The sequence below is a fragment of the Neovison vison genome, chromosome 7 (genome assembly GCF_020171115.1).
Source record: "Neovison vison isolate M4711 chromosome 7, ASM_NN_V1, whole genome shotgun sequence".
NCBI classification, from domain to species: domain Eukaryota; kingdom Metazoa; phylum Chordata; class Mammalia; order Carnivora; family Mustelidae; genus Neogale; species Neogale vison.
Window position 1 is genome coordinate 130,249,376 of NC_058097.1, and position 142,440 is coordinate 130,391,815.

The window sequence follows — 142,440 nt, forward strand, 5'->3', positions numbered from 1 at the left end:
CTACAGATTATGGTTCTCTCTATTCTCCATATTTCCAGATCTTTGGCTCTAAAAGTGGCATCTTTCAGATCTTGTCCCAGCTCTAAGTATCTATGCGATTGGTTATTTAATTGATTCCCAAAAAATACGGTTCTACTATGCCCTGTGTAGCTGAAGAATCAACATGAAATTTAAGATCAGTGTTGACACACACACGTGATAATCATAATGCAAGATAAAAGCAGGAACAGTCACCGTAGGGCTCTGGCAAAAGGGTTCAGGGACTTTAGTCGAGGGAGGACTTGGTCTTGCTGAGCAGACCAAGAGAGACATCCTCGTGGAGAAGGAACAGCAGAGTCTAGACCTCAAACGTCTGCTCAGTGCTCAAAACAAGAAGCCCTTCTATTTCCCAGGGCCGAAGTTCCCAAGCTTTCTCTGTTCCTCCATTAAGGTTGAGAGAACTCCTCTGGGGATGGAGAGCTTAAGATTATTTTCCACAATTCAAAGGCAAGAACTCCAAGTGCCCATTGTAAAGTACATTTCCAAGTGCTTGCTTCCAAAGGCCACAGCACTTAAGGTTCAGTTCATCTAAGTTCTTTCAATTCATCATCTGTGTCATTTCTTCTATAAATTGTGCATACATACCTATCCAAATAATACTGAACCTCACTGTCAGGATGCCCCTCTAGCTTTGTGAAGAAAAGGGAAAGAGTTTAGATTCCAAACCTTTGACGGTGAATAGAACTCTACTTGGTTAGAAATCACATGATAACAATAGCGAATACAAGTACCGCTCATCACGTGCCAGGCATGGTTCTAAGTGCTTTACATACATTAATATTGCAATCATCCTATGGGATAGATACTATTAATATTTACATTTTACAGGTGAAGAAACTGAGACTCCATGAGCTTAAATCAATTACCAAAGTCACTCAGCCATCACATGTCAGAGCCTGGGTGTAAACCAGCAAAGCCTGGTTCTAGAGCATATGCTCAGCACCACTCTTCCACATGGTAGGCTTACCTGAATGGATTTACCTGGTTTAAAAGCAATAAAAGCAGAAAAACTAGCAATATTCTAAATATTTGGGGAAGACCAAAAGTGCCATTAGCTTGCTTGTTTACTGGAAACTTTTGGCTTGATACATAGTCATAGTTTAGAGGTCTAAATTTTGTAGGCTTAGATTTGAAAATTTTTTTTTTAAGATTTTCTTTATTTGACAGAGAGAGTGTGAGCGCACAAGCAGGAGTAAACAGCAGAGGTAGAGGGAGAAGCAGGCTCCCCACTGAACAGAGAGCCCAATTCGGGACTCAATCCCAGGACCCTGGGATCATGACCCAAGCCAAAGGCAGATGCTTAACCGACTGAGCCAACCAAGTGCCCAGATTTGAAAAATTATTATTAAAATATTTGTGTTGTTATTTTCATAACAAATCAAGTTCCTTGTAGAAAAAAAATTAATATAGAATCAATAAAGAAGGAAACAAGTCACTTATGAGACAACCACTGTTTATATTTTGGAGTATTTCTTGTCAATGAGTTTTTTCTATGCATAGCAAGGTCTATGCCTTCTTTTTTTTTTTTAATATTTTTTAAAAATATTTTTTATTTATTTGACAGAGAGAGATCACAAATAGGCAGAGAGGCAGGCAGAGAGAGAGAGGAGGAAGCAGGCTCCCTGTCAAGCAGAGAGCCCGATGCGGGGCTCGATCCCAAGACCCTGAGATCATGACCTGAGCCGAAGGCAGCGGCTTAACCCACTGAGCCACCCAGGCGCCCAGGTCTATGCCTTCTAAATAGGCAGATTGAGAATGATGGTATACCCGCCCCAGTTTCTCAATCTTTGTCCCTGTTGTGCTTTATGACTAAAATTTCTTCTGAAGTCTTATCTTTTTTTTTTTTTTCCTTAAAGATTGTATTTATTTAGTTGGCACACACAAAGACTGAGAAAGATTGGGGGAGGCCAGTATAGGAGACGCTCCCAGGGAGATCAGAAACTTGGAGCCTACTAGCAAATGGAGGGAAGGAGAGAGGAATCAGATGGATGAGAAAGGGATTACTGGGCAAAAAGCATAGCATAGACTGGGATAAGGAGATTTGGAAGAAGAGGAGGAGCAGATCTGACATTTACAAATGAATTCTTTTTGTTTAAGATTTTATTGATTTGACAGAGAGAGTGAGAGCATAATCAGGGGGAGGGGCAGAGGGAGAGGGAGAAGCAGACGCCCTGCTGAGCGGGGAGCCTGATTCAGGATTCAATCCCAGAACCCTGAGATCATGACCTGAGCCAAAGGCAGAGGCGTCACCTACTGAGCTACCCAGGCGCCCCTAAAGTCCCATTTTAAGGGCAGAAAAATATTCCACCAAGTGGATATTCTATAATTTGTTTAATGAAACCTCTATTTTAGGCACTCAGGCTGTCTCCATGTCCCTTGTTAACATAAATGCTTCCATAAACATCTTTGTACATTTTTTTTAACAGTATGAATTTTTAGGCTCTGTTGGCATTGTATCCGATTTAATTAATTAATTAATCCCACCAGTATTAAATTTCCAGGATGTGCCCGCCGGCTGCAATTGAGGGACTACGGCCCTATGGTGTTACTGGGTCAAAAAGGTAGACTATGGTCAAGAATCTTGACACCTGTGGGCAACCACCTCCTTGAAAGGTTGTTCCAGTAATTTCTCCTACGTAAGCTGCTTGAAGACTGCATTTTGCTGTATCCTATATGGATGAAGGATCATATTTTCCAATTTGAAAGGTGAAAAATTCTATTTCATCGTCACCTTTGTATTTTTTTTAAGTGAGGTTATACCTCTTTTCTGTATTTATTATTCATAAATGTTTAATTTTTAAACTCTTGTTCAGGCCTGGTCTAATTGAAGAAATTTCTCATCTCATATTTCTTCATAGCTTGAGAAAATGCAAAAATACTCCCTGAAAGCCTTAATGTTGCCTTTCAGTACCCATAAAAGCCAAGGTCAGGCTTTTAATACATCTAGCTCTCAGAAGTCTGGGTCACTGGAGAACATCAGAATGAACCCACTATATGAACTAAGGGCTCGGAATGACCTGGACAGGGACATTAAACAAAATTGTGCAGAAGGTATAAAAATCTGTTGGTCTCTCGGAAGTTAAACACATGCGGTATCAACAGTTGGAGTTCTTCTTTTTACAAAATATTTTTAAAAATCCCAGGTTTGTCTCTAGGACTAATTGCTGGTTAACATAACGGAATGTAAATTAATGTAGTAATGTTACATAAGTAACATGTGCATTTCACTGAATCCCATATGCATAACGTACTTCAAAGACTTAAAAAAGCGTTTTTGTAACCTAGTCTCAGAAATGACATCCCTTTTTCTCTGCCATGTTCTATTAGAAGTGAGTCGCTGGGTCCAGCTCTTACTCAAGTGATCACAGGTGGACATGATCACCCAGAGGGGAAGGTCCTTAAGGGCCGTCTCAGAGGCTGCCAATTACACTCTTGCCTTCACTGTCTTATAAGGGACTTTATCTGTCTTGCTTGCCACATCACCCCTAGAACCTCAACTGGAACTGGCATACAGTAGGAGTTAAATACAGACTGTTTACTTAATTAACTTATTAATCTAATAGCTTTTAATGGATTGGGAAGGAGCAAAGTCTATGAGATCAGAAGACCTGAGTTAAATTTCCTGTCTTTGCCACTCACTAGCTATGTGACCTGAACATGCCACCTCAGGGTCCACATCTGGAAAATGGAGATAATACCTACCTGCGGAGTTGTTACAATTCACTTTAATCATATACACATATTGGTACATATCATACACGTTCACTTCCTATCATCTCTATCTACCTGCCTATCAGTCTGTCTATCATCAAAATCCAAAAGATGGTTCTCCCAGCCTATGGATATAACTAAGCCTCACAGTGATGCCTTGCACCGAGACCAGCCAGGAAAGGGAAGGAGTGTGTGTGTCACCTCCCAGGAGGCTTGCTTCCTCCACACCCACCTAGGGCCTTGTTTGGCCAAACTTAGCCATGGAGAAGAAGGAAAGGGGACACACCAAACCAGAGACACATCCCAAAGGAGGGACTCACATTGCATGGGGCCCATTTTGCCTTACTCTCCAGCCCCAGCGACTGACTCTCCTGGTGGGTCTGTGCCGACCCCTCGACCCCTCACACTCGTTCACTCTGTTCCCCTATCACCGAGGAGGGCGGCCTGCCCCGCACTGCTGCCCAGGACCATCTGGGGTTTGGGAGCTGGCTGTGCTTAACCCCAAATAAGGGCAGGACTCTGTAGGAAACCAATCATTGGCACAGGTTTTGGCCCAACTGAACTAAACCGCTATGGTCACACGTGTTGAAATTTAAAAAAAGTTGATCAAGTTGGGGTTAAACTTTTCCACTTCCTGCAGATGATTCAGGGAGTTTCACACTAATTAAACAAAAAATGCACACAAACACTCAGAGTGATCATATGTCCATCATTTATCTGTCCCTTTACCATGCAAGCATTTATTTGGTACCCGTGTGCAAAGTCATGTATAAAGCAAGAGGATTCATAGAGAACTGACATACAGTGTTCCCCCCAACCTTAGCAGCAGGGGTTGCAACCTGATACCCCCCCAGCAGATCCCTGAAACCACAGAGAATAATGAAACCTACATACTCGGCACTCTCTCCTGTCCACACAGAACCTGTGAGAAAGTTGATGTTGCAAAGTGGTCTCAGTAAGACAGTAACAGCAAACACTCATAATAAAACAAGACAACTGTAACAACATACTATAATAAGTTATGGGAATGTGGTGCTCCCCAAAGTGTCCTACTGTGCTGTACTCCCCCTTCTTCTGGAGATGATGCAAGATGTTAAGATGCCTGAGGAGAGGAAGAGAGTAACACGGCCATCGTGACAGAGCGATAGGCTACTGTTGGTGATCTGATGGAAGGATCATCAGCTTCCAGGGGGCTGTGTGATCGTGGGTCACTCTGGGTAACTTGGACACTGAGAGAAACTGTGGATAAGGGGGTACAAGTGTAACAAACTTGGGGCACACACTGGGGGCTCTGAGGGAGTTCCTAATTCAGGTATTCACACAGGTAAAAAACGACAACAACAACAACAACAAACAAACCAAAAAACCTTTGAAATGGGTTGCAAAGAAGAGAAGATTCCTTCATTCAGTTCGTACTCACCAAGCTCTTACTCCATGCTAAGGAAAGTGCTAGGTGGGGGAGAAAAAAAATAGTGCAAAAAGTCACGTGGTCTTGTGGGACCTAAAAAACAGTAAGGGGAATCAATGGGTGAATGATTTTAGAAGAGGGAAGTTCGAGGCTTGGTTAGGAGACAGTGTGGCCAGAATATGTAAGCCTGGGGATGTGGGGGAACTTGGCAGGGAGCTGGGGGGAGGCTGGCCTGAAGGGAGGGGCTTGGTGCTGATGTGAAGAGCCTCAGGCCAAGCTGAGAAGCTGCCCATATTATTCTATGGGCGGCCTTGGGCTGTAGAATTGGCATGTAGGGGTGGATGCTTTCAGACCTGTGTCTACAGAGATCCCTCAGGCACTGGTGCTATATACACAGCTTGGAGGGGAACCCATTTTTGAAATTTTCCAAGCAAGAAATAACTGGGTCCTGAACCTCAAGGGCAAGTACAGCTGGAGAGATGGGAAGGATTCAAGAACTAGATGAGAGAGATGAGAGGAAGAAAAGCTATAAAATATCGGGAGGGCACTGCATAGTCTCGAACGATTTTTAGACTCTTTGGGGTCACCTGCTCTACCCCATTTCACAGATAAGAAAACTTTCTACCAGTGAGGTTGAGTCACCTGTCCAAGATCACATCACTGCCAGTTTATCTGTCTGTCAAGTGGGAAGAAGGCAGCTTCTTGAGTCTCTCTCCATGGCGCAAAGGCTTGGGGGGACAATCTATGACATTCTATTTTCCGCACCAAATGCATTTTTCAGGAGAAAGGCCCCATGGAAAGAATAGAATGTTAGCATTCTGTAGTCTTCTCCGTTGCTGACTAATGAGGAATGAGCTTCTAGAATAGCTGATCTGGTCTCGCCCAGGAAATGCACTCCCCGCACTTCCTCCTGCCTCCTCTGGACACCACAGCTGCTCTGACCTCTAACCTGCCAGGACTTTCAGATCCCCACAGACTCCCTGTCTGCCCAGTCTGCAGAAAGGCTTTCTCAACCCCTGTGGGCATCAGCAGCACGGCCCCCTGAAGGACGAAGAAGGATGAAGAAAAGGAAGGATGAGAACAAGTTGAGGGTAGATCCTTCTGTGTTACATCCTTCTTGTAAAGAGTGCCAGGGCTTTGTAGAAACATTCAAAGGCCCACTGCATTCCTCCCAAGGCTCCCAGAAAAGTGAAACTCCAATCACACTAAAGCACCTTCATCTGGAGCTTGGGGTCATTCAAACAGAGCCTGGACAAAATTTAATGTTGCCCAGGCAGTAAGGATTTACTGAGCAAATTAATGCTCGAGTGTAAACAAGGCTTCTCGAGCCGGCCTAAGAGACTTTAAAGGACAACCTGCTTTCCGGGCTCGGAAGCAATCCTTTTACATGCTAATTACAAACCCTTCGGTGCTGGTGAAAGCGGGTCCCTCCGGGATTTCTATTTGCCAACACGTTGTTTATTTCCAGTTTAAAAGGAGTGAAGGGTCTATGAATTATTGAGTGGCGATGCTGTGTTTTGCTGGTACTGGATGAGCGCTTGCTTCCCTTCGTCTTTGCGGGCCTCCTTGGAGCGAGCGTTACCCCGGTCTGCACCTGGGGAATGGAGACCTGGTTCAAGGAGCAGAGCAGGTAGGTCCTGGTGCGGGGATTCAAACCCCTGGGAGCCTGCCCTGCTCGCCCTCCTCCAGGTCCTGATCAGCCTTCGAATGTATGAAGTCTGCTTCCTTCTAAAGCATATACCCAAATTCAGTCTTCTCAGTATTTCAGAATGGCCTGTCTCTAGCGCAGATTAGCTAGCTCTTGTAAACTCTGTTTTCATTTCAGTAACAAGGAGAAGGAGGCATTCAGCCAGGAGGCAAGCTGTCGGAGGAGAGGGAGGGTAGGGTGCAGGTCTGGGCTAATACCTCGTGGTCTCTGTTGCGTCCTGAGCTCTACCAACCACTCTGCAAGAAGACACGATGGAAAATCACTCCCTCTTTGTTAAATCTTTTTTTTTCTTCTTTTGGGAAGATGTGTTTTCACACTGCCTGTGCCCAACATCCCCCCTCCTCCCCGCCCCCCACTGCAGGCCAGAAAGGCGAGGATCCTGCCTGGGAAGTGTAACAGAGTGTGAGGGATGCCAACACCAAGGTAGGGAAGTTGAGCCCTTTGTACCTTTTCTGGGGACTGCTTACTCTGTCTACTAAGGTCAGAAACCCTGGCAACTTGTCAGAAGATTACAGCGTGCTTTTAGGATGACTACAGAGGTCTACCCTCCCCCACCATGGGGCAACATCTACAAGTCACAGCATAACCTTCCCACTTAGACTTATTTTTAAAGTGTACGCAAAACACATTTTAGCGAAACTGGAGAACTGGAGCCTTCGACCCAGAAATGAAACAGCTGTTGGCTTCCATACCTCTCGTCATGAGAGAGAAGCCCCAAAGCTTCAGAAACAGGTTCAAACCCTACAAGGTGCAGTATTGCTCTTTATATATGCACCAAGAGCTGCCCAGCAGCACAGAATGCACAAAACAGGTCTCAAACAATTATAAGGCACCACATATAAATCAAGCATTTAAAATATTTATTGACGCTGAAATTTCTGAGGCCAAAAAAAAAAAAAAAAAACCCCACTTGCTTCCATAGGACTCATTACCCACAGGACCGACCGACTGTTTGGATGCAAATAATCTTAACTGCTTGCATACCCATTGGTACCCTTTCAGCTAAGCAGCCATTCAGCCTCAGCTTCAAGTGCAGAGGAAGTGCAAATAGCCTCTGCACTTGAGAGCTGAGTTTGCTTTGCTAGGAAACGGTTGAGCAAAATCCCAGCACGCTCTGATTCATTCTGCCTGCTGATTGGCTGCTCTCCTGGCCGCTGACATCATCCTGTTGCTGGGTGGAAAACTGCCTCGCTACCTTCCATCCCGACTTCAGATTCTGGTGAAGGGGACATTGTACTCAACAGGGAAATCAGATTGTAGCTCGAACAGAACGCTCTCCTTCTTGTGGGATCCTTCCATCACCCTCCACCTCTTAAATGAGAGTGTGCCTGCGCCCCTTACCCCATAATGGAGCAAAAGCTTTTGTGTGGCGCTCTCTCCTCCAAGTTACCCAATCCCAGCCCCCTCTCGAATATCTGTCTTCTTGGAGTGTAGACGGTCCATGTTGCCTACATCTCCCGGATGAGGCTGGCTTTCTGATTAGTTTAAGTTTGCCTTTATTAACAGAACTAGAGTACGTTCTTACTTGCTACTGTGACTTAGCAGTAGTGAAATAGTACTTCGGACTTACTGTGATAAATATCTTCCCAGCCCTAATTATTCTCCCAGTGTTCTGTGAGGTGTTGATACAGGGGGGAAGGGACAGCAGAGGCCAACTGGGCTAGTGCCCTTTGCGGTTTGCAGACTGCTTTTTATGTTTGTTCTATCGGTCTCTTACAACAATCCTATGAACTAAGTATATTGCTTCCTTCATTCTATAAATAAGGAAACAAGCCCCCCCAATATTAAACACTCTGCCAGACACATAGTCAAAAATAACAAAGCTGGGACTCAAATCCAGTCTTTCTGACTCTGCCCACTGGGACGTAGCATCTTTCAGCCTCGGAGGCTTCTTGATTTGCAAGGGTCAATCCAAAGTGGCTAAACCAGTACCAGGACTGACCCAGCAACCCTCCTTCTTTGTATAAGACCTTTTCTTCTAAACCTCTTGGGAGTTCTTAAGACACCTAAAGGTTTTCTTTAAGGATGTTCTTAGATACACATTTATTTTAAAAATCCCCAAGCTTTCACAAGCTTTTACTTATTAAGCGAAGCTCTAAGGGAAAAAAAAATAGAAGGCTAATAATTCAGATGCACATTTGCATACATTACATAAGGCTTCTATAAGGGGTAAGGTTCTCTAGTTGCAGGCTTATTTTAAGTTTTAATGGGATGACTTTGACAGAGCAGAAATAGCAGGCTTTGTACCAGCTCAGTGACTTAGGTGGCAAAGGCATTTCTGCGGTGGAAAGTGGGACTCCTCATCTCATCTCATCTCTGGAGGCAACACTGGATTTCTCTTGTTGATCTCTGGCTGGGATGATTAACAACCATTTGCTTGGCTTTCATCTCCCCTGGCTGGGGCTTTGCTTTCATCTCATTCATTGCTCCAAACCCTCCCTCTCTTCAACTTTTTTTTTTTTTTTTTAAGATTTTATTTATTTATCTGAAAGAGAGAGAGTGTGTGTGTGCAAGCAGGAGGAGGGTAGTGAGCAGAGGGAAAGGGAGACGGAGACTGCCCACTAAGCTTGGATCCTGATTCCAGTGGGCTGGATCTAGGGGACCCTGGGATTATGACCTGAGCAGAAGTCAGATGCTTAGGAGACTGGGCCACCCAGGCACCCCCTTGCTTCAGCTTTTAATGCACATTTGAGATATGTCAGCCTCCCTAAGTTATTTTTATACAAGCAGAGCAAGAAACCACGGAGTCACTCCTTGGAGCCTACCACATCTGGTTTGCTTAGGCAAAAACAATACTCCCTCAGCCATCCTTATTTTTAAAGGAGACAGACTCCTTCCACAAGGACTTGGGAGACTTAAAATGTTGGAGGAGGGGATAAGGGAGTGAGTGGCCCAGATGACTCAGATGTGGAACTGTAGGTGTTTATTTTCTATCTTGATCTTTGTGACTCCAGCCCTAAAATATAGTACAGTGACTTATGCTTTGCAGTTGACATAGCTGATCTCAGATACTTTGCATGCTTCCATCATTCTCTCAATAGTAACCTTTTCCCTCTTGGGGGACATTGTGGGGCTCCGTGTCCCTCTCAATCCTCATGCTTCTTGACTCCTGTGTGCAACTTATATTTACATGGGTCACTCTTAATTTCAGCAAAGTCTCTCTCTGAAAGGCTTCATTTTATATTACTCAGATGCTCATGTTTTCACTGCCTCTGGAAGTACAAGCTTACCGATGCTTGTCTTTCGGTGTTATTCTAAGGTAACAAATCATTTTTCGCATTGAAAACTAGATTCTTGATCTCACGAACTCTCCGGAGTGAACCTAGGCAGCCTCCACATCCAATTCTCCCCCCTCTGTTGAGCAAATGAACCCCATCTTTGCTCCTACTGTCCCTTTGCAAGAAATGTTTGTCTTCCAAAAGGCATAGAGTTAGCTCTCAGTAAATGTTCAAGAAAAAAAAAAAAAATCCTACGGCCGTAATGCTAGTTGGTGGTGGTTAGAACTAAAATTAGATCCCAATCTCACTTAAACAAGTATTTTTTGATGAAGAAATACGTTAACATAGGTTAGGACATTTGGACAACATCCAGCCCCTTTCCAAGCTCCAGGCATGAAATGTCTCTCCTGGGATCCAAGGAGCTGGTTCACCCCTTTCTCTTAATCCACCCAACCTCCGCTCCCTGCCTTCTGATCTCCATGGGGAGATTCCTTTTGCTTAGAAAGTGACAGATAAACTCAGGCAAGGAGCATCCATCATGTTCTGGGCTAGATGATCTCAAAAGGCACTGCCAGCCTGGCTTCCCAGGTCCTCAGGCTCTTTGCAAAATCATGCCTACTGGGTTAAGAGTTCAGGCTCTGGAACAGGCCTCATTCAAACCTCAGCTCTGCAACACACCAGCAGACTGAGAGGAGGGACGGAAACCAATATAGACATGCAGATAATTTAACCTCCGCCCATCTCTTTCTTTCTTTTTTTTTTTTTTTAAATAAATCAAGGGTTGTCATGGATGTACTTCTTATAGGTAAGGATTAAAGAGGAGGAGGCCCATGAAATCCATATCACAGAACCAGGATATGAGATATGGAAGAATCCCAGTAAAGGCCACTGCGTATTTTTGCCAAACAGACAAAAATTCAGAGGCCATAAAGAGAAAAAAAAAAAAATCAAGATAATAAGGAATGAATGAAAGCAAATTTCAAGAATGAATATCAGTGGCACTCATAGTTCTGTTAAAGGGGGGGAAAATGAAATATGCAGGCATAGTATGAAAGACTATAAATATATCTAGATGATTAACATCAAAAAGAGGGATTTTTGTTGCTGTTATTGTTCACGAGCTTTGCCAAATAAAACTGTGGCTTTTATTCCATTTGTAAGCCTGTTAATTAGCGTCCTATTGGCAAAATCTACCCCTTTTGATATCCTCAGTAAATGAAATTGGGGATCAGCGATGCATAGAAGGAGTTACACATCCCTTTCCTCCTGATTTCACTGCATCCCTTGCAGAATCTCTAGGATAAACTACAGAGACTAAAAACTTTTACAAAATAGCAGAAAAATGTTTCTGGAGAGCAAAGCCTATGGTGGGGTGGCTCTGACTCTATGAAACATACAGGAGCCTACATTACTAACTCGAGTAGACCTGGGCGGTGGCAGAAAGACTCAACTTTGTATTTCAGTCCTGGAAATGTATCAGATAACCTGGCTGGTTTGTACAATTTCTGCAAGTCCATAAAAAATGATGCAGGTTACTTTCCCGAGCAAATGTGTCCTTCGTGTCCACTATATAGGGCATACTGTGCGTGGTGTGGGGAATCCAGGGATGAGTAAAACAGCCATTCCCTACGGACTGAAGTAAGACACAATGTTGCAAACACCGTGATCCACAGGGGCCGTGGGTCCCATCAGTACTGCGCTTCTCTTTGGCTACAAGATAGGGAGACGCTTCCCAAGATAAAAATACCGTCTGGCATCCAACACGTGCTGATTGATCAATCAATAATCTCCCCAGAAGGGAATCTCTCATACTGCCATGCTAGGGGACTTAAAGTCCCTCTGAGACCTGTCACCAATTTTAAAAGTAGGGTCTTAAATTAGCAAAAAGAAGACATGTTTATCCGATCAGCATATGGCAGAAAGTTGGGAGAGAGTTAGCGAATTGACGATGAAAGTAAGATTCGGAAAGATCGAGCAGGCTGGAAGGATGGCCTGAAACCAAGAAAAATGTAAAAATTTGTATTAAAAAACCAAATATATAAAAACAGGAGGAGAGAGAGAACTGGCTGGGAAGCAGCCTATGTGAGAAGACATAGGGAATGATTAACTAGAAGTTCTTCTTGGTTTGACTACAGGCTTCTTTAACGAAACCAAATGTCATCATTAAACCTTAGTTTTCTTTAGGGCAGGGATCGCATCTTAAGTATTTTAATAGCCCTTCTTTGCCCACCATAGGACAAATACAGAGTATGAGCTCTATAGAACTTTCTTAAACAGGGTCAAAAGTGAAAAAGCTTAAAGCAATAGGGCTCTACTAAGGAAGGGGCTGTGGTCCGAAGCCCCAGGAAAGGCTGTCCATGCTCCTCACCTGGACGACTTTCCTGAGGCTGCTCTGGGCTTTCTCCTCCTGTCCCCTTAAGCTGATAACCAAAGTTAGAATCCTCTGCGTGACTTAGAAGGCTGACCCGATGCCTCCCGACTTGAGGGGACGCTGCTTCCTCACCCAGCTCTAGTGTTTCGGTTCTTCCAAGACCCCTGAAGGAGGGCTGGGCTCTGCAGGAAAGACTCCTCCCTTCAGCCCACCTCACACACATATTCTACCTGCTTCTCCTGCCTCCCTCTGGCACGTTACTTTAACTAACTCAGGGAACCACTCCCTAAACAGCAGCCCAGAACCCAGCCCTCTACTGTACGCTCTCCTGGTTCCCAACCATGTGTCCCCTTTCTAGCCCTTTCTGCAGTCCTCATTCAATGTCAGGCTCAGCCACAACACTCGCTGCTACACCATGAACTCCATGAGGGCAGAGACATTGGCCGTCCTGCATCTCCACCACTGTATCCCGAGTCCCTAGGCCAGTGTTTCGCAAACTTGAGTGCCCATGAGTGACCTGGAGGACACTGGTAAGCTGCAGATTCTGATTCAGCAGGTCTGGGGTAACACTTGACACTGCATTTGTTCCAGCTCAGATCAGGACCCCAGGGTGCAGGGATTGAGTCCCACATTGTGCTCGTGGCTCAGCAGGGAGTCTGCTTCTCTCTCTGCCTGCCACTCCCCCTGCTTGTGCGCTCTCTCTCTCTCTCTGACAAATAAATAAATAAGTAATCTTTAAATAAATAAATAAAAACTTTATTTTTTTATATAAGACTTTTTTTTTTTTTTTTTAAATAAAAGACTGCCTGTCACCTTGTAGGAAGAAGAAACAAACAAATGAAAACGAGTTTTTCAGTCTGGCCTTCAAGGCTTAACCTGCCTACTTTTCTGGTCCTACCTCTTCTGCGTCACCAATCCTGCACGCACTCTCTTGGCCTCTCAAAGCTTTTGTGGATCCTTGAACTCATGAGGCTGTGCTATCCCTCCCTACCTTAGCTGGGGCGGTTGACTTTCCTTGGATTACCCTCTCCAGCTCCATCTGCCTGTCAGAAATCCACGCTCCTGATCTTCTATGAGAAGCATTTCTAGGATTGCTCTCTCATGGAGCATTGGCCGTTCCCCAATTTGGGTTCTGCAGCAGCTCCTTATGCTAAACCAGTTCATTTACAGGGCAGCCCTCTCCTTCCTGCCATGAGTCCTCTGAGTACAAAATGGTGTCTCATTCATCCCTGTAACCTTCATGCCTGGCACGTGGCTGGTGCATCAGGCATGTGTAATGTTACCGTGCTCTGCTCCAAATGCAATATTTTAAGGGGGATTCTTGGACACAGTGGAGTCCTTCTAAGGAAGGATCATTGGTATTGGTCCAAAATCCCCATGAGAAACAGTTCAAACAATGATCTAAACATGAAGCCTAGAGAAGACGTGCTGGCACGTAGTAGGTGCTCAATAAATATTTATGGACTGAATGAACAAATGAGCCATAAGAGCTCTCTTCATTATGGAACGCTGAAGTAAAGGAAAGATTGCATGCATTCTGAATTATCTGTAGGTCAGGGGCTCAAACATTATATCAAAGGCAGAGATCTCAGTCCAATAAAAAGAATGAATTTTTTTTAAGATTTTATTTATTTATTTGACAGACAGACAGACAGACATCACAAGTAGGCAGAGAGGCAGGCAGAAATAGAGAGGGGGAAGTAGGCTCCCCACTGAGCGGAGAGCCCAATGTGGGGCTCAATCCCAGGACCCTGGAATCATGACCTGAGCCAAAGGCGGAGGCTTTAACCCACTGAGCCACCCAGGCGCCCCCCAAAAATTAATTTTTAACAAGACCAAGATGTACCAAATTTTACTTTCTCTAGGAGCCACCCAAATGATCTCGTTCTTTTTCAAATATAAAAACTAAGTGACACGACTTAAGTCTCTGGACCAGTGAGGGTTATTTTTGTGGCAAATGACAGGGAAAAAAATTAAGTTGTGTGTGATTTATTGCCTCAGATGGAGTCATTAGATGTCCCTCTTTCTCCTCCCAGCCCCGGCCTTCCTCTGTGCTGACTTCAGCGTAAAGACCCTCTGCCCCATAACTCCAGCTCACTTCTCCCAGAACAAGGGAAGGACATTCCCCCACCCTACAGCTCTTCTGAAAGAACCTTCTGGAACTGTGGCCAAGAGAAGCCCATGGCCCCAGGAAAGCGGTTCTCTGATAGAACAGAGAATCACATAGCAATGTTGGATCCAGTGCACCTGAGGGAGGGGGACAGACACAGGGCTGAGAATGGAAGAGAGGGCAATTTCCCAGACTAAAACAGGCTAAGAATTTACCCAAAGGAAAAATAAAAGCAGGAGGACAAAACCACAGTTTGCCCCCACGGCCTAGATACTTGCTTCAACAATAAAGCATGTAACTGCATTCAATATTCCATTTCTTGCACACAATATAAATTTGGTTGACAACCACTGGTTATTAAATACACCCAAGCAATTCAACCTACATTTTACTAACGTGGTAAGAATTCACTAACCAGAGGACTTTTGTGCATTGACCTTCTTTATTCATTTCTTCAAAAAAATTTATTGTATTGAGGATATAATGATGAGAAAAACTGTCCTCATGAAGCTTACAATCTCATAGAGCAGGCAAAGGAGGACAAAAAAAATCACAGAGCAGGTGGCAAGTAGCGTGAGGAAATAACCTATCTCCATATGATTGTATCAGGATACAAAAAGATAAAGCCAAAGGTTAATCAAGCTTCTTCGTGACTAAATATCCATTTTCTCTGCTAACCTGACCAGCTGCCTCTCTGAGTGATGATACAGATGGGAAGGAAAGTTATTTTTTGCTGAAGTAATCTCAGTGTTTCCCGGGCCCACCAGAAGAAGAAACGCTATCTGCTGGCTTGGAGCACGCAGTTTCAAACCCAACAAACACTCACGGACGTCCCATCGTGGACACTGAAGTCACCACCTCCAGAGCACAGAAAACAACAGATTACTTGATGAAATGAGCAGCTCCTATCTGTGGCTGGGTCTCTGAAGAATGAAAAAAGGAGAAAGTGAGAAGAAAAGCAATGTCTCGATTCCCACACCGTTTAATTCCTTAGGTCATCTGTTCTTCCGACTCTGGTCCTGTTTCCCTTATTTCTCTCAGACGGATGCTTTGAACGCCTACCATGATCCCACAAGGGGTAGGACCTGTCAGATGTGCGCTTTGCTGTAGACATTCTTTGCTCCATCTGTAGTGACATGGCTTTCTTCCTTCATACCTTCCGTCAGAATCTGCAGTGAGGTCTGAATGATACTCTTCCCTCAGGTGGAGAACACCGATGCTCTATTTTACTTGCCTCTCCAGCCTCGATCATGTGTTTCAAGTTAGTTGGGTCCCAGATGATGGCAGGGGTTGTTGGGTTACAAAGTTTCCCAGGATTCTGTTCTCTGCCTTTCGCCTGATTTTTAAAAATTTTTCCTGTTGCTTATCGAAATCTGAGCAGTTATTAAGAAGCACACCGTACTTAAACTGAGTCGGGGAACATCTAGGAAATCACTCTGGATTATTTCGTTATCCCTCTTACAGGAAGCCCAGATGTGCTACACTCAGGTGATCTAAGAGGCAAGGGGTTCCATGGTAATTGCTGGCCCACAATGTGGGCCCAGCTGGGCTGACATTTTAATTTGTCTCTTTTGTGGCTTCCATTATCCTGGGGACCAAGGTATAAACGTGTCTGGAATCACAATATGTGGAAAGTTAGTAAAAATTTGGAACAGTGCCAGGACCATTCAGTGCTTGGGATGGATTTCTTGGAGTCTCTCCAAATGTATGGGCCGTCCATTGTGCCATGTGGCCAGACTTGAGTCTAGAGGAGACAATTAAGATGAAATTATGTTTACTGCAGCCTAGTTGCACAATGGAAAAAAACTGAGGTGAGCGGTCTGGAGGGGGTTGCTTCTGTGTTTTAGAAGACTTTCAAAGGTTCCACAGAGGAATGCTGCTAGCGTGTGGTGAAGTTTGGGGATGCTTAGAAAGCAGTTACTATATAAATATAAAAGGTGATTTAAAGGGGAAATGATGGCTGAGGCTGGAAAGGCTCTGGGTTTTTGGCAACTGTGCCGTCTCCTGAAAACGAAGGTGACTTGATATGATAAACAAAAGCATGGGATTCTGGTTTGGCCTGGGTTGGTAACCTAGCTTCCCCACTTGTTGGCTGTAAGCCTCTGAAAAAGTTCGTTGCTTCTTAGAAAAGCTACAGTATCATGAGAAGCTACAGTATCATGTAGTTAATACATAGAAAACTTTTAGTATAATGACTGGCGCTACGAAGTGTTCTGCCAAGCCTTATAAGGAGACAGTCTAAAACGTTCTATAAATCCAGGGGCTTATAAGGCTTTTGGGGTCTCAAAATTTCCTAGGAACTTGATGAAAACTATGGGTCCTTGTCCCGCAGGGGAAAATGTGCATATACAAAATTTTTGTGCACCATTTTAGGGAATTCAAAGACACAAGGCTGTATAACCATAGACTTTAGGTTAAGATCCTTTGTTCTAGGGCTAGGTCCATTCCAAAAAGAGAGAGAAAGTCCTCAGTTTTATGCATTTTGTATAATTTTTGATCATTTATAATCACAGGTACATAGCTTTTAAGATGAGGAGGGATTTTTTTTTAAATATTTTATTTATTTATTTGACAGAGAGCCAGACATAGCACCAGCAGGGGGAGGGGCAGAGGAAAAGGGAGAAGCAGGCTCTCTGCTGGGCAGGGAGCCAGAGGCAGGGCTCCATCCCAGTGCTCTGGGATCATGACCTGAGCCAAAGGCAGATGTTTAACCTACTGAGCCACCCAGGCGCCTCTGAGGAAAGGATTTTAACTAGGCTAGATCCCTTCCCCCTTTTTTGGAATAACAACATTAAAATCCTAAGAAAATACCTGGTGTTTCAGATAAACAGGGAATTGTATCAATTTCACATTTCTATAATTTAAAAAATCAGTTCTCTTTTTATCACCTACCCTTCATTTTGAGATATTCTTTAATATCTCATATACACAATATTCTTGTATTTCCCCTCTCTTCCTAACCCTGTACTCTGAGATACATTGCCCTCAGAAGCTCACGTCCGTTCAAAGCTCCATGACAAATACAAGGATCCTTTTCTCTGTGTATTTTAATTAACATATCAAAACCTACTCTGCTGTACCCATTTGATATTGTGCTATTTGTTGAACTGTACTGCTAGAGTATAACTTCATCAGGTGGGAATTTGTATGAACAGAGTTATCAAATACCTATAATGGGATGGGCTTGATTCCTTCCTCCTAGGATGCACAAATGAATAGAACCCAGACAGAGATGTGTGTCTCAGACAGCTTACAGTCTCACAATAAAAATGACCTTTTCTTTTGGACAATTATGACTGGGTTGAGATTCAATTCATGGATGGGAACTGAGGTGTAACCTGCAAGTTTTCAGCCAAGTGAATGGCACCAAAGCCTCCATTGCCCTTCCTCAAGGACACCTGCCTTCATTTATTTAAACAATTGTTGGCAGCATGAGCACCACTAAACACAAAATAGCCAAAGTGTGTCTGGGCAAAATCCCACCCATAACTCCCCACTCTGGCTGGAGCCAAGAATAGTAGTGGTCAATCGGCCCTGTTAGGGAGCTCATCCCCTGGTTTTTTCACTGCAAAATGTGTTTAAGCACTTCTGTTTTGCTTCCAGGATACTTTGGGTGACTTTTGAGGAGAAGGTGAGCAAGAGAGCAAAGGTCCTGGGGTTTGGTACTTTGTTGTAGTTAGAATGGAGCAGGGAATATGGCTGACAATGTGGAGAAGCAGCAGATTAATCCCAGGGAGAGACTGGAACATGAAAAACTGGAAGTAGCTTGGATTAAATGACAGGGCAGAAGGCAAGAGACAGTAAAAGGCTTTGAAATCCTGTACTCTTGTACTTTTATCCAATCTGCTTCTGGAGCCCCAGACACAGTGTGACACAAAGTCAGTGTCGCTAACATGTCCCTGGGATCCACGGGCTCTGGGCAACTCACCAGACCTCCCTCGGAATCTTACTGCAACCCCAGAGACAAAGGACAAAGATAACAGAGTTGAGGTGGTGCTGGCAGGTTGGGGCTAGCCTCCAGTCACCTCAGCTTCTCGTCCTGTTTAGGGGGACAGACCCCAGGGCTCCATTCTGAAGCTACTTTGGATGGCCAACATTACAGGAACTATGGCTCCAACACACCCACACATTTACCTTCCCTATTTTGCTTTTTCTACCTAGAAAAAAGTCTTACCCCTTTTTGCTAACCTCCACAGCTAGAACCCTATCCCTGTCTGGCTAAGTATGCCCCCACTAGTTCTTGGGGAAAGGGGAGACAGTCTTCTCGGTATTATCAGAAGAATCCAACTCAGACTTGCTTCAGCCTGTTCTTACCTGAGATGTCCTGTGCACTGGGCTAAGAACCATAGTGGAAAAGCAAAAGTTATGTTCATGACATCTGAGGAAGGTGAAATCAACCTAATGAGTTGCGTCATTTGCTCAAGAGAACACAAGCATTTACTTAGGACTTGGTAATGCAGCGACCTTTCTTACATGCACCCATAATTTGCAAGCCACAATATTTTTGGCAGATGACTTGCTTATCTCCTCTCCCAGGGAACGCTTTGACAGACAACAGTATAAATATCCTGTAGCCTGGGCCCTTGGTTTCATAAACAACCAGGAAAGAAGCAAGGCATTTTGCCTGATGACCAAGGAAGACTCACAAATAGGCTTCTGTAAACAGAGGGCAATTGTAAAAGGGAAAGATGACAGAAGTGACGGCTTGGTCCATCCTTTAAATATCTTGCCCACGACACCACCCAAAGGACCCTCTCAGCCCAGACCCATATTTTTAAAAACCAGACCTATTAATATAGTTGGGCTCTTGCTCGAGCCATACAGAATACATCAGGCAAATTTCTTTCATGATTTTGTTCACGACACAAGAGGTAGTTACCTCCCACAGACTAAAACTGGAGATCCTTAGCTATGGGCTAGTAGGCAAAACACTTCGAATATTTCGAGGCACGCTATCTCAGAATTCCAGCTTTTCGGTGGAAATCATATGAGCTGGCCAACTGCAATTCTTCAGTTAAAACCCTAAATAATAATGGTGACTGGCTATCTCTAGCTTAGAAAAAAAGAATTTATCCAGCACAAGACCAATAAAGGTATATACACATCTATGCACATGTGCACACACTCACCTATACACACGCACAAGCCGAAGGTCCAGAAAAGATCATCTTTCTTCACCTAAAGGAGGTTAGAATGAGGAATACATTGCTGTCATCTCATTTCTGCAAGCACTTAGGTTCTTTAATAGTCGATGTTATCTCTGACAGGGAGTTCTCTATCTTGGAATGTGATTGGATAGGCTAATGGAAAACAAAAACGTTCTTTGCAAACACAAGGGCAATAAAAATGCTTAATGATAAACCTTGCATGTTATCAAGTACTCAAGGCCCCTTTTAAATCAAAGCAAGCAATGGTAAATGGTATCAGGGAATCCAGAACATTAAAATTCAAGTAAATTTCAATTCTTCTTGGAAAACAGAATAATTGTTGTATGAAACCTTTTTTTTTTTTAAAGATTTTATTTATTTATTTGACAGAGAGAAATCACAAGTAGATGGAGAGGCAGGCAGAGAGAGAGAGGGAAGCAGGCTCCCCGCCAAACAGAGAGCCCGATGCGGGACTCGATCCCAGGACCCTGAGATCATGACCCGAGCCGAAGGCAGCGGCCCAAGCCACTGAGCCACCCAGGCACCCCTGTATGAAACCTTTTAAAAATAGTGATAGCTAGGTGAACCATGAGAGACTATGGACTCTGAAAAACAATCTAAGGGTTTTGAAGGGGCAGGGGGTGGGAGGTTGGAGTACCAGGTGGTGGGTATTATAGAGGGCATGGATTGCATGGAGCACTGGGTGTGGTGCAAAAATAATGAATACTGTTATGCTGAAAATAAAAAATAAATTTAAAAAAGTGATAGCTCAATACTCATAATCACATATATTTTTTCACTTACTCCTCAAAAAAACCCTCTAAAGTACTAAAAAATGAAATTTGAAGACTTTCGACCAGTGACTAGATGATACAATCCTGTGACGGAAAAAAAAAGTTTTCAGTTTTACCCTTACAGAGCTCTTAGACAATATATTCCAAGTCACAGCTAAAGTTATCCTTGTATTGTAGGTGACTGTTTCCATGTGCTTCCATTCCTCAGCACTCTAGTTGCCGGTAGACATAGGCACCTCTGAATGTTCATGCTTTCTCAGAGAAGTAGAAAATGCAAAGTGACCCGTCTTGTCTCTACAGAAGTAGAGTTATCTCATCCACAGCAAGTGCAATGCAACCAAAGACTTCCAGGATTGCTCAGGGAGAAGCACCATTTCCTTTGGTTCTGCGTCCACATTTCCAAAGGTGTGGCAAGGCACACTTGTAAAGACGATCCTCATTAATAAGGTGAAGTATTGCCTTCATTTTCTACGGGCTTAACATAAACTCAGAGCTATTTACCTCGAAGATAAAAGGTCAAGGGTTGCTGAGCTGCAGATGAGCATAATATAAAGGAGAGAAAGAGAGAAGGGGAAGGAGAAAGGAGAGAGAGAGAGAATGAGAGAGACTGATCTCAGCAAGGGGAGGAAGCAGGGGCTCCCACACAGACAAGGCATATGAGGCACGGCAATGAAAACCAAGAAAAGCCCAGATCTATTAAGGCTAGGGATAGGCTCTACACAAACAGCTGTCATTTAGGCACTTACCACATCTGGTAAATTGAAGCAAATTAAAACACTTATATATAAGGGTTGCCTGGGTAACTCAGTCGGGGTTAAGCGTCTGCCTTTGGCTTGGGTCATGATCCTGGGGTCCTGGAATTAATTGAGCCCCGCATTGGGCTCCCTGCACATATGTGTTTCTATTTCCAAAACAAAGTGGCCTCCTAGAACATGTCTGATCCCCTTTATGCCTCATGAAGACCACCACAGTGATCTTTAACCTGCAATTTGACACAAAGTCACCCTCGTTCACTTTATCTTTTTCCTCAGCTACTTTGTTCTTGGAAAGTTTTGAGGAAATTAAACTTTGATTTGTTTCTTTTTACTTTTTAAAAATCTTTTGGTTCAAAAAACCCTAGACCATCATTAAACTGGGCCAGGATGCATTAGGTCTGAACAAAGGATAAAGAATGGGAAGGGAGAATGCTTTTTGCCTCTCTTCACACAAACACATTAGAATCACTTTGGCATTAAACACGAAGGGAAGAAGCAGCTTGGGTGATGGATGACTGATCCCTACTCTTCAACTAAGAAGGCAAAAAGTTTCTAAAAACTTTGAGGTTTATGCAGAGCAGACTTTCTTAATGAAATGTGGTCTGTAAGAATTTTTTATGTGCAAAAACCAAAATGGGGTTTTCTGGCACAGTGAGTCTAGTTCTTGCTTTGGGGATGTCTGACTTTCACATCCATTTACTAATGAGAACTAAAAGCAATATTTCATATTTGTAAGTGATTGACATGAAGGAAGACTGTTTCAGTCAATCTTGTTTGGTTGAAAGAAAGAGAGGTGCACTCAAGTTACTTCACAGAGTTGGCACTGGGAGAAGATGAGATGGGGGGAAGGGAATTGTTTCAAGAACTACCCAGCAAGGACCGGACAAGAAACACACCAGGACTGGAGGCATCCCTAAGTAATCCTGTCTTACCGCCTTCACTTTCTTTCTGTGTGTTACTCCGGCTTCCTCAACCTTCACTCTCTATCTGTTCCGATCCTTCAAAGTTTGAGCCTGCATATGGTTCACGGCATCCTCCCACAATCTGACTTGGATGCCAACTGGCTGAGTGTCTTAGCTTCCCATTGCCAAATCTCCAAGACAGGCATCTGATTGGCCCCACTTATCATTTTAAGCTAGTCTATACAGATGGCTGGCCGGGTTACAGAAAGGGCTGCCTTCAAATCATGTGTCTACCCTTTGGTCCACTCATTTGAGACAAGGGACAAACACGTAGCCTGGAGCATAACTATTTAGAAGGATTCCGCCAGCAGAAGGATTTCTTTAGAGGAGCATTTGGATGGGACAGGTTGAGATAAAAATCTCTACTTTGCCAACCGATTATGTGGAAACCAGTGTACTCATCTTCCTTCTGAGAGGAGCTTGTCACAGCTAATCACCTTCGTCACCTGAACCGCCAGTCCATCTACCACGGTCTCCACGACTGACCAAGCACCTAGGAATCTGCATACTTCGATATCAAAGTATGAGGAATTCCGACAGAGTGCCAACAACAGTATTTTTAATGTTCCAGGACCACTCAATGGTTTTATTTTAGAGTAACACGCCAGTGGGCAATAAAATATTCAAATAGGGATAATAGATATTACTCTGCCTACTCCCATGGCATGTATATTAATAGGAATCCAATTAAGGCAGGTGCCCAAACTGTATTTGGTGAGTGTTGGGAGATCTAAGTCAGCTGACCTCACCATTTGGTAACCTAATACAGAGAATTAGTTCAAAGAATATTTATAATAGGGAAGCTTGGGTGCTTCAGTTGGTTAAGTTTCTGCCTTCAGCTCAGATCAGGACCCCAGGGTGCAGGGATTCAGTCCCACATTGTGCTCGTGGCTCAGTGGGGAGCCTGCTTCTCCCTCTGCCTGCCGCTCCCCTTGCTTGTGCTCCCTGACAAATAAATAAATAAAATCTTAAAAAAAAAAAAAAGAGTATTTACAATAATGACTAATTGTAAATGCCAAGGCAGGGTTGCAAAAGACTATAAATCCTGGCATCAAGCAAATATGGTTTCATATCACAGCTGTCTTATAATAACTGTGAGACTTTGGCAAAACTGCTACTCCCCATAAATAATTTGTAAAGTGGCTATAATAATGACCACTTCATAGGGGTTTTGTATAGAGTTAGGCAAGACAATGTTTATAATATTATTTTTAAAAACAAATATTTAGACAAGAAAATTTAAATGTAAGTTATTGCAAAATGACACGTAGTAAGCTCTCAATAAGTGGCAGTAATGGTTTCTATTACTATCACTATTTTGAGTATAATATTGTTACCATGGGTGTTATGGGGATTGAGGAATAGAGATGAGAGTTATGAGGATTATCTTCAAACACTATACAGTCTTAAGAATGATGATATAGACTTGTGTATTAGAAGTGGGGCATACCTAGAATTTGCACATGCACAAGTGGAATTTAGCACAATGGTGGAGTAAGTGGGAAATGTTATGTGTGAAATAATGTTCAGTGATAGTCTCTAATCAGGAAAAGGAGGTTTAAATTCTGGTGATTTTTTTTTTCTTCTCAAAGATTTTATTTATTCATTTGACACAGAGAGAGAGATCACAAGTAGGCAGAGCAGCAGGCAGAAAGAGGAGGAAGCAGGCTCCCTGCTGAGCAGAGCGCCCTATGTGGGGCTCGATCCCAGGACCCTGAGATCATGACCTGAGCCAAACGCAGAGGCTTAACCCACTGAGCCACCCAGGTGCCCCAATTCTGGTGAGTTCTTAATAGGGATCATGCCTCTTCGAAAAGAAAGGATTGCTCCTAGTGTAAAAGTTTATCTATGGTAATGTAAAAAGCCAGAATGCCTTGGATTTTCATAACTGGAACATGAACTCCATGGAAAGCATCGAGAACTGCAAAGGGAAAGGACCCGCTGGATGGAATACCTGGAAGTCAATGTCAGAAACCAGGGGATGGCCCACTGCTTGGGTGTACATTTCACTTCCCCGGGGAAGCCTAAACCAAGCTAGACTCCCCAGCTGTATGTTCTCTTCCTGTGTTTTCCCTACTAAAATACTCACTACATAAAGGCATGACTTGTTTAAAGTCCATCTTCTGTGCTAGGTTGGAAGATCTGTAAGACCCTGACTCGCTATTCATCACTTTATATCCGCAACTAGCACCTATTGGTACACGGTAGGTATGCCACAAACATACGCCAAGTGAATGAGTACAGGAATGCAAGAATGAATTAAGTAATGTACATGGAATTCAGAGGTGATTTCGTCATATATTGTTCTGCATTGTTCTCTAATATTTATAAGGGTTAGTCCTGACTTCCTGTTGACATTATAAATTGCATTGAGACACAGCAAGAATTCTGCATCCTATGTCTCTACCATTACAAGACATCCAATTATAGGCATAAATCCTCAAAGGGTCTTTCTAAGCTCTTTACTAATAATCTTTCTTACCCTCTACTTTCCATATCCTATCTTCTATTTTCTATATCAATGCAGAGATTACACCTCAGTCTCACTATTAGATTATAAACAGGGCTTTTGTTATTTTTATCACCAGGACTTACTGCTTGGTAAAGGTCCCATAGATAAATGAGTGAGTAAGGGAATATTTGGACAGCATATACTTCAAAGCATACTATCAAAATGTGCAGACCTCTAGAACTTCACAAATTGCTGTTGTGATTCCAAGCTTTTTGTGTAGAAATATAACATCTCAAGCCAACATTTTATATTTGAAATTGCTCTTTGTTGTTACCATTCTCACAAATGTTGAAAGTTTCTTCTTGATAACAAGGCAAATTTTACCTTTGCATGAAAATATTTTTTAAAGATTTATTCATTTGAGAGAGAAAGAGAGAGTGTTTGTGTACATGTATATGAGCATAATGAGGGGGAAGGAAGAGAGGGAGAGAGGGAATCTCCAGCAGACTCCCTGCTGAGTGCAGAGCCCAACGTGGGACTCGATCGCAGGACCCTGAGATCATGACCTGAGATGAAACTAAGAGTTAGACACTTAACTGGCTGAGCCACCCAGGCACCCCTGCATGAAATATTTTTTATAATTTTAGGATAACTAGAAAACTTCTGTTGGTAAAAATAACATACCCACTTGCTTTCTAGTTAACAAACTCTGATACAGCCAATCATTTCATTCAGTAAGCTTTTTTGAGCACCTCTTAAGTTTCAAGCACTTGAATTACTCAGATGTCCCTGGAGAAGGTCAAAGTCTTCATGTACCATAGTCACCATCAGAGGGTCTGAAGGTTGAAGTGTAGACTGTTCTTTTTCAATCCCTTCAGTCTCACCTCAGTCCTGCACGTTGACTCCTGCAAAGCCCTCACAATAGACCACTACCTGTATTGAAGAAGACTTCTGAGTCTGCAGTGGTAACTCCTCTGTACTCCCACTAATTAGACCCTGGTCCCAAACTTCCGTACTATCATGTGGATTTTTTTCGACTTTATTCATCCACCTTCCTTTTTAACACCTAGACAGCATATTTCACAAAAATCTTTCCTTAAAATATATAAAATATCTCTCTGTCAGTGTTTCTTCATCTCTAAAAGAAGGGTATAGGGAATTTGGGACAATGGATTCAAAATACCAAGGAGACAAACAGGCTAACAAGAAGAAATAATCTCTGAGTGACAAAGGAAAACCAACACAACTCTAGCAATTTTGAGGACAGAACAAGTTTTACTTTCTTCCTGTCCACTTGAAGAAATGCTCCTACTTCCGTATCCTGCTTACAGTAGATTCTCATGGAAATACTGAGACAAATCAGATCGACAGAATTTTAGGATCCGAAGGGGTCTTTGCAATTCTCTACTCCAACATGAATTAGCCACAAATATAATGAACTTTAAGCCTTAGGGTCCATCACTAGCATCGGCCTTGGGAGAGGTCCAAGCAATGTGTTCACATGGTCAAATTTTTAATTAAACATAACCATTATTGGTAAAGACCACAGTCTCTGCAGCCCAACCTACCTCCTTCAAACTCACCCTCATGCTGGAGGAACTGGGAAAGCTGTGGGCATTTGTGTTGCTCTGGCTAGGGATCTGTTGAGGTGGAGATACCATTGGTCTGGGTTTACTGGGTTATATACATATATACGTGGATCTCAGCCACTTCAACATGTGGCTGTTCCTTTGAGCTGTTCCAGTGTAAGGATGAATTCTAAATAGCTCCATTGTCCATTGGGCCAATTTACTGGCACCAGGTCCCAAAGATGTAGGATTAGGGGCTATCTCATGAGATATATATCTATATATCTATATATATATCTATCTATCTTAAGGCACCCAACACTGGAAAGGGATGGTAGGGAAAAGATAAAATTACCTTTCTATTCTCTCTGGAGAGAAGAATATTGCAAAAATCATTGCTATATGAAGAGGAAATCAGCCTCCCAAATGTGGGAAATATGTAATAAAGGGTTGTCTCAGATAGCTAATTAATAAACATTTATTTGAATTTTGTGATGTTTATGGTATTTTTACCCATTTAAAATTCATTGTGATTTTGTTACTGATTTTAAGTATTCACTTTCATAGCTAACTTTGCATCTAAAATTTTATTTTATTATTCTTGAAAAAAGGGATTATTCTGCCCTTGGCTTATTTAATCACCTCTTCACATTTAATAGGTGAAGCCAGACCATATTACATAGTTCACAGCAGCCCCTGAACTAACCTAGGTCTTCCGGCTTTCTGTTCATTGCTATTTTAACCCACATTATCTTACTTTTTTTTTTTTTAAGATTTTATTTATTTATTTGACAGACAGAGATCACAAGTAGGTAGAGAGATAGGCAGAGAGAGATGGGGAAGCAGGCTCCCCACCGAGCAGAGAGCCCGATGCGGGGCTCCATCCCAGGACCCCGGGATCATGACCAGAACCAAAGGCAGAGTTAAACCACTGAGTCACCCAGGTACCCCCACATTATCTTACTTTTGAGAAGTACCCCAATTCTTTTTTAACTCTTTTTAAGAACTTTTTAAGATCTCCACTTAAGGGACGCCTGGGTGGCGCAGTTGGTTGGACGACTGCCTCCGGCTCAGGGCGTGATCCTGGAGTCCCGGGATCGAGTCCCACATCAGGCTCCCAGCTCCATGGGGAGTCTGCTTCACTCTCTGACCTTCTCCTCGCTCATTCTCTCTCTCACTGTCTCTCTCTCTCAAATAAATAAAAAAAAATTTAAAAAAAAAATCTTTAAAAAAAAAAAAAAAAGATCTCCACTTAAAAAAAAAAAAAGGCAAATAAAAGAAAAATCCCCTGACCACAGTATGTAATAATAGTAAACACTTATATAGCATTTCTTATACGTTAGGCATTGTTCGAAAGTGTTTTACATATAGATCATTTAGTCCTCAGAAAAACTCTGTGACTAAGCTAATATAATATCCTCATTTTCAGAACAGAAGTTTGTCCATAGATTGGCTAAGTAAGTACAGCAAGGTCACAGTGTGCAGAGACCAGAACATCCTCTATATTGTGGAGCTAGCAGCAAACATTTTCTGAGACCTTACGAATGTTCTAAGCATTTTGTTGAGAGCTATAGTGCATTATCTCATTCAATCTATGTAGCATTATGACCTTGTCTCAGAGACAAGAAACGGAAATGTAGAGAAATTAAAGGACTTGCCCAAGGTCACGTGTCTCACAAGGGGCAAAGTCAGTACTCACCGTCCCAAGCATGACTCTAGGGCCAGGGCTTTTAGTCTCTACATGATAATGTCCATCAAAGAAAACACTTTCAATGCCCTTCTACTATTGCCATATTCCCTGTGGTCCCTCTCTCCTAAAGTTACAATTAGAATGGGTACATGGGCAGAATTAAAGATTGGGGTTAGCAGCATAAAGGACATAGTAACCCGCTTAGACATCTGTCCTCCAACTTGTGGGATACACACACACATACATATAACCCCATTGTACACACATACCCATTTGGATCTTAGTGGAGTATGTGTTCTTTGGAAAATGAGCTCTGGTAAGAATCTTCTTGGTGGAGATGTGGAGGGGGTTGGTGAGGGCATGTACCTGTGTATGATTTTCCTTGCATCTGATCCCTGTCCTCAACATTGGTTGTACCTTAGAAATGGCAAATTTATTTTGGATTCATATTCTGTGATTAAGGTAAGAATGGCAATCAGCAGATTAGTGATTGAGATGCAGAGGAAAGTTTATAGAGGCTGCAAAACCCTACACATGGCAAAAAGATAACATAAATACAGTGGCAAAATGTAACCCCCAGGGAGTGACAGCGACCTTGGCAAAGTAGAGAGTACTCCAAACCCTAATAGAAGGTACTGGGCTCCAGCAAAAGGAGCTTAGTGTGACCAGATCACACAATTTTTCAAGAGAAACTGGAAATCTAGATTTGGGGTGTAAAATCTCCTCACTTGTAAAAATTTTAAAGTAATTTTTTTTTTCCTCAAAAAAAAAAACCAACCCTGTGCTGGCTCACATTGTGGAGGCAAACAACAACAAACCCTACCATCCGTAGGCCTCTCCCCAGACGTCTGCTTTGTATGGAATTAAATGCAGGGAACTCTGAAATGGGAAATTACGAGAAACAACGAACAGAAATTTGGATCTTGGTAGAATAGTGGTTCTTTGAAAAATGAGCTTCAGTAAGAATTTTCTTGGTGGGGGTGGGTGATTCTGGGTGTGGGATGGAAATGGGCACAAAAGCCATAGCCCCTTTGGATCAGATCCTCTTAGTTTCTCCTTTGGAGTAGTAATGGTCTTGGGCCTTGGAAAAAAAAAATAGCAGGAATCTAATTAACAGCTCAAAGGGAGCAATCAATTTACAATTGTGTGAAGTGCAAATTCCTTTGTGCACAAAACAAATTACAGTATTTGCAAATTTGTAAATAATGCACCACTTTCTGCTATCCAAATGCTTTGGGTGCCCCAGGGAGAAGGAAAAAGAAGTCTGAGAAGGCAAAATGTTAGAAAATGACCTATTGTCTCAAGAAATGGAATTTTAAAAATATCTTTAGCAATTGATTTTTTTCAATTGAATCCTTATTTAGGAACTATAATGGGGCCCAGTTCTTAGGTCAGTAGGAGAATATCTAGAGAAGTAAACAATTTCAAGTCCAAAAGTCACAGCATGTTATTAACAGGGTACCTTCTTTCAAAATTACTGAACAGGAAAAATGGCCCCCAACCCTCCCTACACGTTGAGTTTCTAGCAAGAACTTCCATTTTATAAAGGCAATAGCAAGGCCCAGTCATAGTAATCATTATGTTCAACGTCAGACAAGGAATTGGTGACAGATAAGGACATGAATCCAGCCAATGTGCTCTGAAGCAATGGTTTTGTGAAATGCTCAATTCACAAATCTTTACTGGGGCCCTTTTATAAGATGCTATCACTGTTATTCGAGATTCAAAAGATACTCTGAAGAATGAATGGTGTATTTAGGAAAGTAACACATTATTTTTTTCCAAGATTTTTAAATCTTGGAAATAAAATAAATCATTATTCTTTTCCAAGATTTTTAAAGCACTTCTGTACCTGTTGAGCTAGGAATTGAGAATACAAAGTAGAGGCGCCTGGGCGGCTCAGTCAGTTAAGCATCTGTCTTCGGCTCATGTCATGATCCCAGAGTCCTGGGATCAGCCCTGTCTGCTTCTCCCTCTTTTTCTGCTGCTCCCCGCCCCAAATAAATAAATAAAATCTTGAAAGAAGAAGAAGATGAAGAGAAAAAGAGAATACAAAGTAAATGTAACTATATCCCTGCCCTCAAGGTGTTCAATCTAATGAGAAAACAGAATTTAAGCCAATCATTTCAATATTGAGATTGTGCTAAAGAAGCGATAAGAGGGTGACACCATAGACACTTGGACAAGTGCTTGACTCCACCAGAAGATCTTTCTTTCTTTCTTTCTTTTTAAAGTTTATTTATTTGACAGAGAGGGAGATCACAAGCAGGCAGAAAGGCAGGCGGGGGCGGCGGGGGAGGGGTATGGGGGGCTGGAAACAGGCTCCCCCCCCCCAGCAGAGAGCCCGATGTGGGCTCAATCCCAGGACCCTGAGATCATGACCTGAGCGGAAGGAAGAGGCCCAACCCACTGAGCACCCAGGTGCCCCCACCAGAAGATCTTTCAACAGGAGATGAAAATCACCAGGCAGAAGGGCGAGGAAAGCATTAGAAGTGGAGGTAAGTGGACTATTTATGGGCCTGAAGCTGGCAAATGACAGTTCAGATGTGTGCTTTCCAAGTGATTCTCTCCCCTGTGTTCTCATTCACTGTGGGATGAGTGCAAATTGGTTAAACCTATTCACAAAATATTTTAGCAAATTGTAACAAGAGCCGTAAAACATATTCACATCCTTTCAGTTAGAAATTCCATATCTAGGAATCAGAGGGGCTGCCAGAAACTTATGTATGAGGAGGCTTATCATAGCATTATTTATAACCAAGAAGAACTGGAAACAGCTTCTATGTTCAATAATGGGGTAATGGCTAAAGAAGTTATGGAACGTCCTTTGTGTGTGGGGTGGGTGTATCACCTTTTAAGAAATATTTCAAAACAAGCAAAAATTATTTCTAAAAACAATGTCAGTTAATAAAGTATCATCCTAATTTTGTAATAAGAAAGTAAAAAGTAGTTCTCAATGTTGGTTGTAATTTTCACCTATATCTTACTTTTCTGAAGGTCTTTCTTATTTTATACATACCAGACAACAAAAGGGAGGAAGTTTCTCCTTATCCTGTGTGAAATCAAAAGAACTGCTTTTTGTTTTCTTCCCTCTTAAGAGTGTGATCCAGGATTCACAAGCCACTCTCTTAAGTCATATTCTCTTTTTGCTATCCGAGCTGGTTAGAAAAGAAAGGGAGACCAGGTGAAAAGTGGAAGAGAAAGGAAGGATCCAGAAGTTGAACACTGACATGAGCACAGAGAAGGACGGTGGGAGAGAGGGGCTTGTGAGGACCAAAAGAAAGGGTGAAGGTTGTGTGCTGAGTTACTGCATTGAAGATTTTAGGGGTGAAACATACACATATAAAAGGGTTCAATATAAGAAATGTCACAATGCAGTACACCCTTAAATGTCAAATAAATGTCCCTCTGGATAATTAATGTTACAAAAGTTTTGAGGAATTTGGTGGAGAGAGACATTTTTTGGTCACCTACATGTATCAATGAAGCTATTCCCCTAAAACCTCCCTTTAGCCATCTTTGTCAGAGCAAACAAAGCTGTAGATTACTCTCTCCTGGCCATCCTTTCTGGGGAACTTAGTTATGGAGAGCTCAAAGAACATCATTGTGAAGGGATTTTAACTACTAAGAGGAAAAGTTATACGAAAAATATGATTGAAACCAATTTGAATCTAAAATACTATCTGAGAAAATTCAATCTCTGCGCAAAAAATTCACTTCACCCTTCAATATCTCCTATCCTTTAAAATGTATTCACATAAAATCTGCTTTACAAGAGAGAACCAGCCAGGAACATAGCCCAAGAAATTTACCACTAAATGGGGACACATATGTGTTTCAGTTCTTAGGAAAACTGTGCCTTGCTAACTTTCTCCCTGGATTTCTCCATTCTCTGCATTGAAGAGCAGGTGGTGATTTCTCTCCTTACCTAATCTTCTTGCTGTTACAGTTTCTGATTGTTAAGCACCTTCCCCACACCATTGCTATTCTAGGTTATATGTGTCTACAACAGCATCAAGGGATCTTTGGCTATTACTAGTTAAATGGATCAACACATTTACCCAACCACAAAACTCAGACCCTTCAGGGGTTTTCCAGTCGATTTTAATTTAATCAAACCTGGCACTGGCAGATTTCCACTTCCTTTGTTCCTTGCGTAGACTTTGGTGTATGTGTGTTGGTCTCTAAAAGGGACAGAGGAGGCAGCTGTTGAAAAATGAGATTGACAGTTTTAACCACACAATTTGGTCTAATAGCTTTGATATGCTAAACTTGTTAGCTCCTCCAAGTGTACCTTTCTGATTTTGCATTACAACACCACATTGAATCCCTAAGGAAACCCGGGGGGTTTTGTTTGTTTGTTTGTTCTTGTGTGTGTGTGTGTGTGTGTGTGTGTGTGTTTTAATTAAAAAGAAAAGGAAGAAAAGAAAGAAATGCAAACCAGTGAAACCGTTCTTTTACATCGTCTCCAGATTCATTCTGCGGACCGCAGGCCTTCACAAATCCCGGCCCACTAGAGACCTTTAAAAAAGGAGAAGCTGAGAATACAGATCATGTTCTGAAGAGCGAAAACAGGTGATGTCATAACGCACAGTCCTGTGTGGTCACAGCCAAAGGCGGGTGGGGAGCTCGGGCTCCAGTGAGCACGGAGCTCCGCGCCAGTGGGTGAAGCAAGTTGTCTCCGGGGCCAGGAGGACACCGGTGGGGACCCGGCACCAATCAGGTTCTCGCTCGGCGCCTGCCTTTGTTCTCACTAGGGAGCAGGTTTCCGGGCGTCTCGCGTCGGGAACCCGCATTGGACCCGCACGCGCGTTGCTGGCCTCCTCGAGAGACTTGGCTACCTCTTCGCCTGTCCACCCCCCCAAACTCTGCCAGCCAGAGCTTTCCCCAATTACATGTGCCCTCTCTCCCTAGAGCGTGGACGCCAAAATCCTGACTCACCATTTTTAGCTTTGGAAGAGGCAAGTCCAGCCCAATAGTTTACATACGATTTGTTCTCTGAACCTTTCTTCCCGACCAAGACTCTGTGTTCTCCATGTTTCTGATCAACTGTCTCAGAAAGGACCGTTGGGTGAGAGGATAAACCTATCTTTTTGGCCCTTTCGTGCTGGACAAATAAAGGAACTTTCACTGCTGAAAGGACTGCGAGAAGGTACTTCAGATGGAGGAGGAAACCGCTAAACCGGAGGTTTTGTGTCCACACCACCCCCACAACTCAATTAGTGGCGTAAATATATCTCAGACGTCTACCCCTATCCCCCTCCCCACCCAAGACTCAGGTAATTGGTCTTTTGCAAAACAAGGCTCAAGCAAGATACATGATGCAGAAAGTTCTCTGAGATCTCTGGATGGCAAGCATTACGTGACTGCAGTCTTCTTTACAGCTAAGCTAAGATTCTGGCTAAGAGAAAGCCTATCACTGCCCTGATAGTGTGAACGTTCTAGCTACCGCCTCTCTCCCGTCCCCAGCCTTTCTCAAGAAACCAGGAAATATTTAGCTCAGTCTGAGACCCTCTAGCGAGGCTCTAGCTCCCAGTTTTTTATCTCACTCTCCTTACCATTTTTGCAGGGACCTAGAGAAGGGGGCGTGGCTTGTCTTCGGGGAGGGGCTGGGCTTCCAGGGATGTTTTGCATACGACACACCCTCTTCCTCCTATTGGCGGAGCAGCACAAACTGTATTCCCTTCCACCCCACTACCTAACTAACCCGCCATCGCTCTCCAGTTCCGAGCCTCGGAGATAAACTTAACTTGCCCGGAGATTCAAGGCGTCCTCGGCCTCTGTGATTGGCCGGCGCGGCTCCCAACCGGGCTCTGGTTGTTCATTGGCTGCGGGCTAGAGGCCCAGGGGCGTGGCCGGGGCTGTCCGAATGGCGGGAGGGGGCGGTACCGGAGCGTGGAGGTGGTGAAGGTGGTGGGGAGGCGGGGGCGGGGCCGCACTGAGGCGCTGCGGCGGCGGCGGAGGCGGCGGCAGCGGTGGCGGCTGCTCGTCCTAGCCTGGCGGGGGCGGGGGTCTGGAGGATGGGGGCGGGAGGAACAACGGGCCGGTGAGGAGCAGCCGCCGCCGTCTCCGCCGGCGCTTCGGCAGCCGCCGCGGTGATCGCCTCGGGCAGCGCCGCTCGTTCTCTGGCCGTCGCCTGCCGTCCCGACATTCCGCCCGAGGGAGGCTGAGGCTGAAGCGCAGCCGGCGGCAGGGGGACGGTCCGACCCCGCAGCGGCGCGGGCGGCCGCAGTGATACCCAGCCCCGGCCCCGCCGTCCGTCTTCGCCTTCGGCGCCCACAGCCACGATGAACCGGGGCGGCAGCAGCCCGTCGGCCGCCGCCAACTACCTGCTCTGTACCAACTGCCGGAAAGTGCTGCGGAAGGTACGGGCTCGGCCTGGGGTCCAGCCCGAGAGGGGCGCTTGCTGCCGGCGGGGCTCGGGCTGCTCGGCCCCGGGGCACACTGTTGGGGCGAGGCTCAGAGGGATCCCCGGGCACCTTCCCCACGCCGGGACCGAAGAAGGGGGCGTGGGTTGAGGGTGGAGGTTTGCACTGCTGCGTTTTATCTCCGCCGGGACAGATGCTAGTCCCGAGGGGTTGGGGATTTTTTTTCCCCCGATTTTCTTTTTGCTGCCAGTATTCTGTCTCTCGGCTCACCTCCCTGCCTTGCCACCTCCGGCCTGCTCCTCGGGCGGAGAGAGGGAGCGATCCTCCTCCGGGTGCTGTGGATGGAGGTCGGTGCGGAGTCTGAACAGCCTGGTCTGGTCTTGAGGAACCTGGCTCCCTCTTTGCTGTGTGGCTAACTCTTGGCGGGGGTGGTTTTTGTTTATTCGGTCGTTTCTGCCTTCCTTGTGCGCTCTCCCTTAACACGCCTTTTTGCATTCTCCTGACGGCAGTCTTGTGTCTATAGTTTAGTCTTAAAAGGAACTGGTAAAGCAGCTTGAACTTTATGCCCATGGGAAATGCTATTCGACCTTACAGTTCCTCTGGGGTTGGGGGAGGAGGAGACGGAGGTGGACGCGGGTTATCACTCCTCAGCAGTCGCCCCCCCCCCGCCCCGTGTCGGTCCAGAAAAATCAGATGTACAAATCAGCTTATTGCTTCCCTGAGTGACTGATAGAAAGTTTACTCCAGAATTGTTTAGCTTACTTGGCTTAATCACTCCGTTAAGGGGTGGGGGAGGGGAATGAGAAGATGTCGCTTTAGACCGAGAAAAGCTTTTAATCAGACCTGAACGGCCTCCACTGGGTAATATAATAATCACTTTCTTTTTCTCCAAACTGTATTTTTACGTTTCATTAAGCGGAAACAGTAGTTGAGGTGCTTCTGTTTGTCCAGTACAAATGAATTAAAATTGCTGAGCTGTGCAAATGCATCCGGACTGAAAGACTAAGACGAATACGGCACCGTTTTTAGTCAGTTTCTCCAAATACAGTGCAATTGGGACTGTTATTTATATATTAAAAATAGAAAGAAAGCATGTAAGTAAGCAAGCTCAAATATTTGCGCTCTTTGTCCAAAAACTGTTTTTCTTCCTCTGTGGGTCAGGCCAAGTGCCAATCAAAGTTGTTTTTCAAGCTTCTTTTCCCTGCAGTAGGGCTGCTGCTTCCCCCCCCCCCCACTATTTTGAGAGCATGAAGAAAGCAAAAGGATTGCAGATTTGAAGTTAACCGAACGGTTAAATATGCCTTAAATTGTGTTTATTGGATATGTTTCTCTTGAAACAGATTTTTATTAAATGTGCATGTTGCGTATGTGCAGTTATTTTTTTCCATAAACTCTGGGATCAAATTACAGTTGATACTTGCTCAGCTCATTGTAGGGCAGCTTGTGAGAAATGTAATGGATCAGAAGTGCAGATCAGCTTAGTTGAATGTTAACTCTTTCACTTCAGGGTCAGATGTCATATGAAACTAGCTTTTTAAAAAAAAAAATATTATTATTATTTCCTGACTTCAAAAGTGGTAAGTTATGTGTTTAACATGAAAAAATTGTTGGTTGAGACACATCTGATTAAACTCAGGCCTGGTTAAAATAACAGCTAGTTGTTTTGTTTTGTTTTAACTGAATAAGGAACAAAAGGACTATATTGACTTTGACTTTTTTTTTTAAATGGCTCTGGCAGTTTGGTAGGCTAATAAAATGTTTGGAGGTGATATTACGCTTCAAAATCTAGTTTGTTTGTTTTTTTTTTTTTTTAAAGAAAACCATGGCTATGGATCCATCACTCTTTGCTGGCATTCTTTATATCTTTCTCTTAGCTTTTAAGAAACTTATTTCTATTTGCCTAGAAAGAACATCCTCATTTCTAGTCATTCTTAAAAGAAAGAGGTATATGGAAAATGGATATTCACCATTTTCATATTTTGTAATTGCTATGTACCTCTGCCAATATTCCAGCTTTTAGTAACTCCAAGGTATTTAATATTGATTCATGCAGTAGCATGAAATAACTTTAGATGGAAATGGGATTGCTTGAGCCAGTTATGACATGACTTGGCAATATTTGTAGCTTTTAAAGAGTGCTATTCTTAAGTGCTCTTAAAAGATATCAAGTGGTTTAGCATTTTAAATTCTTCATCATTCTAAAAATAGCATGTAAGAGTTTATTTCTAATAAAGATGATTTTCTTTTTGATAGAAACTATATAACTTTAAAATTCATCTATAACTCTAAAAGTGTGATTCTTTGAATTTATCTTGTTTTCCACTTAATAAAGTGTTCAGTAATAACCAAGTGAGTCATAGCATTTTGAATTTTAGTTCATTTCATAATGAAGAATGAAACTCATGCACACCCAGTGTGAATTACTCTTTGCTGTTATAATCCTCATTAATGATGGGGAAAGAGTCACCTTTTATGTGGCATGAAGCTTTTTTCTTTAAGTAGCTTAATTTGTTGCAATGTATTGAATTTGGAGGGAGGGGACTTCAAAAGGAACTGGATTCACCTTCAATGAAATAACTTGGTTTAAACAATGTCCGAAAATTGAGTTATATATTGTATGAGAGTCACATTCATTATTAGAAGTGCTTTTACAATTTTGATTCAGTGTCTTCCAAAGTAGAAAGACTTCTTAAAATATTGAATATGCCTAATTTGGTAGCCTAGGTTAGTAAAAAGAATATATTACCCATACAGGGAAAGAAATGAAGGAACAACAAACTATCCTCACATCTATAACTCTTTCTAAGTTCTGTTATCAATGAAATAATTCAATAAAGTTTTTAATAAAAAAGGAAATGCTTCCACTTACTTGGAAAAGTTAATGAATTCTGAAGTAAAATACATGTTTCTTGAAGAAATTCTGGTGACAACTGGATAAATTTCAAAGTGGAGTACCAAACTGCATTAAGGTAGGTAACTGTCAGTCCACTAATCTTCTGATGAATGAAAGGGGGCATATTACAATGATTTTGAGTATGGAGCTGCCAGTACTAGTGAAGTGAATAAAATTGCACTTTAACATTTAAAAATTCTTTATGTGTTTAGGTAGTTCTAGAGATAGATTTTTGTTGGGTATTGCATTTTTCCACTTTGTTTCTATAATCAATTATTTTGGCAACTTTTTGGTGGTTGTTAAGCGAAAGGACTCCAAAAATAAAATGGGAAATACTAAATTGAACCATATGAACCTCACTTTTATAATTAAAATTGTCAATTAATAGCAATTTTATAAGGTTCATTCAGTAGAATGTAGAATATAATTGCTTTGGCTGATTTTTGTAGCTGTACTCTTGATTAATTAGGTTTCTTATATATATATTTTTTGATTGTCAAAATCAGTTTTTTACTAATTTATCTTTTTACTTATTTTATCTTAACTATTTTATTTTATCCTTACTATTGTTATCTTAACTAGGTAGAGATGAAGCAGTGAATATATGATAGCAAACCATTATACAATGGTTTTCAAGCTGCTTTTTAGGAAGCCCTAAAATGCCTTTTTAAATACAATTACACTTATTCTTAAGTCGTAACTTAAAAATACAGCTACACCAAAATATGTTTTACCAAATTTTAACAAATTGTTTTAAAAGTTACCTTTTGTTACAAGATTATTATGTGCAGGCTGTGAATTAAAGCTTGTTCTGCTATGCTTATATATGTATTTGAATCTTTTTGTTAATATGCTATTGGTAAGAAAGATGGTTAAAAAAATCCTTCCCACGTGTATCTGCTCATGTTATATTTCTACTGTTATAGTTTTATTTGTTAACAAACTTCTTGTTAACAGTAATTGTTACTTCATAACTAAAACACATTAAAATCATTGTTTTGTATATTTGTATGTTGCATAGTTCAGATCCAATTGAAATTTCATTTGTAAAAGGGATTCTGTTACTTCTCCCACCTTCCCACCCCCTGGGAACTGCCAAAACATACCTTCTAATGTAGTGATGGGGGAAGCCACTAGATGTGCTCATGGTCTCTCATAGATCTTGTAGTTTGGTACGTCTCTGGCAGGTCTTTTAATTTGGGGCAAATTAGTTAATTTCCTTGAAGACAAATTTTTTCCTGTAAAATGTAGATAATTTCTGTTTGACTTAAAGGTTGCTGCATAGCTTGAGAGAGAGAATGTGTTAAAGTGCTTTGTAAACCATGAAGTGTAACTTATAAATATAAGAAACATATGAGCCTATTTATTTTTCCAGGCCACTGTAGTTCTTTGTGAGTTACAGCAATATATTTCAGTACATAGTGAGTAATTTGGTTAGTCTTCACTTTTCTGTCCTTTTTAACTATAATGTCTGTAAATGAGAGGTAAAGATACTATGCTTTGGTTAGAATGATCAACATACTGGTTTTTGATTTGCATATTTCTATTTATACCTACTCCTCCCCCTCTTATGTACTAATCCAGTGCATTGCTTTTATTTTTTTCAATAATTAGATAAAATGAAACCGCCTTTTCAACACTTCGGCAGATGAGGAAAATTAGTAGTTTGAAAGGACTAAAAAGTCAAAGATGACTATATTTAATAAAAGTTGGGGATATCTAGGGTAAAGCAAAGAATAGTTCTAATTTAGGAAAAGAGTTATGGGAGGAAAGGTGTCAGTCTCTCTCCCCATCTCTGCCCCATTTTTCCTTTTCGAAAGTATTGGGTAATAACTCAAGTTTTGTCTAGACTTTCATTCACTATTTTTAGAGTGCTTTCACATTATCTCAGTTGCTTCTCACAGAAAATTTAAGTGCTGTGACCTCTATCCTACAACTAGTAAAAGGGTCCATTTAATTCTTAGAACCACTTCTGTAATAAAACAATATTCTTATGGTCCCCTGAAGTATTGAAGCTACCAGGGAGTATCTTCAGCGTCTGTGAACGGCTCTAGATCCTCCAAACACTCCACCTGGCCATTCTTTCTCTTTATGGCGGTGAATGTCGTCAGTGGTTCTTCAATGAGTAAAGATGCTCATTTTTGAGCAAATGTTTATCAAAAGCCTACATGGGTAAACGATCCATTGGAAGTGCAAGCTAGGCAAATAGATTTTAATAGGGTTTCCTGATAGGGTTTCAGATTCCACGTTGTAAGGGACTATTAGGAAACTCAGCTTGTGGAGTTTTGGTGTGCTATCAAAGAAGCATATTCACAGTTAACTCCTTCATTTCCCGACTTCTTAATGTGTGTGTAAGGCCAGATTTTCCTCTCATACTTCAATCAAAACATTGCAACAGATTGAATACAGAATCAGATATAAAATTCAGCTGTCTTCTATTAAACAGATACTAAAGAGATCTGCAAGCCATAAATGTCACTCTGCTCACTATTTTTTTGTTTTGGAAAATAAAGTTATTTTCCTAAAAATATGTGCCTTATGTTAACATGTAATGGATTTATTATTTTAAGTGACTTAACATTTAACATTTTCTCAGTTTTAATTCCTAATACAGTAAATATTGACAGTTATAACCCATACACAAACAAAATCTCTTTGGTTCCCTCTGAAATTTTTAAGAGTGTGAAGGAGTTCCAAGACCAGAACATTTGAGAACTGTTGTGGCAGAGTTCATATACATGTATGGTGCATATAAATGTAATTCCTAGGAATCTGGGGGGAAAACAAAAGGCAGGTACCGCTCACAGAAAATGTAGATGAGGCCAACCCAGTCACCTCTATTCTGTGTGAGGATCACTTGCAGAGGCTGCCTAGCACCTTTTCAGTGACATCGCAGAAGCTTCTCCACTCTCACAGTAAGGGTAAGGCTAACTAGAAATGATCTTTACTTTTCGTGACCATCCCCTTACCTGGTAAAAACCAGGGAGGGGGACAAACACGTCTCTGGCTCTGAGAGAATATTCTAAGTACTCGGCAATGAAGAATGGTCAGATCCAAAGATTATGTCCATTGTGTTCTAATCAGTTGACTCTTGGCTGAAAAGGAAAGGTTCAGAGTAGCCAGGTTAGCCTTTTTTCTTGAAAGTTGAGACATGTGGGAGAAGCAACAGAAGAAGAGACAAGAAAGAATCAGAGAAGTATTACTGTAGACTGCTGATAACAAGCATTGCTAGAATAAAGGAAAAGAACACCACCACTATAGATAGGAATTAGGACAGCTCTGAATGTGGGAGTCCCTAAATACTGCAATCCTCAAAGATAGGGTGTTTTCTATTTTGTGTGTAGGGGGTGCAGGTTACTCTGTCCACACAAGCTACAACAGACAATCACCTGTAGTTTAGTGTGGTCTTGAAGGCATGGGCATAAGGCTCTATTTACTCGATTAGATCTAGTGAGACCTATAAATGACTACCAGTGTCTAGACTATCCCTACAATACCACTGTGGTGGGGGGCAGGGATGGGGGAGGAGATGGGATTCACCCATATACAGTAAATACATGGCAAAACCAAAATGATTGGTGATGTTCCCACACAGTTACCTTAAGTGCATAAGTAGATGAGGTATAAACTTAAAAATATATATCCTATATCTAAGTCTACAGTTAACATGTAGAATTCCGATTTGTCTTTCAAAAATCTTCAGAGCTTGTGACATCTCCGAAGTGTTTCCTGATCTTTAAACCACTTTCCTTCTAGCTCCCAGGACTGCTGTTCCGCCCAAATATACTGCCTTTATCATACTTACCACATTAAACTGTAATTAACAATTATTTGCATATATCTTTCCCCTACTAGGTTTCTTCTTATTTGGGATCTAGTTAACAAAGTTTATTTTTAGCAAAATTAGAATTCTCATTTAAAGATCTGTTGCTCTTATAAACGTTGGCAGTATACTTATATTGAATATAATATAATCTGATAAAATGAGAACTTTTCTCATTTTCCAGAATAGGTTTGATATTTGTCTGATATGTCTGGTCTTTACAGTCATATTTTGTTTTCTACGAAGAAAGAACACTTTGAGTTCAGTGGCAAAGATGACTTTACCATCTTCATGACCATGGGAATGTTTCAGTGAAATAAGCTATGTTTTGGAGGGAGTTCAGATAGGGGGCTGGAATGTCAGTTCACTAAGAGGGTCAGGACAATGGCCTTAGCTATTGGTCTTTTTCAGAAATGTAAAATAGCCATTGCTTTGTTATGGACATATACTCTACCTCCTGGAATGTGCTAGGTTCCTAAGGGATGGCAGTTTTGGAGTACTAAGGACCTACCTTCAAACTTCCAAGATTCGCTGTAGGCCCCTTTCTAAGGTTCTTTTCACATATTATTCCAGGGAAGCCTTTCCCTCTTCCACTTCCCCCAAGCCCTTTATTTTGGAAATCTCCCAAGCCAGCTGTGATCCCCTTGGCCAGCAAGCACTCCCTTAGTAACTGAACCAGACAACTCTTCCTGGGCCTGGACTGCCCCTTAGTTAGCCTTTACTTTTTTAGATCCACCCAGAAGTGAGTCACTTTTTGGTCTATGGGCCAGCATATTGACTGCCCCCGGAGGGACACATGAATATTATGGGATGTTTCATGGTGGTTTGGAATAACCTTGCATTTTGTTGCTCAAAGCTTCCAATAAGGAGTAATGGGCATTTAACCTTAGATTTCATGAAGAATGTATTAAACATATCATACATGAATAAGGGTGAACAAGTATAAAAATGGCTGATTTAGGGCCATGTTATTTCTTGCACCAGAGATTTCTTAAAGTGTAAAATATGCATTTGAGTGAGCCTTATTTTTTCTACTAATTAACAACTACTTGTAGTGGAGGTAGGTATATGTTCTCATTCCTAGGTACATATTTTATTTTTACATCTCCCTCTCTTGCAAAGATGAAACTAGTCGCTTGAAGAAATGGAATTTCTCTTTCCAATTATAGATACAGGCTGAATATTGAGAAGGCTGAAATTAACCTCCTGGCTAACTAAAGCTGGATTCTGTGAAAGATTATTGTAATTACCTGAGATCATAACCCTTAGTTTTGAAGTGTATTTTATAATGTCAGTAATGATACTAGCTTTTTTTTTTTTTTAAGGTTTTATTTATTTGACAGAGAGAGGGAGCACAAGCAGGGGGAGCAGCAGGCAAAGGGAGAAGGAGAAGCATACTCCCTGCTCAACAGGGAGCCCAATGTAGAGCTCCACCCCACATGCCTAACTGACTGAGCCACCCAGGCGACCCACTGGCTTCTTTTGAATACCTCCTGTGTGCCATAAACTTAACTATATAAGCCCTGCATATGTATCACATTTAATCATCATGGTGATCCGATAAAGAATTATTACATTTTATGGTTGTAGAGTTAGGGCTCAGAGAGCTTTAATTATTTGTTTAAGGTCATAGTACCAATAGGTGGTAGACTCAGGATTTGAAACCAGGTCTATCTCCTTATACAGATACAAACACTGAATTTCCTTAATTTACACGTTTTCTTTATGGAACAAGTTTCACAAAATGTGGAATTAATAAAACTTACTAGGACTTGATTCATCAAGAGATTAATAGGGATTTCAAATTCAGATATTTTCTATTTTTATATTAGAAATGCAAATTTCTTTAAAAGACTAAATAGATTGACAAACAAATTGAGATTCTCATAGAAAGTTTTGGCCTATCTAGTTAGCTCTGTTACCTAGGTCTGTTAATTATTTGATCATTCTTCCTAATCCCAGGATGGATTTTTCCTAGTTTTCCAGCAAACATTGACCTATTTCTTTTGCCAATCAGTCATTCATTAGTTCGGCAACACTGATGCATTCAGTACTGCTGACATAGATCTGACACAAGACATTGTCTAGAAGCATTTTGACTGTTCTGTTTCTGGAGTAGGACCTCTAAAGAAATGTTCTCAATTTTTAGTGACATTTTGCAGTAACAAAGAGTTATTTAGGAAGATGTAACATAAATGCTCATTTCCACCATATTCCATATTGGCTTTCTGTGGTAAGGCAAAAATGATGCTAGAAGGAAGCCCAGTTCCTGGGACTGGTGTCCAGCCACTGGCCTCCCCTTACCTACCTTTTGTATGTGACATCTACAGAAGACTTACAGAGGAGTTACCATTGTTACAAAGGGTTTATGTTGGGGAGAGGAGTTTGTGGGAAGATGTGGTCCTGCTATTTGTAAATTAGAACTCTTGAGAGTCTCTCCATAGAAACACAGTAAGATATCTAGTTTACTATTAATATTACAGTTCTATCAACATGACTTTACTCATTAGCTTGGAAACCTAACCACTAGGTATAACATTGTCTCCAGGGGAAATTGCATTCCAAAATCTAAGTAACTGCTTCACTGGAGGGCTTTCCTAACTTAAATGCTTAACAGTAAAAAGGGTAAATAATTTTGACCAAAAATATTTTGTCATATGTTCCCTCTGAAACTATGTTTGGTTATTGTGTCTAACAGGAAGATTCCATGGATGGAGTTCTACCCAGTATTCAAGTAACAGTTGAAATGAAGAAGGGGATAAATATTGAGTAATGGTGAGGTGTTGGAATAACCAAGGGCCCAACATCAAGCTGGCTTATCCTTGCATGCTTTATACTTTGTTCCTATGGCTCTGGCCCAGCACAGTTCATTTTAAGCTGGGTGGGATATTTTTTTACTTTACATTTTGTCTTTAAGGTAATACAAATGGAAAAAAAAAATTTAACCCCTCAGGAAGTTTTCTTCTTTATATGAGATTAGGGATTTAACTTGTATATCTTAATTTTTTTGGTATAAATTAATAAAGGAAAACACACCCAGCAAATTTACTCCACCAAAAGGTGATTAAAACAAAAATCACCTAAGCTAAAGGTATCTCAGCACTAAATCCCAAATAATATTCAAATTCTTTTCTATAAACCTTTGTGAATAATATATTAGCTGAAATTAGTGAATTCTTGGGGGGGTGCAGAATATCTATTTGTGTTGTACTTTTATTTTTTGATAGAGTATGACCTATATAATTAATAATCTTGTAAGCTATTGTTTTATATTGGGTAGCTATTAAGATAACCACAAGGTCTAAGTTTTTAATATTCTTTAGGCAGAGTGTATTGTTGAATACCCAAGACTAGTATGAATTCATAAGTGTTCTTTTATGCAAGAGACCTACTTAGTATTTAGTGCCCTTGAAAATGGGGGAAAATATATGTTTAGGCAAATATGAATGTGAAAACAATTCTCTTTTTCCGTAAAAATACACTCACATATTATATGAATATCTGTCATTCTTTTATATATTCATTCAGCAAACCTCAGATGCTCCTGTTAAGTGCTGAAAACACAGACAGTGAGGACATCAGCGTTCTTGGTAGAAGCTGGGTGACGATACAGCCTACATCTGGATCTCCGAAAGAGAGCTTCACAATTATGCCCCTCATTTGACAGATGGTATAAATAGTGTTTGGCAAATTTCTTCTGCAGAGGACTATATAGTGAATATTTTAGGTTCACAAGCCCAAAATGAAGCCTAGGTAGTTTCTGTGCAACAACAACTCAACTCTGTCCTTGGATGGCAAAACCAGCCATAGAGAACTCATAGAGAATAATCATAAAATGGGAATGTATATATTTTTATCAAAAAAGAATTGTTTTTACACTTTTATTTGCCTAAACACATATTTCCCCTCATTCTTAAGGGCACTAAATACTATGTCTCTTTCATAAAGGAATGTCTCTTTCATAAAGTATGTCTCTTCCATAAAGGAATACTTAGGAATGGATGTGGCTTTTATTCCGATAAAACTTTGTTTATGGACACTGCAGTTGTAATTTTATATTATTTTCCCATGTCATGAATATGCTTTTGGGTTTTTTTTTTCAATAATTTAAAAATATAAAACCCAGGCAGTAAAAAAAGAGACGGCAGGCTGTATGTAGCCGGCAGTTGAGCTAGCTGACCTCTTGGTGTAGGGGACGTGCAAGGAAGTGGGCATCAGAGGCCTAGATTAGCTGACTTTTCTGGATTGTGCCTGCTCATTACTAACATATAGACAGTATATTACCTCCCTAAAAAAAGAAAAATTCCTATATCATTCGAACTGTATTTTCATTAGTGTGCAAAATGAATCCAAAGCTGACTATGAATAAACAGCAAATCTGCAAAAACATCTAATTAGAATGACTTGTCTTTAGTACCTGGTTAGATAACATAATTTGAATCTATCCAAAGTAAAATTTCAAAAAATCTGTAAATACTAAATATTCTTGAAAGCACATTTGTCAGGCCATTAAACACATAAACACAGAGTCCCCTCCCCCTTTTTCTTAAGCTCTTTTGCAGTAACTCCATATCACACCTTGTTGTGGTTTTAGTAGGAGTACCATTATATATTCCACAGCCTTACATTTTAATTACAGTTACATTTCAAGAATTTTGCAAAACCTAACTAACGAATGATTTGATTTGAGAGACCATAGTGCAAAACTGGCTGCTTAAGATTCTAAATGTGTTCTTTGTGCTGGTCAGAATCCCCATGTTAAGATTTCAGAGCTCTGTCATCCATAGTGTCTTTGAGGTCTTGAGTGAGTAGGATATAGGATAGTTCCCTAGACGCTTCTTATGACTACAGATGGGCAATGCGACACGCATCATACTTTTTCTATAGTGAATTTTAAAGTGTTGAATTCATTGTCTCAATTTCTCCACCAACATTAACATAGTGGCATTCAAGAACTGTGTCATATGGTAAGTGAGACAAACACATACTCCAGAGCTGACAAGGGTAGTACCCGAGTGCTGGGATGGGCAGTATGTGCGAGGAGAGGGTAATTCAGTGGGAAAAAAACCCTCCCCTGGTGAGCAGAAGTGATGGCTGTCAATAATTCAAAAATGGAAAATCGTTAATTATTCAGGATACTTTTTAAGACGAAGAGTTTTAAAATTTCACACCGAGTATTTAGTCAGTGAATATAAAATGGCACCATTTACCAGGGTTGCACCTTTGTAAAAGTATCAGTATATGATGTCTTCGTGGTCTTCAAAAGATGTCTAGAGCAATGACAAAGCCAGTACCGAGTGCAAGATTCAGACCCTGAATCAGAATTTTCACTGAAGTGAAGATTGACCGACAAGCTATGCATTTTAATATTGTGTGCTTCATACTATATCTGGTAGGGAGTTCTTTTGACCAACTCTTGTTATGATTCTATATGGGAGAATTAAATTTATAAAACCCAAGTACTGATATGTATGATTATGCTTATCTAGTTCTCTCTTATGTTATGAAGTAATCACTAATCTGGTGTTCTTAGTTTTATTTTTAAAGCATAATTGATATACATTATATTAGTTTCAGGTGTACAGCATAATGCTTAGACATTTGTATACCTTGCCGAATGATCACCACAGTAAGTCTAGTTACCGCCTGACACCACACAAAGTTATGACCTTGTTTTTTCCTTGTGATGAGCACTTTGAATATTTACTTTCTTAGCAACTTTCCATTGTGCTCCAGTAGTACAGTCACCATGCTGTATAGTCCATCCCTACTACTAATTTATTTTATAGCTGGAAATTTGTGCTGCTTGATCCCCATCACCAACTTTGCCCACCCCTCCACTGTCTTCTCCTCTGTATCTCTCCTCTCCACCCATCTAGTCTCTATATGAGTTTGATTTTTCGTGTGTTCATTTATTTTTTTTAGATTTCCAAGAGGTAACTGAAACCATATAGTATTTGTCTTCTTCTGTCTGACTAATTTCACATGGCATAATACCCTCAAGGTCTCTCCTTGTTACAAAGGACAAGCTTTCAGTCTTTTTCGTGGCTGAGTGGTATTCCATTGTGTGTGTGTGTGTGTGTGTGTGTGTGTGTGACATCATCTTTGTCCATTCATTCATCGATGGGCATTTAGGTTATGTCCTTGTCTTGGCTGTTGTAAATAATGCTTTCGTGAACTAGAGATGCAGATACCTTTTTGGGTGTTAGGCTTATTGTTCTCTTAAGATAAACATCCAGATGTGGAATTGCTGGGTCATATGACAGTTCTACTTTCAATTTTTTTGAGGAGCCTCCATCCTGTCCTTTATAGTAGCTGTATCAATCTACATTCCCACCACCAATATACAAGGGCTCCCTTCTCTTGTCCTTTTGATGATAGCTATTCTGACAGGTGCGAGGTGATATCTCATTGTGGTTTTGATTTATTTTCATTTCCCTGGTGATGAGTGGCATTGAGCATCTCTTCATGTGCCTATGGACCATCTGGATGTCTTTGGGAAAATGTCTATTTAGATCCCTGCTCATTTTTAAAATTGGGTTGTTTGGAGGTTTTGTTACTGTATCAGTTTTTTATATACTTTCAGTATTAACCTCTCTTCAGATACATGATTTGCAAATATTTTCTCCCATTCACTGGGTTGCCTTTTTAATTTGGTTTCCTTTGCTGTGCAGAAGCATTTTAGTTTGATGTAGTCCCACTTGTTTATTTTTGCTCTTGTTGTCTTTGCCTTTGGAGTCAGATTAAAAAAAACAAACAAGAATGATGTCAAAGAGCTTAACACCATTGTTTTCTTCTAGGAGTTACATGGCTTCTCGTTTTATATTCAAGTCTTTCATCCATTTTGAGTCAGTTTTTGTGTATGGATTAGGATAGTGGTCCAATTTCCTTCTTTTTTGTGTGGCAGTCCAGTTTTCCCAGCACCAATTTTAGAAGAGATTGTCCTTCCCCCCTGTATGTTCTTGCCTTCTTTGTTGTAAAGTAATTGACAGTGTATGCTTGGGTTTATTTCTGGGCTCTCTATTCTGTTCCATCGATCTACATATCTGTTTTATGCCAATACTATACTATTTTGATTACCAGAGCTTTTTAATAGATAAAATCAGGGAGTGTGATCTTTACTCTTTTCCTCAAGATTGCTTTGGCTGTTCTGGATCTTTTGTGGTTCCACATAAATTTTAGGATTGATGCACTTCGGTTTCTAAAACAAATCCTACGATGTAAAAGCAGCTATTCATGGAAAATAATTTACTTTTAATTGATGGTAAGCTTTTAAAGGTAAGTACATCTATGTGTTTTTTCTTTTGTTTCCTTTACTAATGGTCTTTATTAAAGTGATTGCAGAGACAATGTTTGTCACAGTGGCAAATGGAAAGAATTGATCATTAATGAGTACCTTGATGATAACTCCATCTAACTTCAGATATTTATAGAAACAGTTGAATTTTTTAAAAAACTGAGTAAGAAACTCACTCAGAATCCTACTATCAGTATGCTATCAGGTGTTATAGCTTTTGCTTTAAAATGCCACTAAAGTCTGAACTTGCCCTGCCTGTACATTTTAACAATTTTAGCTTTTAATAAACCACAGTGTTACCATTTATCAAAGGTACTCTGATGTCATGAGAATGAAGTAGTTTGTCTACCGGTACTTCTAGCTAGCTCATTACTTTGTCAGTGACAGGTATACATTTCATACCCATAAAATAATGGAGGAGTATATTGTTATTATAAAAGGATACTTCTTTTTATTCTATCTTTATAGTCTTTTAATGGTAGTGTTTATGGATAATCAACTATTTGACAGAGCTATAGAGCACTTGAAAACCAAATTGCAATGTGCTGTCAGTTGTAGATCAATCAATTCAAGATAAGGGGTGTCTAAAATGAAAGTGTAAGTCAGTGGGAAAGCTAGATTGAACTCCCAGAAATGTTGATACATACGTTTTCTGGATCATATGTAAATGCATAATTGGTTTACAGTTATTTCTAAGAAAAAACTTACATTCAATTACTACGTTTCTCCGCACAAGTCTATAGTAGATAGTTGCTTTTCAAGGCCAGTTGAATCCATAGGAGACGCAACCTTCTTTTGTTGGTCAAGGGTTTGTTTTCCTGAATGTCATTGTAACCCCAGCAGCTGCCTAACCACTGGATAACAAGTGTTAGGAATTAACTTGGTTTTGATTGAATGGATATCCTTTCCAAATTGCTATGATTGACTGTCCTCCCCCAGACCCACCCCTGAGACCGAAGCTGTTGTTTTATTTAAAATGGTTCCTTTGGGGAAAGATGGAAGTGATATATTAACAGAATAATAATTCTGTAAGCTGATAAGCCTATTTAATGTCCAGGACAATGGTTCTTGAAGTGTGGTCCTGGAACCAGGAACATCAGCATCACCTGGGAGTTTGTTAGAAATGCACTATTTGGGGCCCTGACCCAGCTCTGTTGAATCGGAAATTTTGGAGGTGAGGCCTGCCCATTTGTATTGTTAAAACCCCTCCAGGTGATCCCGATGGGTTCTTAAGGGTCGAGAACCACTGGTCTACAGTTATTAACCAAATGCTTCTACAAATCAAAATTGTATGGGTTCATTTTATTTCCAATATGCTTTATCGATTGTTTGAGAAATGGGGTAAGAAGAGGAAATTGTTTCAGATTAAGTCAGTATGAAATCCCTACTTTTTATGGATAATAAAGAGTATCAGCTCTAGAATCAGAAAGATTTCTTTGCCTGTTTAAAAAAATACAGATTTGAGACCATCTGGTACAACATGCTCTTACCCTAAGAAATATAATGTCTTATTTTATTGTTGCTGGATTCTGAACTTTAGCTTAAGGGAAAAAAAGAGAGTTGGGTTTTAGAAGCTGTTTTATGACTGAACTCAAATGAAAATATCTTTGGAAATTGCTTATTTATATAAATATAATGTTTTAGTACCAACATTGATAGACTTGGATGGGTCTCATCATCTTAAATTATTTTTATTTCACAGAAGATTATAATTTTGGACCTTTTTTTTCTGAAACAGAAAGAGAAGTAGTGATAATATCTGTGATAAACAGATAAGTGATAAACCTGTCCTAAAGACAGGTTTAGTATTGAAAGATTGGAAGTTTTTGATTGTTTTGTTTGTTTGTTTTGTTTTGAGTCCCTTAGACAAATTTAAACATACCTGTAAATTATGGATATTCCTCTTTACCTATAAACTGGTTGCTTACTCTTCAATTACAGATGGGATGTCAGAAAGCCAAATCAGGAAGTCTGAAAATTAACACAAAGGAAACTCTTATACGTGGGCTTTCTATAAATCCAAAGGGTAAAAGGTTGCTCTTTGAAGGGAAAAATTGCTTCGGCCAGTTGTAGTTCTCTCTAGGATAGTAAATAGAAATAATTTTATCTTCTTATTTGGTTGCATATAATTTTGAGGTAATGGGAGTTTTTCTCTTATCGTCTCTAGCTTAGTGGTAAAATCTAACCTGTGTTGACCTTTCTCAAGAAAAATAACAAACTGTATTAAATTGCCCCCTACTCCTAAATTTCTATTTATGTGTTTGCTGCCCCCAGAACCATATGTAATTACTTAATTCTAACCCATGGAGAGTGATGCTTTTCTATTGACCACTTTTCTATCCTTCTGCGAGGAAAGGACTAATATAGTACCTTAAATAGAACTGTCTCCATGGCAATGGGCAGTCAGCTTTTGACTTTGAGACTCATAAAAAAGGAAATTTAGAAAGGCATTTTCATGGTCTAAAATAGCAGTGCAGCAAAAGGAAGGTATGAGAATATTTCCTGTCAGTTATTGCCTGTCTGATGAAGCTAGCATAACATGGTTTTTTTTTACATAGCACTTTTCATCTGAGCATTTCAAAATGCTATATAACAATCCTTCCTTTAATTAAGGAGCAATAATTATTATCTTCAGATTAATGGAAAATTTGAGCAACTCAGATATAAGTTTAGGATGGGGGCCCCTGCCTGAGAAAAAAAAGGGTTGCTTAGCTCTAGTTGTAATTTTATTCTCATAAAGAATAAAAATACTAAATTATGGGTCATTCTTGATTATATTTAAATAGAATTCTCCGGGGAACACTGGAAGCAGTGACAAGATTAAAAATAAAAGCAACACTTCGTGCCTATTTTTTCCCCCAACTGCTTCCTATAATTTTGTGTCTACAGATCACTTAGGAGACTCCACTGGCAACCTGCCTGCCTTCCTTGTTCCCTCTTGCATCCATACTTACTTAAGAGGCAAAACTTCGGTTCTCACTGTCGGGCCACCTTGCCTTCCATAAAGGTCTGTGAGAGTGCTGTTTAGTAGGAGCTAAAGAATAAAACCACATTATCATCTGTAATCTTTTGTCTTTTCTGTATGTATTTCCTTCTCAACTAAGCCTTATCTCAGTAAGGGTTCATTTCCAGATGAATCATCTCTTACTTTTTAAAGTATCATTAGTAAATCATTCCTGGTCTGAGGCTACTCTTAATAAGGGAATCAACTGAACAGATATGTGACCTAAATGCAGTAGTATACTGGACTGCTCTTGGGATTAGATTTGTGCATTGACATGAATAGTGAATGTATTGTCCGTAATAGGTTATTGAGTAGAAAAGGCTGGGTTTATTTTTTTAAAGGATATATTTTGACATCATATGACTTCATACCATTTTCATTCTTAAAAAGGTAAAGGAACTAGAAGGTGGACTCCAGGGGTGCCTGGGTGGCTCAGTCAGTTGGGCATCTGACTCTTGATTTCAGTTCAGGTCATGATCTCGGAGTCCTGAGATCAAGTCCCACATTGGGCTCCATGCTCAGCAGGGAGTTGGCTTGAGATTCTCTCCCTCTCCGACCCCACTCACACCCGCTCTCTTTCTCTCTCTCTCTCTCTCTAAAATAATTACTTAAAAAAGAAGTGTGGGCTCAAATTAGTAATGTCAATTCCTGGGCGGTGGGATTGATTACTGGAAATTATTTTTATCATTTACTTCCTGTTATTGTCTTTTGTTTCCACAATAAATGTATATTTCATAAAAATTTTAAGAACGATCACTATTTTGAAATAAGTAGAACAAATAATTTCAGTGCAGAGAGCAAATCCAAATGAGATGATAAATTAAAGGCCCATTGAGACAAAAACAAAAGCTGATAGATATAATAGATATCCATAGTAGCTGTGGTAAATTGCCCAGGGAATAATACTGTGTGTGCAGGTGGTTCATAAGGACTGAAACGTATAGACATCGATGGATACAATCTGGAGATGAATGAAGGTATTGTAGCTATCTGGATAGCAGTTTCTGTTCTGTTATCATATGCATCATTCCAAGATTTCTCTATAGGAGCCTGTTGTACTTACTAGTATTTAAACAGAAATTTAGTTTTTTTCTTTTTAAATTTGAATTCAGAAGATAGCTGCTATTGTATTGCTCTACGTTTAGACTATATGGTAGATAAGACTTCTTGTACAAATTCCAAAAATTTCTCAAATATTTAATTTGAATATTATATGTTAATCTGGAGGTGTTACTCATTAAGACCTAAGGATAAGGAAAGATGGTTACCGTATGAAATAATTTATTTTTTATGATTTATTTGTTTGAAAGCAAGAGCGAGATGGCTTGTGACAGCAGGGGGAGGGCAAGAGGGAGAGAGAGAGAGAATCTTGAGCAAACTCCCCACTGAGCAAGAGCCAGACTCAGGGCTCCATCTGGGGACCCTGAGATCATGAGAACCGAAGTCAAAGCCAGAGACTTAGCTGACTGAGCCACCCAGGTGACCCTGAAACAATTTAATTTACAGTTATTTAATTTATATTTGTATTCCTGCATTTTTGAAGAATAAAAGGGCATACAGAATATGACCTAGGTTTCAGTTACTATGTGGTTGGAGAGAAATATATTTTCTAAATAGCTTTGAAAGGAGGTGAAAATGGAAAACATATTATATTGGCTTTTTACAGATATTCATCAATTGTTACTTTAATAACAGTTATGAAGGCATGAATAAAATGTCAATCGTAAATACAGTGTGTGGAAAAGACTAGTTAAGTATTAAATACCTTTTTAATTTTCAAAGCAGAGTGATGTGGTCTTGGTGACTGTATTTTTAAGAATTTTTTCAGTCTAAATTTGAATTCTTGAAAATGATCATCTACTCATTAAAGAGTATAACTAGTTACTGTGTTAGTGAGTGTTCCCCACTTAAGTGGCTATATTTTCTAATTCTGTTTTCCATTTTTAATTGTCTGAGACATTTGATGAGCAGAATTTTGAATTAAGGGACTACTGTGAGCCAGTGAATAGTTTTATAAATTCAGTCTATTCTATAAATCTTTCCTTTAACTTGTTAGGTGACGTTTAAACATTTTGACTAATTACATTATGCTTTGTGAACTCAATATTGACTAATTCTAATAATAGCAGATATGTAGCTGATAATGTGACACTGTTCTAAGAAGTCTACGTATATTCACTCATATAATTATTGTCACGACTTGTTTTAGTGGCTTCTTACTTACCCCTTTGGTGAGGGAGAGATCCCCAACTTTGGGTCATAGGACGTCCAGACACACAACACCCAGCACTGGACAGATGAGATCAGCAGTTTGTTCTACCTACTCACAACCCGGGGAAAGAAAACACTGCACACCCCGCAGGGCTGCATGGAGGTTGCACTCAGGAGTGAAAAACTAAGGACTGTGGGTGGGAGGCTTTGTCATACCAAGAGGTTGCGATACCCACTTCGTTCCTGTGGGACTCTGTGATTGGCTTGTTTGAATAATTCCATGGACTTGTGGGGAATTGAAACTTGCTGGTTGGGGAAAAGCCATAATTGTACCTGGTCCATGTGGTAAGGAGGGTTGTTTGGTCTGGGGACCTTACCCATGTGAACAGTGTGAGAATGGGAATTTATAGTTAGGTTATTTGAGATCCTACTTATTTTATCAGATGTCAAGGCAGCTTATAATGTTGAGCCTTAATTTCAGGCTTTGCATCATTCTACCCTTTGAGGTAGGTGTTATTATTATCCTCATTTCTGGATGAGGATATCAGGTACACAAAGTAACTTGCTTAAAACTATGACCACTGTACCTTCAAGGATTTTCTTATATGTTTTCTTTCCCTCAAACTAGATAGAAATTCTCAGTACCCAAAAAGAACGGAAAAGTACATAGAAATGAACTGACCCAGTGTTTTTATTACTAATTTCTGAGTTTTCATCGAAGTGCCTGATGATTTTATTTCCTTTCCTTTTATAAGTCTGTAAACTCTAATATAATGAGGTACATTTGCATTTCTTGAGTGAGAGTTGTGAGACATAGTTCTCAACCAAGAGAGGTGATAGTTTTCGGTTTTCCTCTTCTAAGAGTGTTTGAAACAGAATAATTGATAATTTGGACTTTATTCCACCTAGTATAGAAGGAATGGTCTACTGGTCTCCATTTCTAAAGGCTAGTGTTTCTGTAAGTTATATATTTAATAAATACATAGAATGTCTTTTGGTTGATAGGAATTTTGCTGTTTTGCTTGATTACAACTTTAGAACTTGCAGACTTGATTTATCACTACTGTCTAAGTAATGGACTTTGTGTACACAGCAGGAAGTAATTGATTATTATCTGAGATATATATCCTGTTTTTTTACTCTAATAATATCAGGGCATCTCAATTTTCTTGATAAAATTGGTTATCTTTTTCGTGAATCTGGCTTTCAAATAATGCAAATCTAAGTATAAATTGCCTAAATTAATTCCATTGTTTTTTTTAAATAGGGCCAGATCTTTGATATAAGGAAGACAAGTATTTATTTATAGAGTATTATTTATAATAAACTATATGAAATGATTGAAAGCAGATTTTCCATACTTGAGTTTCTCTCCCTTCATCTTGCCTGTTAACTTTTTGCCCATGAAAAAATTTAATTTGCATGTATTCCAAGTCTTGAATCTGGCATAGTGGGATAATAATAAAAAATGTCTTTAGTCTTCCTTTCTGTCTTAAAAAGAGCTGTGTTTAAGTGATATAGTGTTAGAATGCAAAATTCTATCCATTCTGGTGTAGCTCTTAGGCAAATTTGTTCCAGTTGATATGGAAGGGAATGATTTGGGCATAATGGTGAATTCTGCATTTACTTTGTGCAATTTCATCTGTGAGAAACATGAGGTAAATTCATTAAAGTGCACCCATCTGACCCGAGCTACCTGGGAATAATCCCCCCCCAACACGTACCTCAAACATCTGCCCTCTACCTCAGCGCACCAGTGTTAGGAGCTCCGCCCATCCTCCTCTGGTGTGAGGCCTTCCATTGGATTTCACATCATCCTCTTTCCACTGCTTTGTAACTCAAAAGTGGGTGTAGAGGGGGTTATAGTACTAACAATAAGTTACTTTGGTTTTTAATGAAGGTCTCAGGGAAACATAATCCAGAATGTAGGAAAATTAGTAAATCTTGTCAGAAATTCTGCCTGAAATTTGCATATAAGGCTGCTTTTCATTTGGGGCCTACTATATTCCTGACACAGTACTAGGCTTATTCTTCGTACCTTATTTTATTCGATCCTTGTAACAATCTTGTAAGGTTGAGATCCCCGCTATATGAAAGAATAAATTAAGGCTGGAAGAGAGTAAATATTTACCTGCTGCTTTAATGCTTCAGTATTCCTGTTGTATTACTTCTCTGTTCTCAAGGGAAATGTGTATTTTGAAACATGTGTCTATCTTTTTGTAATAGGAAAAACATGATCATCTTGTGTTCTAAATTACAAAAACACATTTTCTGGGGGAAAAAGTTTGTTAGCTTTTGTGGAGAAGGACACCATAGCCTTATAACATTGTAGAATATTGCCATGCAGAACTTACAAATCTGTATTTTGTGTTTTGCCACTACAGAAATAAATGTTATTTCAGTGCTTAGCAGTTAAATTAAGGTTTCATATAGCATCCTTATTTGAAAATTTAATTAGTTTCACTAAGAAATCAAATAATAGCATTTATAAAATACAAAAGAAACTATTGACTTCTGAAATGCAGAAGTCTATTTTGGTATGTTAAAAGTATTTAAAAATATTTGCCAACTAAATTCTGCTTAAGTAATCACATATCTATTCAGCCTTACTAAGAATAACTTTATTTACATGATGGGTAAGAGTGACTTAACATCGCTAAGGTCACTTCTGCTCTTGATCATAATATAAAATCACCATTTGATTAGTCTCTGAATCAAGTTCTTTTGGTTTGGAAAGGTACTTTGTGTTTGTGAACTTAGTTTGTATGTCTTGGTTCCACTTGTAATTGTGCCTAAAGAACTGGCTGTTCCCACTCTAATACACTCATCCTGGAACAAAGGTAGGCTGGGGTGCAACTAAGAAAACTAAAAGTTTTTGCTTTTGAAAGTAAGGTTAGGCTTTGAAGAATTATCAATAAAAACTCATGGGGAAGACCTGCAGCTTCAACCTTTGCCAGTTGGTTGTGGGGTTTTCTGGAACCAAGCTGCCCTATTGGAGGAAGCAAAAGCAGCCCACGTGGAGGAGAAGCATGGCACTCCAGCCAAAAGGCAGCACCAACCAGCCAGATGAGGGAGGCATCCTGTCTTAGTGGCCATCCCATCAATTCTGATCACTGTATACATGTTAAGCATACTGAAGGTCACGTGACTCTTCTTTTAGAAGAGAAAAATGTGGGTTTTTTTGAAGATTGCGTTCTAGTGAAGAAATAGCTGTATTTGAAGATCTGTTAAGATTATACGAACTCCCTAAAAAATAAATTATGGACAATAAAGACTCACTAATATATAGAGGCCTAATAATCCTTAATGGTGAAGATAAAATTCTACAATACATTTCTTAATAGAAATATCTGAAAACAACAAGTCCATACATCATTTTGTGAGGACTTGGAAAAATCATTTACAATAATAGAGATTTTTAATCTTATAAAGCAACATGAATCCTTACAGGACGTGGATTTTTTTTATTTAATTTAAAAATTTTGTTAGAGTATGGTATTTCTTCTCAACTGGATCATTTATACAGAACAGAAAATGTAGAACATTGAAAAAGGTTTTAAATAAATTTAAAGTGAAAGTCATTCTGTTATAAAAATATGTCAGTTATATCTGTAACAAGGTTTATTTTCTAATCTTGGTTTCATGACATTTTACCAAAAATTCAAAATCTGAGTTTATCAGCTTTTTAAGAGATTAAGTAAAATGGTTATTTAAAAAAATACTTGTTTTAAACTAGTAAGAATAATGAGAAGGTAATTTTAAGGTATTTTGGTTATTTGTTTCTGAAGACTGTTTTTTTAGAGTTGCTTACAGCATTTTGTATGACCAGAGAATGGGAATACAAAAAGGCCCTTAGAGATGATCTGTTTCATTTTTCAAGTGAGAAAATTGATGCCCTGGAAATTGAACAGATTCTCTCAGTGCTGAAGAAGAATGCAGGTTTTTGGTACCTTTACATCATATCACCTTGCCGGTAGCATTTAGTTACACACTGTTCTGTTTATCATTGTTTGAGGTGCTTATGTCTAATTTCACCAGCTAGTTTGTAAAATCCTTTAGGCAGCTTTTCTACTTTTTATAGTCTTAAAAGTGCTATTACACTAGCTGTTTAACAATGAAGAATTCAGGGGCACCTGGGTGGCTCAGTCAGTCAGTTGAGTGTCTACCTTCAGCTCAGGTCATGATCCCAGGGTCCTGGGATCGAGCCCCACATCAGGCTCCTTGTGCATCAGGGAGCCTGCTTCTCCCTCTCCCTCTGCCCCTCTCTCCCCCTCTTTCTCAAATAAGTAAAAAAAAAAATATATATATATATATATATATATATATATTTTTTTTTTTAATGAAGAATCCAGTTAGTGAAAACTGATTTGTTGGTTGGTTGGTTGATTTGAATGTGTGTTTTTAACTTAGAATTGCTCTGGTTCCCATTTGATGTCTTTTTAATGCTAAAAAAATTAGTAAAGCTTACATCATATGAATGCGATCTTTTTTTTTTTTTCCTAAGGTTTTGTTTCTGTTTATTTGAGAGAGAGAGAGAGAGCGGAAGAGAGAGCACAAGCTGGGGGAGAGGCAGAGGGAGAGAGAAGCAGGGGCTCCATCCCAGGATCCTGGGATCATGACCTGAGCTTCGCAAAGGCAGACACTTAACCAACTGACCCACCCAAGAGCCCCTCTCATCTCTGAGTTGATTAAAAAACTAGGGATTAGTATACTCACACTGAGGCCTTAAAAAGAGGCTGTCCTTAGTTAACATAAGTTAGAAGTCCAATGCGCTATCCATTGTGCAACGGAGCCACCTAACATAAGTTAAATTAGTTACACAGAATGATAAAGAAGAGAAAGGTGTGTGAATAGCATCTATATAGAAGTTAATCTGGAAAATGGGAGGAGATATCAGGACAATAACAAATTAAAGACAGTCTTTTTGATAATTAGAAGATACCTTCCATGGATTTTAATTGTAACATAATTATAGCTCTTTCAACCAAAACTACACTCTGAGAATTTTGTTGCCCAAACAAATTCCAAATGTTTGGATGTGGGATGATTCTATTCAGTTGTGATTGTCTGTGTGTGTGTGAGTGTGTGTTTTAGGACTAGCCTGAGTCCAGGATGACAATAACTGTTTAAGGCAGGGGGTGCCTGGATGGCTTAGTCGGTTGGGTGTCTGCCTTTGTTTCGGGCCATGATCCTGGGGTCCTAGGATTGAGCCCCAGGTAGAGCCCCATGCCTGGCTCCCTGCTCGCTAGGGAATCTGCTTCTCCGTTTGCCTCTCTTTCTGGTGTACTCGTTCTTCCTCTCTGAGGTAAATGAATAAAATCTTTAAAAAAAATTGTTTAAGGTGGTCATTGCCCCAAAAGAGCTACTTAATATCATCATTAAATGTGTAATCGTCTCAGTAATATATCAAGATGTTACCGGGTCAGTCAGCATTTGCTGAGCACCGGATCTGAATTTATGATCAAGTAAGGTGGAATTACTTCTAGAATTAAATTAGTGAAGTAGAAGACAAAGCTATGTAAAGGTAGATCAGGTGTCATTTAAGTGAGAAACCAGAAGAAGGTACAAACTTGCTGTTGAATGATTCAGTATTGAGAATGTAGGAACTGAGTTGGGTCTGTGGAGAGAAGTTAGTAACACCATGATAAATATGATGAAGAAGGGACGTGGCATTCCCCAGGTGGAGGTTCAAGGACAAAGGAACAAAGGTACAGAAATATGCAAAGGAGGGTTTGGGAGTCAGCAGATCAGGGTAGTTGAAGCCAGGTGTTCATGGTAGGACCACTTGGAAAACAAGCACTGGAAAGCTAGATAAGGGCCAGAATATTAAAAACTTCACCCTCTTTCTACCGTCTTCCCTCCCCTTCCCACTGGCGTAGCTGGAGATACAATGTGTATAATAATGGGACGGTGGTGGAGGTGGGACACATATTAGTCACTGACAGAGACTTTGTGAACAGGTGGTGAGAAGTTGCCATTAAATGTTAGAGTGTTCAGCCTAACAGGAAGTTTGAGTCTTTAAATGCAGATGAAAATAATCAAACACTTGACTCTTGCCAGTCTCCTCTCCCTGAAACAATTCCCGCCTTATACAATTATATCAATAGATTATTATATCAATAGATTATAATCAATTAGATTATAATCTATTATTATTAATAGATTATATCAATAGATATAATAATAGATAATAGATCATCCTAAATCTGAGCTGCCCCTTCTCTTGATTTCTTTTCTATCACTTGGTACCACCATTATTCATCCATCCAGTCACTTGACAGGAAACCTAGACTTCTCTCACTCCTTCCCCCTCCTATCCAGTCAGCCCCTCCGTACTCTTTATTCTGTCTCCTAAATAGCTCTCAACAGAATGACTTTTAATCCACACTGTTTAGTGAACCCATATCTTCTCTCTCCTAGAAATTATAGGAGCTGTCTAACAGGTGTTACATTCTCCAGACAACCCCATATTTCTTTGATGTCAGAAATATTTTCTTAAAAGATAAATATAATCTGTTTAATATTGTCTGTTGTTCATATGAAGTCCAGTCTCTTTGGTCTGGCATTCATGATATGACTCTTGCCTATCTCTCTAGGCTTATTCCCTGAGAGAGGTTCAGGGATCAGGTAGAACAGTATATAATTCCCTAAACATGTCATGACTTTGCATATTCTGTTCCTTTTACCTGGAATGTTGTATGCATATACACCCATCTATTTTCTAGATGGCGTGACACATTTCCATGCCTTTCTAGAGATCTGTCCCATTGGGAAGGCTCTTTTGATCCATCCCCTTGCTGGCAGAGTTAGGTATTTCTGTTTTGGTCATCTCCCTTATATCTCCTAATGTCTATTGTAATTGTACATCCATATTTATTTACATGATATTTGCTTGAGGTCAGCACTTACACTTTATCTTCGTACTCCCAGTACTTAGCCCAAGACCTTTCAAATAAACTTTTAGAAAGAAAACTTCTGGGGGGCACCTGGGGGGTCAGTTGATTGAGCAGCTGCCTTCTGCTCGGGTCATGATCCCAGAATCCTGGGATTGAGTCCCACATCGGGCTCCCTGCTTGGTGGGGAGTCTGCTTCTCCCTCTGCCACTCCCGCTGTCTTGTGCTCTCTCGCTCTCTCTCTCTCTCCAATAAATAAATAAAATTTTTGAAAAGATCATAAAAAACATCAAGCTATACAAAAGCAGAAAATACCATACACCAAGCCTCCAAAAGCCGTCACCAAATTCAATATTGCAAGACATTGCCACTTCATCAATCCAGTGCTGTTATTGTCGCTGAGGTAATTTAAATTAATTAAATCTCAAAGCCATTTTCTTTTACCCCTGCTACATTAGCATCTAAAGTATATGAATGCATTCTTGTATAACTACAATGGGAATTATCACACCTAACAAAATTGACAATAATTGTGTGATATCATGTAATATTTCATGTTATTCAGTTTCCTTTCATTGTTCCATGTCTTTTTAGAGTTGACTTTTTCTGACTTAAGTTCTCTGAAGCTGTGTCTTTGAAGTCTGTCTTCAGAATAGGCTTTCCTCTTTCATTGCTCCTGCTGCTTTTTTTTTTTCCCCCATGCCTTTAACCAGTTGGGGCAGTTGTCCTATAGGATCTTTCATAATCAGGATATTTTTCTCTGTTTTCTCATGTTGTCTTTTAACTTTGCCTTTCACCCTCTGTGTCCTGTTAATTTGAAATCTGGACTAAAAGCTTGATTAGATTCAGTTTCAAGTTATTTTTAGTACATAGACATTTTCCTCATCCTTTTTTATGGATGTAGCGATGGATTAGATTCTCAGAAGTGAGATTGCTGGGTCAAAGGATAAATGCATGTGTAATATTTCCAGACATTGTTAAATTCCTGTCCCTGAGAGTTGTTGGATTCTTGCATTCCCACAATTTTTGAGAGTGTCCGTTCCCTCATAGTCTTGTCAATAAATACTGTTGCCTAACTTGGTTATTTGCCAATCTGATACATGAAATGTAATGTTTGCTTTTCTCTTTTTATGAGTAATTTCTTCTGTTAATGCCTGTTCCTTGTCCATTTTTTTTTTCCTTTGGTTTTGCTTTTTTCCTGTTGATTTTTGGGAGCTCCTTAAACAATTAGAGAAGTAACTATTGTTTGTGGTTAAATTTCAGGTGTTTATCATGTGATTTTGCCTATGGTGTTTTTGTAACATGTAAAAGGAGTGTGTGTGTGTGTGTGTGTGTGTGTGTGTTTGAATTACCAATTCCAGATACTGAGTCATAATTACAAATGTTCCATTGGTTTGTGAATCTGTTCATATGCCAACACAACTCCTAATTATAGAAATATATTTTACTATACGGTAGTAAATTGTGCTTTTCCTACAGGGTTTTCTTGATCATTTGTATGTACTTCATCTGTTGAAAGTTTATTTTACAAATGAGCACTTCCATAGAAGTTCTGTGACCTATAATAGACCTAAGTTCTATAATGAGAAAACCAAAACATCATAATTGTTCTAAGAGCTTCTTGATACTCTGTCTTACTATGAAGGTGAAATGTGGCAATCTTTTGCAAATGACTGAAACCATTTATAAGGATACCTAACCTCTTTTAATTAGGTAATCTTATAAACAGTTTCAGTCATTTGCAAAAAGACTTATCTTTTAAGTCTCTTTCAAAATAGAGACTATGCACAGAGCGCTGCAGCAGGCCAAAGTAAGGCAGTTTCTCCAGGCAAAGCAGATGTGACACTGAGTTGTGAGCCACACTAGTCATTTTATTGAACACCATTTGCACGTGAAAGAATGACAGATGGTTACTCAGACTTGGGTATCTGGCAGTTTCGATAACTAAGTCACAAAAACTAACCAAGTGAGCCTGCCACTTTGAGGAAAACAACTGACAGAACTTACTGCTCATGATAAAATGTGAGCTCTCATGAGAAAAGAATTTTTGAAAACTGCTATCCTCTACCATGAGCTTGACCACTTCTCCGTACTTACGAATGCCTCTGATGTGATGAGTGATGGTATTAACAAATTTTATTTTTAATATTATATTATATGTATCACTATTTTAAAAACTTGCAAAGCTCAAGGAACCAATACTTTCTAAATGACCAGTGGTTAACATTACAAAATCATATGTGGGTCAATGATCCATTTATTACAAGATAAGCCAATGAATTTTAATGCAGCACAGTAAGAAACTTATTAATAAGACTTCAGATTCTACATTGCAACAAAGTTATAAAAGCTACCATTTGTCTAGTTTTAGTGTAGTATCAAAGAATGTGCAAAATGGTGTGCAAAGCTATTAAAAATAGACCTCCCTTTTCCAATTACGTCTTTGTAAAGGCCAGACTTCATTCATGTTGTACAATCACTACAACACATAGCAACATTTTGAATGCAGAAGCAAATATAAGACTCCAGTTCTTTTTAATTAAGCCAAATATTTGCTCAAATGTAAAATAATGTTCCTTTTCTCAAAGATTTTTTGCTGCTGTCTACAGTTTCCAAAAAATTCACTTGTGTTAACATGTAATGGGTTTATTACTTCTGTTTTTAGTTTAAAATGAATAAATACTTCAAAATGTTCTTTGGTTTAATTTCTTACATGGTAACTATTAATAGATATTACTTACATAAAAGCTTTTGGAGTCAATAATTTTTAGTATAAAGAGGTCCTGATACCAAAATGTTTATGAACCATCCACTGAAATGAGCATAATGGGTGCCTGGGTGGCTCAGTCAGTTGAGCGCTGGGACCCTTGATTTCAGCTCAGGTCATGATCTCAGGGTTGGGGGGTCTGCTTGAGATTCTCCTTCTCCCTCCCTCCCCCCCATTCATCTTGTGCTCTCGTCTCTCTAAACTAAATAAATAAATCTTTAATAAAAAAATAAATGAGCATAACAACTCATGGTTTTAATTGTAATTTCAATAGGCTTTAAATTTACCTATGCTCATTAAAGTACAGTTTTGTAGTTCTCTGTTTGTAGATTAGGGGTTGACACCATAGATCAGAAATGAAGTTAATGAGAATTAACTATTAGATTATGATTATTATTTTATTATTCAGATCAGACTTTCTATTCCAGGCAAGAATTAAAAGACGACTGTTCTTTCCAAAACGAAACAAAAACTTCTGTTTTTCTTTTAAATTTCTTTACAACTAAAGTTGAATGTAATTCAGTGTAAAATCAAACACACTTTAATTTGCTCAGTTGTTGTGTTCCTTTCCTGGGAGGCTGTGAAAGGTACTTTCTCAATTTAAATTAGACCGTAAGTTTCTTGTTATTTTTTACTACTCCGTGTGTAAAGAAGTATTGGTTTTCAGGTGGTTAAAATGCTGATGTTTTGTAAATCTACAAATCAATTGTATTTGATGTTTTTCTCCTGATTCCTCTAAGGTAAGCAAGTGATCTGTATTTTGTTAATCATCCTGTTTTGAAAGATCTGGAAACTGTGCCGGCCTCCTGTGTTGCATTAGAATAACCTAAAGGCCTTTTGATTTTATTACAACCTAGGTGGTAGATGCTGAGTTTAGAAGATTGATTTAAAACTGTGTTTCCTTGGGATACCCAGGTGGCACAGTCGGTTAAGCATCTGATTCTTGGTTTTGGGTCAGGTCATGACCTCAGGGCTTGGGGCTCAGACTCTCTCTTCCCCTACCCCCTCTCCCTCTGCCCCTTCCTTGCATGCTCTGTCTCTCAAATAAATAAGTAAATCTTTAAAAAACGAAACTATGTATCCTTCATATACCAAGGAAACTACATTCATAGCATTTTTGTTTGTTTGTTTCTTCAAAAGTCTTACTTTCTCAAACTCCCAATTTTAATTTCCTTTAATCTAGTTAGGACCTAATTTTAATAGTAAAACTTACTAAAATCAAGGAGAGTTTTTATTATTACACAATACAAAACTTGAAACATTGTTTGTAGAGAAGTAAAGCCCTTTTTAGTACTTTTGTGGAACTTGAGGAGAGATCCTATAATTGGTAGTAGGAAAGTATATTGTCTATATGTTAATAGAGAAGTACCAACTTAGGTAGTTATTATGGACTCCCATTATCTCAGATACAAAGAGTAATAGTCCTCTCCTCGTTGTCTTGGGCTTGAGCCCAAAATTTTAATAACATGTTTAGCAAGTGTATTTCTTAGTTCCACATCTCTTAAAAAAAAAAAGTGTTCAACACTGAAAAGCTTATATAGGAGCATTTATTGTTCCGGATTATTAGTGTCACAGCGTGTAATAATATTATTACTGATTTCTAGAAAATATTACAAATTATGAGAAATTGCAGATATTATTTGTTTTATCAATATAAGAAAATAAACAAGAAAAAGTGTCACATAGGGAACCCAGGGGGTGCAGGGAAAGTAATGGATTGATGTCCAGGACTGTTTATGAGTTTGACTTACTGTTGTTTCTCACTGAGAAGACAGACAGTGGCCTCAAGTGCACAGGATACTTTTGCCCTGAAGCAAAAGTCTGTACCAGACTCCTGCCCCCCATTGTTTCCATGCTGCTGTGCTGGCACACTACAGATAGTGTATCAGAAATTGATCTTGCTCTTTAAGGAGCTTTATTTATTATTTGAAAGGAGTGAAAAGATAACAGTATATGTTAATAGTTATAAAAGAGAGGAACACAATTGCGAATCTTAAGAATAGGTTTAAATTCAAAGCAGGTCTTGGGGATTGGTAGGAGTGGAGGGGAGACCAAAGAAGATGGTACTTGAGCCAGGTCTTAAATGGGGAATGGGTAGAATTTCAATGGACATCAGAAAGGCAAGGCAGAGTCTCAGGAAGCTCTGGTTAAATATATCTAACTTCCACAGAATACAGAAAAGACCTGTTGTATTAGAACTACCGATTTTTAGGGGCACCTGGGTGGCTCAGTCAGCTAAGCGTCTGCCTCTGGCTCAGGTCATGATCTCAGGCTCTGGGATCGAGTCCCGGGGTGGACTCCTGCAGCTAGCAGTGGGAGGAATGCCCTCTCCTTCTGCCCCTCCTGACACCCCCCAGCTCTCTTTCTCTCTCTCTGTCTCAAATAAATAAGTAAAATCTTTTAAAGGAACTACCAACTTTTAATTTATAGGTGAAACTAACTTGATAGATTTATGCTACTTTGTGGCATTACATGGAAAGCGGAAAAGGATGTGTGTTTTTTACTGCTTACCTCTGGATGGCCTTGGACATGAACATGATTTTAGATTTACTTCCAGTTTAAAGGATTAGCTTGTAGTATGACAATACTCAAGTAATTTAAGACTATCCCAGCTCCATATTTTATTTTATTTTATTTTATTTTATTTTAAGAGAGAGAGATTGAGAATCCTAAGTAGGCTTCACACCCAACGTGGAGCCCTATGACGTGAGGCTCAATCTTAAAAACCTGAGATCATGACCCGAGCAGAAATCAAGAGTTGGGTGCTTAGCTGGCTGAGCCACCCAGATGCCTCTCCCGTATTTGTTTTTAATATTCCTACCTTTATAAGTTGGTGTCAGTCTGTGGTTGTACAGGGTGCTAGTGGTCCTTTTGTTTTTACAAGTTTGCTATTTCATTGTCTGTATAAAAACAGAAAAACTTGCCTGCACTTTGCACGGAGTTCACCATGTGTTCTAATGAATAAAATTTAAGAGATTTTTGTTACTAGCCAGGGGAAAGCTCATTTAGAAATTCAGCTATACTGCAGTGCAAGTTTAACTCATTAGCTCCCCTTTGCTATATGGATATATGTGTTTAATTATTTTATTGATGGAATGAGGCCCATTCATCTTTGTGTACTTGACTGCAGCTGCTATAGCAAGTATTATTACTGATTTCTGCTCGATAATAGTCCTACTTAGTAGGTGAATTTATGTATCTTTAGGCCGACTGTTGGTAAAACACATTTACCAAATGGTTCCTACAAAACGGCACACCAAGATTTGTTTTTTTAATGAGAGTTGCTTAATCTTGATGCCTCATTTCTTGGAACTAATTTTTTGAAAAATGAAATAGGAAAAAAAATCCTGTTATTCAAATGATCATTACGTAAAACTTGAAAAAATGGACCAGACGTTTATCTCACACTGTAGTCTGTATTAAGGTGAAATGCTCAAAGATGGACAAGGCACTATGCAGGACCACCAGGAGCTGACGGCTTAGCAGGGGAGTGAGAAGGTAAAGAAATCGCTAAAATACACTGGATGGTGGGGGCGCCTGGGTGGTTCAGTTAGCTAGTCAAGCATCTGGCTTTGTCTCAGGTCATGGTCTCAGGGTCCTGGGATCAAGCCCCATGTTGGGCTCCCTGCCCAGAGAGTAGCCTGCGTCTCCCTTTCCCTTCACCCCTCCCCGCCAATAAATAAATAAAATCTTTACAAAAAAATACACTGGATAAGTGCATTGCTTTTAGTGGAAGTGTTTTGAGATTTCAAGGTAAAATTTTAGCCAGTATGTGTTTGTAAGGAATCACTGAAATTCAAAGTTAACAAGGTCTTTGCATGTTCTTCCAGTGACTCTGGCCGGGTTCGAGCTGTTGTTGCTAGAGGGACTTGGTAGGCTTCATTTTACTAGGTGTGTAAAAAGGAGTCCACTCCTGGTCTCAGGCCCTGGAAGTGAGGCAGGGTCTCCCACCTGTGAAGGGGAATTTTGAGCGCTCTTTGGAGTATCAGTGCATCTCTGCCACGCACTGTGATGCCTGACGGGGCTCCTGACGTCAGTGGTTCTTTGCACACCCTAGCTCCAAGTCATAGGAGAGATTTTGGCAGGATTTGAAAGGTTCCCATCCTTGGTGCTATTGCCATTTTCCGCTACCAGATCTTTTCTCACAAAATGACCTTGGATCTCAGTTATTATATCATGCAGGTCAACACATATTTTAATCTAGTGTAGGAGAAGTCACAACTTTGTTAAATTGTCTTTTAGGCCATTTTGGTGGTGGGAACACAACATATATTCCAGATCATTACAGAAATTTAAATTTGAGTTTACTGTAAAATTACCAGTCTGTTCTAATTAATCTTAGAGCCTTTAGGTAGTGATAAGAGTTTTTAATCTTGTTCCTTTCCATTTGCCCTTTTCCTCTGAAATACGCAATGTCATCAATTTCTCTAAACCCAGGCCTTATCCCTGAAATCGTCTGCCAAGGAACAAAAAGATGGCATCAGCATTACCTAATAGCATGGAGCTACCTGTCCATCTCTGCCCTTCCTGTAGTAGTTTGTGCCAAACACCTGTAAAGAGTAGAAGGAGACTCAACAACTGAAACGTACTGTTCGTATTGATCATTGCAGTTGGCTTTCTTGTAGTCACAATTAAAATTTTTGCTTGGGCCATGTGTTACATAGGCAGGATGCTTTGTCATTGTTGTATGTTAAAAAAAAACAAAAGTGTTGAAGGTATTAAATTGCCTTCTTGGGATTTACTTACTTATTTATTATTTTGTTTTAAATAAGTTCCATACCCAATGTGGGGCTTGAACTTGCGACCCTGAGATTAAGAGTCACAGGGTGTCTACCAACCGAACCAGCCAAGCGCCCCCTCAGGCTATCTTTAAAAGCTATGGGATCAGTGTGCACTCTGGAGTCAGATTTCTGTTTTGCCATAATTTTTATATGTTGAAGATTTTAAAAACCTCTCTTAAGTGTCTCTGTGTCAAGTTAATGATACATATTACTCAATATATTCTCTCCTAAAGAGATAAATTCATACATAGTTTTTACATTTTAATAAATGGGATGTGCATGTGTTTTGCTTTCCTGTGATAAACTGGTGAGATAAGTGAAAATGAAATTTAATAATTTTAAAGTATTTAGGAGCAGGAAGTTATAGCACTTAATTCTGCAGGGTAATCAGCTTTTTAGGGCCACATATTTTGTTGATTACCTCTAAAAACTCATAATTTTAAGAATTCCTGACTTCCAAGTGTCTGAAATTGATTTATATAAAGTTATCTGGCAAATTGCTTAGCTGTTACATGTCAAAAGAAGCCGTTTTCTAAATGTAATTAATCTTCATCCTTACAGTGTTTTGTTTTCTAGCAGATAATGACTTAATAGGCATAATCTCCACTGATGAATTTCACACATAACTTCTTTCAGCTATAATAATAACATACCTGAAAAATGAAACTTTCCTAATGGTAGCATTCTTGACCTTACAACCCTTGTAAGACAATCTTAGAACACATAGAACTGACAGAGTTTTGGTTCCTATTTTATACCTAGTTTTCTTTTCTTGATTGAAATTACGGAATTTTATGGAAAAAGGTTAAACAAATCCTGTGACTACTGTCTAAGACATTTGAAAACAAAGCCTACTTACATTTACTATTGTTTAAAGTTTCTTAAAATTCTCTGTGCCCTTTTATTTTTTAACACCAAAGTTAGCATTTTAGAGATGTTCTTTTTACATAGTGATTTGAACATTGTCATCAAATTGAGATTCCGAAGAATGGTATCTTCCAACTTTACTGCCATTGTAGTTGTTGGTTTTCCAGTTTTAATATGCAAATCAATTTTTATTTTATTTCTATAGTTACTTTTTTAAAAAAAGAGTTATTTATTTATTAGAGAGAGAAAGCATGAATGGTGGGCCCCAAGGAGGGGCAGAGAGAGGGGGAGAGAGAATCTCAAGCAGGCTCCCTGCTGAGCATAGAGCCCAACATAGGCCTCAATCCCCGGACCCTTAGATCATGACCTGAGCCAAAATCAAGAGTTGACTGCTTAACTGACTGAGCCACCTGTGCCCCTAAAGTTACTTTAATACATGTTTATTATGTTTTCGTTCATTCCTGAAATTTTAACATTTTATATCTTTGCATCATCCCAGCTGCCAAAATCACGACTAAGTGATGCTATGGAGCAGTGCTGTACCACAGACACTTGGGCGATGATTAGAAAAATCCTAGATTTGCATTGTGCAAATCTCAGTAGCCACCTGTGACTGTTGTACACCCCTAAAGGTCAGGAATGCAATTTGGGTGCTGCATTTTTTAACTTTATTTAAAGTTAACTTAAATGGAAATAGCCACATGTGACTATTGTAATAGATAATGCAGCTAAAAAAAACTCGAGAGCTAGCTTTGGGAATTTAGATTTTCTTTAACTTTTTTTTTTCTTTTCTTTCTTTTTTTTTTTTTTTTTTAAAGTAATCTCTGCACCGTACGTGGGGCTTTTTCTCACAACCCCGAGATCAAGAGTCACATGCTCCACCAACTGAGCCGGCCAGGCGCCCTGGGATTTTAGACTTTCACAGAAACAAAACAAGGCCATTGTACAAGAATCGCTGGTATGATCAAAGCCATTTGCTTCTGCAGAATAAGATATCAGCTTTATACTTAAAAAGAGGAAAATAGGGTGGTGTTATTCCTCAAAATTAGTGCGGCTGCAGGTGACTTTCACTTCTAGAACAACCCTTGAGTTCTGTTAGAGCAGCATCTGTTGAGAAAATATAGCTATTCTTATTTGGGGTGTTTGGTCTTGTTTTACATCAGGGGAAATTGGCAGAAAGAAAACTAAAACTAAGACCTCATTTTGAATTATGCATTGCATTTTTTTATGTGTTATCTTCCCAAAGCCTCCCCACAAGAGGGAAAGCTAAGACGCTGAATTGACATTATTCTCAGTTGTGAAGGGAAAGTATTTCTCAATTCTTATGGCTGAGGAGGGTCTGTGGAGAGGATGACTTAAAGATTGAGTGGGGAAAAGGCAGTTAACAGCGTTTGGCAAATGTTTGAACACAGGCTCCTACGATGAAGAGTCAAAGCTAACTATCCATTGGAACTAAGGCTACTGCTATGTGTGGTGACATTACAACTCAATCAGGAAAGTGAGAAGGGACAGTGGGTTTGATGTAGAAGATTTTTTTTTAAGATTTCATTTATTTATTTGAGAGAGTGTACAAGTGGGGTGAGGGGCAGAGGGAGAAGGAGAAGCAGGACCCTCCCGTTCCCTCCCCCCACTGCTCAGCAGGGAGCCCCACTTCTGGCTTGATCCCAGGACCCTATAGATGATGACTTGAAGTCAGACGCCCCAGAAGAATGAAGCTGAAGTCAGACGCCCCAGAAGAATTGTTTCAAATGTGTTGATTTTAAGGTGCAAAAGTTACAAACAGATGAAGTCAACTGCAGCTCGGAATGCCCCACAGCCAGACTGCAGGGCCAGGAAGAGCTAGCTCTGAGCTAGAGAAAAGGATTCAGGAGTCAGTTGCCTGGCTTGCTCATTTTCAGTTCACATGCCCTTTTTTCCCTGCTTTCCACCCCCTACCGCCCACCTCCCGGTACAGGGACTGTCAAAAAACCCAGTAAATTTGGTTTTATGGAAAGAAGATGTAAACCCTAGAAAAGAATGCTGACTTGAGAGAATGAATAGTAATGAAAGAAATGCCAGGCATGTCCAGGGAAAGTGGTCAGGGACTCCGTAGGATGGGTGCTCCAGGGTGAGAGAGGCAACCAAGAGTGGAGTTGCCCAGGAGACAGATCTGAATGGTGCGAGGAAGCAAGAAGGCTGGTGATTATGTAAGGAGCATCTCAGCTGGGATCTGAAGAGAGTGCTGACAGAAAAAGCACAACGTAGTGGTTGCCAAGGGCTGGGGGGTGAGGGAAATGTGGAGTTGTCGTTCAGTGGGTATAGGGTTTCAGTTGCGCAAGATAAGAAAGTCCTAGACATCTGTTGTACAACACTGTCCTTACAGTGAGCAATTCTGGACTGTACATTTGACTTGTCAACGTGGCAGATCTCATGGTGTGTTTTTTTACCATAGTTTTGTAAAAGGGAGAGAAAGGTTTTATTTTTCTGGAGACTGTTCTAAGAGCAGAAAGTGAGACAGGGATTCTTGGAACTGGCTGATTGTTTGTTTGTTTTTCCTGAATTACTCTTATCTGGATTCACTCTTAATTTGGTTGAGAGCATTTCTGCAATGACATTAAAATGCTTGGTTATAGGATTGAGTCGTTGTGATCATCAAATCAATCAAATCAATAAATGAAATCATTTATCATTTCAAAAAGCCATTAAAATGCCAAAGATGTGTTTTTGGTTTGTTTGTTTGTTTGTTTGTTTAATTTAAATGAAGACTCTAGAGCAGTGCTATTTGGTAGAACTTTCTGCGTCACTGCAGGGAAATGTCGGCACTGTCCTTTATGTTATGTTAGCCATGGACGTATGAGGTGGTTGAGCACATGAAATGTGACTAGCATGGTTGAGGATGTACTTTTAGCTTTAATTTTAATTAATTTAAATGTCATCACATGTGACTGATGGCCACTGTACAAGGCAACATAAGCCTAGAGACTTCAGAAAAGTTAATCAGGGTGTGAATGAGGTAGCAACTTGGTCCTGGGCATTTTGGATTTGAAATAAAAGCTGAGGAAAGAAAAAAATAAATACAATTTTAAAAAGAACAAAAATTTAAAAAGCTGAGGAAAGGTGTCACAGGGTATTACAGGAGACCAGAGCTTCAGCTTAGGGTTTGAAGATGAATCTTTGGGATATGGTGCCATCCTCTTTCTTTTGGGTTTGACCTTATCAACTTTCAAAACAGAGAGACAGAAAGTAGGTGGGCTGAGGGGTGTGGTACTTAGAAAAATGAGTTCACAGTAGAATTTATGAGCTGCCATGATCATTTTTTCAATTTTGTTTTTCACCTTCTTATAAATACACAAAGCAGCTAACTGAGACAGTACTAAAATCCTCACCAGAAAAGGTGCTCCTTTTATAGAAGCAGGAACTAGCTGATCATTTCAGTAGTGGTGCCATTTAAAAAACGTAACCGAAGAAGGATACATGATGGCAAAACTTACCAGTGATGTTAGTTTTCAAGGGCACCAGGGTGGTTCCGTTGGTTAAGCATCTGGTTCTTGGTTTCCGCTCAGGTCATGATCTCAGGGTCATGAGATCGAGCCCCACCCCAGGATCCATGCTCACTGCAGATTTTGCTTGTCCCTCTCTCTCTGCCCCTCCCCATGCTCGCACGCTCTCTCTCTCTCAAATAAATAAAAATCTTTTTTTAAAAAAATGACGTTAGTTTTCCCTTCCCTTCAGTGTTTAAGCAGCTCTCTTAGGTCAGCCCACATCATCTCTCCCCGGGGCTATTGCAGTAACTGCCCAAATGGGGAGTTTCTGTTAGTTGGTTTCTGTTAGTTTGTGTTAGTCCCAGGTTCAGGGGCTGCATCACCCCAGACTGTATTATTTAAAAAAAAACAACTATTATTTAAAATATTGTATTATTATTAATTATATTACACATCTCAATGTAAGAAATTTTACCTCAGATATCATGAAAAGTTTCAATCACATTTTTGGATGCCGTTTTTCACTTTTGAAGTGAATGAGTTAAGTGGGCGTTTTCTCAGCTGATGAACCATAACCATTTTATTACCATACAATTGGTAAAAGATTTTTGTTAGCAACTTTGCAGTTTGCAACAAGAACTTTAAGGCTATTTGACCTAAAGCTCAGGAAATCCACATTGGGGATTCTTCTCAACAACCTATCCTGAATACCACAGTCTGCCCTCAAATCTCTTTATACAAAGATCCTCATCATAGCATTATTTATAATAGTGAAAACTGGACATAACTTCAATGTTCAATCAAAGGGGGATGACTGAGCAAGTGGTAATTGTTAAAATGATCTCTTCCTTCATCACCGTGGATATGCATCTGCTCTGGGCTCTGTCATATGCCACGTGGTTGGCTGTAGGCATTTCTGTCAGGTTATCCTTATTTGTGTCTGGCGCGTTGTAGATTCTCAATGTTTGCTGACTAAATGAGCCAAATGAATGTTTACACAAATGAAATTGAGTCTCTGTTGCTTCTTATCAATTGGTCAAATGAAGAGATGTTATGTTCTTTGAAGTGCAGCAGTGGGAAGTTCCATTTGTAATGAAGACTTATTTCAGATTCAAACATCTTCTGTTCCAGAAAATATTACAGTAAACAGAATAACAATTTCAAGCATGTAATGGTAAATTCAGTTGATAAATGTCTCAAAGCTGATTTTTACAAACAAATCATATTAGTAATAAATCATTCTTTGTCTCCCGAAGTCCCTTCATACACTTTGGGTTTTTCTCTCCCTGTCTTTTCTCTGAATTTTATGTATTTTTTTATAAATATAAACAAAAAAGCCCACTTACCTTTCCATTGGCATTTTTTCTCCTCAAACCTGTGGTAGGTCCTCACAATTAGTTTCTCTTAACTGCTCTATTCATTTGAAATGATTCATCATCAAGGAAATTGCTTTTCACATAGGACCGCATTAGGCTGTATTACAGAGAGAGTATTTGAAATGTTTCCTATAACTCACAGCAGCTAGCAGAAAGAAGAAATCTGTTATTTTCTTTTAAATTATTTTTCTGGGTAAACCTAGATTTGGGTTGTTGTAGACAGGAAATGCCGATATTAGAATTTCTAAATCACTCCTTTTTACATGGAGTCATAGTATTTTTGACCAGTAGGTTAAGGTATATTTGTCATCACTTTATAAATACAACCTAAATGCCTGGTCCTTTCTGAAACCTGAGCCGGTTTAGGTTATCATTACTCAATATATTTATTCCGATAGAATTCTGAAAATTGATGGAGGTTGTGTGCCATGCTCATGGGGGCAGGGACCCTCCCTCTTTTGCTTGCTCTCTATCCTCTGAGTCTGTCACAGTACCTGATCAGATTCTCAAAAAAATCACTGAACACTTGGCTGTCTCCTTTTGTCCATTGGTTTTGTAACTGCTGTTCATTGAAGTAAGGGTTTGGGGGTTGCCTGGGTGGCTCAGTCTTTAAGCGGCTGCCTTTGGCTTAGGTCATGATCCCAGGGTCCTGGGAACTAAAAGCCCCACATGAGGCTCCCTGCTCAGCGGGAAGCCTGCTTCTCCCTCTCCTACTCCCCCAGCTTGTGTTCCCTCTCTGGCTGTGTCTCTGTCAAATAAATAAATAAAAATCTTTGAAAAATAAAAGCAGTGGATTAGAATAACTATTTTGTGTTTGGTAGGCTCTTTGATTTTAAGGAACAAAAAAGACTCCAGTTACCTTATGGAGAGAGAAAGAGGGGAGGATGGAAGGGAGGAAAAGACACGGGAGAGCCCATGATTAGACTTGACTTTGTTGGTGACCCTATAGGAACGCTAGTGCTTTTCCCCTTAGCAGCAGACACGTGTTAATGCATCTTTATTGTGTTCTCTTCCTCTGTTTCTGAGTGCTATGTTGTTGCTCTTCTTGTTGTCAGGGTCCATTACTTGCATATACCTCCAGTAACTCTAGAATCTTAACCCGTCCAACAAATTGCCCTCAGTTGTGTTTGGGCAGAACTTCTACATCAAAGCACCCATAGGCGGCAGATCTCTTTTTATGCTGATTCGTCTGATCTGCTCTGGACAAGAGACAAGGTCACATGAAATAGATATTGCCAACATTGGATAAGGAACAATTTACAGTCATTTCCTCGGTGTGGAAGTTGCCTGAGGAGGGCTTGGTGGCACCTGAAGCTTAATGCACTCTTTTCCAGGAGACTGTTCTCATGTTCTTCAATTTCCCACACAGTCTTTATAATCTTTGCAAACGATGGCCGAGTCTCTATTTTGTTTTTATTGACATTTAATTGGTATACATTATACTAGTTTCGGGTGTACCACATAATGATTCGACACTTGTGTACACTCCAAAATGATCACCCCTTTAAGCCGAGTTATCATCTGTCACCCCACACAGTGACACATTTTTTGGTCTTGTGATGAGAACCTTTAAGATTTGTTTTCATAGTAACTTTCAGATTTGCTATGTAATATTATTGACTGTAGTCACCACGCTGTATATCACATCCCTGTGACTTGCTGATTTTATAACTGGAAGTTAGTACCTCTTTACCCCCTTCACCAGTCTGCCCGCCTCTCCACCCTTCTCCCCTCTGGCAACCACCAACCTATTTTCCCTATCTGGAGGTTTGGTTTGGTTTTGTGTGTTCATTTGTTTCATCATTTGGATTCCGTATGTAAGTGAAATCACTCCATATTTATCTTTCTCTAACTTACGTCACTTAGGCTAATACCCTCAAGGTCTGTCTGTGTTGTCGCAAATGGAAGGATTTCTTTGTCTTTCATGTCTGAGGAGTAATCGTTGTGTATGTACAGTATACCACATCTTCTTTCTCCATTCATCCATACCTTGATTATTGTAAATAATGCTGCAATAAACATAGAGGTGTATATATTTTTTTCTAATTAGTGTTTTCATTTTCTTCAAATAAACACCCAGAAGTAGAATGGTTGGATCATAGGGTAGTTCTGTTTTTAATTTTTTGAGGACCCTGCATCCTGTCTTCCACAGTGGCTGCCCCAGTTTGTATTCCCTCCAGCAGGGCACTGGGGTTCCTTTTTCTCCACATCATCATCAACACTTGTTGTTTCTCGCATTTTTGAGTTTAGCCATTCTGATAGGTGTGAGGTGATATCTCATTGTTGTTTTGATTTGCATTTCCCTGATGATGAGTGGTGTTGAGCATCTTATCATGTATCCACTGGTCATCTGAATGTCTTCTCTGGAAAAATGTCTATCCAGGTCCTCTGCCCATTTTTTAAATTGAACTTTTGTTTTTGCTTTTGAATTATATGTCTGTTATGTATTTTGGATATTAACCTTTTATCAGGTACATGATTTACAAATATCTTTTCCCATTCAGTAGGTTGCCTTATTATTTCGTTGATGGTTTCCTTCTCTGTGCAGAAGCTTTTTAGTCTGATGTAGTCCCACCTGTTTATTCTTGCTTTTGTTGCCTTTGACTTTGGAGTCGGATCCAAAAAAAATACCACTGAGAGCCATGTCAAGGAGCTTACCGCCAATGTTTTCTTTTAGGAGTTACATGGTTTTTGGTCTTACATCCAAGTCTTTAATCCATTTTGAGCCTGTTTTTGTGTATGGTGTAAGCATAGTCCCTGTTTTTATGTTACAGTTTTAGAGGGCTTCTTTTTTAGAACTTGAGAATATTACTTACGGTATAGAAAATTAAGTAGCCATGACTCCTCTCTCTCTCCTCCTGGCTAAGAAGGACTTCAGAGGCCTGAGAGCCTGTCTCTGACTATTCCAGCTTTCCAACATGCCTGCAGAGAAGGAAGTGATTACCTGATTGGAATGTTTGCAGCTTTATAGATATCACACTTAAATGGGGTTATCCATATATTTTTTAATTTAAAAAATTAACAAAAAAATAAAAACTTCAAATAAATCAAAACTTAGAATACCACTGGCAATCTCCCAGTTAGTCCTCAATAGAACAGCAAGTGGGCCAATATGGATTGCTAAGTTCTCCATTTCTTACCTTAAGTTAACCCCTACTTCTCCAAGTTTTACATTTTTCTTACTTAAAGCTTCAAACTTTATATTAGATACGTCTATTCCTATTTTATTGTGGAAAAAGAACCCCACAGGTCAGGTCATTGCTTTGGGGAATTGCATGGAATCCTCTGATTTCAACCCTTCCTGGAGCTTCCAGATGGAGGTCTAACAGTGCAGTAGTATACTGTTAGATATTATTTTATTATGGAGATCGACAGTTTCAGTCACGCCAACTGTGGGCTAAAAATCTCTGGGGCTGTAGAACATGACTGAGGGAAATGAAATTTTGGACTGAGGTAGGCACTTGCCCCATTATCCCTTTTTTTTTTTTCCTTGTTTTTATTTTAATTCCAATTAGTTAATATACAGTGTTTAAATTAATTTCAGGTGTACAATATGGTGATTCACCAATTCTGTCCATCAGCTGGTGCTCATCCAAGTGCTCTCCTTCATCCCATCCCCTACCTCACCCATCCCCCCACCCGCCTCTCCCTGGTGACCATCAGTTTGCTCCCTACAGCTGAGGGTCTGGTTCTTGATTCATCTCTCTCTCTCTCATTTTTTTCCCTTTGCATGTTTGTTTTGTTTCTTAAATTTCACATATGAGTGAAATCATATGGTGTTTGTCTTCCTCTGAGTGACTTATTTAGTTTAGCGTTATACTCTCTGACTCCATCCATGTTGTTGCAAATGGCCAGATTTCATTCTTTTTGTGGCGGAATAATATCCTGTTGTATATATATACTATACCCTCTTTATCCATTTATGAATCAGTGGATACTTGGGTGGCTTCCATATGTTGGCTATTGTAAATAATGCTGCTATAAACATAGGGAAGCATGTATCCTTTTGCATTAGTGTTCTTGTGTTCTTTGGGTAAATAGCTAATCATGTGATTGCTGGATCATAAGTTCGGTTTTTAACTTTTTGAGGAACTTGCCCCATTATCTTATTCACACATTAGCCCTGTGGATTTTCTGTGATCTGAGACCTGTCCCTTATTTTGATTTTATGTTCTATTTATTCAGTTTGTTTCAGTACCTCAGCAATTTATTTGCACCAATTTAACTTTAATTAGAATGTCATCATTAACACATAAAACTTTTCTTTTGAAAACAGGATAAAAGAATCAGAGTATCTCAGCCCTTGACAAGAGGACCAAGTGCCTTTATTCCAGAGAAGGAAGTAAGTTTATCTGTCCTAAAATACATTAAGTGTGATGCAAAAAAAATAACTGGATTATATCAAAGAATATCTCCATTTTTAATATGGAAGTAAACCTGTGTTTTGCTTTTTGTTCCTTATTTCTGTTTTAGAGAACCACAGAGATACTTTCTTTTGAACTTCACTTAAAAGTTTATGTGTTTAGTAATCTGCCATCTTATTTTAGAGTTAGTTTAGAGTTAGAGTTCTGCAAGGTTAGAAAAAAGTGAATTTTACCATATTTGATTTCAAATATAACTTTTCTGAACAAAGCTACTAATAGTAATAAAGTTTCTTTTAAATAAAGTTTAATATTAACCCAAAGGTTTTAGGTTTTCTAAATGTCCACTGTTTCATGGTGATTATAGGTTTCATAAATGTTAAGAAAATATATTGAGTTGAAAAAAATGAGTTTCCCAACTAAACCTATTAAGCAGAATATCATTAGTCGTTACTAATTTAATGACATTAGTCATTACATTGTACGTAATGTAATGATATTACATCATTAGTCCTTACTCTTTTGTTTGTTTATTTGGGTTCTAAGAAGTGTCTTGGAGAGAATGTCAATTCAGTCTATACAGTATGTACCTTTAGTTGGGGGAGCAGGAGGCAAGATGGTAATTTCAAGAAGGAGAGGTCGTAAAATGACAATCAAGAGAAATTTGTGCCTTTTTGTGAGTATACATCCTTATGAAAGATCACAGCAAAGTGCCCGACATCCTAGATTCCTAGATGCCTCTTAGATAGATACATGAGCTAAGAAAAGTTTAAGAACCACTAAACTGGGGAGTTTTTCTCTGCTAGAAGGAGTTATTGCCTTATTGAATATGATTGTATATCCTGATTCACTACTTCAAAGACGTTTATCTTAAAGCACCAGCATTATTCCTATATTGTTCTGAAAGCAGTCAACAAAGATACACAGAGCACCTGTTATGTGCCAGGCATTGTCTTAAAAGAAGGGATGAATAAAATTTGAAAAATACTTGCCAGGCCCTTGCCAGAGTCAGTAGTCCTACATCTTCATTTTGCTTTTTGAGTGACCTTACCATCTGAATGGAAAGGTTAAAGGAAGGTTAACAATCATGTTAACATGGGAAACATGTTAACAAGTTAGCATTAGGAACTCCATCTCTAGCTGATGTAGATGGGACCAGTCGTTACAGAAAGGGCTGTGTTTGTGCCCATCCAGCACAGGGATCTTGGTGGAGTGATTACCTCATTTACGTAAAGACTTCCTGAAACAGTCTTTTTCACACTATATATTGAAGGTAAGGTGGTTTGCAGAAGCAACCGATGTTCTCAGGACCTCTTGCATTTGTTTATGCCTTTGGCATTGCTTAAACAAAAGAAACTCTGCTGGAGAAGACAAAACAAAATTAACAAATATTCTATGTTTAATTACATGTGGTTAATCCAGAGCTTATTGTTTTTAACATCACTTGGTCCCTATAGTTGACAAAATGGGGGGAAATGAGCAAATGAAAGTATACTTGGCTTTATAACTAGCTGGACTGAAATTGCTTTTTTACGCCATTGTAATTAACATTTCCTCACAGTTCACACTTTCCAAACATTCTATTTCCTTTGGGATTACGTCTTCCTTGGTCAATAGTGCCTTTGTATAATTTGTACTTATTTTTCAGAAGAGACTGTGAAGCCAGCCTTAAAGAGTAAACAGAGTTTCTAATAACAGTATGGATCTCTGGGAAGACCAGTAGTCTGGACTTTAGAAAATCTGGATTCTAGACCAGGCTCTGCGGTTAACTAGGTGCATGAGCTCGAATTTAATTTTGAATTTGAAATAAGAAATGTATTCTTAAGTCTAGAATTCTAATTCTAAAATATCAATAAATAATGAACCAGTTCTAGAAATATTCATCTCATGTCCATTAATTCCCACAGAGCCGGGTCCTTCTACAAGGTGCTAATAAGCTTTTAACACCTTCAGACCCAATTCTTGGTGTGATGCCCAAGCTGTCACTGTGTATAAAGCTACATATAATAATCTATTTTTGAGAAGGCTCTTTTGAGTCCCTGGGATAGAGGATGTCCATTTTAATAACCAACCTTGCTTTTAACAATTAATACAATAGGCTGAAAATAGGAATCACAGTATTCTAGTGTCCTTATTAATTTTTCAATTAACACTTTCCTACAAATTATCATGTTTTCCTTTGTCCCTAAAAAGATTTCAGAAAGCTTTTTATTTTATGTTGAACAAAAACAAGGGCAAGATCAGACTGAAACTCTTGTCTTAAGACAATGTGATTAAATATCTTCGTAGGCCGTTGGGATAAAATTGTAACTGTGGGAATCGAATACCACCGCTTCCCGCTCCACCAGTTGGCGTGATAACGGCCAGGCAAGTGGGCCCTGGAAAGTGTGCCTTCCGCGCCTGGCAGAGCAGATGGAAGCTGCTTTTCTCCAAGTTCAGAGCTGTGTGTTTGATGATTTGACATTTGTTGTTTAATAAATTGCAGTCCCAGAGCCAAAAACGAGTGGTGCTTTTTCCTTTCTTTTTTTTTTTTTTTTAATTTATTTCCGGCGCCGGTATGAGCAACTGTGTAATTTTGGGGCCTGTTCCTACCCAGAGAACATTCGCTTGCTTCCAGAGTGGCACCATGTGTGTAAACAAAAGATCCATTGCTTCTCAGTACTCATTGTGTGCTTCTCCATCACCAGGTTGTCCAAGCGAACACGGTGGATGAGCGCACGAACTTTCTTGTGGAAGAGTACTCGACTTCCGGCCGCCTGGACAACATCACGCAGGTCATGAGTTTGCACACTCAGTACCTGGAGTCTTTCCTGCGGAGCCAGTTCTACATGCTGCGCATGGATGGCCCCCTTCCTCTACCACACAGGCACTACATCGCGATAATGGTGCGCCCGCTTCCCGGCTGCCTGCGCTCCCTCCACACCGCCCTTGCTTGTCCCTTCTCCCCGCTCCTAGTGTGTGTGTGTTTGTGTGTGTAGAGCTCAGTACCCTTTTCTAGAAATAAGACTTGAAGAAGCCTGTGGTCTTTAAGATACCGTGTGTCTGGGATGCATTTGGAATGCTTTACATGCCTTAAAGTTTCAGTTTCTCCTTGAATTTTCAGTTTATTCACCTACAGCTATGATGCTAGTAGGGTCCAAGGGACTATCCCTAAGATCCCACAGGTCGTGTTTTGCCTCTTGATGCATTGTTTTTTATTATTAATATAAAACAGGTTGGTTGTGACATCTGATTTACTCATTTTCTATTTGAAAAATGTTACTGATTTGGCCAGAGGAGAGGAGAGTATCCATTAGCACCAATGGGGGAAAAATTCTTAAATGAGTCATAACCCCACTAAATATAGTACTTGGTACAAACTAGTGAACTAGTTATTGTTTTAGTGGGGGTGGAGAGAATTATAAATCGGGATGAGAAAGGTAGAAAGGAACAGTGTCACAGGTGGATTATTCCTGGAGAAGACAGAGGACCTGGTCCCAGTGCCCTGTGTTGGGGTGGTTTAGGAGAACAGCTGGCTGGCAGAGGTAGCTGGTAGTCAGCAGGTTCATTTTTCCCAACTTTGATTTGATTATCTTGTTTATGCTTTCATAAAGTTTTAAACAAGAAAAGGGCGGCGTTCTGTGTTTCTTCACGGATGAACATGACTGAGACTGTAATTCCAGCTTACAGATTTGACCACAGCAAGTTCCCAGGCAGACTTAGAATGATCATAAACTAAGAGATAAGCAAGATATGGAAAATAGAATGAAGAGACGATACTGTGTTCCTGAGAAGCAGGCCTAGGGAAAGGAGCGGTGAAAAGTCTGCTTTGCAAGGATTTCCCAGACTCCCAGTGTCAAGACTGGTTGGACTGCACGGGCAGGAAGGTGTCAGCGAACTTGTCTTATCTCAGTGGGTGAAGTGCCCAGATAAGACTGAAATCGCAGTTATCTTCAAGGGGGTAAGAGGAGCACCCAAATTAGTGTGTGTTCTGAATGGGTAGAATACAAGTTAGTGAGGTTTTATTGAGTTTTAAATAGAACGTGGTTTATGTCGTTTACCATCATGAAATGGATGTGTATGTTCTTGATATAACCAGGAAGTGCATTTGAGGTTAATCCACACCCACCTCTGGCTGAGGAGGTAATTACCTACATGGGACAGTTATTTTCTTGTACAAATGTCGACTACATGTCCTGGTTCAAGAATCTATGGTGTATTGTGATAGAAGTTGGAGGAGGAGGAGGAATCTGTAAGAAAAGAATTATTGGTCATTAAAATTATTAAACTTCAAATCAATTATCATTATTATTATTGGTTTAGAACTAGTAGAATGCGACATGTACCACGATTGCTATATCAACAGAGTCTTCTTGTGTTTTAGGCTGCAGCTAGACATCAGTGTTCCTACCTAATAAACATGCACGTGGATGAATTTTTAAAGACAGGAGGTATTGCTGAGTGGTTGAATGGTTTGGAATATGTGCCGCAAAGACTGAAAAATCTTAATGAAATTAACAAGCTGCTCGCACACCGACCCTGGCTGATCACAAAAGAGCACATTCAGGTACTGAGTGCTGTTTGGAAATGAAAAAGAGATTTGCTCATGATTCTGACTGAGAGTTCATTTTTCTTTTCTTTCTTTTCCTTTTTCCTTTCTTTCTTTTTTTTTTTTTTTGTTAAGACTTAATTTTAAAATACTTGCATATTAGAAACTTACAACATAGGCTCTCAGTATATAGAAAAGATAAATGTAGAAAGTCTGTGGGTTAAATTTAAGTACCAATGGATATTCCTCTTAAGGTAATCAATAATGAGCTACCCAGGTGCCTTAGTGAGTGGCCATGAGGAAAGTTGATTTCTGTTTTCAAGCAGGAGGTAAACAAAATAAACCACACAATGGACTCCCTGGGTTCTCACACCCTGACCTTGAGTAAATTAACTTCTGTGGACCTCAGTAGCTCCCCCCTTGATAACATGAGGGGCCTAGATTAAATGAGTTCCAGGCTCTTTTCTAGTTATAACATTTCATAATTTTAAGATCTGCAAATTACAGTTTTGCAAATAAAAAGCAATGTGCCAACTGGTGTGAACACTTCAATGCCTTTAGAAGCTAGCACTTAGATGAGAAACAGAGTTGCAACTGACTAGAATACTTGCAGATGGAAAGGGGCTTCCATCAAAGGCACACAGGCTGAGGCCTTGGCACTGTGCTTGGCACTGGGTCACTATTCAATACGTAGGTATTTAAATTCCCTGCTTCTAATGAGGAGACATGTGTTTGGTTTTGTTGATCCTCTCGGTTAGACTACATTTTTGTTAGTTATTTGCCCAGTTAAACCAAACTGAGCTTTTGTCAGTCTCTCCACTCTTAGAAATTGAGTTACCTGTCTGGGAATATATGAAACATAACATTTCCCTCAGCTTTATGTTCTGACTTGATAAGATGTTACTTAGATGGAAGAATTGATCCTTATTTTTATGTCCTATGTTCATTACTTTGTGCCATGTTCTTTGGTGGGTCCAAAAAGGTAGGCCCTGCCCTTCAGCATGCTTGGAGTCTAGAGGAAGAGGGAGAGATAATGACAATAAACACAGCACAGTGATATATGAAGGTATGAACAGAAAGAGTGGGATCAGGAAGTTGCATGAAAGAGGTAACATTTGAGATAGGTCTTGAAGAGTACGTGGGAATTTTCAAGGAGAGGTGTGTCAGGGGGTAGGGGGGGGACTTCTGAAACATTGTGTGTTGGAAAAGTAACTAATGGCTTCAGGTTACAGTAGGGAAGGTTATGTGAGGTGTGGGGGTAGGAGATGGGAAGAATGGGGAGCATGTCCTTATGACACAATGAGTACTGTATTAAAGAATTTATGTTTTATTCTCAGAAACCTATGTTCTTCAGAATTATATTACCTTACTTCAGGGGACGCAGAAGGCAATCCTTCAAAATGTTGGAAAATTATTTGTGTGTGTGCACCCACGTGTATTCTTACCTTAATAAATTTCTCTGTATATTTTACAATATTAGTATTACAGTGCATGTGTATGACTCATCTATATAAAATGTTGTATTTTATAAGTGTTTATTTATAAATAAACGTACATACTATCAGAGGTTGGAGCCCCCAACTGTTACTGTCAGAAGTATACGTGATCAAGGGGCAGTGGGTGGCTCAGTCAGTTAAGTGTCCAACTCTCGATTTGGTCTCAGGTCATGACCTCAGGGTCCTGGGATCACGCCCCATGTAGGACTCTACACTCAGCACAGAGTCTGCTTGGGATTCTCTCTCTCCCTCTCCCTTTGCCCCTCACCCTGCTTGTGCTCTCTCTCTCTCTAAAATAAAATAAAATCTTAAAAAAAAAGTAGTAGTATATGTGATCAAAAAATTTCGGAGATGAGTATGATGAAGAATTAGGAGTCATCATAGGTTTTTGAGCTGAGTTGTAATATGAACGTGTGTGGTGATGCAGGAGGTAAATCACAAATGGTATGGTCTAGAAATGGGAGTCAATCATAAAGCAATTGCAGTAGTCCACGTGAGAGATGATTTTTTTTTTAAAGCCAAAGGAGAGATCAGACTGTATGTAAGCATTTTGCATGAAAAGAGACAGGACATGGTAACTAGCAGAATGTGAAGATGGAGGAGAGGGGAAGGACAGGAGAATAAGTAAGGTTTCTACCTTCCTGACTGGGAGAAGGCATGAGCAGGACATCACACTCTGGGCTGAAAGCAGAATACTGTTAACTCTGGAGAGCGACGTCCAGTGACTGAAGGAAATACAGGGCTGTAACTCAAGATAAAGGATAGATTAGAAATAGGATCAGATAGCTATTGGCAGTAGGCAAAGGTCAAGTTGAAGGAATGAATGATCCATCTGGGGTCAAACAGAGCAAGCCAACATTTGGAGACAAGCAGAAAAAGTGGACTGAGAGGAAGACAGGGAAATGTGCATCTCAGGGGAGAAAGGGTGCAAAAAAAATTTAGTGGAACTGCTGAAGTCAAAGGGAGATTAATTTCAAGAAAGGAGGAAGTAAGGAAAGCATAAATCCAACAGAGAGTCAATAGGATAACTACTAAAAAGAAATACTTAGATTTGGCCATTGGGAGTCATACCTGACCTTTGCAAAAGTTGTTTTCAGGAGGCTGCTTAAAAAAGAGAACAAATTATAATGAATTAAAGAAACAGAAATGAATATGAGATGAGAAATTCGAGGTGATGAGTTCTGGCTGTCTATCCTTTCGGGTTTCATACTCTTCGAAAGACTGACAAAGGCATTGTAAATTCTACCTGTTTTTTGGAAAAGGCTCTTTGGCAGTATTATGAAAAGTCCTTAAAATATGATTGCCCTCCAAATCCCATTAGGAATTAAAGATGCTATTTATAGCATAGATATAGCAAGGAATGAAGGTGCTATTTATAATAGCAAATACACAGAAAAAAAAACTAGAAGCAATTTGAATATCAAACAGTAAAAAAATGGAGAAATAGCTCTCTACATCCTTTTCTATGCAGTATAAAGGCCATGCTCAGTCTAAGACTTTGTAGCCTTATGAGAAAAGAACATGTCAAAATGTCAGGTTTGGAGAGCAGAGAAAATTAGAAGTGTTACTCTGATTATATAATTATGCTTATAAAAATAAAATATGGGAAAGTTATCTTAGGGTGGTAGAATCTGATTAATTTTTCCTTTTCCTTTAACTGAGCTTTTGGTAATATATTAAATTGCCTGTGTGTTGCAGGGGAGGGCGGTTAATGGAGAGTAAAGCCAAAGAGGTTTCTGGTGGGGGCTTGGCTGTGAAGTGAGCAGAATTTAAAGTGTAGAAATGTAGGGAGCAGCAGAACACGCATGCACGTGTTACCAAGCCAGACAGAGAGGACGCCGATGGGAAAGACTCTCTGATGTGCTGACAAATGGGATTGGCTCTTGGAGAAAGTGGGGATGGAGACATCATTGTTTTCAATGCCTTCACTTGTGATTCCATCCTTCAGTGGGAGGATCAAGTGAAATAGCATATGAAAAAGTGCTTTGAAACTTTTAAAGTTCTTATTCAAAGGTGAGGTAGTAATTCTACTGTTCCTATCCTCTGCCATTAGCTCTTTCTCCATCAGGAAAGCCCCCAGAAATTGACTTAATGAATTAGGGTTTTGGGGTTTTTTTAAAAATTTTTATGTGACTTTTAAGGTCAAGTCTTTACCTAAAAACCTTAAAGTGGATGGCTTTGCTAGATAATATTTAAAGGCCCTTCTAGTTTCAGTGTTCTTTGATTCTCTGAACTATCTTACTGAAACAACACAATATGTAAGTGTGCTTTGGAAACAGAAGATCCATGGTACCTATAAGGAATTCAGAATAATCTACAACATAATTATATTGTTAGTTTTGCCGGTTGAATATAATGTTGTTTGACCAAAGCCATATCTTTATTACATGAAACATTTTTAAAAGGAAGTTTTAAAAAGGAGTTTTAAAAGTTTAAGTTTGATTGCTATAAATGGACCTAAAAATTTGGTGGATTTTCCATGCTTTCTAAAATTGCTTTGCAGCATTCTGTGGTTTTCATTCTTACTTTGATTCACTTTCTCATTACAGAAACTTGTCAAAACTGGAGAAAATAACTGGTCTCTGCCCGAGCTGGTACACGCTGTAGTCCTACTGGCACATTATCATGCTTTGGCAAGCTTTGTATTTGGTAGTGGCATCAATCCGGAGAGAGATCCAGAAATCTCCAATGGATTCAGGCTAATATCAGTCAACAATTTCTGTGTTTGTGATCTCGCCAACGATAACAACATAGAGAATGCATCCCTTACAGGCAACAACTTCGGGGTTAGTGTTCTGAACTTTGTTTTTCTTCACTATTTTGCCTGAAAAATACCTAGAAAGAGTTTGTCTGACTCAACAGGACATTGTATACTTGAACTATTTCTGCACTACTACTGTAAAAACTTAACTTGTACATGAAGTTCTGAATTGTGTTAAAGATAAGGCTTTTAAAGCAAATAGATAGGGGTGCCTGGGTGGCTCAGTCAGTTAGGCATCTGCCTTTGGCTCAGGTCATGATCCTGGGGCCCTAAGACTGAGCTCCCTGCTCAGCAGGGAGTCTGCTTCTCCCTCTGCCCCTGCTCATGCAATCTCTCTCTCTCTCTCTTTTTCAAATAAATAAGTAAATAAAATCTTTGGAAAAAAATAATAAAGCAAATAGATATTATGACAAATCGTAAGGCCACCTTATTTTTTAAAATAAATTATAACTTAATATATACTAAATGCTCAAATTCTAGATTAAATATATCTATACTTCTAAGTTTTCTAGATTTATAACTGCAGCAAAAACATCATACTCTGGAAAACGTTTGAATCTGTCATTTGATTTTCTTTGGCATTAATGGAAAACCCACTTAGGAACTTAAGGGTCCACCCCTCTGTACATAGTCAGGTGGCATTTACTAGACAGGAACATTTACCGGAATAATTCTTGGTATTACTAACACCCAACACCATCTTACCTGGCTCCAGATTGTCGATTCCCTAAGTGAGCTAGAGGCCTTGATGGACAGAATGAAGAGACTTCGAGAAGAGAGGGAAGATGAAGAGGCATCTCAGGAAGAAATGACCACTCGTTTTGAGAAGGAGAAGAAGGAAAGTCTTTTTGTGGTCTCTGGAGACACTTTTCACTCCTTTCCACATTCAGGTGAGCTCCCCCAGCCCGCCCTGTACTGTCTTTGCCTTTGAGTTGTTGCATCCCTGACAGACCACGTTCCATGTTTTCCATACGGATCTGTAAAAGTGCCTCTACTACCATGTCCCTTTTATTTCCTCCTCCTACAGCACCCCCTGATGCTGTTCCCCACCCCTTCTTTTGGTGCGTCTTTGATTACACTCCAGGTCAAGTTGAGAGGGACGCCCAACCTTGTAGTCCACACTCATCCTGGATAAAACGCGATTTGAAGCCAGAGCAGTTGCCTATAAAGCTATATAGAGATACCTAATTTGTTCTACTTTTCTGATGTTTTTAAGTGATAAGTGAAATCCTCTTTCAATAGATAAAATTAAAAAAAAAAACAACACATGCATCTCTGCCTTTTTTGCGTGTGGGGAGTATGTGGGAGGATTGTTCTTGCGCTGCTACTTTTCCAGATTAGTTCTAAAATTACATTGTACTCGCATTTGCATTTCTTTGGAGACATCTTTGGGATTTTATAAAAATGCATTATTTAGGTCATTTTCTTATACTGAATTTGAAGGAATTCATTCTGTATTAAAAGCTAGACGTCTTTGCTCTAGTCTTAAAAAGATACTTTTTACCCCCTAATACTCTAAGAGACTTTGAATTAGACAGTTTTTCAGTCATGACTAAAAAGATATTGAACATCACATAGTAAATGTTATTAAAACAGCCTTGGGGTGCCTGAGTGGTTCAGTCAGTTGAGTTATCTGACTCTTGGTTTCAGCTCAGGTCGTGATCTCAGGGCCATGAGATAGAGCCCCGAAGAGTCTGCTTGAGATTCTCTCTCTCCTTCTCCCTGTGTCCCTCCCTCTACCCTCTCTCTTTCAAATAAATAAAGTAAGTCTTTTAAATAAAAAGCATTGACAGTAGAAAACTGAAGCCCTCCAAAGTCATCAATCGACATAACATTTTAAAAATAGAGTTCGATTGATTTAAGAAGTGTTTAGTCTTAAGGACAATCAGTCTCATAAATTCCGAGGGTAACTGATTGGGCCATAACTTGTTTGTTAATGTTAAACATAGCATTGACCAGTAGTTCTCAGAAGTTTCGCCAGAAAGAACAAAAACCCTTTTTATCATCTCCCCTGTGGTCTTTTTTATGGAAGATTTTATCCACCACATTGACTATATTAAGTTCTAGTTTCTCAGAGCTTCTAAGCAGCAGGAAATCCCAAATAAAGAAACTTGGTGTTTTAGTTATTGCCTTAATATCCATTCTGCAGTTACTGAGTACCCTTTATGCTCTCACCCCTGTAGTGAGTACTAAGGTTTTCAGGCTAAATAAGAGACGATTCCTGCCTTCCAGGCACACTCCTTGCTGGTGGGAGAGAAACAGTTTCAATCCATAGCAGAGTGTGAGCAGTATATGAACCTAGAAGAGGACCCTGAATCCAGCCTCAGTGGGGAAAGAGTGTGCATAGAAGAGGTCCTTGAGGAAGACTTCCTCCAGTCTTAGGGACTCGAATGCAAGGGAGTCAGGCAGCGGCTGGCGTTGGTGGTAAATAATCAGTGGAGCCAAGGCCCCCTCCTAAGGAAACAGGATGCTGGGCACAGGAGCGATTGGGCATAAATCATGAAGCAGGTAATGTCATCACATAGGTCGGTTAGGTAAACAGAGGCTTTATCATGATAACATTTCTAGCCTTAAGAAGCATGCAGCCTGTTGTATTTTGGACATTTTGAGCTAAGAGGCCTGTAAAACCTGAAGTCTGGAGATGTCTAGTACACTGCTTCTTAACCTGCCATTGCATTGTGTCACTTGGGAATCTCACCGAAAGGCGGATTCTGATTCAGTCTGGTCTAGGACCTGAGAGGACACATGGCTCTCATTCCTCCTCGTGGTGGCCAGGCTGCCAGTCTACAAACCACCCACAGTACTGAGGGCCTGGCAGATGGTCTGAAGGTCAGGACAGGCTTTTAAACTCCAGACAAAATTTTGGAAACGATCAGCATATGATTGGGCATTAAAACCAGGAGAGTTGTTTATAAAAACCATCCAGAGGGAACACATGGGACAGAGGAAAATCATAAGCCTAGGGTGAACCTTCAAGGGAAACCAAGATTATAAAATGTAAAGATTTTTATTAAGGCTAGTAATCTCTATTTGCTTTTAACCCACTGAGCCACCCAGGCGCCCCTCTATTTGCTTTTAGACATTAATTTTTAAGAGCTTCTCGAACATCACTAGAGCTTGAGGGATATAAATGTTTTATTTCCCTTAGTCGTTTTTTAATGTTGAAAACAGATTTTGTTTCCTGCTATGGTGAGTGCTGTGAAGTGTGTAAACCTGGCAATTCACAGACCTGTACCCCTGGGGCTAATAATACGTTATATGTTTAAAAAAATAAAAAATTATTTAAAAAAAATAGATTTTGTTTCTTTAATCAAAGCTCTTCTGAGAGCTTCTTTTGTTTTGCTTTGTTTTCTTATTGAGTAGACTCCACACCCAGCATGGAGCCCAACGTGGGGCTTGAACTCATGACCCCAAGATGAAGCCCCAAGCTGAGATCAAGAGTTAGACACTTAACTGACTGAGCTAGTCATGCGCCCCTTGAAAATATATTTTGGGCCCCCACCTCTACCTTCTTGGATCCTTGAGCAGGGACTTCTGCTTCATACAGTAGTGAATTTTGACTAGCAAGTCTTAGGTTATCACCAAAAATTATGTTCTAGTTTTGACAGAAGAGGCTGTATCATTTGTAAATCGGACAAGGAAATAAGTCATTTCGTTGTTTACCCTTCAGCATTCCCAGTACTACATTTGCTGGTCACACAAAGGTAACAGAAAAATGACTCTGTGGAGTAGCTACATGAGTCCTTTTTATAACCTTACCATGTTTTAAAATGGAAATAGAAATGTGTTTTTTTCTATAATGAATTTCTTGGTTTGACCTGTGTGATAAAGCATTCCAGATTCCATGTGGAGATTCTAAGAATAGCTGTTCAAGCCTTTGGAAGAAAATAAATGTTTAAAATGTTCTACAGAGGTAGTATTCCATAGCTTGGTAAGAGTTAACCAGCTCTTACTCTTTTTTTGTTTTTCAAGTTAGAAGGCTGTTCCGTTACTATAATAGAGCATTTTCTATATTATGTTTGGGACAGCAGAATTGAGCCAGTGTGCAAAATGCTATTTCCTTTGAGTCCAGACTTGGAAATATTTGTTTAGTTAGAATTAAATTGGAGGGGTGCCTGGGTGGCTCAGTGGGTTAAGCCTCTGCCTTCTGCTCAGGTCTAGCCCCGCATCAGGCTCTCTGCTCAGCAGGGAGCCTACTTCCCCCTCTCTCTCTGCCTGCCTCTCTGCCTGCCTCTCTGCCTGCTTGTGATCTCTGTCTGTCAAATAAATAAATAAAATCTAAAAAAAAAAAAAAGAATTGAAATTGGAGTTTTAAATTTGTTGATCAGAGTACTGATCTTAACTTCTTAAATTTGAAAAAAAGGATCTGTAGTTTGAGAGACCTGTGTACATTTCTTTCTATGAACAAAATGGTCTAGAAGACAGTTCTTGATTGACTCCTAATTTTAAAATGAATAAATGGATATTATTCATAGGATAAATTCTATCTTGTTGGAGTCCAGGTGCTCATGACTGTTTATTTTAAAATGTTTCAAAGTCGTATGACAAGTTGAAAATGTTTACAGGCAAATCAGAAACTAACATCAACATCAAATGAACCAGCTGTGTGATCGTCAACTCCAGAATCAGTATTTGCCCGGTGAAATCAACTGCTTGTGCAGTGTGGGTGGAGAGATCACATCAGGGGAGAAACTTGTTTTGCAGACTTTAGTTCTCACTCACCATCCTGGGTTTGATTTTACTTCACAGCCCACAAAACTCCTAGTGTTCTTAGCAGGGTCGGTGATCATTAACCACATTTTCGATTTTTTTTTTTTTTGCTTTGTTTCTGTTGATTAGTATGTGATGGACTAAATTAAGGAAAATATAACCTCGTTCATAAATATGGAGAGACAAAACATTGAAAACACCATTATTCACGTGTTTCCATTTACCCGAACAGAGCTCTGCAGCCCAAGGAGACAAAGCAGCTGTCGTGGGTTGGGCTAGGGATAAGCCCGAGATTTCACTTTAGAAAACTGAAAGTCACTTAAAAGCTTCAGATCAGATTAAGTAGTTCAGAGTTCACAAATTTTCCACACCATCCTAAACTAATTTGCATTGTAGTTCTTACTTATGGTACAGACAGCACTATTAGTAGCTTACAGTTAGTTTACTAATTTCTTAAGACGGTATTTCTTTTTGCATTAATAAAACAAAAAATTGATATTAAGCATATAGCATAGTACCTGGTATATATACCAGGGACGCCTGGGTGGCTCAGTCAGTTAAATGTCTGCCTTTGGCTAAGGTCATGTCCCAGAGTCCTGGGATCAAGTCCCACATCAGGCTCCCTGCTCAGCGGGGAGCCTGCTTCTCCCTCTGCCCTGCCACTCTCTCTGCTTGGGCTCTTGCGACAAACAAATAAAAAAAGTGCTCAACAAATGTCAGTCTCTTTGCATCATGGGTAATAAAGAAGTTAGGTAAGAATTTTAGTATTTCCAGAGTTGGATAGCCTTGGTAGTTGATCTTTCCTGCCATTATCGAGCACCCTATATTAGTCCATGGCAGTGACCTAAGGATTCAACCTTGTGAGGAAAGAGTAATTATTGCTAGGATTTTTATGAAATAGCAACGAGTAAGATAATGAAGACACTACTAATTTACTAGATCTTTTGGATGAATTACTGTAATTTTAACTGTTCTTTTAAACCTCTCAAGAATGTCCAGTTCTTATGCCATCAAATTGTTTAGGTGGGGCGCCTGAATGACTCAGTGGGTTAAACATCTGCCTTGAGCTCAGGTCATGATCTCAGGGTCCTGGGATGGAACCCCGAGTAGGGCTTTCTGCTCAGGAAGGAGTCTGCTTCTCTCTCTCTCCCTATGCCCCTCTCACCACCTCATGTTTGTGCTATCTTTCTCTCTCTCAAGTAAGTAAATAAAACGCTAAAAAATTGTTTTAGAAACTGTTTAATAGTTGTTTATTAATTATTAAGTATTACATTTATTTGATGTTGATTAAAATTCTTAATAAGAAAATATTGTTCTTTGCATTGAAGGAGCCTTTTTTTTAAATTTTGAAAACATTATGTTCATTTTCTAGAATAGGAGTTGGTAAATGAAAGCTGTTCGTTCCCTTTCGGTGATTGAAATTTAAAAAAAGTAATTATAAAGACAGACTAACTACCCTAAAAAAAAGTGAGTTAGAATTTTCTTGAAGCAAAATTAACATGCATTGGGCACTTAAATTTTTCAGTGGTAGATTTTTAATATTATCAAGTATGCAGAAGTCAGCCATCTTAAAAGATTGTTGTAGTCTTCCGATCTTCCTGAATGCCACTTATAATATTCTGATCACAATCTCATCAACACATTGTTTTACTTCGTACTTTATATGCTTTTTTATTTCCATGTACATAGAAAAGCGCACATGGATTAGGTGTAAAACTCAATGGATTTTCTCAAACTGACCCTTCCTATTCTAGTGCCCAAGCCAGCTCTGAATAATGGTGGCACCCAGAAGGTCACTTTCCTCCTTGTTCCAATTCCCTTCCCAGACCTTCTCCCCAAATGCCTCTTTGTGAGCCAAAAATGGATGAGATTGCACTGATTTTCAGCATTAACACATCCATATGACGTACTATTAAATTTTCACAAAATCTATCTTAACATTTAAGTCCACTCAAGTTATCTTTCACCTTCCTGTCTTCTCTTTCCCCATACCCCACTTCATCAAGTAAGCGTTCAAAAAATGTTTAAACTCTGTACTCAAAGCACTGTGCCATCTTCCACTTCTGAATAAGGAAAGCTAGGATATTGATTCTTCACGGCTACTGCTTAGCTGTCTCAGTGGAGTCATGTTTTTGCCCAGACAAGTACAGTTAAATGTTAAGATCGCCAGTATTCGGTAACGCAGCTGAACTGAAATTAAATTCAAACGTAAGCCAAGAAGTCAATATTGTCACTTCGAAAATCCATGGGAAAGCTAAAAAGTGGAGGGAAATGGAGCGTTTTATTGTTCTATGCACAGTTTCCTTTATTCTAGATTGTTCATTATTGTCCTCAGATTTTGAAGATGACATGATTATAACATCTGATGTCTCCCGATATATTGAAGACCCTGGTTTTGGGTATGAGGACTTTGCCAGACGAGGAGAAGAACATTTGCCAACATTCCGAGCTCAGGTATAAGATGCTTTTAACTCAGAGAAACTAGAGAAGAAATATTGTCATTTTAACTGTGAAATGTTGAGATGTAAGTCCATTGCCTTCTAAATTGATAGAGTCTGTAGATCTTTTTATGTAATCTCGTTTTTGGCCCAGTCTAATTTGATCTCCCAGTAGATAAATTATTATTTCAATGTTTCCCCCTCTAAGAAGGCAAAAGGAAATGGTTTTATTCAGTTACTTGCAACATTACATGGTAATTGTATAATGTTCATACCCTTTTTTTTTCTTAAGGAGCAGGGAGAAAATCAAGCGATAAAGTTACATTTATAATAAAATGGCATTTTGTAGTAAGATCATATACCAGTAGTTCTGGGATTAAGGGCTACCCCACCAAAACCCCTAGAGGCCAGAGTCACAGTAGCGATGTGGCTCCCAAAGAGAGTGGAAGTTGGAATTAAGACAGACTCCTTTGCCCTTGTTTCACTAATCTGCTAATTGTCCGTATCACTGAGTAGGTTTGGTCACATGGGGATTTTCTCAGATTTCCTGGGGCTCTTCCAGATAAGGATGTAGTTTGCGTAGTACCCGACTAGAGGGGGAGGCCAGAGTTCATCACCAATATGTCCAACCAGGGACCCCACTGAGAAAACTGCATGGCGCTCTGATCCAGGAACCGATGTGAAGGGTTCTTAGTAAGCCTGTCAACTTAGAATACATTTGAAATATCTTCACTTCCTTGCTTCAGTAGTTGTTTCCCGCAAACATGGAATTTAAATGGAGACTGCCCATTTGGTAACTGGATACAATTTCTTCTTTCAGGACTATACCTGGGAAAATCATGGGTTCTCCCTGGTGAACAGACTTTATTCTGACATTGGACATCTTCTTGATGAGAAATTCCGCATGGTCTACAATCTCACTTATAACACTATGGCCTCCCATGAGGATGTTGACACAACCACGCTGCGCAGAGCTTTATTTAACTACGTTCACTGTATGTTTGGAATCAGGTACGTTCATCATCGAGACCATTTTAAACATTTCTAAGTGACAGTTCTGACCCAAGTTCTGCTCCTGTCCTTTTTAGTGCTATAAAGCCTCTGGGGAGAAAAATACTACAAGTGGACTTCTGATTTTGAAAAATGACTTCCAGTTTATAGAAGAACGTTTTTCCTTGTTTGACTGTTTGGAATCTTAGCATGCACCTGTAAATACAGTAATGAGAATTTACTAAGGAGGGGAAAAAAAGTATCAGTAATCATTGGGGGATTCAATAGAATCAGACTCAATTTAAGTATCCTTCCTTGAAGAATTAGGCAGTTAAAGAACGTTTATTGTGCCTCTTCGGCCCACTGTAATAAATGCTGGTTTGTTTGTTTATTTTAAAGGAATGGTAATTAGGGTATAAATAAAACTGGGATAGATTGTGTCTTCATAAAGCTCACATAAGAACACTGAAATGAAACTATCAGTCAATATAAATTAATGGCCTCTAAATTTAGAAAATTGGCATGGAGAGGACAGCGAGTAAATGAGTGAGTGAGATTGAATGGTCTAATCAGGAAAGCTTTTTTGGGAGAATGTGCCTTTTTGAGCTGGGTTTTGAAGGCGTTTATGGAGATAGATTTGCAGAAAGAAAAAATGCCCAGTTATGAATACATTCAATTTGACTCTACTTTCTCCTTTCTAATATAGTCACAGAAAGCCTTTATGGCATGGAGTTAGAATTCAATTTGCTAAGCAAAGTATTTTCTATCATTTTAATGTAAAAAAATTTTCCTGAAATATCAGCTAATAGTCAAGCATTCTACCTAGAAGACATGGGCAGGATGGTAGTTAACTATGCTGTTTGCGCATAGATCATTCCAGACAAGAACTTAACACTGAATCATCACATTTTAAAACACATACGTCATAACTACCTACTTGAAGAAAAATAAATACTCACAATTCAATTCAATTGTGATAAATTATGTTCAAGACGATACATGACAAATGTTATGGTGATTATATTATATTAACATGTTGGACGCTACCAAATAAAGCTCATAAAAGATTTTTGAATTCTTTTTTTTTAACTAAGCATATGTTTGGGTTAAAAATTAACTGAAGGGGGGTGCCTGGGTGGCTCAGTGGGTTAAGCCTCTGCCATTGGCTCAGGTCATGATCCCAAGGTCCTGGGATCAAGCCCCGCATCGGGCTCTCTGCTCAGAGGGGAGCCAGCTTCCCTCCCTCTCTCTCTGCCTGCCTCTCTGCCTACTTGTGATCTCTGTGACCTGCGGGTAAATCTAAAAAGCAAAACCAGGAAACAGAAACAGACTGATACAGAGAACAAACTGATGGCTATCGGGGGAGAGGAAGGAGAGGGCTAAGTGAGTAAAGGGGATCAAGAGGTCAAAGTTCCAGTTACAAAGTAAGTCAGTCATGGAGATGCAGTGTCTCAGCCCAGGGACTTCAGTTAGTAAGATTGTAATGACTTTGTATGGTGACAGATGGTAACTACATTGGTGGGGAGCATTTTGTGGAGCGTATTAATGCTGAATCACTGTGTCCTACACCTATCACTAATATCATATGATATGTCAACTATAAATAAAAATAAAAGTTCCTTGTTCCTGGGGACCCTGGGTGTCTCAGTCAGTTAAGCATCCAACTCTTGATCTCAGCTCTGGTCTTGATCTCACGGTCTTGAGTTCAAGCCCCTACTTAAAAAAAAAAAAAAAATTCTTCCCTCTCTCTCTTGCAAAACCAACTTTACCCTCTTCACTGGATCTTTCCCATCAGTATATACACACTGCTGTGACTTCTTCTCATCTTTAGAAAAAATTCCTTTCTTCCTCCTTCTGTGCCTTCTAGCCTTTGCCTTGTCTACCTGCTCCCACACACAGCCCATCTCTTTGACAAAGTGTTGTTTACTTGCTCACTATTTTATCCCCCATTCCCTCTTGAATGCACTACAGCACCACACCAACGAAACCCCTCTTGGGCGAGGTTGCCTGTGATCCTCCTCACTCCTGCTCCCAGGGCTCAGGGCTCAGTTCCTGTCTCATTTGATTTGTCAGCAGCATGGGACACAGTGGGTCACTCCCTCTGCCCCCCATGATGACTCCCACCTCAGGGCTCTCCGCCGACACCTTCTCCTCAGAGAACAGTCTTACCCCCTGGCTAAAAAGCGCAGCTTTTCTTCTCACAACCTCCTTTCCCTTTCCCTCCACAGCAGTGAACAGCCCCCAACAGATCACATGCTTGTCTATGTTTTAACTTTCTTCTCCAGTAGGATTTAAACCCCATGGGACTGGAGATCTTCGTTTATTCTGTTCATCTCTGTATCACCAGTGCCTAGAAAGCTCCATGGAAAGGACACAGCACCTAACAAGCACCCAGAAATATTTGTGACAACAATTAGTTAATGAGTTTTTGGTATTGAATTGCTAGACAGTAAACATCTCTTGATACCGACTTAGAAATCAGAAATTTTGATTTTTTTATTTGTCTTTGGCCCGTAGGTATGATGACTATGATTATGGAGAAGTTAATCAATTACTTGAACGAAGCCTGAAGGTTTACATTAAGACAGTGACCTGCTATCCAGAGAGAACCACCAAGCGCATGTACGATAGTTACTGGCGTCAGTTCAAGCACTCAGAAAAGGTATGTTTCATGACTCGACGTTACAGACACCTTAGGCCTGTGTCTGGTATAATTAGTAATGATCAGCAAACATTATACAGGAAAATATTGATAAGTTAGTGCCATTAAAGAAAAGAAGTGACATCATTCGGCTGTCTTTTCAAAATGTGTTTAAATTCCAGTTTACTGAATATTAACTAAATTTTGGTTCTGTGTTTCAGCCAGTGTGGTGGGTACAGCACACTTGTAGCATCAGCCTTTGAAAGGCTGGGTCCAGATATTGATATTTTTAAAGTACCTTTAGGCAGATGTCTACCATTCTCATGATTCATAAAAATCAAACCTAATGATTGGGCCAGGCCCAGAAGGTATGTTGGATTAGAGATTAACTCTAGCCACTAGAGTTGACTTATTAGAACAACAGTTTCTCATTCCAACTTGGTAATTTAGTATTTTGATAATCTAATGCATGACCTTTGAGCCAAATGTATGTACCATTATATAAGAATATTTCTTTGGATGAAATGTATAGAAATCATTATTTAAGACCTAATAAATGTTAAGGATCTCTACCAACATTATAGTGTAAGAACATTATATCCTAGGTCTTTTCAACCTGTAAGTCGAAGAATCTTCCTTGTATACCAGTTTCCAAGATTTTGAGAGTAAAAAAATCTCTTTAGGGTCCCAATAGTCACTAGTTAATTCTATGACCTTGGCAGAGGCTGTTACGACCTCCAAACCTAACCGATTTTTTTGAAGCCTTAGAGACAATCCCACATCAGATAAACACCCGTGTTACCGCCAGCATACTTCTTGATGGATCTTTATGCCCTGTTTATATGTTTGCAATAGATTTTCTGCCTTTACCAGGTTGTATCTAGAAATTATCTTTACTCATCAAGAGAATAAACCTAACATGTCTAACCTGTAGAACATTATAAAAATAAATATAATATCAAAAACATTGTAGTAAATTTAAAAAAAAAAGTGGATATTCATTTTAATCTATCAGCTAGGGTGTATCTCCCCCAAAACTTAGAGGCTTGTTCACACTTGTATCTGAAAGACTACAGGGAAGCTACCCAAATCTAACACGGATCAGACGCTAATTACAAACTGCTTTCGGCTTTAGGTTTTTACCTAAGGATCTTTCAAGGATCCAGTAAGAAATATTGTTTAAAAATGTTGTTTAAAAGCTTTCCAAGTGCCTGATGTGGGACTCAATCCCTGGGATCATAATCCGAGTCCAAGGCAGACACTTAACTGACTGAGCCACCCACGTCTCCCTCATTAAAAAAAAAAAAAAAAAGCTTTCCAAGTAATGAACATAGGCTCTAGTGAGTGTAGAGCTGATTTTTAGACCTCTAAGATTTAGACCTATAAGATTTGATGAGTAAAAGGTAGTAGCACTTGCAGGAAAGTTGTCATTTATAAATAAATATATATATACATATACATGTGTGTATATATATTATTAACATATAATATATTATTTGTTTCAAGGGTACAGGTCTGTTATTCATCAGTCTTACACAATTCACAGTGCTCACCATAGCACATACCCTCTTCATTGTCCATCCGCCAGCCACCCCATCCCTCCCACCCACTCCCCTCCAGCAATCCTCAGTTTGTTTCCTGAGACCAAGAGTCTCTTACAGTTTGTCTCCCTCCCATCTTGTTTCGTTTTTCCCTCCCTTCCCCCAGGAACCCTCCCGCCCCCCCGCCCTGCCTCTCACTCATATCAGTGAGATCATATGATAATTGTCTTTCTCTGATTGACTTATTTCACTTAGCGTAATAGCCTCTAGGTGCATCCACGCCATTGCAAATGGCAAGATTTGGGGGGTTTTGATGGCTGCATAGTATTCCTGTGTGTATATGTGTGTGTGTGTGTGTGTGTTTAAAAGTTATTGCATAATCCAGGAGATTGATTGGCTTTTCCTAATATATATCTTGACATAATGATTGGTATTTTCCAGGCTTTTAGCAGTCATTTTCACTGCTCACAAGACCCATTGCTTTTTTTTTTTGAACAGCTTTCGTCAATGAGCGTTACATCATTTATGTGTGTAGATAACACCCATTTGCATGGTAAATGTTCATGAATGTCTGATATGTTTAAAGAAAAAAAGTAAGTTTTTTCAGTTGTTTATACCGGTCACTAAGGAGATAACATTTTCATTTCTAGGTTCATGTGAATCTACTTCTAATGGAAGCGCGGATGCAGGCTGAACTCCTTTATGCGCTTCGTGCCATAACTCGGCATTTGACCTGATAGCATCATCACCCAGCGAAAATGTCCTACGTGTGGAAAGACCTTTTCACACAAGACACACATCAGAAGCTGTTTGTGATGTAGCATCAAAAATTTTTCAATTCTCTAGTGGCAAAGTTTAGCCGTTCTTTCTGGCGGCTGTAATGTGCAATGACGTGTTTTCTTTTTCTTGATGCTTAACATTACTAACAATTGCAAAAATAATACTGAGGAGCACTACTTTGCATTGTTTTATAGCTGGATTTTTTGGATACTGATCATAAATCATGAACCTGGTTTATTAATGCTTAACTTCAGCGCTTTGGGGTTTGTACGTATGTGTATTCTTTCCTTTCCTTTTTTTTTTTTTTTTTTTAAAGTAAGGAAAAGCGCTTACAATCTGCTCAAGCAATTGTTTTTCAGCTAGTGGAATTCAGCACAGAATGACCTCCTCTGGCCATTCTAAACTTTAATGTTGTGTCCTAAATCTGGTGGAGGAGAAGCATGCGCTGTTGAACTAAGCTGCTCACAGGACACGTGTCTGTGTCCCCAGGAGATTATTTGTCAGGCACTGTTTGTGGGGGTTTTTTTGTTTGTTTGTTTTTGGGTTTTTTTTGTTTGTTTTTTGTTTTGTTTTGGTTTTGGTTTTTTTACTGCTATTGGCGATAACGTGAAATGTGATACAGCCATTGTCAATAATTTAATGTGAAATTAATCATGATGAATTCTATAGCATGCTACTGAAATGCCAAATTCAGCTGTTTTCTTTCTCTTCGGAAACAGAAGTTTCCGTTTTCCATATCAGATGTATATATTAAAAGTGAAATTATGCACAATCCTTTCTATCACGGACAGCCATCCTCGGTCACCGGGATAATCAGTGCTCTCAGAACTGCTCACCGTTCATTCGGTCGGCATGTCCAAGCCTGTACCCACACAAGATTGACCAAAAAGTTTCTTTGCACATTTTTCTTTTCTCATAGTGTTTTCTGTATTGCAGTTAAGCAGAGGAAGGTTAATATACTTGTATTTTTTTCCTAGTAGGCCTTTAGAACTTCTTTCCTGTTATTTTCCTTCTAATAGGTTGAACAGTTGAATATTCAGAGGTAAAAATTGTGTTTCTATGCATTAATGTGATTGAACAGCAACAACAAAAAAAAGTGCAATATGTTGGGAAAAAGTACTCCGCGGAACCGTCCCCCCCATTACGTCATTGCAGAAGTGTCCTTTTGAACAGAGCCATAAAGAAATTTGTTCCAATTTCTTTATCGCACAAGGCTTTTGCCTTACTGGGGTTGAACGATATTCTTTTCCTAATGCCAAAGCACCCCCTTCCCCAGGGGGGAAAAAATCTCTTTGGACAACTGGTTTTAAAAAAATATCAAGTCTTAGGGGAGGAATAAGCATCCAAAAAGTCACATTTTTGCATTGGTTTATGTTGCTTGATTAGACTATCTTCACAGAGCACAACCTTATGTGTTTATAGCTTTAATTTGTCTTGTGTTAATGAACCAGTGAAGTGCCTAAAGAGATGCTTACAGCTATCCAGTAGGACACGACTGCACTGCTTAAACACTTTTTGGTTAATTGAGGGTGACTTGAATTTTAAACATGCTGATTTAAAAAAAAAAACAAAAACAAAACTGCTCCATTTGTTCATAGTAAATAATATTGTCGAAATTCTCCGTTAGGGTTCCCACAAAGATTTCGTCTTAGACTTACTTCCTTACTTGTTCTGTAGGAGTTTTTGTCATGAAAGAATCGTGGATGAGTGTTTTCGTTCGGCCCATCCATTCGTCATCTGTTTCTGGTACAACACGTTAGGTTGCTTTCTTTTAGATTTTGTTCCAGACAAGAAAATAGAAAGGTGACTGTAAGCCTACGAGCATGAGGCCGTTCTGCATTTTTCGATCCCAGGATCTCGTGTGAGATCTTCCATGTGAGGAAAAAAATCACTAATATTTTTTAAGACAGGGTGGTTTATTTAAAGATACTATTCAGAGAATTCATGCCAGATCTCTTCTGTTTAAATGCATATACTATATGTTGATTTTATTCAGCATCACGTTATACAGAGATGTATTAACTGCACGGAAAGTAGGAAAATGACAAAACATAGATGATAGCATAAATGTTCATTTGATGTCCCCAACCTTAGAACTTTTCAAGTTGGGGATGTTTTTTATTCTTGACATCTGGGTTTGGTTCTTTTTATTTTGTTTTGTTTCCTTTTCCTACAGTCTTTTCATTTAATAGCCCTCTATGTTATGCAGGTGACCTATGTTACAGGATTAGAAACAGTCTTTATAAAAGGAAAAAGAGAAATTCTCACAGAACACCATATAAGCTTTAGACCAAAAGGGGAAACAAGATGTAAGTAATAAAAATGGCCACTTAGTTTTTGTCTTTTATTTTTTTTACCCCCAGAATTTTTTACATTAAGTAGTTGGAGTTTGGGTTTTGGAAATATTTAGTGCCTTTACTAGATCTCTTTTCTAGCAAAGTTTCTTTTTAGCTCTGCATTGATCTATCTCCTCAGTAATCAGGAACCTAAGTCAACTTGGACCCATAAACAAAAACAAAACAATATATTTATGAACCTCAGTGAACCAGCCTAGAAAAATCGACTTCTGGGGGTGCTAGGGCACCCCCAGTAAGCTACAGCACGTGCAGCATTCCGGGGCATGAATACCATTTTAAACAAGTTTGCTAGGAACCTTCTATAATGCAAACTTGAAATTCTGATGTGGTTTTCCAGGGTGGTATTTTTTCAGAGTATTGAATTTACTATGTAGTAATTTATAGTATAGCTTTTTATATTAAAATGTGATATTTTTAAAAGAGATATCTGGTTCAATTGGTGTAACGACGTGATTCTACGGTATGCTAACCTACACCTGGGGGCTCACATTGTGCCAAACTTTAAACGTGCAAGTGTACTTGGGGGGAAAAAAAAGCACATGCGAATGTGAATTCTCTGACTTCCTTGCTTATCATGTTAAAATTAGTCTAACAACCCACCTATGTATTTGCTTGATCGATGTCTATTCACTTCCCAGCTTCAGTAGTAATTCGTGACTTCTCAGATCACCGTAGGAAATACCTGAATACTCTCCCGTCAGAAGGCAACTCTGTTCCGGAAGCGGATCGCTTGGCGGTGGGAGTGGCCCGGCAGCCGCCCCACTTGATCCGTCAGTTTAGACCCCCACAGATGGACTCACGATAATCAGCGGCAAAGAGGCTTTCTGAGATGAGACCACCTGTTACCTTCTTTACCTTCTTGAACCACATGTGTTATCTCAGTCCCAAGAAGAATCTTCGTCCCATTTGGGGTATTTTTAGCATAAAAGATGATTAATGTGGAATCCAGGCCATGGCCTTGGCCTTTAATTATGACTTTAAACCCAAATAATGGCAGAGCAATGCAGGGCTCTTTTAGAACAGAAAACTCAGTGGAAACCTTATATTAAAACCATATATGTACCAGAGCCCCTATTTTAATTGTGTTATAAAGTCTCCTAAAGTTCTTAAATTCTTCTGAAGACTAAACATTATTCCAGAGCAGTTTTTTTTTTCTCCTCTTCCACCTTATAGAGTTTTTTAATCCAAAAATCTTGGATTTTTATGCCATGGCAAAATAAAATGATTGGCAAAAAATTAAAGATCTATACTTAAAAATAGTTCACCATGCAAATATGACCATAAGATTCTTTTAAACTCTTAAAGACAACTAGCTCGTCAAGGGAAAAAAAATAATAAATTTCAGTGCATGTGATAGAAATGATTTGCACTGTGATAGTAAAATGAGGTTTTTGTTTTGTGTTGTGTTGTGTTTTGAAGACAATTCAAAATCATTCCTCTGAAAAGCAAGACCTTAAACTCTTTATCTAACATACTTTTTCTTCTTTTCTGCAAATAGGCGGTCTTGCATGAAGTAAAAAGTATGCAACAATAATGATATATGAACAGTACCTGGAATTTTCTTGGTGGTGTAATTCCACAGCACCCTAAGAGACATGCGGCCCCTTAGTTCAGATCGAGTGCAAAATTACTTAATTTGTCTCATCAGAACCCACTCCCGGTGGCCGTCTTCTTTATCTGTGTTCCCCTACTGTATCCCTCTGGAGACTGAGACTCAAATTACGGAGTCTTTCCTCAGAACAGTACTGTAACATGAATGTATTCCTCTCAGTCACCAGAATTTAAATGCCTCCGTGTGTGGAGCTGATTTCCATGCTAATTTGGCTTTGTGAGCAATGTCCACTCAGGTGAGACCTAGAACAAAAGCAGCTATAGCGAAATGGACCCTAGAGGCAGAGGCAGAGAGAGCCCTGTGAGGAAGGAAGAGGTTGTCAAAGAACACATGGAACATCACTCTGAGTGTGGCCATCCTCAGCATCCTACACCTAGTATCAAGGAATCTTCCCTTTGGGAGTTCCGACCCGCATTCGGTCCACCCTTCCCTGTCTGCTTTCTTTCCCCCAAGTGCCTCAACCTTCTCCACACTTGCATCCCCCCCACCCCTGCCCTCAGCCCACCTTGGCCACCATCCAAGCCAAACATCACCAGCCACCTGCTGATGATCACCAGCATTTACTTTTCTGAGTTACTTTTTCCCCAGTCATTAAGAACAGGACTTTGTCCCAGCTCCCCTACATGCCTCAACCGTCCAGCTACATTTTGGCTATCCTTCGCCCTGGACACCCTACCAGATACCATGCTGCACCAAGTGGAGTCCTGTCCATCCCATACTCTTTTCCCCTTTCCCGACTGCCAAAATACCTTGCTGTCCTCTACCTCATCCCCAAAGAGCCTATAAATTCAGAGTATCCAACCTTTTCATGGATTCACTCTCTGTTGTTCAGTAATGCTACTTCCATATTTTAATAAATCGTAGAAGATTTTTGCCTTCTATCAAAGTAGAAGTCTTTATATTTATACATGATACAGAAATGGAACTATTTCTATCATGCAGAACTTAGCATTTAGTGGGACTTTAACGTGACTGAGTTACCATCCTAAACTGGATCTGTATTAGGGAATAAAGATTGGTGTCAGTCCAAGTTATTTGAATGTACATTTAAAATTCTCTAGCAATCCAGATCGATCCATAACCCTTCGGTGGAACAGGAACCTTCTGGCATAGAAACGGCTGGTGTTTCAGAGACTTGTAAGATTGCTGTCGCTTGAGCCGTGAAACACAGTTCTTAATAGAAGGACATGGGACAAAGGGTGTTCAGGCGATCCCATTGGATCACACAAGCCCATTTGATATATAACATGGAAAAAATACCACAAAATTGGGTACATCCGAGTTTGGACAAACTTTCCTGGGTAAGACTAAGTTTCTCATCTCCTTTCTTACCCTGCTGTCATGGGAGTGGGGGAGGGGATGGGACAGAAAGGGAATGCATTGACTTTGTAGTCTGTCTTCCCCTGGCTGCATTTCAGGTCTATCCAGACTTTGTCACTCTGAACATGTGCACAGAGGAGGAAGAAGCAAGTTCTCCCTCTCCAGCCAGTCCCCGCGCTGTGTCCTTCATGGATGGAAACCCTGTCAGGTTTCTAACAGGGGGCGTGTAGCTCTACCAATGGTTGTCTGACCTGAGGATGAACCACCCTGTTTGGAAGTAGAAAATATTACAATCTGAGGTGGTATTTGAATGCTGTACATTCTGTTCCTGAGCAACCCAGCCAGACAGCAGAGTCTAGTGAAATGCCTTCAGGGGCCCAGGAGTGAATCAATGTGTCGTTAAGAAATGAGACTTAATAATAGACGCTGAAGGGATGGTTTTTACTAAATCATATGTCATGAGGTGTTCGTTCTAGCTTTAAATTCATTATGACTGCACCACCATGAAGTAGAGAATTGAAAAAGGAAAAATCTGGGAGTGGGGGGAGTAGAAGGAATATCTGATATTTTCCCAGTGCTTGTGGAAATCTTTGAGATAATGAAACGTACCTTATAAAATAGCCTTTAGAACAAACACCCCATTCTACTTATAGCTGATAGGACAACATCAAACATTAGTAAGTCTAAGTATGGTAAATAGAATTTTTGGTATATAAATTTTGCTAAAACAGTCTATTTTTCTTGTACCCCTCGGTTGAACCTCTTAAAAAAAATGAATGTATAATTTCCACAGAAAGATTATCAAAGGGAGAGAGAACCTCTGGTCTTAAATGCTGAAGTATTGTTCATGACTTCTGAGTGGCTGAGTGTGTGCCTTTCGACACTTAGCAAATGATAGTGGCTCTACATCTCTTTCTTAAATTAATCGGTCTTTACAGATTTCCACAGACTTCCAGATCTCATCAGGAAAGATCAAAAGGAAGGATAAAGGAAACCCATCAGCTGGGTAGGAAGACATTTCCTTTGTGATGTTGAGAGACTCTTTTCTCTTTTCTGAATTTCACGAGTTCTCTAAAAGGAAAGGCAAGAGTTCAGTGGTACCCTTGTTCGTCAAGGACAGTGAGCCAAACTCTCTCTAGGGCATGTTTTCTTTGCATCCATAGATCTTCTCCGGAAAGAAAATACGGTTTTTCCCCTTCCTCTTTCTCTTCATAGCTACTGTTTTCAGTCCAAATTAAGATAGACACAGGAAGCCAACCAAGCCAGCCGGGCGTCTTCTCCATGCTAATAGAATAGTCCCATCCACGTGCACCGTCTGAGCGAGGTGACAGAGAACCCCGTCAGGTCAACTCAGAACATGGCCTTGCTCCTCAGATTAGCTCCTTTGAACCTGAAAATAACTTTCCTGGTCATGGAAGAACTGGATGTATCCTTTAGCTTATGAAATAGGATTTGAACTTGAAATCTCTTTTTAAAAAAAAAAAAATTCCTGATTGTTGCAGGGCGGCTACATGATGAATGTATATATTAAGACTTTGTAGCTGAATTGCACATGAAATCCGATTGCCAACTTCTTGACTTTCAATTTTAGACATCCTTTTATCCTTCAGTTGTGAGCGATATATGTAGCATGCTGTGAAATGTCTATTATAGTTCTTTAATTCATCAGTATTAATACAGATTTATCTTTTGTGTTCCTTGGTACTTTTTATTCAATGTAATCAGAAGCTGTGATGTTTTGCCTTTGTAGTCCTGTGCTTTGTTACTGTAATTTTTTTTTTTTTTACGAAGCACGTGACTTTGGACTAATGTGAGGCAGATGACATGATCTTTGAGACTGCTATATAGGTCAGTCTTACTATATAAGGTTTTCAATTAGAATAAGCTTTTATCAAATAGATCATTGATGCAACTTAGGATTCACACAGGTTTCAGCGTCAAACAGCGGTCCTGTATTTATAGTTTCAATTCTGGAAATAGCAGACTTGATCAACAGCCACTTTAAACTCATTCTGGCAAACCAGACCCTGCTCTAGATGTAGTCGTCTAAGGTAGTTAACCATATAAGCCTTTTCAACTATATTATGCCCTCCACGGGAGTCAGCCGTAAAGGAGTTTATAGAACCCATGAAAGCTTTTTGTATGTATAAGTAGGTTTTATTTTTCTTATGTTGCCGATTTTACAATTCTGACTAAAGCTGACCTGAATGGATCAGTTTATGTGTAATATTGGAGTGCTTTAATGGCTTTTTTTTTTTTTTTGGAGGGATGGGTAATATTATTTGAACAGATGCAGAAGGAACTGTTAGTGGGTCAAGACAAACACATTTGAAATAAAGGAACTGTGTATTAAACATGTTAACAACAATTCATAACTGCACTTTTTATGACATTTTGAAAATCTATTTATAGGTACAGAACAATGGGTTTTGTTAAACTGTATCACATTTATACTTGCAGAAATTTATTTCATTGTTATTAGTAGGAATTTTATTGGTTCAATAAAATTGGCAAAACTGAACTGTGATTATTTGCTTTATATATATTTATCTTTACACTGAAGTAACATTCTTGCCTAGGTTCATTTCTGCGTGATATTGAGACGTGCTTTTGGAAACACATCAGAATCGTCTTTTTTTTCCCCCTTTATTCCCGACCCATGGTTTTTTGGGTGACATTTCTTATAATCACTCGATATTGCATTAATGGAATATTATGATAGCATAAGTGGTGCAAAATATATAATTACTGCCGCCTTTTAAAATGTCTGTTGTGGTCACAGAAAGAGGCACATTAATTTCACTATTGTCTCTTGTTAGCCAAAATGGTAATGCAGAATGGGAAGGGGGCATTGAACCTGGGGTCAGAGCCTGGCTTTAAAAACTTTTTCTTCTCATTCTAATATTAGCTTTGTGACCTTAGAAGTAATTTAATCTCTGGGAACCTTGATTTCCACACCACAATCTGAAGGGAACAGTACCTTCTTGATGTGGTTGTTGGAGAACGAGGTGAAATGTAATCACGTATTTGAAATACACAGATCGGTAGCGGGTTTCAAAGGGTGGATGAGAAAACTTGACAACAGTGTTGTTTCTAATTGAAATAAAGAGATGAGAAGGACAGCAGATGGGGAAGGGGAGGTTTTTCACCTGTAATGGGCAGGGAGGGTAAGGTCTCAAGGAGATATGGAAGACAGGCTTTTGGAAAGCTACAGAGGATGTGTAAAGCCTTCCATGCAAGTCCTAATTTTGATTTATGCTGATTACATAAAAATTCGTGTGATAGGTGAGAGCTCTCCCTTTGTGCCCTGTGTCCAGCTGTCCACTGACAATTGGCAGAACCCATCCTTGCTGATGAGAGCCTGTCTTTTTCAATAATAGACAACATCTAGGGGAGAGGAAGGGGACACATCCAGCCAACTCAGCAGCTCAGCCCTTCCTCAAGACACCTGCCCCCCAACCCCAAGAATCTGCCTTTTTGACACTTGTTCCCTGGGAATTTATTAACTTTGAACCATTCTTCAAGGTGAAATAAAAGTCCAGGTTTCTTTTTTTTTTTTTTTCAGCATAACAGTATTCATTATTTTTGCACCACACCCAGTGCTCCATGCAATCCGTGCCCTCTCTAATACCCACCACCTGGTACCCCAACCTCTCACCCCCCGCCATTTCAAAAAGTCCAGATTTCTGTGTGTGCTTTGTCCTTTCACATACACGATCTCATTTACTCCTCGGGTTAACTTTGGGAGAATTGTTACCTCCATTTTACAGGTGGGGAAACTTGAGTATCAGAGAGCCTTGCTCAGTGAGGGTTTGACCTTCTGTCCTTCTAACACCACTTCCTATAAGGAACTTCCTTCCTTAGTTCAGTCTAAGTTTCTTGCATGATGGTGTAAATACCACCAAGATGACATTTTACTTGAAAACTTAAAAGGATAAGACGTCTATGCTCCAAGCAAGAGGTTAGATAACTTTCCTATCCAGCTAACTTGCAACTTTTTTTAATTAAAAAAAATCAGGTTTCTTTTCTCTAGTCATGTAGGGGCATTTTGATTTAAAAGATGGTCCCAAAGGGGGAAGTTTCCCAAACCAATTATATCAAATCTGTACTTGTAAATTCAAAGGCTAAGAATTTCCCCCACGAGAACAACAAGCCTGATCCTAGAGAAGACTCAGGAAAGCTTAAAACTATATTACATTTCTATTTTTAGCACCATTCCACCAAATGGTGGAAGTCACCAGTTCAAAGTCATAGTTGCTAACGTACCTCACTTTCTCACACAAAAGACGTCTCTGGTCCCTCATCTCACATCTTTGACATGTTTCAAAACACAGGTGAGCAAATCTTTCCCAGAACTCTTTTGAAAGCAGCTGAGGCAAGAGTTCAAGTTTCCCAGAACTCTTTTGAAAGCAGCTGAGTATGGCAAGTATGTGCCATACTCCCTCTGGCACAAGCCTGCTCTTAAAATGAACATGAATAAATCCTTACTCTTCATATCAAGGTGAAATTTAGGAAAAAGGGCCCAGTTACAGAACTCTCCACCACCCGTTGGCTCTCTCCTTCACTTGCCCAGAGGCATTAGGGTACGTCCCTTCAACACCATTGCACAGTCACGGTAGCCCCTTGCTGACCCAGGTTCAGCGGGAGAGCATGTCTAGTGGCCTTGGGACTACTGACGTCTGGCTTCTGCTCACCACCCTCCTCAGGGAAGCTGCCCTGAGCGCTAGTGTAGGATGCCAGAGGGAACTGCCTTTGCACGAGGTATGTGAAATGCTGGGAGTGAACAGTTAACCCCTGGCCATAAGGACAGGATGGACGCTTCCTTCTTTTAATCTCTCAGGCAATGGTCTAGAGACTCCGAGGGCCTGGAGAATCAAGGACTGGCCCAACTCTATTGCCTTTTCCTCCTTCCCTCCTCCCTCCCCTGCCCTCTCCACTTTCTCCAGTCTCCTGAACAGTGGTTTCTGGCTTTGCTTCCAGGATAGCCTAGACCAAGATAAGGCAGTACAGGATAGGAATTTAGAAAACACATCCCAGAATAAATTCAAATCTCAGTGCCAGCATTGCTAGCTGTCTGGCCTGGAACAAGTTACCTAATCCTGTGGTTTCTTAAGTTCCTCCTCTGTAAAATGTAGATAATAGTATGAAGGAGGGCCTAGCCCCGGTCCTTAAGAAAGGGGAATTGTGGGTAGGAAGAAGCTAGCTTAGGGACATCAGACAACAGAGGAAAGAATAAGGGAGTAATTCGTATAGCAGGGAGTCATAAAACTATCATTTATCAAGAACCTTCTAAACGTTAGGAACTTTAAATACATTAGTTTTCTTACAGTCACCCTTCAAGTGGGTATCTCCCCCCCTTGAAAGCATTAAAAAAAAAAATAGGTGAAAAGAATAAGCAACTTGTTTAAGGTCAAACAGGTGACTGGTAGAACATTCTCAGGTCTGTTTCGTTTTAATTGCTGCTCTGTATCTTTTTTGCCAAATAAAGAGGAATGTTTCTTTTTGTTTGGTGTCTTCAGTGAAGGTTTAACTGGTAGAACTGGTAAGAATTGGGTTCGCAGAGATTAAGGAACAGCACAATTAGGCAGAGCCGACCAAGGGAGCAAAAACCCGAAGTACAATATTCAGGCCAGATGTGTAAGGCTTCGCATTAGATGAATTTAGAAAGTGTCATTTGCTCAGACCATGCAGGGTTGTCACTGTCAGGCTAAAGCACTGTATTTACTCATTCGGAAAAGAAGATGAAAGCCATTTTCAGTAGTTCTTGAATACAGGATTGGATGCGTCCCACTTTGAAACCACAGCATCGCCTTGACAACCAAAGCCTGCCTAGAATTTCAGGGGCTCATGGAAACAAGATGTGCAAAGTCAGTGCAATGCCATCTTTACGAAGTTTTCTGCCTGAATACTTTTGGCCCTCCCCTCTGACGATGTACGCCAGGCTCCCATCGGCAAAGTATAAGATCCCTGCAAGCACACTATGGCCATGCAAGGCCATCCCTTCCCACACAAGAGCCTTCCGATGCCCAGGACCAATGTGGAGCCATTAGAATTCCATGCCTTCGAGCTAGGCATTACCCAAACAGGCAAAGTTTAAGTAATAGATGTGGGAGACTGCTTAAGTTCAGGGCAGAAATACCCAAACTTATAAGCATCACTGAGGAACTTGTTAAAAATCCAGATTCATGGAACTAGCAATTGTGATTCAGCGAGTATCGGCCAGAGACTAGGAGCATCCTTTTTTAAAAAGCATCCAGATAACTGGCAGTCATGCGGTCAGACTTTGAAGCAAAACGGCTGGGTCATAAGATCTTTCCAGTTCTGAATGGACCAAAACTACAATACAGGTGCATACCACAGGATAGTCTTTGAAGTCTGCAAAAAGAAAAAGAAAAAAGCAAATCAAACCACAGAAGGACAAGTGGTTACAGAAAATAATCATGAAATCATGAGTGCAGGAAGGGTACAAGGGAAAGGAATATTTTTCTCCTGGCTTTTCAGTGAGCATTCCTGCTATACTTTTATTTCTTCCTTGGGTGGAATGTAGGTCAAATTAATAGTTCTCGACCATGATGCTCTCAGAATCCCCTGGGGACTTTAAAAATACTAATATCTGAGAACTGATCACCCACCCTGAGATTCTGTTGGAATTAGAGTTACACCCAGAACATTTGGTGTTTTTTCTTTTTTTTTTTTTTCAAGATTTTATTTATTTGGTGGGGGGAGAGAGAGAGAGAGAGAGAGAAGAGAAAGCACAAGCAGGAGGAACATCAGGCAGAGGGAGAAACAGGCTCCCCACTGAGCAAGAAGCCCAATGCAGGACCCTGGGATCATGACCTGAGCTGAAGGCAGAGGCTTAACCCACTGAGCCACCCAGGTGCCCCAGGACACTTGGTTTTGAAATATCTCCTGGTGATTCCAATGTCCAACACATTTTGAGAACACAGTGGGAAGAATTAAAAACACATTCCACTGAATGGATGTCTTCCTAACAGTGGAAAAAACTGCACCCCTGATTTACCGCTCTGACCTGCAGACAACGGGGAAGACACAGTCAGATTAGGCACAAAGTAAAAGGAATTCCCTGTGGCTTTGAAGACCACATTCTTAGGGGGAATCTCAGCAGTCGCTGGGAAGGTGAACATGGAAACATGCACCCATTTCCCAGGACCCCGAGGAAAAGACAGCAAGTGCCCATTCTTGATCTGTGAGCAGAATGCTTTTGCAGACTGAAGTCATTCTAGATTTTTCTACATTTTTATATCCATGTGTCTAAATGCCTATGTATCTCTATGTGCACAAGCCACATGGTGTCTTCTGTCACTGCTCTTCTCCCTGTCACTTTGTGGCTGGAATGAAATATTCCATGAAAACAAGACATGGAATCCTTAAAAGCTAAATGGACTGTGCTCCACCGCAGTCTAAATTGTGGTTCTCAGACCTTCTCTGAGCATCAGAATCTATAGGGAAGAGGGTTTAAAATGAACATTCCCAGAAATACCCAGACTTACCGGATTAGATTGGAAGGTGAGGACTCATATGATTTCCCTACTGCTAAGCTCCACACACCCATTTTTTGGTGTGCTCTAGGCACCATCCTTCAGAAATCGCCTTTGGAAAAGCATGTATGTTTGGGAAGCAAGTGCCCTTGGACAATGTTATACACAGTCACATGGCCTGAGGTCTGCTTTGACTGTCCATACGCTCTCTGTGCTCAGTGTATGACTGGAACACCAGACGGCACCTAGGGGCTGAGGGAGAGCGGGGGAGGGGAAGGGCTGCAGAAGAAAGACCCCGCACCCTGACTTTGGGCCCTGGGCAAGGTGGTGATGCACGCAGTCAGCTGGTACAGCCCCTCCATGTCCTGGGCCTTATGGGGCTCTTAACTGCTTGGAGCTCTCCAGAAGGAACATGCCCCTTCTTGCCTCATAATAGTCGATTCTAACCAAATCCTACCACTGAGACCTTTCTGCGTAAAACAGGATTCTGTAACTAGACTTCTTTCGACTCAGTTCTGCCTGTAGCCCCCAGAAGGATTCAGGAGAAGGTAAAGTGCCCCCAAATTCCAACGTGAAATGATGTCCCGTGTACTGAGGACCGGCAGCAGAGGTGACCCAACTCCTCTTGTGACCCTTCCTCCAGCCCCACTCCTGGCTATGGAAGAGCTGAGAGAGAAAGGCAGGAAGAGAACATTTCTTCAGTGAGAACTGGGTTTGAGTCCACGGAGACCACCCTAAGGAATTTCTAGAGTCGTGTGGAGTTTAGGGGAACTTAACAGACTGCTCTACAAGGAAAGCCCGCAGCTAAACTGCACTCCCGAGTGTCCCTCACTGGCGGGCCCATACAGGACAGACACCAAGGGGTCCACACAAGGGCCCTCCAGCACCTGTCACGCCAGGAGGCCGGATCTCCTTGCAGACCAAGAGCAGACCGTGGGGGGTAACCAGGCTGGGGCATCTTGAAGGGACACGGTCTAAGAGGGGGCCCTGCCAGAGGGAGATGCGTCACCCCCCACGAAGGCCAGATTGGGGTATCTGCAGAGACCACCCCAGAATACATCTCCCGAGTCCCCCGACTGCAGTTGAGGCTGTCGGCTGTTAGTGTAAGAGCAACGAAATCTACAGCAGAGTTTTGAACGGCGCGTGTGGAGGAGGGAGGAATGACAGCTACGTGATCACATGTGAATTTCAAAAACATTCTGGCAGGAGCATGGAGAACGGAGGGACCGGAAAGGAAGTGTGAAGGCTGGTGAAGGAGGCAGGCAGGGGGAGAGGAGCAGGGAGCATGATGGGTGGATGCAGCAGAGAGCAGGAGAAGGAGAGGGATCTGGGGACAGGTAAGAAGCCACCGGGATCAGACGGGGTGGGGGGCAGGGTTAGACAATAAGGAGGAGTCAGGAGGACTCCCAGCGTCCTGCTTGGCCCAAACAGCTGCCCAATGGAGTCACTTACTCAGAGAACTCCAGGAAGAGGCCAAGCCATAGGGAAGAGGTCATGTGTCTTTGCCTTGGTCACGGGAATTTGGGGTGCCTTTAAGACATACAACAATGTCATGTAGGGGACCTGACGCTTAGGATGGCTTAGGACGTGATGGCTTAGGAGGGAGAGTGAGAATGAACATGACCTGAGAGCCGGCCTCCAGGGACTCAACAGTGAAGGCCAGGCAGTGGAGAAGACACTTAAGCAGGAAAAGGGGGTAATGCAGGGATGCCCAGAGATGCAGGCTGAAAGTCCACGCACCCCGCATGCGCTCATGGCTGGCTACCCCACAGGGGATAAGGAGACATGCAGCCTGCCAACGTGGGGTTTCCCATCCATAAAATGAACTACAAATCAGAGGAAGTATTGTAAAGGAAAAGGCAGGGAATAAGGGTGATTTGGGGGAGGGCAGAGAAGAGTTGTCGGAGGAGGCCACGTGTCTGTCTGCAGATCAGCCCCTCAGCATGGGTTGCTAAGGAGAGACAGCTATTCCAATGCCACAGGATCCACACTGATTTCTTCAATATCTGGACTGAAGATACCAGGGCCCAGTGAACGGGAAGGGCTTGGCGGGGGGTGGGGGGGGAATGTGTCCCTGGGGCCCACTGTCTGCTTCCTCATGGGGGTGGTTCTCCCCTCCCCAGCAACTTGCCAGGAGGGGTTAAGGATCCACAGGTACCTAATGACCAAGTGTTTTTGACCAGTGAATGTCTCCCAAAAGAAGGGGAGAACCAGGTGAAATGACCCAGGACCCAAATGCCTGGGCCAAGGGGGAATGGAGGGGAAGAGGAGCTACCGCAGGCCCTGGGCCAATGAGAAGATGTCTGGGCACTTGGTCACAGCCTGGGGACAGCGACAGTCCACCCTGACCCCCCAAGGCAGTCAAACCCTTGTTCCAAGCAAAGTGGCCCAAAGGGTGTCAGTTAACACCCAGCCCTACCAAGGGTTGTCACAGCAATTTTTGTGGTGAGGACAGCAAGGACTTAGAGCCCTTGGGGATACAGCCCAGGAGTCTCCCCTCCCAGGCTGCCTGAAATACACCCCAGACTCAAGGTGTACTCTTTCACCCAAGGTCCCCGTTGACTGATTTACTGGGTTCCTTTAATCTAATTCTTTTCCATGTAAATGGTATTGCATTGTTCATATACAACCCAATTTAGCGAGGCAAATAGGAAGCACTGTGTTAGGGCAGTGGCCTTAAACTGAGAAAGCACCAAGTCTCAGGGAAGAGAGTCCTTAGGCTCTGGACTCACACTCTAAGTCCAGCTCCGCCACCTGCTGGCTCCGCCCCCACTGAGTCAGTGACCTTGGCCAAATGACGCAGGGCCCATCTTCCTTCTTGTCTTATAGACCAGGACAGTAGAATTTACTTCCCAAGGGTGTTTTGAGAATTCAGTGACATAATGCCTGGAAAGGACTTGATGTTAATAGTAGTAATAATAATGATGCTAATATCGATTGAGCATTTCTGGTCCCCCAGATAACAGTCAAAGTGGCTGACGTGTATACGAAGGAATGAATGACCTATGACGTGGAACTCAAGGCCTTCCCGGTCCACACCCCTCCCTTGCACCCTTCCTCCCTCCCCAAGCCCGATGCCAGCCCTTCATTCCAGTTACACTGGCCTCTGCTCCTTCCTAACGGCGGCACTCTCCAGTGGGTTCTGTCCTACCTTCTTGCTCTACCCAACTCCTACTCGCCTTCCAGGTGCAAATCAAATATCCCCAGCGGATCTTTGAAGCCTCCTCTGCTGCCCACAGGGCGGCTGTCAGCTTCACCCTCTCTGCTCCCACACACTTCCTCCACACCCGAATGAGAGTGGTAAACACAAGGGCCAAGCAGGGCACTGAAGGACCTCAACGTTTTAAACTCATCAAAGCGCCACAAAACCTGTAGTGTAGTTTTGCAATTAACTTTGTTTTAGGATACAAAATGTCAGGCACAGAGAAGTTAAGTAACTTGCCCAATGCCACACAGCCCATAAGCAGCAGAACAAGTGCACAAACCCCCTGGGAAATTCTGATTGCAAAGCTGGTGCCATAAACAGCACCCTGGGTTCAGGGCACCTAAGTCTCTCTCCTCCATGTGAGGCTGGGTGAGCAGGAGCTGGGGAGGGGGTGCCAGGGTGGGGACAGGAGGGACATGACTGTGTTTCAACTGTGTCCCCGCCCCTCACTCCCTCCACCCCCCTCCCTGTACCTGGCAAACAAGCACCTGCAACCTCCTTCCCCTGATTATTATAGGAAAAACCACTGATCCAGGAAAATTCACCCATGTGTCCTGGTCTTTTCTTTCTGTCCCTGATTTCTGATTGGAAAATTGTGCTATGAGTCCTGTACAAGGGGCCAAGTACAGTCTCTTTGAAGTTGATATATAAAAAGAACTTCTAGTTCATCCAGTTTTTTTGTTTTGTTTTGTTTTGCTTTTAAACCATTTCCACCCACCCCCTCCTTGGAGAAATCTGGAGCCTAACTCTAAACAGAGACATAGCATTGGTCACGACATCTTTTCCCATTGAAAAGAAGGGATTCTGTTTTTAAAGAAAAGAGTAGTAGGGGTGCCTGTGTGGCTCAGTGGGTTAAGCCTCTGCCTTCGGCTCAGGTCATAATCCCAGGGTCCTAGGATTGAGTCCCGCATTGGCTCTGCCTGCTTCTCTGCCTACTTGTAATCTCTCTCTCTGTGTCAAATAAATTAAATTAACTTTAAAAAAATAAAGAAAGAAAAGAATAACAGCGGAACTCAAAAGGTCAATTCCTGGCCAGGCAGCTCCAGGAGGCAGCCAGCAAGTCAGAGGAAGGTGAGCTGGCTGAGTCTAGCCCCGCACTCACACATCTGGGCCAGAATGGAGCTGGGGAGGCAGCAATCCCAAGAGGGGGAGGACCCTGGAAAAATCTACAGAGTCAGCAAGATGGAAAGGTGCCTGTCCCTTCCTTTGCCACCTCCCCATTTAGTGTCTAACTCAGTTATTTCCAGGATTCTTGTGTTTCCCACCAGAGGTGGGTCAGGTCTGGGGCCAACTGGTCCTTTGCCCGAATCATCCGTGTTCCTTGCCCTCCCCCCGACACTTAGAAACAAAACGTACGGCTTTGTCAAGAAGGGCATTCCTTCTAAAACGCCAAGTCTGGCTCAGTTCAACATGCACAAGAGGAGGCCTTTGAAGGTGCTCTGGCTAATTTTCTAATAAAGCGAAACTACCCGGCAGGACAGAGGCCAAAACAGAACACACGTCTTTCAAATTCCGGTCTTAATCAGCTCTGTAAAAAATGGATTTTTTTTTTAATCATAGTAGATTTATTTTATTTTTTTATTAACATATAATGTTGCTATTTGAAGCCAAAGCTCAAACTCAGGCTGAAACGTCAGATTTGAAAACTGTTTGCAGCTAGAACTGGGAGGCGACCTGGGAGGTGGTCAGGAAATGCGGGGGCGGGGGAAGCACTGGGTGACGGTCTGCTCCCAGTCCGCAGTGACTGAGTTCATGGGTTCACACGCTCCTGGCCCCATTGGGAAGTCTATGCTGTCTAGCACGTCTTCATGCTAAAAGTCAGGGTGGAATCTGAAGGTGTCTAACACAGGACGTCACCCTCTGAGTGATTCATCACCTCCCCGAGGAGAGGGGGCCCAAATTAAGCAAAGATCTGTGTATAAAGGGCTTGGCACACGGATGGGGACCTCTCAAAGTCACCTTCTGTCTGCTCTTTGGGCTGCTGGAGAGGAAGTGACGACCATGAGAGGTATTGGTGGGCAGAGAGCAGAGCTTTGACCACAGAGAGGCAAAGTTCACCATGGGCCCCTGTGGCCACAGGGAAGGGGGAAACGGCCAGGGGTGAGATGGGCTATGGGTGTGAGCATGAGCTGGCAGATCAGAGGGGGGGATGGGAGAGGACGGCAGGATGCTCAGGCAGGAGCCCCCAACACCATCTGAGTCTGGGGTTCATCTGAGCCTGGGTTCCAGATGGGAAGCCAAACTCTGACAGCTGTGGACATGTGTGTGCATTTGTTTGCTCTTTGCTATAACATGATTTATTATACATTTTCAACATCCAAATTTGAAAGTCTGAGGTTGGGAAAGATTCGCTCAACAAAAAAAAAAAATTTTTTTTTTTAGATTTTCTTTATTTATTTGTCAAAGAGAGAGAGAGAGAGCAAGAACAAGCATAGGAGTGGCAGGCAGAGGGAGAAGCAGGCTCCCCGTGGAGCGAGGAGTCCCATGCGGGACCGGATCTCGGGACCCCAGGAACATGACCTGATTCAAAGGCAGAAGCTTAACTGACTGAGTCACCCAAGTGTCCCCTCTCTTCAATTTTTTCTCTTTTTAAAATTTACTTATTTATTTGACAGAGAGAGAGAGAGAGAGAGATCACAAGTAGGCAGAGAGGCAGGCAGAGAGAGAAGGGAAAGCAGGCTCCCCACCGAGCAGAGAGCCCGATGTGGGGCTCAACCCCAGGACCCTGAGATCATGAACCGAGCTGAAGGCTGATGCTTAACTCACTGAGCCACCGAGGCGCCCCGCCTCTCTTCAATGTTCAGTTCAGCTCCAAACCCCCTTCCTCCTGTTGATCACACAATTCCTGCATTTACGTTACCTGTAAGGCAGGTAGGGACTTGATCTTGTGGTTACAGATAGGTAACAGGAAAACTGGACACTTTTGCAATAAAGGAAATGGCCTTTCAGAACTCACACTCATAGGTACCATTGGCATTTAAATACAGATGCCCAGTGAAATCTGCATTTCAGGCAAACAACAAAAATATTTTTAATACAAGTATGTCTCAGTGAAAATTATTCATTGTTTTTCCAAAACTCAAACTTGACTGAGCCTCTGGTTTTGGGCTTTGGCTGAATCCAGCAAGCCTACCCATTTGGCACGGATCAGATTACTGGGAGGAAATAGAGGACATCAACTGCGGAAGTTGTCCAAGATGCCCCCAGAGAAATAGGCCACCTGTTCCTCTAACTCAGCAGGGGGCTGGACAGGAAGGGAGAGGGTCAGAGGAAAGAATGAACAGATTCTGCAGTTGGTTGGAGATGTGGAGCAAAGGCCCAGAAGCCGCCCAAGACTTAGAGAAACACTATCTACAGCGTAGCTCCAGCGCTCCATGGGGCAGGACTCTCCCCGCCTGTTTCCCCATTAGCGCCTCATGGCCTGTGGCGATATGTAAAGAGACAGTGGGAACGTCCTACAGGTGCAGCATAACCAATGTCCCAGCCCCATTCTTTTCCACATACAGGGCTGCTAAAGTCAGGTCCTTCCATGCTGTCCTTGGCCGAGGATTTTGAACACGAGGGTGACATGTCCCCTTCTTCCATTTCCCCATGGGCCCATGCTGCTTGGACCTGTACAGTTCCCCACTCTTCCCCAGGGGCACTTGCAAGCGGTCAGCTTCCTATCCTTGGCAAACTTGAGGACCTTTCCTCTGCTTTTTTAGGGATCCGTCGATGAAAATGTTTGTGAGGGCAGAGTTGGGGACAGAGCCCCACACGCCATAAATCCTGGCCCTCCAGGGGGCGCTCAGTCTGAGATCAAACCCTCCGTAGGGCCCCTGAAGCGCACCTGCAGCCACACCTGGTTTCTCCGTGCTCCGCTGATGACATAGGCGGTAGGTCCAGAGACTGACCCTCCCCTCTGCCCTTTTCTACCTCTGTGACTTGGGACAGATGATGGGGCTTTTTCATCCAGAGATCAAGTTTCCTTTCACCTTTTGATGTCCTTTTCCTTTAATTATTTTTTTTCTTTCTTCATGTCCATTTTTAGGAGTCGAAACAATTTCTTCCTGAATTACAAATATTGGAGGCAAACAATGCGATCCCTTGCCTGGAATTCTTCAAATCACCTTGCCTTTGCCCTTGGTGGCTCTGCCTTCCTCGCACACACCCCCGGATCAGGGCTCCCTCCAGGAGGAGGTACCTTTCCTTGGCGTCTGTTGTCACCTGCAGGACCATTTGGGAGAGAGTTCAGTGGCCCTGCATGCTCCGGGAAAGTGAAGGTAGCAGCAGTCTGAAGGCTTCGGGCTTCCAGGGTTGTCAGAGACCTCAGGAGGCACAACCTAACCTCATTATCTCTCTGGAGCTCAGGCTCCAATATTTAATTAGCTGAGTGACTTTGGGCAAGTAATTTCTTTGAGCCTATTTCCTCGTCTCTGAAACATTATTTCACACCCATAATTGCTTTGATCGCGATTGTTGATGGGCCATTCATTCATTTACATATCTGTGAAGCAAACACCGCGTCAATACACAGACACACACACAAAAAGCATTCCAGAGGAAATCTCCAGCTCACAGTGGCATCCAACAAATCCACAGGAAACTGTCCTTTTGTTGTGACACTTGCTACAACAGACACATGACCAAAGTGTCCCATGAACTAAGAAGGGACTAACTCTGTCAAGTGCAACCAGGGAAATCCTCACAGTGGAAGAGACATACGAGTTGCCTGTGAAAACACACATAAGAATTCACCAGAATGTGGAGGAACACACAGGAGTTGTTCATTAGAGAGAGAACAAGGGAAGGGACATACCAGAGAGAGGAAGCAAAGAACCAAAATGCTTTTACCTCGATTGCTCTAGAAACTTCCAAGGTGTGACTGAACTTTCAGATCCTGCAGCAGCCTTGGTAGGAGAGAAGTGGAAGAACGGAGAATTTTGCTACCTTCAAAGCGAAGAGATAGCCCCTCACTTTGTGAGCGGTGGGGCCCGGCCCTGCTGGGGGTCTAGCTCATGGAGGAGGGAGAAGAGCTGCAAGGTTGGGAAAAGAACATTCTGGGCAGGATCAGGAGGGAGTGGGGTCTGCTTCATGCCCCAGGCTCTGCCACCCACTCAGTGTGCAACCTTGGCTACGGTAACCATTCTTTCTATGCTCAGAGCGTTGTTACCAAGATACAATCAAAACTGTTAACACGGGGCGCCTGGGTGGCTCAGTGGGTTAAAGCCTCTGCCTTCGACTCAGGTCATGATCCCAGGGTCCTGGGATCAGAGTCCCGCATCGGGCTCTCTGCTCAGCAGGGAGCCTGCTTCCCTTCCTCTCTCTCTGCCTGCCTCTCTGCCTACTTGTGATCTCTATCTGTCAAATAAATAAATAAAATCTTTAAAAAAAAAAAAAGAAAAGAAAACTGTTAACACATTGCCTGACACAGACATGCTCAAATATATGAACGGCTGGTATGACCACTAGGTGTTCACCTTCGGGACATTGTTTTACCTCACCAAGCCTACTTTCCTCCTCTAGAAGATGAGAACAGTGCTTGCCTGCATGCATCTGGAATTCATTGTGAAGATGCTATCAGGTAATAGCATCTGTGAAGTTCATACATACCTGAGTTATAAATAAGAATGGGATCCTCAAACCCACATCTTAAAAACATACTGAGTGCCTACTATCTGGAAGGCATTTTCACTTTCATTGCCCCATTTAGCGTTTCCCGACAACCATCTTAACAAGGTAGGCATCCCGTTTTGCTTGCCTTACATGTAAGAATCAGATGTTCTGTGAGCAGGTGCTCGGATGGAACCGGGAACCAGAGGGGATCACGGGAACTACAGCGGAGCAAAAGGACCAGGCGTGATGCGCGTATGGGCAGCCCCAGACTCCGTGCTTACACTCTCATGTCCCACCCGCTGTTTCCAGATCTCTCCAGATCTCAGACCTTCCAGTGTCACCTCTGTGTATCCCGACAGCCCTACATTCCTATCTCCAGCCCAGACGTCGCTAGGCAGCTTCCTCACCACTTCTTCCGTTAGACGCTTCCAGCTTAGCATGACCAAGACTCAGCTCGTCCGTCCCTTTCGCACAGCTTTCCAGTCTCGGTCCTTCCAGCGGCTTGGGGCCATCCTCGATTCCTATTGATCGCACCTCACAGCAGACAGGAATTATTTTTATTCTAGTTTGAAATGCATACTCACAACGTGACCACTTCTCTCACCTCCAGCAGCCCCCACCTGGCCCAAGACAACACCTTTCTCCCCTGGGTCCCTGCTGTGGCCATGTTGCTTCATGATCTCCTACCATCTATTCTCAATGCAGCAAACAATGTAAAAAGCAAATGCCCACTCGCTGCTCGAAACCTACAAATGATTCCCCATTTCTTTCACATGAATGCCAAGGTCCATTAAATTTTTACAAAGCCCTGTAAAATGGGCCCCCTTCCAACAGATATGATTTTGTTTTTATATGTATTGCTTATTGTCTGACTCCAAGCCTAGCAAATAATCCTTTATTGGCACACAGTGAGGACTCTATAAATATGTGTCGAATGGATAAAATGACCATAGTGGTTAAGTGCTATAAGAAGATGCAGTCTGGTGGTGCCTGGGTGGCTTAGTCGTTAAGCATCTGCCTTCTGCTCAGGTCCTGATCCCAGGGTCCTGGGATCAAGCCCCGCATCCGGCTCCGTGCTCAGCAGAAAGCCTGCTTCTCCCTCTCCCACTCCCTCCCGCTTGTGTTCCCACTCACTGCCTCAGTCAAATAAATAAATAATCTTGAAGAAGAAGGAGGAGGAGGAGGAGGAGAAGGGTCCCTCTAATAAGAGGCAACTCATAGGGAGAGAGCCAGAATTTCAGCTGGATTTTTATAGCTCCGAACCCAGAGGTTCTTCCACCAAGACAGTGTGCAGTGGAGTGCCTGGCACAGCAGGTGATTTTGTATGCTCCCTAAATTGGCATCTGAGATGATTTCTGGAAACAGGGAAGGTCGTCCCTCAGCCTCCATCAGAGGTTTGCCCGCTAAGGATACACACACCCTGCCTTCCGTGGACCACTTCGTGTGCGTAGACTTCGTAACTCCTTAAAATGTAAACAGTTCCCAAGAGGAGGAGTAAAAGAAAAGTCAACTGGGCTCACGCTGGCTTTTCTAGAGACTAGATGCGCAGCCTACCCCCCAGCTCCCCGTCCGCCGCCGCCCCCGCGGCTTCCTGCAGGTGATGGAGACGCTGTAACGGAGGAGGTACCCAGGCCCCGCCTCACGGGAGAGGTGGGGCGAGAACCTGGAACCAGGCTGCCCTCTGCCGGCGAGCCTGTGGAATCGGCGCCCGGTGGAGGAGTGCGGGGGCGGCGGTACCGGGCGCCAACCTCAGCCCCGCTCAACCGTAACCCGACGCCCCTCTGAACACCTCTCAGATGGGGCGCATCGCCAAAAAAGGGGACACGGGGTCTAGGGAAGGGCGGGCCCTACGGTCTCACTGAGATGGGTCAACAGACGGTCCGAGGCTGACGCAGTTGTACCTTTGATTCATCTAACCCCTGCTTTGCGTTCACGTCCTCAAGCAGCTTCTGCTCTGGCCTCGCCTGGGGAGGGTCTGCGGGATCAGGCCCCGCCGGGGTCTTCAGCGGGTCCAGGGAGGCCCAGAGGGGCAGTGCGTAATTGGGTGGATGAGAGTGGCCGGTCCTGGGAGTCTAAGGCTTCCCTCGGACTCCCAGGCTCCCAGCCCGAAGCCGGGAAGAACCCGCGCGGGGAGGAGGGACGCGAGGTCCGGAGGACGAGGAGCTCCGGAGGACGAGGAGCGCTGGCGGCCCCGCCCGTCGCAGTCCTTCTCCTCCCGCTCGCCTTCCCCGCGGCGGCGAGGGTCACCAGAGATGCAAGGAGCGGGTGGGGGACAGGAGCGGGATGGGGCCGCGCCCTTGGACACGTAGCCCCCTCCGCGGACCTGACCTCACCTCGGGCTTCCGCCGTCGGACTCGGCCGACTGGCGGCGCAGGGCGGGCCCCCTGGGGGCGGGCGGGACCGCCGGGAACCTGGAGAAGCGCGGTTCTTGCCGAAGCGCCTCAGGATCCCCGAGACGTCGGACAGCCCCGAGCGCCCTGCCGCCCTCCTGCACCCCCCAGGGGGTCCCCATCGCCGCCCTCGTGGGACCCGGGGTCTGTCGGAGGAGGCGCCAGCAGTCCGGGTGGCGGGGCACGCTGTGTACACCCCGGATCGCAGCTGCCGGACCGCCCGCTTTCGGAACCGAGCCTCTGCTCAGGCTCCTCGTACTGACTGGGACAGAGGAGAGGTTTTCAGCTCAGTTCGAGCCCTGATGTCCTAAGCATCAGCCTGTCCTTTCTGCGCTGGAGGAAACGGGCAGAGGGGGCTCGGAAGGACGCGCTGTCGCCCAGAGGAAGGGACAGTGTTGTCACCTGGCTGCCTCCCCGAGGACCTCGGAACTTGGAGTGGGAAGGGGGAAGGTGCACAGCCTTGATTCAGCCCAAGAAAAGGAGTGGCTTTCTCCCCCACCCACCCCAGGGGAAAATAAACAGTCTCTGGCATTTTCCTGCATTCCTGATTTTTAACCAAACTATTGTTAAATGTTGGCCACCATGGGCTGGGTTGGAGGACTTCCCCTCCAGAGCAAACCTACCCACCCCAGGCCCTGGGCGGAGTGGGCACCTCCCCCAGCCAGCCCTCCAGGAACAATGCCCCTTTGTAGCCTGCTTTCCTAGCCTGAGGCCACCCCTCCATGCCCAGGGCTCCCACTCAGAGGAATCCACTGGAGCTTCACTGTGCTTCCAGGTCCCTGCCTGGGAAGGAAACAAAGTGACCTTCCTAATTGCTGGGGTTAGTGGAAGGGAAGGGAAGAGTGCCTGTGCTTTGAGTGTCCGCAGGCACCTGGCTCCTCCCTGCCAGCCTTGTCCAGAGGAATTCTTATTCTCAGGTTCTGTACCTGATGCGAGGTCCACAGTTGTGAAACGGTAGGGGGGTCCCAAACCCAGCCCTGTTGTGTAGAGAAATTATGCATACATATGTACACACATGTATACATGTATGAATTTATACACACATGCGTTTTTTACACACACGTAAATTAATATATGCATTTATACGTGTACATTTTTTCCTTTCCACCACCCAGGGTTGAGAATTAATGGTGTTTTGATGTTGTTCCCTTTCCATCTAGAGCCTCCAAAACCGCGGCTGGCATTTGCTTGACAGTTCTTCTGTGTGCCCCAGGAAGGAACACCTCCCCACTCCCTCCTTCTCCCATCTCCCTCTTTCGGCTGCCCCACCTCCTTGGCGTAGGCCCCCTGCCTCCTCATTTAGATCGGAGAGGCAGTGCCTTCTGCTTGGGTGTGCCTCCCGAGTGGTCCTCTCACTTCAGGCTCTGGCTTGCCCGTCCTCCCTCAATACTCCTGCCAGTGTCTCGGTCCACTGCCAAGGCCTGGGAGGACCTGGCCCCTCCCATCTGCTCCGCAAAAGGGCAGAACCTCAGGGGTGCTGGGAATAATGGTTACCCTCTCCACCCTGGGCAACTGTTGGCAGCCTCCACAGGCATTCACACAACCTAGAGCCAGTCCCGGACCAAAGATGACTGCCAAAGCCCGGAGCAGTGGATGCGGGCTATGGGGTCACTGAGGGACCACAGACTGCAAGTACAGACTGGGTGACTCCTTGGAAAAATATTCATGTATGGGGTGCTGGTAATTTTGCAGGAAGCAAAAATGAAGTCCTAGAACTCACAGCTCCATACATTTCCAACCTCCCCTCCGACCCCTCCCTTTCCCTGCCTGCACTCCTCCTCTGTTTGCACTGGCTGTGGACCACTTCTTCTTGCCAAATGACTCAGTACAGTGGGAAGTTTTGCTTATTTGAGGGAGGCCTGTATAATCTACAGGTACCAAGACTGTCACACACACACACACACGCACACGCACATGCACACGCACACGCACGCAATTGAATTAAATAAATAAAAATAAAATGCCCAGAAACAGATAACTGATCCCTGTGAAATTTACAATCCTTGATGTCCACTGGATGTTCGCATCAACCAAAAGCAAGACCAGGGTAATCCATGTGGGGCTCATGGACCTCAGTAACCTTGAGGCAGGAGGATCAAGGAAATATTGTGCAGGCTCCCATCTGGCTTAGAATCCTGGTTCTGACACTCCCTGTGTCATCTTGGACCAGTTATTCAGCCTCTCTGACCTTCAAATTCATCTTCCTCAAAAACAGAATTAATAATTCTTTATCTCGACACGGTTGTTGTGAAGAGGAAATGAAATAACACATTTGAAAGTTTCCAACGTACAGCAAGTGCTTAGTAAGTGTTCATTTCATTGTTGGCAGCTCTATTAGAAATGAAGCCAGAGGGGCGCCTGGGTGGCTCAGTGGTTTAAGCCTCTGCCTTCAGCTCAGGTCATGGTCTCAGGGTCCTGGGATCAAGCCCTGCATCGGGCTCTCTGCTTGGTGGGGAGCCTGCTTCTCCCCCTCTCTCTCTCTGCCTGACTCTCTGCCTACTTGTGATCTCTCTCTGTCTATCAAATAAATAGGTAAAAATCTTTAAAAAAAAAAAAAAAAGAAAAGAAAAGAAAAGAAATGAAGCCAGAAGAGGATTTTCATCATTACATGGCCCATCAGAGGTCTTTGGGCTCCTCAAGCAGGACCTAGAGCTATTTGGAAAGGAGGACTGAAGGTGGAATGAGGACCTGGGGTTCAGGGACTTACCTCCTTCTTGTTTCCTGTTGGAAACAGAAGGTGCAGAAGGAAAACACATGGTTTTCGGGTGCAGAAGGAGAAAACATAGTTTTCTGGCAGCATGAGTATGTTTTGGCAACATTTAAAAAATTGTCCCCCTTTTCTGATAAATGGTCTCAACTCCAGTCTCCTCCCTCCCTTCCTTCCTCCCTTCACCCCTTCCTCCTTCTCCTCCCTCTTCCTCCCCACATTTCCTCATCTGAAACCTGGCAGTCAGAATAACTCATAGGGTCCCAAGAAGGGCTAAGTGGGATAACACAGTCAATAAATCAGCCCTATCTCCTTTAAGCAGTCTCTTATTTTCCTCGTCCCCGTTGACTTCTAATTCTCCCGGCTTCTCCTCCGTCCCCTTCGGCACAGAGATGGAAAGTGAGGCTGGATAGGCCCAGAGACAAAGGGTAGGTCTGGGAAATGTGTGGTTCCTTCATGTCATTCCACCCTATTTGGATGATTGTCATTATGATGGGCTGCTAATAGCTTGTCACCTAGCAAGCTCCTACCAGCTGCATCGAAGAGTAAACAGCTCCTGAATTATTGACTTGTAGGAACTTTTCACTGGGTGTGTGGTCACAGCATGGAGTCCTAGAGTAAATAAACTCAGTACTGTAATTTGATTCATTTTGGGGTCGTGCCTAAACTCAACAACATTAAAAATGTACCTGTCTGTGCTGAGGACTCCTTGGGCAGGTAGATGAATGGACTTGCCGTGTTCATCTTAGTGCTTTGTTTGGGCTTAGAGAGCTGGCTTCTCCTTTTGAGGAAGTGAGGGCCTGAATGTTTTAGCGTGCTACGGGAAAGGCAGTCCTGGTCCAAGGCTATGGCTGGCTGTTCTGGCACGTCAGCATTCCCCACCCCTTACTCCCCACGAGGCTGCCTCCTTTTATAGTTCAGTCTGGATCAATGGCTTGGAATTGGTTCATTCAGCAACCATTTACTATGCCTGCACAAGCTGGGTGGGAGGGGTGGTAATAAAGACAAGACCCCTTGCTCAGGACAACTCTGAAGGGCTATCCCGGCTTCAGAGCCCCCCAAGGGCCTGCTGAGTCCTTTGCTATGACAGCAACAGCCCACCCTTTCCTTTGCTTGATGCTGTGTCCTTACATTCCCTTTCAGGTGATGTCCCTGATCTCATCAGTGACCTTCCTTCATGCTGACCTCATCTCATCATCTGATTCCTGATTCCCAAGCTCAATGTGGAGCTGCCTGGAAGGTGGGCTGAGACAGACCGGGGTTTAAATCCTGGCTCTATCACTTAGTGCCTATGTAATTTGAGGCAAGTTATCTAACCTTTAAAATTTCACCTTTCACCTGGGGGAAAAGATTTTAGTAAAGATTAAATGAGTTTATATAGAGTGCGTAAGTACCTGGATCACTGAAGCAGTGATTAAAGAATGTTAGTTCTTTCTTTAATATTCATTAGACAGGACATCTCAACTCCTACTAGAACTTTGATGTCAAGTTTATACATTTTACTAGAATATACTTTTATGTTCTCAAAAACAATACTGCAATTTTTTTTAAGATTTTATTTATTTATTTGACAGAGAGAGATCACAAGCAGGCAGAGAGGCAGGCAGAGAGAGAGAGAGGAGGAAATAGGCTCCCTGCTGAGCAGAGAGCCCAATGCGGGACTCGATCCCAGGACCCTGAGATCATGACCTGAGCCGAAGGCAGCGGCTTAACCCACTGAGCCACCCAGGCGCCCCAATACTGCAATTTTGAAGAGGTGACTCGTTAATGTTTTAGAACACTGTCTTAAGTGAAGCAAAGTGGTTAAGAAATCAGAGGGAGAATGGATTTGGTTGCCGGTAAGTGAGCAAACTAACCAAATGACCTAGCGAATCACGGCAAAATACCCTCACGTGTAGAACAGGATATTAACAGTAGATATTTATGACAGATGGTATTTTCCTTGAATGTCTACAGTAATATTTCTCATGCCAGCTGCTCTTCCAGAATGACCTTGTCATTTTGGAGCACCTGGGTGGTTCACTCCATTAAGTATCTGCCTTTGGCTCAGGTCATGATTTCAGGGTCCTGGAATCGAGTCTCATATAGGGCTCCCTGCTCATCAGAGAGTCTGCTGCTCCCTCTCTCTGCTTATGCGCACGCTCTCTCTCTCTCTCAAATACATAAATAAATAAAATATTTTAAAAGAAAAAATGAAAAATAAATAAAGAAAATGACCTTGCCATTCCTGTCAACAGATGACATCTAATTCCCATTCCCCTTGCATCCAGCCTGGCCCCTGCGACTCCCACGACCATAGAATGTTGCAGAAAAGTGTTCTGGGCCTTCAAGGCTAGATTACATGAGACCAGGTTATTTTGTCTGGGTTTCATGTAACATCCCCGCTGGAAACCAGCCGCCATGCTGTGAGAGGGCCAAGGACTTGGAGAAGTTTAGCAGTGGAGATATCTGCTTAACAACTCAAGCTGACAGACAGCATCGACAACCAGCCAATGGAGAGAGCCATCTTGGATGTCTCGCCCCAGTGGGCCATTAGATGCCCACAGCCCCAGCCAACTGTGACTCCATAAGGCCCCAACAAGAATAGCGCTGCTGAGCCCAGTCCAACCACAGACCATGACAGGGAATAATCAACTGTTGCTTGAAACCACTAAATTATGGGCTGGTTTGTTATGCAGCAGTACAAACTCTACCTCCTAGGTCTCTTGTGAGATGAGACAAGGCAGACAAACAGAAGAAGTGCTTGATCAGTGATTACTACACTCGGAGAAAAGGGTAAACTTATTTACATGGGGAGATAGAAGATGGGGACACATAAACTCAATAGTAACCAGACATCTTCTGAATCAATATTTAGTGAGCCCCTGTCCCATGCTCTCTATAAGATCATAAAATCTCTGAGGAGAAAGGAATCTTGGAATTCTTCTGGTTCTACCTGGCCCCCAGGGAGGACATTCCTTCAGGAAAGTTTGCTCAATCCAACAGTTACTTATTAACCCCTGCTCTGTGGGCACTGACAGAAGCAGAATACCAAGATGACTGAGATCAAGGCCAGACCCAAGCGCAAACGCAGGGACGGCATGACCCAGTGTGGTATCTGCACGTCCCCAGCAGAGAATGGGCGAGCCACCTCATTGTTGGCCAGCTCTGGTCACACACCTTCCCCACGCTTGGGCTCCTGCCGATCTGTTTTTTGCATACCAACTTGTATTTTGAGTGGCATTTCTCGGGTTCTTTGCCTTCTTGTTCCATATCCTGAAGTCGACTATTTACACAGGCACTTGCCCCTCTCAGCCCAGGCTCCCCCTTCTCAAGGAAGGACCCTGTGAGGGCGGTCCCTGGGTCTGTTGGCCACCGGGGCCTCGGTTCCTGGAATGACCAAAACCAAAGAAGAAAAGCAAAAAGAAGAAGAAAGTGAAGAGAAGAGAACAACGAGAAAACGTATCCTGTTATGGGTGGGTCCAGAAAAATGCCAGAAATCTCCTTCATCCACATTCGCATCGGTCTATGTGCTGCCGTCTGAAGCCCAAACCACATTCATTTCAAACGACAGCCTAAGCGGCTTTCTCAGCCTTCAAAAGTGACATGAAGGTTTTCACAGGCTGGAATTTTCATGGACAGCAGAAACCAGTTGTTTTTTGTTTCGTTTGTTTTAAATCTTGGAGGGGTTCACTCAGCATTCACTGCAGCCAAGTAGTTAAGAAGCTGCTACAGTTTATGAGCCATCCCGGGTTCCCACACACAGACATGTCTTATGGCTTCTTAAAATTATCTATAAAAAAATGTTTCACACCCCATGAGCTTCCCACAGATAGAAAGTTAGAACTTTCATTTTCAGTGAGAAACGGAAGTTCCATGGCACAGATGAGAAAGCCTTCATCTTCTAGCCTTCATCTTCTCTTCAGAAACAGAGGGAGAAGAGAACCCACCAGAATAGCACTCACAGCCCTCAGAAATCCGCCCTCCTCCTCCTCACCTGATTCACCTGCTGTGAACTCCATCCCCACCTCCCAGGTGTTGGGACAGAGCAATTTCGCATCCCTTCATCACCCATGAGATCACTTTGGGTCCTCATGCTCTTTCTTCTCCTTTGAAAACGTTATCCCGGGACACCTGGGAGGCTCAGTTGCTTAAGCGGCTGCCTTCAGCTCAGGTCATGATCCCAGCATCCTGGGATCGAGTCCCACATCGGGCTCCTTGCTCGGCAGGGAGCCTGCTTCTCCCTCCGCCTCTGCCTGCCACTCTGTCTGCCCATGCTCACTCACTCTTTCTCCCTCTCTCTCTGACAAATAAATAAGTAAAATCTTTAAAAAAAAGAAAGAAAGAAAAAGAAAATGTTGTCCCTTGTTTGTACCGATGTTTCTCTGCATGTCTGTAACAGGAGTTTATATACAACCCAACACAGGGCCCTGCTGTTCCGGAATTTACTCTATTTTATGGCTATAATGTATTCATACCGTGGAGCAGGGGCAGAATCTGTTGAATTACCTCTGAAGACAGAGCAGCCGCCTTCACAAGAGGAAGTCCTAAGAAAAAAAGGAACTTGGTGGGGAACAGGGGAGGCAATTTTCTGGGAAGTTTGGCGACGGGTGGGGAGACTTCCTTGCCCATACATTCTCTTGGTTTGTCTGGTTTCTGAGCACTCAAGAACCCTCCTGGATTTAAATGTGTCTAGAGGGTCCTGACAGACCCTCCAAGATGGGTCTGAGGTGTTCTGCTGAGCCTCCTAGGATGCGAAGGACCGGGGAAGTCATGACGCCTCTCCTAGAGAGAGATGACCCGTGGTCATAACAAGAATGCCTTTGGAAAGACAGACCTTCATTCTTGCTTCCATTTGGCATCAGTCCCAAGGGCCTCCATCTGTTTTCTCATCTGTGCCCTTGCCCCACGAGCAAATCTCCACCATCTTCTTCTTCCTCCTTTCCTGCTCAGGGGTGAAGACAGCTCACATCCTGGTCCGCAACGTCCATCCTCATGCACCTGGCCCTGGAAGGCTGCAGCTGCTTTTCTGCAACTCTTGCAAATGAGTCTATGGTTCACAACAGCACAGATGGCAAATGACACATCAAATGGGAGAGGGCACCTGGGTGGCTCAGTTGGTTGGGGGTCTGCCTCCAGCTCTGTTGTTCCAGAGTCCTGGGATCCAGTCCCATATCAGGATCAGGGGGTCTGCTCCTCCCTGTCCCTCTGCCCCCAGCCCCCTTCGGCTTGTGCGCTCTCTCTCTCTCTCTCTCTCTCAAATAAATGAATAAATAAAATCTTTTAGAAAAAAATAAAGGCCAGGGAGAAGAAACTACAGCAGAGAGGGCACCCAAATTCTCAGTGCTGTGAATTGTATAAGACTGATGGTTCACAGACCTATACCCCTGAAGCAAATAATACATTATAAGTTAATAAAAAATAAATAAAAACAAAATAAAATGTGAATTCATGACTTTTTTTTTGTTTTTTTTTTGTTTTCAGAAAAACAGTATTCATTATTTTTTTCACCACACCCAGTGCTCCATGTAATCCGTGCCCTCTATAATACCCACCACCTGGTACCCCGACCTCCCACCCCCCCCACTTCAAACCCCTCAGATTGTTTTTCAGAGTCCCTAGTCTCTCATGATTCACCTCCCCTTCCAAATGAAGCAAATAATACATTATACATTAATAAAAAATAAATACATAAAAACAAAATAAAATGTGAATTGATGTCCTTAAAAAAAAAAATTTGGCCCCGGTCACAGTGTTTACCTGCAGCCCCCTAAGCCTGCCTAGCTCTTCGGACCTCATCCAAAGGGATCGATTAGGATACTCATTCAAAGGAAAGAACATTTGTGTGCTGAAGGTCAGAAACAAAATAGTTTTCAGGGATAAGATCTGCTTGCATTTTTTAGTCATCAAAAAAGAAAACTAAATAGGTCTCGAGTTTCTTTTCTGATCAGTTACATTTTCATTCTGTTCAAGACACTATCTCCCTCAGTGTTAATGGACTTCATTTCTCATTATTTTAAAACAATTTTTTAAAATATTTTATTTATTCATTTGACAGAGAGAGAGCAAGAAAGGGAACATAAGCAGGAGGGTGTGGGAGAGGGAGAAGCAGGCTTTCTATTGAGCAGGGAGCCCGATGCGGGGCTCAATCCCTGGACCCTGGGACCATGACCCGAGCCAAAAGCAGATGCTTAACCAACTGAGCCACCCAGACGCCCTTCATTCCTCATTATAACAACTCATTTCTTCTTTGCTCTTTTCACTGACTCAGTGTGTGAAATAGTTTTCACGTTGCCTTGTGAAGAAAGAAACAGCATGTCCTTATGCTATGTTAGCATTTGGAGAAATGCCTACACAATCTCTAATTTCTCGAAATGAGCAGTTCTGAGACTCAGTCCCTATGTAAGTGCACTGAAGGGAGATATGTGTTCATGATCTGATCACCTTCCTTATCTTCTTTGTCCAACCCAGCAGCGTAGAGCTGGAGACCTGCGTGGGGGCAGCATGAAATGCTTCTCCCGGGAAGAGCGTGGCTCAGAGGTCTATCGCCTGTGAGCATTTGTGATAGTATCAGAACTCTGCCCCTGGACTTCACACCCTGCCTCAAGAGCCTGCCAGTGGAGGTAGGAAGGAGGACACACTGCTCACAACGGGGCTGATGTAACAGAGGCTGTTGAGGAAAGACTTCCTGTGGGCCCAGTGAGGGGCTAAGCATGCCTCGTCCATCTTCTTGCTCTCACACCATGATCCCATTCTCCAGGTCATGTTGTTCTGGGAACGTAAATAAACAGACTAGAAGGCAAGGGCATTTGACGAACTGATAATCAGCGGGTCAACTTGACCATGAGTTCCTTGAGCTTGGGTTCTTCATCTTAATCTCAGTTTTATTTCTGCAGACCAAAACACTGGAATGCTCACTGACCATTTCTGGGTAGTCCTTAAACAGACTTCAAGGCTGAAGGGAGCAAGAGGCAGCTCAGGCTGCCAGTGAAGCCAAAGTCCTGGTCCTTTCCAAGGGAATATTGGATTTTCTTGGAGATGAGTCTGAGCGATGGACTATACATGTGTTCCATCTGGACCATCTTGTCATCAAACTGGCAGGGCTGTGAGTCTTGAAGACTACCCGGGCATACTTTTCAGAGTCCTCAGAATGTTTACTATCGGTGCTGCTCAATCTTCATTTTTCTGGAGTAACTCTTCCAGTCTCTGAAATCAAATGACCCAAAACAGACTGGAATTATTCAGGGAAGCCAAAAGATTAGCACCTGTCCACAACGATGGAGAGTTCTCCTCAGGCCGGACAACAGGTAGACCCCTGTTCGACAGCCTCCCCTTTACTCAGAGTGGCTGAATGTATTTGTAAATCTGTGTCCCTTCCTTAAGTTTGCAACTTCCCTTCTCAAAATGGAAACTTATTTGGAAATCTTTTGCTCATTTAAAAGCTTTTTGACAATAAAAATACATATAAATAATATGTCATGTGGGAATGACTGCACTCATGATCTACCTTTCTATGAACTCAATTTATTCCTTTCAAAAAGATAAACTCTGACTTTCTATAGCAACACCACAAACTGGTGAGACTGTTCTTCTTAGTCACTTTTGTGAGATCGGTACATATTCAGGGTGTTTGCCATCCCTTTGCAAATTATATTCGTTGGTATTCTCCCCCTGTCCCCAGTCATAGTGTGTAAGGTGTACAGTACAAGTGCATAACTGTACTGTTGGCCTACTCTTTGTGTATGGTGGACATGGAGTGTCCAGAAAATGGAGAGTAAGTAGAAACTCTAAAGGCCTGGGTGGCTCAGTTGGTTAAGCATCTGTCTTTGGCTTAGGTCATGATCCCAGGTCCTGGCGTCGAGTCCCGCCTTGGGCTCCTTGCTCAGCCTGCTTCTCCCTCTGCCTGCCACTCCCACTGGAATGCTCACTGACCATTTCTGGGTAGTCCTTAAACAGCTTGTGTGCTCTCTCTCTCTCTCTGACAGATTAAAAAATAAAATCTTGAAGGGGGGGAAGAAACTCTAAAGGTGTATCATCTCACATTTTGCAGCCTATCTGATGATTCTAATTTTATAAGTTTATTTTCAGAAGCCAGGGAAAAATATTTGCACTGAAAGCCCAACCATAAATACCTGTTCTCCTCTCCAGATAGCACAGAAAATTCTAAAACAAAGATTTATGTTTCCTGACTCTTGGCAGAGCCCTAGCTGCTTCGGGATTAAGAGAGAAGGTCTACAGAGAACACATAAGTCATTTATTAAAATCTTGAGCTGAGACAGTCCCTTGTAGGAGAAAGCTCAATGGTTTTAAGTACATGCTTGGGAGCTGGACAGTGGGATGGCAAGACCCAAGTCCATTTGCTGGCTGTGCAATCTTGGACAAGTTGTTAACCTCACTACCAGCCCTTGGTGCCTTCCTTTGTAAAAATCCTCTGTAAAATATAGATGCACTTTAGTAGAGTGTAGAGAATGTAAGTGCTCAATAAAATCTAGGTGGTATTGTTATCCTGACAATTATGACACCACCCAAGTCATGTAAACAGCCAGTCGAGTTTCAGAGACTGTGTAATGATGCTATTCCCCAGACTCATCTGATTTCCTACCAATTAAGTCCGACCTTTGCTTCTCCCTTCTATAAAACACTGGGATAATCATGGTAAATAAAATAGCTTTGTGTTTCTAAAGCCTGATCACACTCATATTCTCATTTGATCTCCACGATAACTCTGTTTACGTAAATGAGGAAAACCTTGTTATCTCCATTTTCTAGGTAAGGGACTGATGGCACAGAGAGGTCAGGTGCCTTGCCCAGCTGATAAAAAGTAGAATGGGACTCAAAGCAGTATCTTTGTCTCTAGGATGAGTAGAAGGGGCCTCGGCATGAAGGGTCCTCACCCTAGGTCTAGCTCCCGGCCACCATATTCCCCGGTCTATGCCAGTGTTCCAGTTTCGCTGCCATCTTTGGAGTACGCGGACTGGGAGCATTTCTCCTCCACTTCCTGGAATTCTGGATCCCCAGTCTGCTGCCTTAGCGCTGAAACTTCAGCATCTGGTATCAGCTTCTTATCATGCCCCAGCAGAGGTTAGTGGGACTCATCTGGCCGGGGCACATCACACTGTTTCTACACATACGAACCCTCCTAAATAACATCTTTATCTTCTTTAAATATCAACATGCTCACCAAAGTCAACTTCAAAAAAAAAAAAAATTGTCACAAGGAAGCATCAGGCTAGAATGGATGGATAAACGCTGGAAGGGGAAGGTGTGTCTTCTATCAAAGGCCAAAGTAGCTCGAGCTTCCAGGCAGCTAGGCTGGATCCCGGGTGCTGAGGCGATGGATTTAAGCACTTGGCAACCTTCCACACGAGCACCTGCTATTGTGGGACCATCCCCTTCTGCTCCAGTCCACCAAGTGGGGAAGGGCTCTGCCAAAATGCGTGGCCCAGGGAAACTGAAATGACCTAAGATTACAGAGCCAACCTCGGCTATACACCGGAATCTTAAGGCAAAACTTTTAATAAATACTGATGGCAGATTAATTAAATCAGAATCTTTGAGCCTGAGACCCAGCCACCCGTTTTTTTTTTTTAATACGGCCATATTGATATACATTGTATTATATACCCTGTATAATTGGCATACAATAAACTGCACATAGTTAAAGAGTTTGATGAGTTTTGACATAAATATATATCCTGACCCATCACTACAATCAAGATGTTGGACATAGACATCATCTCCTAAAGTTCCTTCACACCCTTTGTAATCCTTCCCTACCTCCCCCATCCCCCTCACCAGGCAAACATGGATCAGCTTTCTGTTGCTATAGATGAATTTATATTTGCTAGAATTTTAATTATATGAAACCATATTGTACCTTCCTTTTCTTTTCTCTGTCTTCATTAGCTCAAAATTATTTTGAGATTTACCCATGTGGTTATGTGTCTATTCCTTTAAAAAAAAGATTTTGTTTATTTATCAGAGAGAAGAGCACAAGCAGGGGGAGCAGCAGGCTCTCCACTGAGCAAGGACCCCCCCCCCAATGCAGGACTCAATCCCAGGACCCCCGGATCATAACCTGAGCCAAAGGCAGACACTTAACCGACTGAGCCACGGAGGCGTCCCGTGTCTTTTTCCTTTTTATTGCCAAGCAGTGTTCTGCTCTGAGATATACCATGCTCTGAGATATACCATTCACTTGTCTCAAAACATCTGTTTCCAGTTTGGGACTATTACAAATAAAGTCACTCTAAATACATATGTGCAAGTCTTTGTCTGGGCATAGGATTTCTTTTTCTTGGATAAACAGCTCAGAGCAGAATGACTGAATCACGTGGCAAGTCTATGTTTAGCGTTTTAAGAGTCTGCTGAACAGATTTGCAAAGTGGTTGTACCATTTTATATTTCCACCAGCAGAACAGAAGAGTTCCAGTGGCTCTACGTCCTCTCCATTCTTGTTGGTGTGGGTGGGTAAGACATCCCACCAGAAATTTAATTTGCATTTTCCTAATAACTGATGGTGTTAAACATCTTTTCATGTGCTCCCTCCACCTTCTTTGACATTCGGTATATCTCTTTTGGAGAAGTGTCTGTTCAAATCTTTGGAGATGGGACCTAAACATCAATTAAAAATAAATAAAATCTCCCCTGTGATTCTAAATATTTAGCCAGGGTTAAGCACTACTGTCTTAACTGGAAAATGGAGTGCAAACCTCTCATTTAATCATGTGGTGACTGAAATCTAGAAAGAGATTGGGTTACTTGTAGAGCAAAACAATGAAATCACTCTTAACATTATTGTGGCCACTAGGGACCGATCCTTCACTAATGTGCTTCCATAAGTTGGACAACGTATCTATCTGAGCTAAGACTTACTGGTCCATGCCTCAACCTGATCATTGACCATCTCACTTATCTATTTTGTTCTATAATAAAAATTGGAGGACGTGATTGATTTTGAATTTGCAACAGTCTTATGACTATGGTGACATGGGAGGGGAAATGGTCTCGGGACTTCCACATCTAGTGTTGACTATACGACTCTAGAGGGCTCCATTCACATAGACTATGGTGTGAAAGGCATCCCTAGAGTTGTTCAGTGCACAGTCTGTACAACCGTATAGGGTGACCTTAAATTCTAAGAGCTGGGTCTCACCTTTAGCTGTGCAATCATAGCAAAGTCTGTTGAATCTCTGAATTTTGGGTTGAAATCTATAAAATTGGGATAATTCATGCTCACAGCATAGATATGAATGAAATGAGTTCATGTTAGGGATTAGCAACCCCAAGTGGCTATGTGAGCTAAGCAAGTAACTTAAATGAGTAAAGAGGGTCAGGTCAGGGACAGCTGGGTGCTCCGTGGGTTAAGCGGCTGCCTTCAGCTCAGGTCATGATCCCAGGGTCCTGGGATGGCAAGTCCCACATCTGGCTCCTTGCGCAGCAGGGAGCCTGCTTCTCTCCCTGCCTGCATCTCCCCCTTACTGACAAAAATAATAAATAAAAAAAATTTTTTAGGGCACCTGGGTGGCTCAGTGGGTTAAGCTGCTGCCTTCAGCTCAGGTCATGATCCCAGAGTCCTGGGATCGAGTCCCACATCGGGCTCTCTGCTCAGCGGGGAACCTGCTTCCTCCTCTCTCTCTCTGCCTGCCTCTCTGCCTACATGTAACCTCTGTCTGTCAAATAAATAAATAAAATCTTTAAAAAAAATTTTTTTTAAAGGGTCAGATCAGAGAGGTGAGAAAGAAATGAAGGGGTTCCTGACAAACTGTCTGCTCAGCTCGAGCTGATTACAGCCTTGCAAAAATGCTGGCATGCAGTGACCAGAGCTTCCGTTTCTTAAAAGAAGTCAAAACCCAAAATATCTGTGGTCAAAAGTGGTCCAGAGATGAATGTGAAAGGGCTTTCTGAATTACGCCACCTTATGTATTTATAGGGCATCACTGTATGGCTTAACTCAAGCTGCGGGTCAGTCAGTCTGGCGTTTATCTTGCACCCTCCTCTCAGCATTACAGGCAACCCGACCTATGAAGCCAGGTCATGATTCAAAGTCCGTATGGTTGGAATGGGATTGAAAAAGAGGTGGTAGGTCAGTTGAGACTTAATGGCACTAAGCTAAAATAACCTGGTATGTTCATTTCACAGGGCAGGTGATGGATTACATTTGGAACTCCTCCAAGTGCAAGTTGCCAAGCCTTCCTCTCCTGTGGCTAGTACTCATTCTGGGCATGGTCAGTGTCTGTCACAGTGACCTTTCTTTCTCTGCCATTCTAGGGCTGATCAATTCCTTCTCTGCTGGAAACACCTTTTCTAGTCTTAATGCATTCAGTTGGATTACAAAGTTGCCATGTGGGGAGTGACTCCCGGTGACTCCTACCAGCTCAGAAGTGCTGATCACACGCATCTCCTCCCCATTCTGTTTCCAGTGATGTCACCCTGACAGCTGGAAATTAGCCAAGGTGCGTGAATTTATACTAAAGAAACTAGAAAATGTTATAAATCAGGTTCATCCTTCCCACCCCCACTAACTAGCACACCCCCAGTTATGAGGGTCACAGACCCTGCAGCTTCTTACCTCTTCCATGTGTATGTTTCTCCTTTGATCTGTTATGGGCCGATCTTCTAGTTGACACATAGCAATTTGCTAGCATTATTTCTAAGATCTTAGAGAGGACCTCACTTTGTCCTCAACCTTTCCATTAAAGGAAGGCCTCGCCTGGGCCAGACTCTGACCCCATGGGAACCTGATCTAAGACAGGGGTTTCCCATCACACCCCTCACCTATCAAAACAATTCCTTGTGTAGACATCACCCCAGCTGGTAGGAAGGATTTCGTGAGATCATTTATTCTAACCAGTTAGTATTGCCAGGGTGTGCTAACTCTCCTTGGGCTCTTTGTATCTTTACAGGAAACAGAGACAGCCCAAGGGAAGAGACTCAAGGGGTGAGATTCCCCCCACACCGGGCAGCAATCAAGGAGTTCTATGACGTTCTTACATGCTCTCGGGTTGGCTTCCAACTCGGAGTAACCCTGCCAATTAATTTTGTGAGTCTGGGAAGAAGAAATGCTAATAATAATAATAATAATAATAACAGATGATGAGATGATGGTTCACTATCCTTCACGGTAATGTCCCAGGGAATTTTTCTGACTTTTGGTAACCCTCAAATAGAAGCAATAAACTAATAAAACTTGATTGGGATCTCTGTGACTCAGTGAGAGAAAATTCCTGTTGAAAAGCAAAGATTTATTACCTGCAACTTGGCAAGGCCCGACGGATGGCTCTGTCCCTCCCTTCTCGTTTTGCAGTGACATCCAGAAAAAGTACAGTAGCCCTGAGGAAGTGCATTCAGGTGTCATTACTTCTGGAGGCAGTGAACAGGTTACCCCTGGATCTGCCTAATCAACAAATATCTTAGGGAAATACACACATGAGAGAGGCTCCAGACACACAATCCTGCAAGCCGTGGTCTGGTATTCTTAGGGCTGGGTGACTCAGTGGCAGGCCAGGGCTGGCCTTCCGTTTGTAGGCTGGTCTGGATGGCTTCTGTCCGCTCTCAGAGGCTCCCCTGTGGCTTTTCACTCTCTGGCATGTTTCTTGCTCATCAGTTCTATTGTTACGTGACTCATGGAGTGTCTTCTTTTCAACACCTAATATCCCAGGGACTCTGCTGACTCAGACATGAGGAAAAGGCATGAGCTGTGTACCGAGCAGTTCTACGGAAGATGGGATTTATTGGTTTTGAGAAAACAGACTCAAGGAAAGATAAGAGGCAGAGAATCCCAAGGACCTTAAATCCAGAGCCTTCCCAGGATATTATGTTCAATGTTTTGCCGATCACAGTCTTTGGCTAAACCACTTTTACTTTCCAGAAATCAGCTTTAATTTTCATTTATATCTACTCTTATTTTAAAATATGAACTATGCATCGGTTTTGGAGGGAATAGAATCAACACTCGGGCCTCCTATAATAATAAATCTTTGATACTGTATAGTTTACAAAGCTTATAATCTCATTTGATTCTTACAGAAACCCTATGAGGTTGATATCTTTATTTGGAGAGTTTCCCAAAAAAATGTCATAGGAGCACAAAGACTTGAACCCAGGTCTAAAGAATCCAGACTGCCAGGCTAAAAAACAAATAAAACAACACACCAACACACCAAAAAAATCCCGAACTCATTCCATAGCTCTTTATGAAAGTGCAGAAGTTCTGCACTTGAGTGCATAACTCATAGAAAATTTGACCTTGAACTCCTTTTCCCTCCCAAAGATGCCCCAAATTCTGGGAGCTCTTGTTAGGACATGGCCTTTCCTGTAGCAGTGAGTCTCTAGGTAGTGATGTTCCAGATCGGGGTAGCATGATTCAATACAGTCCTGCATGCAACTTTTCTCCACACCCATGAGGTTTTTTTTAAAGTTTTTTTATGGAATATTGGTCCATCTTAGTTAGTGTGTCCTTTTCCTACCCAAAAAAGAATAAAATACTCCTTAAGATGCCAGCAGCCCTAAAAAAAAAAAAAAAGATGCCAGCAGCCCTAGACTCCTACCTTCAAAGTCTAGTTAACTGTGCCATCTAGCACTCTAGTCCACAGAATGTCTAGGAAGGTTGGAGGAATCCCCGTAGGTGAAAGTACTTCTGCAAACTCTAGGGTTCTGCTAGGTGGATCTATCATTTTCAGATGAAAAAGAAGCCAGTAAACTTTTTCAGATGGGTGAGGCATATGCAAAATTATACATGTATTTAGGAAAGGTTTACTGACTTGCAAAAGAATCTTAATGAGTGCTGGTTCAAGGCATCACTCTGCCCCACCACCAAATCACTGCATTTATTCTCAAAGCCCTTTGCATGAAGCAAGAATTGTGTTTTTCTATGCTTTTAAAGGCATGTCAGTTTAACTCTGGTCAGTTGCATGAGCGAAAGCCCCGTTGTTAGCCTTGTAAACTTCTCCCCCATTACCCAGGAGCCTTCTGGTGTGCTCAGGAAGTAGGGTTCCTCCTGGTGGGGGCTGTCTGAGCAGCTGTCCAGAGGGAAGGGGCTCTGGGTTGGAAAAGTGATATTTCAGGAGGTAGAATTATGTAAAGATAAAAAGAAGTGAGGCTGGTCCTGCAGTGTGGAATCTTGGAAACACAGAAAGTACTTCATACGTGTATCAGTTGGAGCAGGAAGCAGAGAAGGGTGGAAAGATGCCCAAGTAGGTGGTCAAAAGGAGTGGAACTCATCAGTGAAAAGGGTTAGTTCAAGGGCCCAGTCCATATGCTCTAAGCATCAGCCGGTATGACTCTTTTTTAACGTTTGACCCAGAGGGATCCATGAAGTGGGCCAACTGACGACACAAAGAATAAGCAGACCTCTTATCATTTCTTAGTTAAGGATCAAAATTATCTTTTGGGTCATCCGATGAGTATGGATTCTTCTTTATAGAAATAATCTCTTATTTTGAAAGGTATGCGATCTTCAGAGATAACATCCAGAGTCCGAACGTGCTGTCAGCATCTGCTCTGGATGAAGGTATTAAAGATCAGCTTGTCTTGGGGCACTACTTCCCGATGCCTTAACTCACAAGAGGCTGAAGAATAAAGAAGAGTGACTATTTACCGTAAGGGCTATCATGCTTTCCAGTCGCTGAAATGTACATACTCTCTGTGTACTTACCTCTCTTCCAAGAACACGTTCTTGGGAAGCTGAGCCTGTTATAAAACCATGGACTTGGCAAGGAAGGGGGCTGGAGAGAAAACTCTCTTCCAGTGTCCAGATATGCTCGTGCCCTACTTCTGGTCCAGCCTCACCTCTTTCTCCAGATACTCTGACACCAGATGCTCTGGATGCCTTCACTTTCATTCATGACCTCAACTC

General features: G+C 41.5%; 1 protein-coding gene across 2 annotated transcripts; it reads left to right on the forward strand.

The window, feature by feature from the left end:
- Nucleotides 1-33,970: 33,970 nt before the first annotated feature.
- On the forward strand, nt 33,971-107,730 carry SESN3 (sestrin 3). Of its 2 annotated transcripts, XM_044258272.1 has the most exons (10): nt 33,971-34,298; nt 77,951-78,016; nt 80,723-80,920; nt 82,399-82,581; nt 86,609-86,845; nt 87,536-87,710; nt 93,866-93,984; nt 94,789-94,979; nt 97,476-97,620; nt 99,791-107,730. In XM_044258272.1, the coding sequence occupies exons 1-10, from the start codon at nt 34,221-34,223 to the stop codon at nt 99,875-99,877; spliced, it is 1,479 nt and encodes a 492-aa protein (XP_044114207.1). In that variant the 5' UTR covers nt 33,971-34,220; the 3' UTR covers nt 99,878-107,730. The 2 variants fall into 2 exon arrangements, with proteins under 2 accessions (XP_044114207.1, XP_044114209.1); XM_044258274.1 differs by lacking the exons at nt 33,971-34,298; nt 77,951-78,016 and adding an exon at nt 76,606-76,610.
- The last annotated feature ends 34,710 nt before the right edge of the window (nt 107,731-142,440 follow it).

Bases quoted from the DNA above. Each gene is read 5' to 3' on its own strand.
- SESN3 (XM_044258272.1), top strand. From the start codon at position 34,221: ATGAACCGGGGCGGCAGCAGCCCGTCGGCCGCCGCCAACTACCTGCTC. The intron at 80,921-82,398 runs GTGCGCCCGCTT...CTTGTGTTTTAG, and splicing joins GGCACTACATCGCGATAATG to GCTGCAGCTAGACATCAGTG. The intron at 86,846-87,535 runs GTTAGTGTTCTG...ACCTGGCTCCAG, and splicing joins TTACAGGCAACAACTTCGGG to ATTGTCGATTCCCTAAGTGA.